Source organism: Aptenodytes patagonicus, chromosome 1 (assembly GCF_965638725.1).
Source record: "Aptenodytes patagonicus chromosome 1, bAptPat1.pri.cur, whole genome shotgun sequence".
In the NCBI taxonomy this organism is placed as follows: Eukaryota; Metazoa; Chordata; class Aves; order Sphenisciformes; family Spheniscidae; genus Aptenodytes; species Aptenodytes patagonicus.
In genome coordinates, this window is record NC_134949.1 from 108,090,216 (window position 1) to 108,213,809 (window position 123,594).

A 123,594-nucleotide genomic window follows, 5' to 3' on the forward strand; every position below is an offset into this window, starting at 1 on the left:
GTGGGATGCCATTCCACCTGTTTCAAAACAAGCAGTGCTTCAGTGAAAAACAAGGACTTTCAAGAGCATTAAACCAATGCTGGACTGTTATTCTGTGCTGCCTTGCCAATAACACAACACAGAGCCAAAGAGAACTGATCTCTTCCTACAGCACGTACAGAAATGACAGCAGTGCTGCATCTTGGATTTGCTGATCTGCTGTGCACCGCACACAGGTGATGTATAGGAAACACAGTACTTGCTTTCTTCTCCTGTAAGGGGAAGAAAGCATCTGTAGGAAATCGTTATTGCTGCTATTTGTTATACGCTGAAAAGCTTCTTTAGCAAACTGCCAGAACTAATATCTGCCAGCTCAAGAGGCTGCCTCGTTGGAGGCTATGGGGAAGATGGATCAATCGCGATGACACCGAGGCAGGTAAGCGCACGTTTGCCGAGTATCTGTTGTAACGTGTAGTGCTGCGGGGGGAACGGCCCAGCGCTGGGCTTTAAAGCGCAGAGTCCCTGGGAGCAGCGATAACTTGGGCTACAGCAGCTGCAGCCCCGGGTCGCCCACCCCTGCGTCCTTCCTCTGAGGGCCCCCTGCAGCCGCAGCGGAGATTGCTCCCTCTGCCATCACCCGCCCCGCTAACGGGCGGCGGGACCCAGCTATCGCCGTTCCACTTTTGACTTCCAAACGCCCACGTTTCCCCCAACTTTACTCTCGGTAGTGTCTGGGGAAGGGGGAAAACCCCGCTTAGGGGCTGATGGAAGCAAGGCAGCGGCTCAGCAGCGGGCACCCCGCCGGCTCGGGGTGAGGGCGCCAACCGCAGCCCCGCGGGCAGCCACCACCGCGCCGCAGCCGCGGCCGCCCGCACCGCCCCGGCCCCGCGCCCGCCCCGGCCCGTCCTCACCGGCGCTGCCCCCGGCAGGGGCCGCAGCGGGGTGCGCGCCCCGTGCCGGAAGACCACCTCCACCAGCTTCAGCTCCAGGTCCCGCCGCTCCCTGCCGACGCCGCCATCCTGGGCGGCGGCCGCCGCTGCCCGCCGCCGCTGCGCCCACAGGGCCGGGCCGCCCAGGAGGCTCAGGCGGGTCCCCCAGCCCATGGCGGAGGCGCTGTCACTGCCGGCACCCGGCAGCACCGCCGGGGGCGCGGGGGCCGACGGGAAGCGGAGTCCTCTCGCTGGCTCCGGTTAGTGGCGCGGGGCCGGCGGCGGACTACAGCTCCCAGGGGGCACCGCGCCGCGGGGGCGGGCTTGCCGGGGAAGCCGCCGTGCGCAGGCGGGCAGGGCTGGGCGCGGTCCGGGGGTGGGCGGCCCCGCCCCGCCCCGCCCCGGGCGGGGCAGGTGGGGCCTGCGACTCCTCCGCCCCGGGGCCGCCCGGCAGCGGCAGCCCCCGGCTCGGGGGAAGCAGCGGGGCTGCGTCGCCGGCTCCTCTTCAAGGGGGGCAGCGCTGTCGTCCTGCTGCCGCCTCTTGCCTTTCTCTTTTTCGTTTCGCTTTTCCGCGGGGAGCGGCCAGACGGGCTAGCTCACTGGGCGCGAGCGTGCGGCTTCCCGGGAGGGAGAAATCCTCCTTGGGGTGGTTCGGGTGTTTTTTTCCTTCCAACTTTTCCCTCTGAGGCACGTTTGGCCACGGGGGCGGTGTGTTCAGGCGGAAGAGCTCCCGCTGGCGCTTACCGGTGCGTGGAGTTTAGAAGGGAGGGAAGAGCCCGCGAGGAGGCAGAGGGGTCCCCGAGTTCCTCCCCATCTGGCTGCTTGCGCCTCCCTGTTAACAGCCGTTGGTTAGGAAGGAAGTTTTGGGGAGGGGAGGGTGTTGCGTTCGGCTCAAATCTCATACGGGCCGGTCGTCCGTATGCATCGCTTTGGTCTTTAGTGGGCCCATCTGGACGTAGCACGGGCAGCGGGAGAAGTTTCCCTCTCGCAGTTCTCTCCACGTGTTAGCGGCAGCTGTTCCCGCTGGGGTAACAGCTCGTTACCCCTGTAGCTTGTTTCTCTCCCTGCCCGTACTGGGTCACCCCGTTAACCTCACCAGCAAAGGCTTGCAGCTGGTGCCAAATGTGGCAGTGGCAATTTGTTTGTTGCTCTTGTTTAAATGAGGGCTTTTTCCACTGTGAATTTGCTAAACAAGGTCTTTTTCAGTTTGGATGCCCAGGTGCAGGCACCCTGGGAGGGGAGCAGTGGGCCTTGACCTAGTCTTGTCTGGCCTCTCGTTCCCAACAGGGCTTTGGGAGCCAACGCGGCGCTGCCATTACCAGGGCTGGAGATGAGCTGCAGCAGTGAGGCAGGTGAAGGCATGACCCCGCTGTGTAGGTAACCTGATGTTACCCGGAGGGGTTTGGGGTTGTTTGTAACATTGGAGCTGCCTCTTGGCATCCCGCAGCAGCACTCGGCGAAGCTGTCCCGGGGTGAATGTGAACCCAGTGCCTGGAAGCGCATGTTCCACTCCTCGTTTCTTGAAACTGTTGCTTCTCCTTTCCTGGCGGCGATGTGCAGGTCCAGTGAGTCTGCACAAATTAACTCTTCAATGCTATTTAGCATCTTTTTTAGCATAGTAGCTAATAAGTTTGATGTGTGTGAAAGCTAGAGACCTGTGCATTCATACAGCCTTTCTTGGACATTATAAAGCAATCGACAGGTTCCTGTCTCCTTGGTTCCTGTGAACCTTCTGGTTCAAGACTTGGTGGTGATGTCACTCTCGCACAAGTACTATTTTTATCAGCGAATAAGCAGTTTGCTTGTTCCTTAGACCACATCAGCTTGGCTTAGATTTATTAGGGATTCCCATGTTCCTCCTTGTCTGCCATCCTGCCTCTTTACGTATGTTATAGGCTCCAGTACTCCTTTTCCTGTAGGTTTGGAGCTCTACTTTGCCCAGGACCTCTTTTAGCCCCACCCCGCCCCTTTCTTCCTACTTGTGCTGATGGTTCTTGGGGCTCTCCTTTTCCTGGTTACCCTTATCCTCTCTGTCTCACCCCCCCGTTTCTCTTTATTCTTTCAGGGTGCCAACATTTTAAAACTCACCCAGGAGATCAGGGGAAGTTTTACAGAAATTCGGGATGTTGATGGAAGCTATCAAATAGTTATTTTACTGTCTGTAAAGACCAGTTCTTTAACTTGTCCACAGACAACTGCAGACCTGACTACACTCTGCTCGCTATTTCCCTCTTTCTGATTTTCCTTTTTGGAAGCAGGCACTGTCTGTTGGCAGCTGGAACGCTCCCTGATACGCTGGAACCAGCATTGATTCAAGCAGAGCTCACAGGACCTCTGGTTGGCGGGGTGGTGGCAGGAGGCAGCAGAGGAGTCACAGGCAGCTGGTGCGTGCAGGGAGCAGGACAAGGGTGAAGGAGCAGTAGGAGGAAGAGGATGGTGACCCGCGCAGAGGCCAGAGGGAGGAGCTGCTGCAGGTGGTGAGAGGCTGGCACAGCCACCAGGACGTGCAGATGGAGGGATTTGGTGATCTCCTTGTGTCTCTCAAAAGCAGTGCTGTTCTGAAAGGGTTACCTCAGTTTTCTGAGCTTAGAGCATGTGAAACACAGAGGCACGACCAGAAGAAAAAATATTTCAGAAGCCAAGAAAATAACAAATGGAGGAATCAAGCCTAAATCTTGTGTTGTGGGAGAGTGAGGGGGGCAAGGATGCTGGGGGGAGAAGGAATAGGAAAATGTAGTGAAGGGGAAGGAGGAAGAGAGTGAGAGGTGATGTGATAGAAATGAGCAGAGGTGAAACAAGGAAAGAGGCTCACAGTGAATTTATTGAATTTCCATTTGAATGCTATCCTGGAAGAAACCCCCAGTTCCCCTGAAGTCGTGAAGACTGGGACTGCAGGGTCCCTCCTGGGGGGACTTGGCTGCTGCCAAGCAGCATTACTGTTGAGATATATTTTAGAATATACCATGCCACAGCAGGTGTGTGCAATTAGAGGAGAGCTCTCCAAAATAGCAGGCGGCTGTCAATTTTTTAGCAAATGGTGTTGCCATTTTTTTTCTTTGTCCAACTGTGTAGAAATTTATTCTAAGATGCATCGTCTGAGATGCATCACAGAAACATTTCCAAAGGACCTGTTATTTTTACCCTTCTGTTGCTTTTTGTGACCAGACGAGGAGCAGAAGGCTATTCCGATGGCCGCTCTGGGTGAGCTTTGTTTCACTGGGGGAAGTTAATGAACTATACCAAACAAGCAAGTTTCAGGAAACCTTTCTCTTTGAAAGCAGAGTGCGAATTTCCTCCTGGCTGGAATTTAACCGTATTACAATGATTGCTACCTTTGAAAAGTATTACCGTTGCTATCATTTACCTTTTTATAGTGTTTCACGAGTGTATCGCACCTCAGAACGCTCCTATATGATAAGTTTGCATTTACATCCTCATTTTCTTGAAGAGGAAACTGAGTCATAGTTTCATAATTCAACCAAACCACGCAGTCATTGTGTGGCTGATACATTGATAAGGTATGCGACCAACTATCATGATTAGATTTTTGTTCCACGACATGGATTGTAATTAAATAGCGTTTGAAAAATACCCACCGAAGAAACAATTCAGCCTGATGAGTTTCAGTGTTTTATTGTTTCTCGGATTCGGCAAACGCCTTCTCCCTGAACAAAGGGCTATAGCTGTTCTGTTGTAAATCAGAGATTTACCGTAAAATGACTGTGCGGTAGAGACACAAATAGAATTTGGGCACCCCTTAGGAAGGTGGAGTTTTTTCCCCCTGAATGGTAGGGGTCAGAAAATGGGCTTATATTGCCTCGGCTTCTTTGGTTCCTTCCCAAGTGCTTTTTGCTCAGCAAGGGGAGCGGGCTGGAAATGTTTTCCGGCAGTGCTACGCAACACAGGCTGCAGCTGTGCTGGGAACCTGGCAGTGATGCTGGCTGCCGGAGGAGGGTGGCATAACCAGGCTGGCGTGACTGCCCAAAGTGAGGCGTGAGCAGCTCATGCCAAGCATGACGTCTCCCCGTCCCGGTCTTGTGGGGCATGTGCCTGTTCTGGGGCAGCTCCGTGAACTGCATGGAGTGCACGGAATATGTCTTAGTGGCCAGGTACTTTGCTTGCCAGAGCCACTTCTGGGTGGAGTATCTGCTGCTCTGCTCTAGCACAAAGTGTTTTCCTACCCTTCCAAATACACCTTCCATCCCAAAATGTTCCCGTGACTGGCTCTCTGAGTACAATTAAGGTGCTTTCGCTCTGGTCCCTTGAAGTGACTATGGCTACTGAAATCTCAGGTGTTGTAGCTGGCAGGTCTCCACTCCTGCAACGTGGGCAAGAATACATGCAGTATTCATGTTCAGAATCTCAGGCCGCTTTACCCTGTGGCCAAAAGAGCTTTCACCGTTCCCAACTGTAGAGCTAATGATGACGTCTCTGTGTCCTGCAAGAATCGGTGACCACAGTGGCTATTACAAACAAGTCAGTCTGGGCACGTAAGCTGTATTGCGTTCACAAAGAGCAGAAATTTATTTATAAATTGTTCAAGTGTGCTGTATTGCTTCCTGTGGAGCTGTATCACTCTTGTCTACTCCAGTTTGTCTGTCGTCGTGAACCTTGTAGCCAGCTGCTTTGTGAGCAAGGCGCCTGGGGAAATGGAAGGAATGTTTCCACTCCTAATTTCTGTGATCCTTTGGGGTGGAATTCGCAAAAATAAACTCCTAAATGCCACCGCAGACCAAGCCCTCCCCGCGAGGCACCATTCATGGTACAGTGTACAGATCTATGCATCTCGTCTCCTTTTCTGCATGCTTTCACATCAGCGGTTTACCTTCCAGCAGTGAAATGGTGTGTGTCGATACTTGCAGGTCATCGTTTTATTTCTGAATTCCTGCAGGTTATGTGGGACAGTCCTGGAAGTCAGAGTCGTGGCATTTAGGGTTGGTATCATGAGGATATTTTCAGAGATTTTCTTCTGCGGATTTTAGAAACAGGGTATCAGACAGTCGGTTGTTTCATGTCCCTTTTGCCTGGGACCACATGATTTTCCCTCTCTCTTCCTTTTAAATTACAGGCTTGGGCATTTGGTCATTGTCGGTGTGGCAGCGGGAGAGCTGGAAGCCGGCTGTGTGCTGGGCAGCATACTGATTGTGTGAAGGTTCATCCCCTGCCCTGTAACCTAGCGCAGAAGATGCACTCCCTGCCTTCTGTATTTCTTTTGTTCGAACTTTGTCATCCTAAACTGGATGATGCCTACAGGCATCTGCTGCATTTGGTAGTCTGCAGCATCATGCCGACTCAATTATGCGCCTCTCTGGGATAACAGCAGGCCAGTTTTCAACTTTGAAAGAGTGTTTTTCCCGTGCAAATGAAGGCTGAGATAAGCGGGAGCCTCCAGAAGCAAGCTGGAGAAGCTGTTCCCAGCCACGTCAGGTGGACTCTTCGTGTCTGCGTGGTGGAGCTGTCCTGGTGCGGTGGGAGAGCTGCCGGTCTTTCTCTGTGGCTGAGATGCTGCATCCTGGGGCTCGGTGCTCTGGCACAGTGGCAGATGTGCTCCCCTGTGGCAGCATTTAACCGTTTGGCACTTTTAATCTTTACCACCTCCTTTGCTTCTTGTGAATATATATTACACCAAGTGGTTTGGGATGATATGAAATTAAAAGGAGATGGTGCAAGTGTAAATGATTACAGTTGCTCTTTTCTAACCACCCAGGGGAGAAGGGCTGCAAAGAGATCATTTTGAGCCTTACAGTGGGTTCCTAGCAAGTGAGTTGTTTCGTTACGCTTTCATGCTCACACAGAAATGACCAAAGTGTAGGATTTGTGTGTGTGATACAACCCGTGACCTCTGTCTTCTTCCTGTCACAGGCTAGGGAGACATAACTGGAACCTGGGGTAAAGTGTTATCCTTTTATTTTGCTGCAGGCTTAGGTTATGTTTTGAGACTCCAAGGCTGCTTCCCGTTTTCTTCTTTGCCTTCACTGCAGGTGGTGGACCTGATGGGTTTCAACACGCATCCAGACTGGCTGTTCGAGTCCTTGTGGGCTGTCCCTGATCCTTTTTCCCCTTCAGTATATACTCCTCTTTGTTATATGAGGATGGGGGTCAGATCAAGTGGTGGGGAGCTAGAAGAGGGGACGTAGACCTCGTCTCAGGGACCTGTGCTATTTACGTTCAAGACATTTCTGGCCCCACCAGCTGTTCCGTGTGTGTTATTTTCAGAAGGGCAATAATCCGTGGGAGGTCAGGAGGGTGGAATTGTGTGAATACGCCGGGTAAAGGAGATCAAGAGGCTTGGAAGTCCTCAGGCCTCGTCATGACAGAGAGTCAGGATCCCAGATGATTATGGCTTGCAGACTGGGAGAACTCAAGGAGAGCTCTGAATATGCTGCTTGTATGGCTAGGAAAGGCTGCTTAGCTGGGTGTTTGTTAGCTGTTTTCAAGAGTCATTTGTGTTTACACTGCTGGCAGGACCACCTGTTCTTTTTTGAACAACAATAATATATATATGTGTGTGTGTGTTGCTGCACTTCTGCATTTATTTTTAGCCCTTTCGAAAAACCCCCAACAGGTTTGAAAGATGTTGTGGATTGTGAGTGGTGCCTGGCGGCATTGCTCACATTGACGGTTGTCAGAATTTCCATGATAAATCTCTGCTTTGAAAGGCTTGTAACTCATCCTTCTATTCTTGGTCCTGCAGCTCTCGTATCCTGGGAAAAAAACCCCATTTTTTAAAAACTACATTTTCCCCACAGGTCTGTGAAAATCAGGTTTGCTGGCCTAAACCAGAGCTTTTTCAAAGCAGATGTTGAGTCTTGTCACTTTATTTTTCAGTGCCTAATTGCAAATGTATGGCAGGTCTTTTTAATATGGTTCGTATGATGAAATGGAGAAACTATTTTGCATATCGGACTGGCACAGACACTGGATGGTGTAAATCAGCAGGGAGCCAGCAGCAGTTAGCTCCCCACCATCAGCTATAAGGAAGCACAAAAACCAGCTGAATTATGGCAGAGGCTGGGCAGTCTCCGGATCTGGTGTGATACCAGTTGCAGAATTATAGGGTGAATGCTCCTCAAGAACTAGCAGAGAGATGAGACATACTATGGGTTTTTTGCATTCATAAACAAAGGACAAGTATATGCTTATTATGTGCAATCAGCAAGAGAAATCCAGTACAAATCAGGAGCTGATGATTTTAATGAAGAAATACATAGTTATCCCTTTTTAACTTTATGGTTCATATGTCCGTAGCGTCTTCCATCCACGCGGTGCAAAGCAGCTCACAGTCGTTAATCTGTGCCATTCACCAGTGAAGTCGTACACACACCATTGTGATTTCTAGTGCACACCCAGGAGAGACGGTGTTGTGAGGAGACTTAGTGATGTGCCCTGGTGATGCCGTGAATCCATGGCAAAGCACAGAACAGCACACAGGAACCCGAGTCGTGCAACAGTGCTGGAAGGACCGAGCTGCACCTCTTCTGAGAGTTTTCACAGTTTTTGAAAGCTGTTGGAATGTTAGCTGCAAATAGGACATTTGCATGCAGATGGTAGGTGCTAATTCAAAACATGAAGGTAATGAACTTGAAACTGGGTCCTGACACACAATGAGAATTGTGGAGGGAGCCCTGGGAACTTGAGCTGAATCAAAGTCGGTGTAATTTCACATGCAGCATTCAGTAGGCCATTCAAACTCGGATTATCTTTTGGCAGATGGGAATAACACTTATTCCCTGCCCCACCAGGCAGGCTGTGAGGTAGCAAAGTACCTGCAGAAGGCTTTGTGTCTGCAAAAGCTCGGCTGTTTTTCAAACTGTATTAGTAGCTGTTTGAATGAGGGGTATGACCTTTCCTTCAGGTCTTGCCTGACAGCCCTGGACCTTCATGGTTACAAAACCACCGCTATTACAAAATGGAAATAGTCCTGTGTTGCTTTTGTGCATGTTGCATGGGTACACACAGAGTGCCATATCTGTGTTTTACTGTAGCTCCACAGACACAGAGTTTAAACTTTTTTATCCTGCTTTTTCTTCCTCTGCAACTGATTTTCCTTTGGACATAAAGGTTTCTTTGTTCTGGTTCCCCTGTCCATGTCTTGTCTATCTCAGGATACTGCATCCCTGTAGGATCTCAGCACCTCCTTAGCCGTAGGCGAGGGCCACTATATTAATTTTCCAGATGGGAATTCCAGGCAAAGAAAGGCTCGGGTGACTTCCCTGTTGTTAGACACAAAACTTGCTGGAGTCGGAACCTGAGGGCACTCTCCAAAGTTTTAGGCCGGTGCCTGAGCTGCTTGTCCAGACTCAGTGTTATCTTTTCTTGCCGTTCTGATCCCATCTGGCTGTCAGCTGCACCAGCCAGTGCTCCGTGGGTATTTACGCTGCTGCCAGTTCTCATGTCTCAATTGGGAGTCATTTAATGCGAGTGACTGAGATTCCTCGAGAGGAAGAATTTGAAGTATCCCAGACAATGGTATGGTTAATATTGGTTTTGTCGTAAGACTGTTTTTTAGTATTTATTTTAAGGATTGTTGACACACATGAGTTTTTCTAGGGCTGTAGTATCTGTGGTTGCAGCCATGAAAAAGGGTCAGAGGCAAAACAGTCTTGGCATTGGAGTTTAATATCCTTCCCTTGTAAGATAATAGAATAAATGGGAAGAGAAACATACGATTTAAGATTTTCGGTGATAGTGAGAACTTAAGAAAGGGACAGCACAATGTTTTTCATGACAAATTCGGCATTTCTGAAGAAAGATTCCTGGTAAAACATGACTGCAAGTCAACAGAGTCAACAAATGAATCAGAGAAGGGAATGGGGTGCGTCTCCCTTAGTAAAAAACTTTATTACATGTTCTCTTACTCTCAATTACCCTAATTTGAAGTGGGGAGCTAATGAATATTGCTAAATGGATTGAAACAAATAACAGCAGTGTGGACAAAAAATAATCATTATGAACTGCGGTCTATCAACCGCAGCGAATTTTTCACAGCTTCGTAGGTTTGAATGCTGCGGTGACTGGTCTGACTGTCTGCTTAGTATAGGGGAGAGGACCTTAACCAGTAATTTCCAGTGGGGTTAGTAACTTCTATTAGTACCAGTGCATGCCTTTTTAAACCCCATTGCAATAATCAGAAATTACCTTATCCCTAGACTGTGCTTTCCAATTGTTAATTAAAATAATAGTTCTCATTATAAGAGTGCTTCAGTTAGGAGAGCAATCAGTTGTCAGAAATATTGTCCCCATTGTAAGTACTTGTGTATCAGGATTAAAATGCTTCTTAACTTTGTCTTGGTAAGGGAAATAGAGCAAGCTATGGACTCCCGTTGCAGGCCAGGCTGTGGTGCAGAGATGCTGGGGGTAATGCTGGAGCTGGCATTGTGTGCAAGTACGGTGCAGCTGGGCCCGGCTGTATTTGTGTTTCTGGGTCTGAGACGGTATGGGTGTGTGATGCTGTGATGTGATGCATGTATGTGTGCGCACTGCAGCCTTGCTGCTTGCTTAGAAACACACATGAGGCAGTGGCAGCCCTGATTTGAGTTGTGGGGAGGAACGCTTTGGAAAGCTATAGCCTATTTGCACCATAGGAAGCGGGCTGTTCACTTTACCCTCAGGTATGCACTGGGGGCGGAAAAAGGCTAAGGTATCTCAGTGTGTGTGCTTCTGAGGATCTCCTCAAGCGCTCGGGTACCTCACTGTGCTGGGAGCTGAGATGTGCTTGTGGGGTCAGAGAGATCCATCGGGAATCAGTGAGGATTATTCTGAGTTCTCTTTCATTTTGTGAATGTCTTTATTGTTGATTTAGGACTGGGTACGTCAATGACCTTTTCAGAAAGGTCTCAAATTTGGCATTTCTCTGGAAATGCCAGAGACGAAAGGAATCTAGAGAAACTAGAAATATGGAGAGGAAAGTGTAACTGTATCCTAAGAAAATACAAGACCACAGAGGGGAAAAATAATCCGAAGCCTAATTTCAGAGGAAAAAAAGGTGAGAAAAGAGTTCTCATGATCTGTAAGGGGAAAATGAATTGAAAAAAAAGCCCATTTTCCAGTGAAATACCAGCTACCACATATGCTTTTGGGTTGACAGTTCATGTTATGCAGCGAAGGTGATGGTAATTTCTGCTATACATGTGTACCTAAGTGCTTTCTTGAACATGGGCTGAAGTGGAAGAAAAGCAAGGTGGGAACCGAACGTGGCTTCATTGGACTACGTGATTTAGCAATGGCTAATTTTAGACACTTGTTTCTGAAACATCTTGCCCATAGTCTGGCACCCATCAAACTGGTTCTGTTAGGAGCACTTTTCAACCTCAAACTTTGTTCCCAAGCTGAAGAGCTGGCACGGCATTTACTTAAAAAACAAACCCAAACAAATAGCAGCAAGTTTCTGACCTCAAGCTTGCCTCTCCCTGCTAATCTGATTCCTTTTAAGGGTAGGAGCTGGTGGCTAACATGAGTTCTAGTGAAACCCTGTGTGTAGCTGAATATGAGCGTGTCAGGGTTTGCTGGGGCTGCTGTTAAAAATGTCATGTCCTAGCAGCCCATATCCAGTTTCTAGAAAAATCGCTTGATGCGTCTTTTGCTTTCTTTATATTGTCATATAGCTGACCATCACCGACATGCCTTTTTAAGGCACGAACAAGAAAATTTAACTCTCTCGTGGGTCCCTAACAGTTCATTTTGATCTCTAGCTTGGCCCCATCTGTCCTGACCCTTCCTGTCTAAATTAACCTTACAATAAAAAGGAGCTCCTGCATGTGAATAGTGAGTCACAAAACCCAGCTCGGAGTAATCCCTGAACGCTTTCCCGCTGTGGTCCAGCCCTGAGAGATGGAGATGTCCTCTCAAAAAATAACAGTTGTCTGCAGGGGGCTTGGCCCTGCTCCTGCAAACGCTGCAGCAGGGCCGCTGCCTCCCCGGAGCTTGTCACGGGCCAGATGAATGGAGTTTGTAATACAGAAATGAAAAAAGAAAAAAAGTGCCTAATCCGCTAATGAGATGTAGCCACCTCGAGGGAGGAAAGTGGCTTAATGTAGCAGTCCTACAGGCCTCGGTCCAGAAATAATTTTAAAGGAATATGTAAATATTACAGCTGAGTTTTGCTTCCTAGCTTGCTCTGGGGGAATACTTTTTGCTAGAAAACGTGGTACGATTGCTTTTAATCATCCAGAGACTGGTGTTTTTGTGTTAGGCTATGAAGGCCTGCGTGGCAAACTGTGTTAGAGGACGGGGGAGCGTGTTTTATGCCGGCACCGTAGTGCTTTCACAGTGCTTTTGCTGCTTTTGTGCTTGGGGAGTGTAGGGGCTTGCGAGGGGGTGACAAAACCCTCTGTGCGGGAGCACAAAATGGTGAAAAGCGTTCATGTGGAGAAGCTGCTGAAGGACTCAGACCTTCCCATGGGAACTTCGTGAGCAGCCAGGAAAGTGGGGTCTTCTGCACCCCTTATCCACACTCATCCTGCTGTGGAGTTCCCGCATGGCAGTCGAGGATTCCCAGCCATGTCTCGGGCAATGCCTAGCGGCTAGTGGAAGGGAGCTAAAAATGTGTTTGAAGCAACCACCATTTCCACCAGCAGAATGCCAGTACATCACGGTCCTCTCAGATGTTTTTTGTATTACTGCTCTAATGCATCCCTCTCTTTAAAGCATATATTGGTGTGTATTTATTGCACGTACTCTCCGGTGGAGGTGTGTTGTTTGGTTTGTGATTGACAGGAGTGGTTACGCAATATTGTTTATGCTTCCCAACGGCTGGAGGAACACACAGCTGCCTCTGGGGTGGATATTGGCCCATATGAATTTAAAATTTAGTTTCCATGAGTGACATTCACTTTCTGAGAACTCTGTTGCCCGTCAAACTCAATTGCTCAAATGTCTGTGGGAAACCAGTGGTGGTATGTGAATGTGGTCTCAGAAAATTCATTTTAAAAAATGTAAACCAGTGTTCACTGGAGGAAAAAGGAGGCATTTCTGCATTATTTGGCGAGTGTTATAAGCTCATTTGCTGAGTGTTATAAGCTCATTTGATCCTCTTTCTGTCATCAAATTTTCATGACAAAGTTATATATATGGTGTGTATATATATATGTGTATATATATATGGTGGTGTTTTTTATATATATATGGTATTGCAATGCCTGTGGTCCCCAGAAAGATCTTTAATCATCTAGACCATGTAAGCAACGAACACTTAAGGCAAAAGCAAAGCTATTAATTTTAAAACTTCGGTCACAGTTTTTTCCCCCTAAAAAGTGTACCTTGAGAAGCTGCCACTCTCCATCCTCAGTCCATCCACACCTCTGCTGCAGCTGGTAACCTAATCACTGAAACGTTGCGCTTTATTCACAAATGTGTGCAAAAACTGGCATCAGCCCTGTACAGGATCCCTCCTGTAATCCCTGCTGGGAGGAGGTGCCAAAATTCCTTGGTCTTATTAGTTAGAGGTCTTATTGGGGAAGGAGGGAAGAGGCTGAGTTCTCACCTGACTGCTAAAGGTAAAAGTTGACCCGTCCCTATCCTGGTGTTTCTTACTGCAAACCAGTCTTAATCACAGCTGGAAGCTCCTCATAGCCCGACTAACTCTTTCAGCTCTGAGAGCTGGATGTGAACTCAGTACGGAGGTCCCCACCCCACATCGCCCAGGTATTGGTTCCCTCCTCTTTTTTTTTTTTTTTTTTTTCTTTTTTCCTCTTTAACAGCTTCCAGGTTGATATTATAGTCCTGAACAGGGCTGCCTGGTTTTGTTGTCTGGTTGCGTTATTTATGTATTTAAATGCCATTTGTAAAGACACTGCTGCCTTTTCTGTCATTGTTTTTGCCACTGGGAAATTTCTGATTTTTGTGCACCTGGTGATAGTTCACCAGGTCAGAAGAAAAGCATCAGACTTCCCTGGGAGCTTTACTGAGCAGAGAAAACCAGTAGTGGGATATGATTGAAACAGTGACACTATATCCCTTCAGCTGCCTCTCAGATTCATGCCAGTTCTTAAAGTCATTCTTCCTTGCTTGGATGAGTAGAAAATCGGGTGCCAGCTACTCTTGGGCCCAGAATGAGAGAGATCGTGTGCTGTCTGTACCTCGGTTCTCCTGCTGAGCCCAGGCTTATAAAGACCCCGGGCACCCTTTTGGCCAGACTGCACTGTTGCTGAGAGCCTCCCACGGGAGCAGCAGTGGCAGAGGAGGCTCCCCTGGGGACAGCAGTTCCCCTCGTGCCTGCCTTAGGCTTCCCGGGAGGCAGCAGCAGCGTTGGCAGGAGAGCTGCTGCTCCGCGGCCTCTGCTGATGCTGGTGGTGCAGAGTGCTTGCCATTGCTGCGAGTCAGGCTCTCTGCTACGCTACGCTGACTTTTTGAATCGTGCATTTCTGCATTCTTCATACTTTGGCCATTTGCAGTCCAGTCAGGTATGTTCTCGTTCCTATGAACACACAGTGCTTTTATTCTTTGGTTTTTGGATCTTCCTAATTCCGCGGCCTCAGTGATATTTTGTGGAAAAGTGTTTGAGGGGAGATTGTGTAGTCTGGCATCTTTTTACCTGTTCCCTTTAAGTCTTAAACGTTATCAGCTTTGACTTTCCTTAAGTATTGCCTTTCTCGCGTATTCTGAAAGAGGAAACAACTTGCTCCACCCATGTGCTCTAGATCAGCCGTTACTTTTAAGTATTTATCTCAATTTCTCCCTCATTTGTCTCTCGGCCTGCTCAGCTGTCCCACCGTGCTGTTTGGAGAGAGGAGGGAGACTACAGGCATGACCTTGTCTCAATTCATTACTTTGTTAGTTTTGGCATTCTATGTATTTTTAAATATAGCTTTTCCTTTTATAGAATTAAGTATTTCTGTTTTAAGAGCTTGGTGAAACACACGTTTCCCTGTTCTCCTATCTTAGGCTCGGCAGCTGATCAGCACAGGGCTGTAAATCAGAACTGACTTCTGGCTCCTTCAGACACCAGTTAGAGGAGGCAATGCTGAAACGGGTTGAGGTGTGCTGACCAAGGAGATGACTGGGGACGGTATTTCTGTCAATTGTCGGTTCCAGCTCTCGCTGGAAAACTCACAGTTTTGAGAGGCTGAGCGGACCCCAGCAGGTAAGACTTTGGAGAAAAGAGGGATAAGTGCAGAATGAAAAGCTCTCACTTTTTCTTTTTTCCTCCCTCGGAGCATTGTCTTTGTAATGCTGCCGCTTAAAGATTGAGTGCCCATCCAAGGGCTGAATTTAATATATAACATTGATTTAGGTCACGACTATAAGATCGTCCACCCATCCATCTGGTACAAAGCAATAAACCAATAAACACAAAATCTCTCTGAAATGACAGGCCAGCCTCTCTTCTCTGTGGCTGAAGGAAATGTGCTCCTATCGTGGTGTGATAGCCTGGCGGGCCTTGACAGTGGATTCCAAGAATCGCAAATTTATGGTCTGTTAGCCAGTGCAAACATCCATCCATCAAATATTCCCCACTTGTTATACCTAGAAGACAGAACCAGGGAGGCATTAAGAAATGAGTGGCAGAGGGAGATTATCGGCTTTGATGCGTGTATTCTCTAGGCTAGGAGACAGAGCTGGGATGGTTGTACTCCTGTGGTCTCAAAGATCACCAGAACCCCACCTGTGAACGTGCTTGGATCGTAGGGGTCTGAAATGGCATAGAGGAGATCCTTATCCTAATTTTTCGGCTATACCTTCCTCTCCAGCAGAGATGCTACCCTTCTGAGTGCCTGTAGCACAGAGGCTTTTAAAGTTTTGGCTATTGCTTATTATAAACCAAGAATAGTTTATTAAACAAGGCCTGGGTTAGTGCTTGAGTGGCCCTATGAAGCAGCAATATCACTCAATAGCCAAGTTTTCCAAGGGGAGTGATCTGCTGTGAATATGCTTTAATAAGCTCCTGACTTATTCATTGCGTATCTCTCCCAGCAAGGTGGCACCCTAAGGGACAGGCATGTTCAGGGCTGTGCACGTGCCAGTTAAAAACCCCAGGCCTGCTAGGACTAATCCTGCCTCCTTGCTGCATTGTGTGGCTGTGGGTGCTCAGGTGGCATCCTCCTTTCTGGGCTGAAAACCCCTAAACCAAGGCTTTTTTGATCTTAAATGGTCCCTGCAGTTTCTAACACAGTTAAAGATCCTTGCCTCTGTGTCCTCATTGAGTTCAGGTTTCATTCTTTATGCCCTCTCCCAAGGTCCTTGCTGGGACCCAGTACTTTACAGGTCTTCAGCTTCCCAGCCTGCACAGTCCCATGGGATAGGAGATTGTGTGCAGAGAGGAAGGAAGGGCACTTCCTTTGGGTGGACAGGGGGATCCAAGGTCAGAAGGATGGAGCCTGTGAAAGTCGGAAAGTGGGAGCAAGGGATGAAGTTCGGAGGAGAGGCGTCAGCTGGGGGAAGAAAGGTTATTCTTCGGGCTCGACAACTACATCTTAAGAAAGAGAGCTGAGTACCCACAGGAACTCTTTGCAGAGGTAGTTAGCAGTGGATTCTCAATGTCTCTCAAGACCTTGCCTCTTAAAAAGCCTTTCAGGGCTCTGTTACTGCATGGACAAGCAATCAGATGCTCAGGGGACAGGTTTTGCTACCCTTTTCCTGCTGAGTTGCCCTCACATCACAGGTGGCCTCTCTGGGTGCAGAGGTGTTCTAGGGGATGCAAGGAGGGAGCGTTTCCACCGCAAGAGGATGGAAGCTCTGCTCTCTGGCCAGCTCTTCCCAGTCTTCCTTGGTAATGCAGAGGCAGGCGGAGGAGCTGGAGGGGGTTTCTGTTAGCCAGTCAATCAATCATTTCCCAATGTTTATTATTTATCCCCCTGGCCAAGCCCTCCCCTCGTCCCTGCCACTCTGGGCGATGGGAATTTTTGTGATCCCTGAGCAGCAGAGGCTGGCGGGCAGCCTGATCGATGTTAGCAGTTCATTCTCAGCCACGTGAGAGGAGAAACATCAACAAGGAGAGATGGAGTTAGAACTTTATTAGGAGAAACCTAGGCACGATTGACTGAAATCTCATGTTAAGGAGAGCACGCAGGTCTCTTCAGAATTAAAAAATACACATATATAAAACACCTTACAAACAAAAAAATGGTTTCCTCCCCTCTGTGTGTGAGTATGTATTATATGTACAGGAAACTGTACCAAAGCTAACTATGTATCAGGAGCAAGGATTCACAATCCCTCTCGGCGGCCCCTAAGAGAGGGAATGGCTCAGTCCCCTCATAAGCTGGTCCCAGGCCATTCGCTCACGCAGTCCAACGTTGGGAAGCTGTGGCCCGTGTCTGGAAGGGCAGTGTAGGGTAAACAACAGGGAGCAGCTTAGCTCTGTTTAGCAATTCTCTTGAAAAGAGGGATGTCAGTTCTGCAGTGAGAAAATGTATCTGGAGTGGGAGCTGCCTACAGACCTCACCCACCAGACTCACTGTGCAGTGTTGGGCCCCAATGGCTGCTCTGAGAGGCTACAGTGGTGGAAAGAGCTGGTCCATGAGTGGTTTCTTAATGCCATATGCGCTAGGGATGGAGTGGAGATGAAGATGACCTGACGGCAGAACAGGGACTTGCTGTGAAGACAAATATCTTGGCTTGCACTGGCTGGCAGGCTTGAGAGAGCAGCCAAGAGCTGAATGATGTGTGGGACCTGGAGGGGACCTCCTTGCAAAAGATGCTGAAGTGTTTGGTAGGTTGGTTAGAGAAGACACAGGCCGTACCTCTTCTGCAGATAAACAGAGCATGTTTTTTCTCTCAAGTTGGCAGCTGGCAGCACCCTTTCAGCAGCATTCATGTTGCTTGAAAGATGAGTTTAAAAAGGGGAAAAATCACTTTGATTCCACACGGTAATTCCTCCTTTTTTACTAGTAGGATATTTGTTCTCACAGTAGAGTCTCTATATCTGTTAATGGATGTCTTGCTTAGAATTGATGACATAAGTATCTTGGGAAAATTCCCTAGTCTTCATCAACTGGTCATCTAAGTGACATCCCTGGGCCCCAGGGCCAGTCTGCTGCGCTGACTTAGGAATGAGGAAGGGATTCCAACATTTGACATGAGGCAGCTTTGTGTGGGGAACCACAGACGTCCTTATCTATGGGGAAGAGTTATATACACAGTGTCAAAAAATTCAAGTAGAATTTATTGTATAGGTAAGCTGGTATAAAATATCTGGGCTTAGGTAGAGAAAGGGAGGGTTAGAAAGAGTGAGAACAAAGCAGATGAGAAAGTCTTTCTGTCAGAAAGCCTACCGGTGTGTTTTTGCTCCCTGCAGGTGAGAGAAGCTTCAGCTCAGTATAATTGCCAAGCTGATGTAGCAAATGTTGAATAGACACCAAAGAAGATGCAAGGGGGTTGAGGTCCGGTCAGTCTGTTGAGTACAGTGTTGCAGCGGATACCTGCTGGGCAGCCTCAGGAGTCTGCTGGCCTGTGCTCTGCTAGGCTAAGGATGGTGAGTCTCCAATCCCTGTGGGTCCCATGATGAAAATAGGGCCGAGAGCTTCACGTCTTGAGATTGGTGCCTCTCTTCAGTGCGTGTTTCCTAGTGGCTGCCCCTGCCTTAAGCTGTGAGAGGTGCTGTCTGCAATAGAACAATGATGTTCACTGAAAAGGAACAAGAGGGTGTTAAAACAGAGAGGTTAGTGGCAAGAGTCTGGAGCCCACTTTGCAGAAGTCTTACTAAGCGCTGAGACTGCTCCTTCTCCTCATCCCTCCTGGAGACAGGTCACACGGACAAATCATCCGACCTTGCCTTGCTGCTGGCACGGCTGGTCTTGCTGAACCGGCGTTTCTCATTGAAGTAGTTCTCAGGGAAGGCGGGTGCCGCACATTCGTTGGCTGCCTCTGGACTCTCCACGTAACTGGACTTAATGAAGGGCCCTTCACCAGCAGCATCCTCCTGGCCATGGACCCTTTCAGTGGCAAAGTTGGCGGTATTCTGCTGGGAGGCCATCTTGTTGCTGAAGGGGCTGATGAACTTCCCATTGGGACTTGACAAGCACTGGTTAAAATCTGGTGGAGGAGTGTACATCTGGGCCCTTTCTACTTGCGGGACGGACTCCAATCTGCCAGGGGCCGTGCTGGGGCTGGGTTTGTAAGACCGGGAGCACCTCTCTTTGGCTTTCTTCCAGCCCAAGTGGTACAACTCGGCCAGACTGAGGAATAGAGAGAGCACTGCCACAGCCAGCATGAAGACGATGAACACGTTCTTCTCTGTGGGACGGGAAACGTAGCAGTTGACAGGGTGGGGGCAAGGTGCCCGCTGGCAGATATACAGGGTCTCCAGGAAGATCCCGTACAAGATGTACTGTCCCACAATGAAGGCCACTTCCATGGCAGTGCGAATCAAAATGCTGTAGACATAAGTGTTCAGCAGACTGCCCCTGAGTATGATTTTGCCTCCCGATTCATCCCAGCAAGACAGCTCGGCCTTCTCTGCCACGGGGCACTTCTGCTGGTAGTATGTGTCACCATTGTTTTTCATCTCCTGGGCCTCTATTTCTGCCTCCTTCATCTTCCTTTTCTCCTCCATGCGCACTGTGTGCATCGCGTGGCCCATATACACCAGGGATGGGGTGGAGACAAAGATGATCTGGAGTACCCAAAACCGGACGTGGGAGATGGGGAAGGCCTTGTCGTAGCAGACATTCTCGCAGCCAGGCTGCTGGGTGTCACACATGAAGTCAGACTGCTCGTCCCCCCAGGAGGACTCAGCTGCTGTACCCAGCACCAGCATCCGGAAGATGAAGAGCACGGTCAGCCAGACTTTCCCCACCACTGTGGAGTGTTTGTGGACCTCCTCAAGGAACTCTCCCAGGAAACTCCAGTCCCCCATTTCTGCTCACCAGGAGGGGTGAGAAGTCTTGAAGGGAGAATTGGATGCAGCCTCTGTGGGAGAAAATAGAAGAGAGTGGTTCTAAGGAGGGTTAGGAAATGCCCAACTGGGAATGCATGGAGTGAAATGATTTGTTTTGTGTCAAAGGAAATGTTTTAATTTGACCTGAAGTGAATGAGGTCTGGTTTGCCGAAAACTTTGTTTCGCATCCACTGAAAACAATGTGTTGGGTTTTGGGGTTTTTTTATTCGGCTACTGAAACAAAAAGTGATCATCTTTGCATAATCCAACTACAACCTGTTAAACGGGCTGCCAAAACTTTGAGAGTGAGCCAGATTTTTTCTTGGTTCAGAAAGTCCTTTCACTGCGGTCAGCATATTGCATTCTCTGTGGACTCTGTAGTTAAAGCAGTATTCATCTGCCTGCAAACTGGGCTCTGGGGAATCCTTAATGGGCTGATCCCCTGGGAGATAAGACTGGAGTCTACGGCTTGGTCTGAGCAGTGCCTTGGCACTTTCATATGTCGCCTTTGTGTAATACCTGCACTGACACCTGGAACATGAAGTGCTCAGCTCTGGGCTTTATTTCTGAGCTCAATGCCACCACTGAAAGAAATGCAGAGAAAGCCTTCCTGTTGCCCACCTGCTCCTTGCCCATAGGTTTTGCTTTGGTTTTGCAGTGTCGCCAGTTGCAAGTGTTTCATTCACAAGCTGCAAATGTTTTAGGGAGTGTAAAGACTTTGAGCTGTGCCAGTCCTGTAAACCTAATCTGCTGCCACCCTGTCATGCCTCTCTGAGAGGGAACTGCTGCAAAATCTAAATGGTGGATCTTGCTCCTTCCTCTTTTCTTAAGCTCTGAGACAAAATTCACAGTTCAAATGACACAGGCAAAGAAAAAAGCCTCCTTTGAAATGCCTCCCAAGGACAGCAGCTCCTGGGAACTGCTGTTTGGTAGGTGGTCTGATGAGAGGAAAGGTTTGGTGAGCTGGTAGTAAGGATGTTGGAGAGCCTGCTTCAATTTTGTTTCCGACTCTGACAGACTGTTTCTGGCCAAGTCACTTAACCCCCTGGCTAAAAAGAGAATGATGGGTTTAATCCATCTTTTGTGGGGCTCTGTGGGAGTGCTTGAGCAATCGTTTGATCCAGTTATACTCACCATGCTTACCTTCCCAGGGCACTGCAAAGCTCTCCCTTGCGTGTGAGTTAAGGGCTAGGTGCTATAAAGTGTGCAGTATTACCTTGGAGAGAATGTTCTCCCACAGTCACTCTTTTTGAAAATATCCTTTTAATAAATAAATTAAAAACTTAATAATCATCATAATGAAATACTAAAAGCGCTAGTCAAGGTAAATCCCAAAGCCATAGGGACCAAAAGTGTTAACTCTCCTTTATTGTCCCTTGTCTTGTCTTTAAGAGCCAATTGTTTTTACTGTACAAAGAACGTCTGTGGAGAGTAGACACTGTTAAATGCCAAGAATTTACTGCAGCAATATTGTCTAGATTTCCTGTGAGTAAAAGCTGGAGAACAGAGACACTTGTTGAGGGAACAATATCCCCTCCTCTGGTTATGTACATGATATAATTTAATGTAGCAGCGCACGCAATGATTTATGCCATTGCTTGTTTATGTGCGGTGTCCATCTGCAAGGATGGATGGTACAAAGATCAAAAGTCGAACCCTTAAACTCCTCGTGCTGCTGAGGGCTGCCCTGCGGATGGGTGAGGATTGCCCAGGTAAGGAGATGGGAGGTGACCACTTGCTGCCCCACTGCCAGTTGGAACCTGTGTGAGGAGGGAGAAGGAGCATACCAGGAAGCAAAGGGCTTTGGCTCTTTCCTGCTTTGGCAGGCATGCTGCAATCGTGCTGATGTAGATCCTGGTGGCTGCTCAAAGTATGCTGAAGCTTTCATCTGCTGCCAGCCCAGAACTGGAGGAGCAGTAACACAGCTAGTAAAATCAGCTAGTCTTTCTGACTCCTCTTTGTCTGCACTGGTAAAAACTGGCAAATCTGTGGATCTGTCCTGTCTTATCTTCTGAAATGGCTCTGGTGCAGTTACTGCATTCTGGAGAAATTACCATATGGCTTCATTCTGTGGGCACCAGGGGGTTAAATACAGGTGGATAAATCAGTGATGGGAAATATTTACAGACAGTTGCACTGAAATCAGGGGTTTTAATTTTTTTTTTTTCCCCATAGTGCAGACAAGGCAACCAGCTACCTACAGTTCAATGTACAGGTGCGTCCAAGGTCAATATGGTGTAGCACAACTGTACGTGTGGAATATTCCTTCCAAGACAGCATGAACAATGGTGTGTGTCCTCATTTTTCCAGGTGAGTTTGTTGTTTGCAGGTGCCCCTATTGCTCCTGCTGTTGTTAGTTGACAGTTGCCTTTTCTTGATTTACCTTGCTTGTTAGGGTAAAAATGAACACAGTTCTCCCTGGCTGTGCCAAGGCTGAGTTTTCCTTCCTGTCATAAGCATGTGCAATCACAAACTGAGCATCTTTTTCCATCAGTTCTACCATGTGCAGGTAGTTTGGGGTTTTACTATGGCTTGTTTTCCCTAGGGAAGGCTACTAAACCTAGATACTTGCAAATTGTAGAAATCAATGTGTACAGAACACAAAGTAAAGCAAACGTAAGTGCAAGAGGAGTCCAGAAATAAAAAATGTTGATGGATGTGAGAATAACAGTAATTTACCTGCCTCACACAGGCACAAAAGTTTCCAAGAGGAAGTAAATCGGAATGATCCAAGGCTGGCAGCCATGAGGCTTAGGCTAGATAATAGGGCTGCTCCCCTGCACAGGCTGATTAAAGGAGGGGCTTCCCAAAGACCCAAATGCCTCCTGATCATCCTGCTACAGCCCCACAGAGAGCTGAGATGGCGGCTGAAAGGGGGTAGGTGTCCACAGGAGAACAAGTTTTGGAAACCAAGAGAAGGAGTTTTCCTCCTAGAGCAGTGTTTTTGGCTTAGACGTTTTTTAGTTATTAACGAGCTATTCTTGCAATGCCAGACCAAGGGCCTGCTAGAGCAACAGAAGAGAGCATCTAGCTCTCTGCTGCCAGCAAGCAAAGAAGGATTGTTGTCACCTCCTGACAGCTTTTCCTGGCTAGGCAGGACTGCCTCTGACCTAGCCTCTCTCCTCAGGGCTTTACTATTCTTGGGAATTTTCCGTATAGTTCCCTTTCCTCATTCCCAGACTACTGTCGTCCCGCATGCTTTGACCTCTCAGCGTGTAAGCATCTGCGGCCTTTTATATTCCTAGTTTGGACTCGGTTGGACAAATCTCATCTCACTCTAGTGTGACTCAGCGAAAAACACCTCTGGGTATCTTCGCGGGGTCTCAGCACCTGATAGCAGAATGTCTTGACAGCGGAGCCATGCATATTCATTCAGAGTTGTGGGCTGTGCCGCTGCCCGGCCGTGCTTTTGGCTGTCAGCTTTCTGCTGGATCAACAACGGAGCTGTGCGCAGTCATGGGATCTTGGCACCAGGAAACGCATATGTGACAAAGAGCAGCGCAGCCTGGCACAAACCCAGCAATGTGGCCGGCCCGGCTTAATTATCACCTGGAATGCTATTAAAGCTGGGGAAAACCGAATATCACACTGCAGGCCGGGCGTGGTGTCCGCCCAGCTCCGGGCTGCCTTGTGACTGCCAAATTCCATGATAAAAATACCCCAGTGGGGACGGCACCTGCCAGTACACCAGGCGAGCTTGCCAGCAATGGGCTACTCTCCACCATCCTTTTTTTGCACTACCTTTTTCTGTGGGAGAGGAAGTGTCCATTGCTCTTGGAGCAGTTTCGCCCATCCTCTTCGTGATGCCGCACACTTTGAACGACAGGCGAGCATTTTGCGTTGCTGCCACTTGCTCCGGCCGGCGTGCTTGTTCTGGACAGACCAGCTGGGGCTTTGGGGAACAGCTAGGAAATTCACACCAAAGAGGCAGGGGGACTGCTCCTGCGCAATCCTCTTTATATGATTTTATTTGCCCTGGAATTGTTAGGAAGAAAGTTTGCCCCTCTTTAGAAGACAGGCGAGACTATCAGCAGTGATATAAATAGCTGAGCTTGACACTTCATGCTAACTTTTCCCACAAGGAAGGTGACAGGAGGTCGGCATGTTTCTAAAATAAAGTGAAGAGACTGATTATGACACTGTTTCTGCTCTCCCTCGCTGGGCTCACCTCTTCCTCTTGGCAGGTCCCAGGCGCACAGAGAGGCTCTCCAAGGAAGGCTCCTTTGTGTGGGGGAAGCGCGGTTCCCAGGGAGGGGGAAAGTAACAAAGTCAAAGCCATTGTATTTTTGCCCAATCTGTGTGTGTGATTTGCTCAATTGGTTACAAATATGTGTATCTGATAGTTAATGAGATGTCCCAATGAACTAGAAGGCTGGGGCCCAAGATGCCGTGAAGAGGCTCACGCACTAGACACGGGGCTGTGCGTGGAGGCCACGCAGCAAGTCCATCCCCTCTGAGCTCCCAAATGGGGAGGCAGCCATCTCCTTTAGGTACTGGGCACGTGAGAAGTGACAGCCCCGTGCAGTGGGTCATCCAGGCCAGCTGTGGCATTGTTGGTGCCTAGGAATTGCTTGTGGCTTTCCTTCCTCCAGCTGTGTCACCTCATAGCAGGTCCAGGCAAGCGTGTGGCAAAAGAGATAGCTACTGTGGGGATATGAGGGCAGAGATCTTTTCCCCTGCATTGACTGTCTGCAGCCGGACCTGAGTGGTCCCCACACTGCAAAACTGGATGCTCACACCAGTAGACACTTAGGAAGGACACTTTCAGCTCTGCACTGGAGGTTAGTTAACGCTGCTTTGCTATACAGCTGTACATTTTACTTAAGGATCTCCAGCCCCCTGTTAGCAGTAGTCTAGCCTCACAACATCCCACAGAGTGCAGATGCTGTCATCTTTATCTTGCAGACGGTGATCACTGAGGTACAGAAAGGGCAAACTGCTTGTTTGAGGTCACTGTTAGTGGCAGTCTGGGGACAGCGCTCAGGGGTTGTGACTTGCAAACGTGTGTCCTTTTTTCTGTGCAGCACTGCCTCTTAGACTTGGTGATAGCGACACAATGCTGCTTCTACAGCACAAGAACATCTGCTTCTACAGACCACAGCCCTCCTCTCCTGTGCCCTGGGACAATGCTGTCTTGGTGACCTGAAAGAAATCCCTCTCGTGCTACCCTTCTATAGCAGGTACACCTGGCAGAACCAGAAGTTCTCTCTTTTTTTTTTTTTTTTTTTTTTTCCCCTGGTGCTTTCCTAAGAGATGAACATCTTGTTATTGCTGGCAGAGCCTGCAGCCGTGGTCAGTGCCCAAAAGGAAGAAGCAGCCTTTTCAATGTACAAATACAGTGCTCCTTTGTTGCCAGGACCTGGTCAGGAAGCATTCTGAGGGCACGTGGCTTACAACATTAAAAGATTAATAGAGTTAGAAATGCACTGTCCAGCATGGGTGCGATGCTTTGAATTCCAGAGGCTTTTCGTAGCTTTGTGACATAGATCGATGCTAAAGCCCACCTCAGCAGGTACCTTTTTGTTCACTGTTTACTGACATTGGCTCCTTTGTATGTGTATACAATAGACAAGCAATGATCTAGTAGGCATTTTCGTCCAAGCGCCATCCCTCTGGCTTCATATATGCACAGATGTGCTTATGACAAGCTTCTGCCTGAAATAGGCCAGTTCTTTAGCCAAATCTGTAACTCTGATCTGCACACAGATCTGGACTAAATAGGTTTGTACTTCTTTATGCTTTAAAAAAAAAAACCTGACACGTTTGCATAGGTTCCTTTCTAGTTCCTTGGGTTCAAAGTCCTGTGCCGAACCAGTATCAGGGAGAGTGACTTTGACTCAAATCTCACAGGAGAGGCAGAGCTCTCTTAACAGCTCCTGTCCTAGAAGACAGACATCTAGTGTTTCTCATATCTCTGCTCCTCCTGAGTTCACTGCAATTTCTGGAAGGGTCATACTGGTATCCAGACCACTGGCCCTGCTTGCAGTTGCAAACAGCTTGTTATTCCTGATGAGGTGTGCTTTCCCCCTCCTCTCCAAATGTGGAAAATCTCAGAGTTCACAAAAAAGAGAGTGGGTGAGAAGATAAGGGAGTTGAATGACCTGTCACCTCCTGAACACACACACAACCCTGACGCACACAGAGACACAGACAGAGGGAAATCACTCAACACCTCCAAGTGCGCACATCAGGGATGTGTTACACAAGCAGATGACAGTATTATGTAGAATATTTTCATCTGAAGTGATGGTGGAAGCTGTAGACTCAGTTAGCTGAATTTTTATTGTTTGTCTATCCAGGACATCTAATGCTGGTTTTTTTCCCTCCTTGGCCAGGGTCAATTTGTGCTTTCATATATCCAAATATTAGGGCCAAGCTCTGCCTGATGTAGATGCAGGAGACCAAGAACAAAAAAAGACCTTGAACTCAGATGAGTCAAGCTGAGGAATGAATTTGACCCACTGTGTTTGAAAAGCTCACATCAAATAGTTACATGATAGTGGTATCCAGGCTTACACTTAGCATGCAGGGAGCACCCTCTAATTCTCTTGGGATTCCCTCTCTTTGCCTTAGAGAAATGTGGGTCCTTAGAGAGCCCAGCAAATGTGACAAAACCGGACTTGTGATAAGCTAAATGAAGGCTCACATGTGCTTTTTGCTAGAAAAAAACATCAATTCTCTCTCTGATGTAGATGCTGCAAAGAGGCTAATGGATATTACTCAGCTTACTCCTTAACTAACAGGATGAAGAGCATCCAATTCAGGATTACAGAGCTTGGTGCTCTTTCCAGTTTCTTTATCTTTGCAGGGAGAAGCTAACCTATATGAATTTGCAGATGATGCTAAATTTGGCAGTGCTGTATACAGGAGAGGGGACAGCCAAACAGGGCAGATGGAGCTCTGGAAAACAGAAGCATGCTGAGAAACATGGGGTCTGCTGTAGTAAAGCTGTTCCTGAGCTCTGCTGAGAGAAGCTGATCTTAAGCACTACTTAGTCAGTGGGGGAGGCTGGTATAAGGAGACATGGCAGTGATGGCAGGCATCGCATTGGGCCCAGTATAGCAGCAAAAACCCTGCCCGTGTGATTTTAGGCTGGTTCATAGACTGCATGAGATGCAACTTGTTATAGTGTTGAAATAAAACAGACTGGAGAGGTAGTGGGAGAAGGAGAGGCTTTCCCATCCTTTCTTCTCTTCCCGCCATGTCTCCCTGCCTATCACTTCCCCATTGCTCTCCTATAGTCAAGCTCCCCCCCACAGAGCCTTGCCTCAGCTTTTTGGCAGTTTTGACCACTTAACTCTCTACAGCACCCAGGTTGCTAATGCTTTCAGCTTTAGAAAGGGGAAATTTTCAGTGACCATCTACTTCCCATTTAGTACTACCTTGTCAAATCTCATTTCTTCCTTCTTTCCAAAAATCTGTAGGACTCTCTTCACGCTCCAGCCTCATTGCTGTATCCTTGCCTCAGGTATTTAATTTCTCATCCAGGGTGAAGTCTGGCTATAGCTTGAGAGTGCATTATTTTATATACTCAGTGTATGTATGCACCCCCCCCCCCCCCCTTAAAACCAACTAATATTAAATTTGCTAAACCCCGCAGTAGGGAGTTAGGAAATGCTAGAGTTACTGTTCTCAGTAATCTTAATTCAATCTCTTTGTGCCTGTGACTGAGTCTTTAACCACATCCTCACATTGTCACCTCATTCTTTGCACAGGATGCCTGCCTTGTTCTGTGCCAGCCTGGCTGGGGCTTTCTTGAACAGCAGCTATTCAATGTTTTGTTTTCTTCTCATTGTTCAGTGGGTGGCCTGTGCCTCATTTACTGTACATTATTCAACTCCAGTTCTAAAGACAGAATTATTCGTTTCCTCATGGGTTTTCCTATGGCTTTCATCACAGCAGTATCTGATTGCTTCACAATTATTAATTTACTTATTTTCATTACCACCTGGAGGTGAGGAGATGGTATTAGATCAACTTTACACCTGAGGAACTAAGGCAGTGAGAGATTAAGATAAAAAATGTTCATTAATTTTGGAAGCTGTTTGGCGATGTTGCTAATCTGGGGATTTTTTCAGTGTACTTAGCACAATATAACGTATGTTCAAAGCAGAGCTCTGTCTGGTTAATGCTGGAGTGGGAGAGTTTATCACTTCCACCCGTTGGACCACATCTAGAAGTCAGGTATCCAGAAGACGAGAGATACCATTGAGGGGGCATTTGTGAAGAAACGTGGCTTAAATGATTTGCCCTATCATGACAGAGGAAATTGGAGTAAGAAGCAAGAATTAACTCCAGTCCTCTTGGATAGCTTTGTCTGATTTTAAACTGGAGAGAGTTTTTCTCCCATCCCACTGTTCCCTCCCTTCTTCACCAGACATCTGAATGCAGCTGGAAACCCTGGAGCCCTGCAGCAGTCACCCTCGCCGAACTGCTTCACTTCCTGAGCGACCCTGTGCCCTGACCAAGGCATCTGTCAGCTTTTCTGCTTCTAAGGGAAAGGAGTTTCACATGGAAATTCTCAAGGCATGTCCGTAATGACAAAGATAATGAAGCAAGACGGAAATATAAGTGTAAACCCCTTAGTTCTCATATTAAAAACCACTGACCCCTCTTTAAAGATACGCTAGAGAGACTTAGAAGCATGCATCTCTATGCTCATTACTTACTGTGTGGCATGAATATTTCTTTGTTTCAGGAAAGAGCTGGCATGCTAGAGTATTGTTCATAGAGATCTCCCTGTTGCTTATCAATAGCCATAAAATCGAGGGTTTTTTCCCTCTTTATGAATTCTTAGCCCGAAGATTGAAGTTCCTCTGGTGCCTCCTGGGAACTATTTCTAATTTTAAGCCTCTGTCCTCGTGCCTCATACAACAGCAACCGAGGTGTGGAGCAGTCTCTGAAATGTGCTCCCTAATGACACGGTATAGTGCTGAATTACTCATTCCTTCTCGTCTATTTTCAATGCTGTGAGATAAGTCAGAAAACAAGGGCAAACGTGCAGAATGTGTGAAATCTGTCTGAAGGTCAAAAAGAGAAGAGAGACTAGGGTATGAAGTCCTGTATTTTCTGGCAAGGTCTAAATTTTTCATGTGAAAGCCCGTAATACTAAAATATTGTGATAATATATACTGTTGAGTGGAAAAAAACTAACAACCCCAAATAGTTATAGTAGCAGGAATGCTTAACATAGTTCCCAAGCGACCGGAGCCTGATGATTATTTTAAACCCTGAAGCCTCAGGAATTCTCCTAAACTACTGTTCTGCTCCCAAGGAAAGAGGGAAGAAAGTTAGAAATCTGCGCTCTTCTTAGAGTAGGTTTTGAAAAGACCAGCAAATGCAGAATTTTTTGGCTTCTGGTGCAAATACTGAATAATGTGAGGCTTCTGAATAACACTTTAACCCACTCCTAGCTGCATGCGCATATGCACACATACATTACATGCATTAAGCTCTTTAGCCTTAAAGAGAGGATCACATAGGCAGCAGTAGGAAAAAACTTCTCACACATACTGCTTCACCAAGGTATTTTGACAGGTTTATTAGCATGGAGGAAGAGTTCAACGATTAAGGCTCATTCAGCCCGTGGCTTTTTTTAGCTGATGTTTGACCACAACTGCTACTTATGTGATCCTCTGATGGTTTTTATGGTACTTCAGGGACAGAGGCACTGCCTCAGTTTACCTGAGCTGTTAAAATCAGAGTGCCACAAAGCTCGTTAGACATGACAAATGGCCAGTGAAATGACCCTTTAGGAAATCAAAGGAGTCACCACAGATCAGAGGTGGCAATTAGCAGGCAACCTTTACACTCATTGCGATTGCTTCTTTCCAGGTGGACGCATAGGGGTACTCTGTTTCCAAGCTGGGCTTGAAACATGCGGTGGCAATGCTAGAACTATTAAATTATGGAAATGTAATTGAATAATTATTCCAAGTACAAAAAGGGGAAAAAAGTTAGGAAGGCAAAAAAAAAGAAGCAGCAGCTGCTAGTGGGAGAGGGCGTTTGTCCCTTTAGGTCTGCATGCCTCTTTGCTGAGGCTGCCCTGGGCAGTGTTGGGATGGAGAAGAAAGGCATTCCCCCCGCGGCGTGCGCAGTACTGGTGACTGGGAGATACGAGCAAGGCACTTCTCTACATTTGAGTTATGTTTCTAGGCTCCATGTCACAGACCAGCCAGGACGCAATACTCTCAAGGAAAAGAAACTTGAATATATTGAAACCATCCTGCGCGCTTCGGAATATAGGCGGTTCACGCAGACACTTGATAAAGTGTTTATACCCTGAGAGCCTCTCATAGGTAAGAGTTCCCTTCACCACCCTCCCCTGAGCAGCCTGACAGCATGCTGAAATGGGATCTGACAGAAACTGCAATTTGCACATTATACTGTCTGAGGATACTTGGGGCTCTTATCCTGCTTTCCTGTATATTGAAATCTATTGGTGTCCATGTTCATTGCAGGGAGGCTTCCTCGTCATTTCTGTAGCTGCCTGTGGCAAAAAAGAGTTTAATTTTTAAAATGTCCCAAGCCCATCTTGTTACTAATGGGAATGTTTTGGAGAGAAATTGAAAGAAAAAGTAAACTTCTTAGGTTATTTTGGGCCATCCTTCTTTTCCTGCCTCATCAAGTCCTCCTCTCCCCTCATGCTGTTTTTCCCTTGCGTGTAACAGCTTGATCTGCCATTGAAGCTTCTGCAGTTCTGTTATTTCCCCCTCATGGTTACTTACCTGATTTCCAGTACCTTGTCTTCTGTCTCCTTTCCTTGCTTTAGCACTTTTTGTTTCCGTAGTTGAGTTGGACTCCTTGTTCTTCTCAGTTGCTTGGTTTTATTCCCTTAATATGGTTCTCTCTCTCTTCCTCTCTTTTTCTCCACCCCCTTTCTGTGTCACTTTCTGTCTTCCCCACTGCCTCTCTGCCTTTCCCCCTCTTCTTTCTTCACCTACTTTTCTTGTCTCTCCCACCCCCTCCAACTTAATCTTTCTATTTTCAAACCTAGTTTCCTGTTTTTTTTCCTTTAAAGACCATGGATCTCATTCCTCCCTCTCCATTCTCAGCCTCTCCCCGTGCCACCCTCCCCATGCCGACAGGATGCACTCGCTGCCGGCTTCATGCTGTCCCTTCCAGTTGCCGGTACTGCTGTTCCTTGCACCTCCTCCCCCAGATAACATGCCATGGTCTAAGCCTTCCTTAAATGAAAAGAGACAGGGTTGCCCCACAGTTATGCCAGCCAGACCCTGGGAAGCTTTTTCCATGCAAGACATCGACGAAGGACGTTGTTCAAGCTTAATCTGGCAAAGCAGAGTTCATGTGGAGCAGGGTCCTCCACCTCTTCAAATAACATAGGACTTGCTCTGCTGGCTTGGACCGGGGGCCCGGCACAGCTGCAGCCTTGTCCCGAAGGGCACCTGATGCTTCCTAGGAGGGTTTTACAGGACCCCTTACTGATAAATAGACTGACCTGCCTGTCAGGAGAGGTGTTTTTTGACACACCACCCCCCCACCACCTCCCCGCACATACACAGTCTGATGCATGAGCATTTGGGCCTTTCTAAAAAATGCTTTCGGCACACCAAGTGTCTGAAGGTCTTGTATTTCATGGATGTGTCAAGTCGAGCCTCTGATTCCTGCACATCAGGGCCCAGAGAGGAGGGTGAATCAGAGATGCCATCTGGCTTTGATAAAGGCTGGTCTCAAAGAACCAGTGTCAGGAGAGTGAGATTTGCACAAGAAGACACTGCTACCCTGAGCACTGGCTTGCTGTGCACAAGCTTTGGTGGGTGTCCCTCCAGCAATCCTTCCTGGGCCAGATATCTCCCATCCAGAACATAATTGCCCAGTGGTCCCTATGCAGCAGCTAGTGTAGATCATGAAGCAAAAGCAGACCAGAGACTAAAACACAGGGCTGGCAACCCTTCTAATCTAATCATTGTTCTCCCACCAATTTAGTATCCCCTTTAGTTACAAGATTGAAAGCCAGCCTATGCTGGGACAGTGCTGTGCAGAGGCTACCTCTGGAGGCATGTCCTATGCGGACACTCTCACTCTGAAGTTGAGTGCAACTCCTTTTCAAGAGGGCTGAATCCTCACTGATGGTTAGTGTGGGACAGACAGTGCACAGTAAATTCCCATAGCAGCTCAGTAAATTCCTGGTATGGAGAAACCCATAGTCATTTGCCACTTCATTTCTAACTTTATTGGAAGGCCTTCTGTGACTTCAAAGAAAATGGGCATGGTTCTGGAGTTGTTTCTCCCTCTTCTGCCTCGCAGTTGTATACCTGTGATGGAATTTCATGGGAAGGAGAATATCACTATGTCCTTTCATCTTTCTGGGGTAATTTCCATAAAGCGTTATTATGTAAAGTCCTGTTGATTTTATGCCAGTGAAATTGTCAAGGGCTTCATCATAGAAGTGTCCAAAAAAAGGTGTTGTTAATACAGATCTAGCTCACAGATGGCTTTGGGATAGGCTAGCTAAGGCTTGTCAAGTGTTTTTCACATGCTACAGAGAGGCAGGTCCTGTGAGTGAGCTGTCTGAAATGTAATCCCTTCCCTGTGTGGCTGACACTTTGCTGTACACTCAGGGTGATCAGGTCTGATTCTCCCTGCTCACTCCTTTGTGTTTCCTACCCCAGTATTGTTCCTGAGTGGCATACTCATTCTCCTACAGAGTTAATCTCTGAATCCAGCAGACACAGTCTAGTTCTGTTGAATGAATGAGGGAGGGGAGAAGGTTTCTGTCCAATACATGCAACATGCACGTGAGGTAACTGTTACGAGCTCTTTTTTTTTGGTGGTGGTGGGAACTATTTGAATTTTGATGCACAGAAAGGAAATGGGCAAAAGACAGAAAGGTGAGATGTTGTACAGATACCTCAGCCAGCCCCTCTAAGTGTTGTCCCTTCTCTTCTCTACTGCACCCTCTTCAATGGAAAACAGAGATGTCATGGCAGCTTCTCCAGCTCCACAGCTAGAGAAATAGCTGTTTTGCCCACTGGTAAGCTGGGAAGAAGGATTTTTCCTCCCCTCCCCAACAGACTGCTATGCAAAACTTGTATGACTTGAGTGAGGAGAGCAAGTGAAAGAGAATGCTCCCCCAGACAGTGGGAATGAGGAGAACAGCTGACGGCTTGCCATGTGCAGCTTGCAGATCTCAGCAGTTTATGATGCTGTGGAACGGATGTTGAAGGAAAGGAGAAATAAAGCCAGGAGGTAAGGGGAAAATAGGACAACATGTACCATCTTTTGCTCAAAGGTAAATAGCTTTCTTGGGGTGAGATTCCTGACCCTCTAGGTAAAAGAAACATAGCAGACCTTATCTACCTGGACTGCAGCAAGCCATATGATATGGTGTCCCAGAAGAAGCAAAATAGCGAAGAAGATTCAGCTGAAGAAGACAGGGATTATTAGAGAAATCCTCAAGTGGAAAAGAGACTGACAGAATTGAGACACCAGTTCCCTAGTAGGTTGAAGAGAAGTTACCTGCGAGGCTGCTCAAAGATTGCTTTTAGGACCGATCTTTTTTAGTATTTGTGTTAATTACCTTGGCACCGAAAGTAGAAATGCTAATGAAATCTGCTGACGGAACAAAGCTGAGAGGTATCGTCAGGGCAGAGGTGGATTCCAGCACCAGGAGAGCTGAAGGCTCTTCGCGACTGGAGTGATCAAGGTGAGGTTAAATGGGAGAGTGCAAAGTCACACACTAGGAACTTGTTGCTCAGAGAGTAACAGGAATCTCGCTTAGCAATTGGGAGTTCCTAGTTGGCAGGACCGAGACGGGGAAAGTCCTGGGTGAAGGTCACCAAAGGAGGAGTAACCAGTGATGCTATGTGGGGGTGAAAAAGGCAAGTGAGCTTTCAGGATGTAGCAGTATTTCCAGTTGCAGCGAGTGCGATTAATGTTGTCCAAGAGGATGTGAGACCCCACCAGGATAGTGTGTGCAGCGCTGCTCACCCACATTCAAGAAAGATATTCAGCCTGGAACAGGTGCAAAGAAAGGCAACGGGGTGATCAGAGGGATGGAGGGTGTCTCTCGGCCAAGAGTATGTTTACTTATCAGTCACAGAAGTGACTGCAGAGAGATATTTGAGCTGATTTGAAAATAGATGCGGTACCAGTTTGAGCTTTTCTGCGTTAATTATTTTGCACTGAACTTCATGCTAGTGAAGCTACCCAAAGTAATTAAAACACGGTGTGATGTGCCTGCAGGGTGAATACTATAAGGGAGCTTAGTTACTTAGTCTGGCAGAACAAAGGTTAAGAGAGGAGAGATTTGCTGTCTATAAATACTTTTAGGAATGGGGGGTTGGGAAAGTAAGTGCTAGGGAGAGAGGAGAGCTACATAAGCTAAAGGACTATGTGGCACAAGGATAAATAGATATAAATTGGCCATGAATGAATTTAGTTGGAAATCAGAAGGTTTCTAAGCAACAGAGCAGGGAAGGAGGTGCTGGAACAGCAGTCTAGTAGCACAAGTGAGGGTGGAAACCTAATGAGATTTAGGACAGAGCTTAGTAAGTTTAGAAAAAGCCATTTGTTTTGTACTTGCCTGTTATTGAAAGGGATCGAACCTGATAAGCCAAGAGGTCCCTTTTTCATTCTATTTCCTGTACTTGCCTTATTGCCTTATCAAAGCTGCTCACTTTCACACAGAAGCCAGGTAAATCCTGAATAGAGTTTGTGTGATGACTTTTTCAGCATTGATCCCATGGATATTTAATGGAGGATTCATTCTGTGTCAGGGATTTAAACAAACAAAAAGAGCAAGCCAATGCAATGCATAGAGAAGGTCTGTAAATATGCAGTAGTATAGATGAGAGCTCACATATGAAAGAGCTTCTTCACATGAAACAGATGTTCTTGGAGCATCTGGCTTTGCTGGAAGGCTGTTTCAAATGTAGGTAGATGCTCTCCTGAGATTTGAGAACTTCAGGAGACCATCTGAAGGGAAAATGTCTTGTACTTTCCTGCCATTACTGAGGACTTTGTGCTTGGGGAGGATATCAGATTTACTGCATTGGGAAATTTCAGAAAAAAACCACCACTCAACAGTGACTGAGATAGAAACTTCTCATATGTGTTTCATCTCTGATGCCTGGCCACGGCGCTGCACTTATTCTCCTTCTTCATATTGTCCCATGCTGGACAGGCACCTCTAGTACCTTCTCTAAAGCACCAATGGATGCTACCTTCCTGGTGAAACATTTTATCTAAAATCCCCATGCGTGGATATGATTGAAAGAGAATGAGGGAGAGGGAAGTTCTCTGTTATACGTTAGACCTCTGGAGACAGCCTGAAGGCATCCTCCAGCAGGAGGCAAACTCTCAAGGACAGTCTGGGCCCAAGGGAACAGGAGTAGCATGTGACGATGGGCCCCTGAATGAGGGGGAACAGTTTTATAGTCACAGTTCTTTATTTAGTAAAAAAATCCCAAATTATTCCATTATAGATGGATGTTTTCCCCTTCCCAGCCCAGAGTACCAAACCAGCACAGAGTGAGAAAAGAGGAAACAAGAAACAGCAAGGTGTGAAATGTCATTGTGTGTCAGTCTCATTTGCCAGTAAAGTTTTCAGCAAGAAAAAGTGGAAGAGGATTTCATCTCACTGAGGAGAAATGACCATCTATGCCAAAGTAAATGCTTAGTTGTCAGCTTTATGTTACTGGAAATAAAGCACAGCACTCTCACAGCTACTGCTTCCACTTCTCAACTCTGCAGCATCTCCGAGTAGTTGAGAAGTGCTTTGCAAATGATAATGTAATTACAGCTCCTATAAACACTCTCCTTGCTTTACAGGTGGAGGAACCAAACTGTGGAGAGCGTAAAGGATTTGTCCAAAGGATCAGCAAGTCATTTTCAAGCAAGGAGTCCTCACCTACCTAGCCACCAGACATCATCTAGTCGGGTAAACTTCCAGCTAGATGAATTGCTGCTTTACAAAAAGATATGTGTGTATACATATATACATATATATGTTTCCCAAAGTGAGAACAAAAGAAAGAACAGACCTTTACCTCTTTTTGCTGAGCCTGCACAGGTAGAGGGAGGAGCAGACGAAGTTGACTGAAGGGTGAGCTTTAGCACAGCCCCTTGGTCTTGCTGGAGCCCACCTCTCTGTCAGTGTTCGGCTCCCAGAAGAGATCTGTGTCTGAGGGAGGACACTCTGGACAGCGTAAGCAAACCCCAGTCAGCTCCCAGGAGCTCAGCCTCCTGCTACGGTCTGACACTGGCTCACTGGCTGGAGATTCCCTCAAGCCTGGAGGACCGATGCTGGGGGAGACTAGCTCCCGAGCTGTTCCTGACATGCACTGGCAGCTGTCTGCCTGCTATTCTTTTAAAGAGTCTTCGTGGATCAGGATAAAAATGTGATCTTACGCAGGCGGCATTGTAAGCCCAACTTGGCTCAAGTTCAGCTCTTCCTCTGGCTCCCAGCTACTCTATTTTTATTGAAGGAATTTGAGGCTATCAGAAAGGAAGTCAAATTGTTTTAGGAAAACAATAGAAAAGCAACTTGAAGTTTATTAGCTTCCTGCCCAGGGCCTGGGACCAACTTGTCAAACTTATTAGAGTGATGGCAGAGCTATTTATTTAAAAGGGCTAGCGACAAGACTCACAATTTCATTCCTGTTTAGGCCTCGGTGAAAACAAAGGAAAGCCATAAAATAATATCTGAAGGGAGCAGATGGCTAACTGGTAAATGGTGCAAGTAAGGTTGGCCTGTGAGCCATTCGTGGTGTTCACCAGTGCAATGGCTTTTGTGGGATTTTGTTATCGAATGAATGCCCACCCTTGCCATTCATAGGCTAGCCCCATTACCCGAAATTCCTCATTGTGGCTCAAATTTTCAAATGGAAGCCTCACACCTAAGATTACAGATTTGGCAGGAAAAGGTCTTCGTTTAGAGCTACTGAAAGGAGGAAAACAATACGGCAGGTCTGCAGAAGAGCCAGGAATAGAGCCCAGGTGTCCCTGATCCTGTTGGACTGCTGGAGCCCCCTGACTGTAAAAAATATTTATATCCTTCAGAAGCAGCTGCAGTCTGCTTCCCCATTCAGCTACCCCAAAGTAGCAGTGCCATTAAGTCACTGAAAACACGCTGGCATGCGGCTGGTGAGAAGAATGGGCAGCCAAACTATTAGGGTCACAAGAAGAAAGTGTCCATGCTGCCTGAGCCTTTCTAAAGAGTTTCATCGTTTGCAAGGAAACAAGAAGAGAATAAAATGAGTAGCTGAGAAGCATTTGCAAACTCTGCTTAATGCAAAGCCATATCCCTTTTTCAGAGGGCTCTCTGCTAACTGAGTGTTCAACCTGCTTCCAGGGAGCATATAGGAAGAACTCACCTCTCCTTTCAATGGTGCAGTAGTAGTCTCTAGAAAGCCAGGCACTGAGAGGTACTGAGCCCGCAGAGCTATGCACACAAGCTTTGAACAACTCAGTAACCGCTTTTCAGATGAAAGGAAGAAGAGCCCACCCCAAAAATTCTCTTCCTTCTTCTCCTCATTAGCTTAACTAAAAGCAGGAACGCAAAGCTACAGTTTTCTCTGAGGCTTAGGGCAATAATGCATCTTGTATTGGCAAGTGGTAGAAGATCTCGGTTCCTTTTAAGTTATCTGGGTTATACGTTTATAAGAAGGTCAACATGAGTGCATGATCTCTGGAAGGGCCTAAGAAACTGGGTCTTAAACTTGGTAGTTTTAATGTAAATGCAACAATCTTGCATTTATTTAAGGTATTCTTACAGCTTTTAGAAGGTTTCTCTAATTTCTGTCCCTCCGAGATATTTCCTTGGTAAACAAATCAGCCAAAGAAGCACACAGAGCAGTGCAACATCCTAGTTCATTACAGTCCGTAGGTGTTTACTTAATTTTCAGTACATTCTTGAGTTGCATTGATTTCAATGAGATTTAATAGCCTGGAAGTGAAGCACCCTACATCTCCAGCCAGGCCAGCTTTGCTGGGGGAATTCCGAGGCAGACAGCAGCTAGTCGATATACTTCTCAATGGCCTCTGCTGTAAGGGATGCCACGTGCAAATCACATGATGGTGTTCTGGCAGTGGAAAATATTTTATTTGCACTTATTTGGAATCTGTGTCATCTGGACTGGTATCACTTAATTCGCACTTTGTTCCAGAAAGTAGTGTTTCAACCCCAAATGTATGCTGTGAGAGTCTTTTTGTCAGTTGCTCAGGACTGTTGGACTCCCGGTAGTCCCTGAGGCTGGGATCCTGCAAAGGCTTGGTCATGTGAGTAACTTGATATAGTTATGGCTTGGGGCCGTTCGTGTGGGTAAAGGTCCCTCTGTGTACAAATGTCGTAGACTGGAAAATGTAGATTATTGAAGCTCCTGGTTTTTCTACCAGCAGCCAATATAGTTGCTCAGAAACTTCTGGGATGACAGAGGTTACTAGCTGGCTGGACGCATGGATGCCGGGGGACCCCTCACCCCAGAAGGCTGCGACATGCTGCCATGTGGTGCCACTGCCAGCACCCAGTTCCTGGGACGTGCTCTCCCGTGGTGGGGTTAGGTAGCTGTGCTGCTGCGAGATCTCCCAGCTCTAAAGCTTGAGGCTTTAGAAAAAGGCTGCTTAAGCAATATTGCCAGTGTGGAAAGAATCGCAGGCACACGTCTCATCATAAAGCAAGCTAGCTTTGCTGTGGGGTAGAAGGACCTCAGCCTGCCCTGTACATTCTCCGCAGGGGGAAGAGAAATCAGGACTTGAATCTGCTCTGAAGGCCAAGATCTCTAGACCTTTCCCTGGAAGTCAGCTTCAAAGGCAGAAACAGTAAAAGGATTTGAGGAAAATGAGACATGTGCTTGGGTGGTGGCGAGTGAAACTGAAAAGTAAACAGCCTGAGTTATGGGAGGATTCTCAGATGGTGCTTATTGCTCCCAGCCAGCTTGTTCTCTTTTGTGATGGTCTGAAAGCATTTCAAGACGTGACCTCCTGGCTAAAATTTAAGAACTTAATTAATTGCACAAATTTATGAGTCATGGTTCTTCCCACCAATTTTGTGATGTGTGTTGGCTGGATTCTGAAGCCTTCTGTGAACAATGCAAATTACAGCAAATGGAGGGGGCAGGAGGACGCTGCTGGCCCAAGCAGATTAGAAGGGTGCGTTTTATATTAGAAGACCAAATATCCATGCGCTAAGCGTGCACGTGTGCGTGCACACACACAAACGTACATAGAATAAAATTATATTTCTTTTGTTGGCAAGAGCTCACAAGCTGGACTAACTCCCAGCAACGTTGTGGTGCACAGCGTGCAGGGAAGGTGCCTTACGAGGGGCTTCCCTTTGCAAAGCGTGCCGTGAGGTCGACTCGAGCGGTGCGAGGGAAGCAGGCAGCCCTGCTCCTTCATGCTGCACCTTCTGTGTGGCTGCATAAAGGCAAATAGGCTCACAGGGATGCATTAGGCACCTACACTTGTCAGCCTGGTGTCCCAATTTATTAGAGGAAAGCTTGGAAAAGGTTTATATCCAGTTTTGCTTTCTGGAAGGGTGAAGGATTTGGTCAATTCAAATCTCCTTAATTGTGTTTCTGGACACCTGGGTTTCCTGGTAAAACACTGTCTGCTTGACTTTTTCTAACAGCCCCCCCCTGCCCAGAAGAGGTGACAGCCTGCACAGGAAACAGGTGTCACCTGCAGCCACAAAGGCAAGGAAGTGAGTCCTGTAGCTTCTCCGCAGCAGCCAGCCAAGGCCATGCAGAGAGCCACGCTGGCTCTCCAGGTGGCCACAAGCAGTGCTCAGGTTTAAAGCTGTGAGGAGTGGGGAGGGGGCTAGGAAATTCTCTGAGCGCTGAAGTCCTGCCGATGGCCTAACGTAGGGCTTTCCCCACTTAGCTTCCCATCTGATTTCATTTAAATTCTCTCCCCTTGCTCCTCGTACATGCTCTGATCCTAACTGCTGACTGCTCCATATAAACCCAGGCACTGCATTCTCACTGGGTTCTTGGCACGCTGTAGCTTCTTGTTTTTAATGCTAGCGGAGGCAAAGATGAAGTGTGATCATGGGACTCCTAGCAGAAAACTATAGGCCAAATTGCTAGCCTGTGCTGAGATGTTTCATTTGTGGGTTGCTGTTTTTTCATCTCTCTGATTTGGTGATTGACAGATGATATCAAAGTGGGCTTGCACTGTGCTAAGACCCCTGTATGAGCTCGTGCAGAAACCTGGTGATAAGATCTGACCAGTAAGTGATGTCAGACAGGATTGTGTTTGTTTGCTGACGTTTATTATTTTCCTCAAAATGGTGGAGAAGGAAGAGATATTTAAACTTGATTGAAACAAGTTGAGGTAGCTATAAATTCACTGGTTTTGAGCTGAATCTTGCAGTTATGTACTCAAATACAGAGTTTGGTGTCCTGGTGAGGAAAACAAAATTTATTTTCCTTAAAAACTCCTCCCCCCCAATTGAGGTTTGATAAAAATAACTATTAAACAAATAAGTAATTTTTTTCCTGGTGGAGGATGATGGGTTTTGGCTTTCCATGTGTGTGAGAAACAGAGATGCCTAAGCAAGGCATGTTAGTAGGATAGATGTTTTTTGCATGTGATACCCACATGGTATGATGTGGGGGCTTCCTATAATTACCCTATGCCTCTCGAAGGAGAAAAGTAAATTGGTTCTTTCAGACCAAGAGGAACCCAAGACTGATTCTTTGACAATGCACTCAGTATTTAGGAGTGTTGTCACCAAACTAGGGACACCACAGGACGTGCCCACTGAAAGAGCACTTCAGAATGTGAATGGCAGTGGTTAAAAGCCATGCAAGATTGCTCACAAGAAGCAGAGAATAGAGAAATGAGAAGCCTTGATGTTGTCTGCTGTTCCCACACTCTTTCCCTGCTTTCCTCTCAGGCCAACTTTGTGAAGAACCATGTTTCCCTCTCAGGGAAAGTAACAATTTAACACAGCAGGGAAGAAAGAGGTTTTGCAATGTGCTCCATGAAATTATGCAGTATCACTCAACTAACATCTGGTAAAATGTTCTTAAATAGCCTTATCTTCCTGCGTCAGCATTTCTAACGTCAATAATTTTATTGGTAACAATCAGTGAGGTCTGAGATTTGTTGGAGGAGGATGGATGGCTGCATTTGGGGAGAAAATCTAAAGGGCTTTGAAGTATGCTGATAGAAAAATGCTGACACAACATCACAATTACTGAGCTGAGAAATCTGCACTTATTTGCAGTTCCCAAATTGTTTGGAAAACATGAGGAATGCTGCCTTGAGAGTAGTTGCTGGTGCTTTAATGCCATCGGATTCCTAAGAGCTGGAGAACTCCCCAAGTGCCACAATCCAGGGTAAGTCTCACACCAGACTTCAGCGTTTCTCCTGGAGCTCCTGTGGCTGCCCATACCAGTCACATGAAGTGCTTTCTCTTGCACTCCCTACAGCCCCATCCCAAAAACCTTTGAGAGAAGTTCTTCTCCCATTCCCATCTGATAGATCTGGGCAAATCCAAGCCAGTCTTCCAGTCAAATTCCTTCCACTCCAGGTCACACAACTTTCCTTCCACGCAAGCAATCCTTCCTATTTTTCCTCCTCTGTTCAGAACTGTATGATCATCCTTGCATTAAAAAAGATACTTCGAGAAATAACTCCATATAGTTAAAAATAATTATTTTCCACTCTGAAAAGTGGACCCACATGGAAACTCCGGCACAGGACTGACACAAGATTATCTTTCAGCTACCAAAGCGATGTGAAATAGTAGTCTGCAGCTGTGTAAGCAAATAGACCAGCATTACAGGAATCCACACAGAGGTCAATGGTGATCTGTGGAGTGGTATCTGTCTGGCTTTGTGCAGGCAATCTGCTTGGTGCTGAACTGGATGGGAACTCACATTTTGTTTCCAAGTGCAACAAAGCTGTGAGATGGTTCAGCTATGAAAAAGGAAGAAGATGGAGCTGAAGAAACTTACCGTGATGCCAACGTTAATATTATCTGGCCTTGGTAATGGCCAGAGATCTCCAAAGATGAAAATTTTTGGGCCTCCTGCTTCCTTTAATCTTCTGCTGTTACCTCCTGTCCAAGTTGCTGAACCCAGCTGGTGATGGTCAGAAATGCCCTGCTGCATTTCCAGTTGTTGGAATGGGTGGTGACATAGTAAGTGTGGTTAATGTGGAGGAACTCATTCTGGACTGGGTTGTAAGCTGCAGTGAGGGAGAACAGGGACACAGCAGAGAAAACCCACCACTTGTGTACCTTACGCCATCTTAAAGCCCTCTGAGCTCTGGGACTGTTTGAGGCTTCTTGCGTTACATAGAGCGGCCTCCAAATTGCTGTATCTGATAATAGGCTGCCCTCTGAGTTATACCACTCCTCAGCTTTGCCAGAATCCAGGCTAGACTCCTAGTTTTTCTAGTACTGGTAGTAAAGATGAACTGCTGGGGCAACTGGTGTCCAAAAGGAAGGCTGGTCTCAGCTGATGAAGTTAAAGAACAAGAAGTTCAAACCTCCTGAGGTCCCTTCCCACCTGAATTACGCTATGATTATAAGTTGCTGGGAGCAGATGGTCTGTAGCAGGTTGAGATCAGTGCAGCAGCTTCTGTACAGGTAAATCATATCAGTGTACAGGATTTCTTCAGCATATCAAGAAAAGTAGTAAAAGAAATTATTCATCTTATTTTTCAAAAATTCCTCAGATGAAGCTATTTAGGAGGCCAAGTGGCCTTGGTTTGAGGAGGAAGCTTTGTTATAGATCATGAACAAGTAAAAAGAAGGAAATCATTGAAGTAATTTACCAGTCTAACACAGAAAAAAATTAATAAAGGACATGTCCCAAAGCATATTGTAGCACAGATGCGGTTTAAAATATATGGTAGTGACCTGGATAGGGACAAGAACATGACCAAATTCACAACTAGCACAAATATATCTATCTACCTATGTATGTATCTGGTGAGCAACATTATACATCAGCACATATGTCCCATGGCATCCATAACATTCCTAATTTGTGGGGTCAGATTACTCACCGAGGAAGAGACTTCTATGTTTAAAAATACATGTTATTTTCTTTTCTAGGTGCAGCTCTGTCAGAGTAGCTTTTTTGTTTTGGTTGCTTGAGTTTTCCTTGTTAGAAAAGCGTATTAAGACTTATTTTCATGGCAGGCTTTTCTCAACAAGAAAGACTCCTAAAAAATGGATACCTGCATTCTGGATTTGTTTGCTTCCTTCTGGAAGATTGTGCCATGATTGGGACTCCCCTGGCAGAGGATACTTTGTCCCCAGGTTTCACATAGACTATCCTTGCCTCTGAGTTTCCGTTCCAGTTAGGGAACAATTGTTGAAGTGGTTCATGGATTGACATCTTTCTTTTCATGTGCCAGGGGATTTCTGAGGCATTTCTGAAGAGCCACCGCTCCTGCTCTGTGAGACACCATGCCCTGAGTCCTGTGGGGCCTGTAGCCTGGACTCATGAGATGGAGTAATCCAAAATTTCCAGGAGACAAAGCAGTGTGGTAGCAGGTGAAATTCACAGGAGGAGTACGAGCCACTGCATTGGCAGAGGAAGCACATCCATCTTTAAGTACTCCAGGCTCCTGAGTAAACTTAACCCCTCATGGAAAAAGTTGTAGGAAGAATTCTTGTGGCCAGCTCCCTGGCAAGAGAGGCACGATCACCCAAACATGGGGCTTCTTGCTGCCGGCAGAGGTTCTGGGGTTTGATCAACATGGGCCAAAAAGACGATGTCTTAATATTGATGAGAGACTGCTCTGCTGGTCTTGAGAGCAAATGACATGGCATAGCTTATGTCCGTTTGGCTCTCCTTGCCCCGCCTCAGACCCCAAACAGGGCGCTTTTGTCCATGCTGCCTTGTGGGAGCTGTTATTAGTCAGACCAGCACCCGAACCATCCTGGGAGAGCATCATTGGCTTGGAGCGAAATTGCCAGGGAGCATGCTGACCGTTCAACAGTGCTGATGATAGCAGGATTGTATTGGAACCTGTGCCTTGGTCCTGTTAGTTTGTGAGTTATAGATGCACCTTCACTGTCTGAGAGCAAGCTAGGTTTGGAAGAGGAAGAAGGTCAGAAAGTAAGCAGTGAAAATATGACCATGCCACCCAGCTCAAGGAGATAGGAGCTGTTCTTTAAATCGGAATGTGCCGCATTTATTGGATTGCTTTTTGGACTGTGGAGTAATGGGTCAGATGATGGATTCCTCAACTCCTGACTGCCCAGATATGTGGATAAGGACATAACTGACATCTTCTCTAAGCTCATGAGGTGATGCAGCAGCTACTTTGCTTATCTTTGGATTGATGTGCAGGTTAGTGCTAGAGCAGGGTTTGTTTTCATAGAGCCAAGTGGCTCCAGCCTGTCACGTCTATGGTGCCGGTATGGGCAGAGTGAGCCAGGCTCTGTGTTTCAGCTTCCCAGTCTGGTGCGTGGCTTGCTCTGTGCTAGGCACTGAGTACAAGCTGGCATGGAGGCAGTATAAATAACCAGTCCTGAGATAACATCAGAGGATGTCCATCACCTTTGAAAAACAGTGTTTGTGTGCTAACGTGGTTCTTGTAGAAGGGGGGCTATCACCTATTAAAAAAAGTTTAAGTTTAGCTTGGTTGTCTGTTTGTCACAGACCGGAGGAGGAGAATCTTGGCTGACTCCTGACTGGTTTAAAACTTTGGGAAGGTGAAAAATGCATGGAAAGAATGAAACTGAAGCATGAAAGCCTGCAGAAAAAGTTGGTGAAGTCACACTATTACCAAACTGCACATTCTTACACAGACACGTGAAGCAATGTTGCAGAGTGTTTCTAGATGCTGGAATAAATATTTAGTGTCTACAGAGAGCATGCCCTATGTCTGGAGATCCACCCAGCAGTGCATTGTGCGCTTTCATTTGGGGTGTCTTTGAAGTGAACTTATATGTTGATGTTTGTCCAGTCAGTGCCTGAAGGAGTTTCATTTTTTATTTTATCTTAAGGGTAGGTGAAAACAAAGACCCCCATATGTACATATAAGGTGGTTACATATGAGATTCTGTTGCAAATGAAGAACAAACCTACAGAAAATATAAAAGCAGGAGCCAGCTGTACAGCCCTGAGGGGAGCCAGAAATATTTTGGCTGAAAACCTGGTTAGTGGTCACTGTTTGCCCCCTACTCAGTCAAATCAGTTGTGTTCAGGTACTGAAGCGTGTTGCTTTTTAGTGCGTTGAGAATTACCAGGAAACCAAGGATTTTGCTTTATTCCTGCCTGGAACTACCAGGAAACTCTATAACTGTCCGTCAGTTCATTTGGCAGGGACTTGTGGTGGCTTGTTGGTCGGCTGCAGGCACTCGGGTAGTTTAAGTGGCAACAATGCATGCCACCTACAGTTTGCGTCTGTTGAGTAAGGAGGAGATGCCCTTGCCTACTGACATTATTGTGGCAGCCATTGCAGGCTGGAGCCCAACCTGGCTAGCAAAACCAGCTCAAGAGGAGGGATAAGGACATGGGTGGCGAGCCTATTCTCCATGCTGTGCCACACCATTTACAGAACCCAGTCTGGCTTGCTTAAAACCAGGGTGGGTATGTCTACAGGAGCTGCCGTCGCAGCAGGTACTGGGGCTCAAGGGAAAGTCAAAGAACTTTCAGCAGAGTTGTTTTCTTTCTGCACCCCTCTGAACTCACTGGAGCCTGAACACAACTCAGAAGAAATGCTGGGCTGGGGATGTGCTGCATCGCGTTGGTGTGCTTCAGAGTTGTTAGCAGGGCCGACGAGAGCTCAGAATAAGGCTCTCAGTTTGAATGCCTTTCTTTGACTATCAGACACACCATCTCTGGTTCCCAGAGACCCCTCTACTCAGCTCAGTGATAAAAGCACTTTTTAACACCAAAGCTGCTGTGTTCCCACGCCTGTTGCTGTCATGAGGGAGTCCAGTCTTAAACAATAGCAGAGGAATAAAGAATAGCCTCTCTAATCGATATCCTGCCTAGACGCTGAGTCAGGTGGCAGCTTGGGCCTCTTTAAAACTCCTGCATTGTTCCTGATTTTTCATTTGACTGGGGTAAATTTTTATCTTTAAGGAAAGAAAACACACAGGACCAACTGTCTCTGCCTGCTCCACTATTCCCTTCCCACCCACCCCCACTCAGTTTTGGTGCCTTTGTCCTGTGGTAGCCTCCGCCTGTGAGGGATATAGATACGATTCGCTAGTCTGGACATCAAGCTGAGTGTGACGTGCTGTGGTTAGGACAAGGTGGTGGTGATGGTCTGAGCAGGGCTCCCTAAGTCACATACATCTGCGAGGGTTTGGAGAACGCAATCTTTGACCCCTACATTTCCACATAGGCTCATATTTATGTGATCGGTCTTAAAATGGTCAGAAGGCAAGGCAAGGATGCAGGCACAGGTTCCCAGAAAATTTCTCCATAGATGAATATTTAGAGCCCTGGCAGGATGCTAGGACGGTCTGTGTGTGAACAGACCTTTGGAAAATTAACAAAAGCAGTATTTGCTTAAACAATCTGCAAGATCCCATAACTCAAGCTCTTAAATCCACCTCGGCTGCACTAAAAACATTTTCCAGAAGGAGAAGGGGGTCAGGGTGGCTTTCCGTAACCTCTGAATCTCACAGGGCCTGCAGGGTCCTGTGTGGGGGTTTCATTCAGCTCCTGTCATCCCTGAGCATCATCCTGGGGCTGCTCTCACCAGCCTGGACTAGGCGGGGGCTGTGGCTCTGCTCCTTCCCCTAGCTATGAGCCCTGCGTCAAAGGCTGCAGAGAAGAAAGGTCATAGGTGCCCCCAGGATTTTCCTTAAAGCTGGGGGGTCCCTAGGAAATCTTTGTGGCTCTTTGGCACAGCTTGTCTCCTGCTAAAAGGCCCCAGTAGAGGGGGAAAGCGTGGTCCTCGCTGTGTTCCCGGCAGGAACTCTGGGGGCTGGAGAGGGAACTGGTAAGGGTTACATTTGCGCGTGTAGATATGAGATAAGAGCTGACCTACCCTTCACCCCAAACTGAACTCCCTGAAGCTCAAACAAGGTAAGGCAACTGCTTGTGAAAATGCTGGGGGAAGCCTGCCAGACCAGCAAACCTGATGCTCTTGCCTGGGGCTGAGAGCAGACATTGAACGACCATCCATGAGGTGCTTCTGCTCCAGGCAAAACCTGCAAGGCAGTGCGTTCTCAGGAGCTTGCTAGGTGCCCAACTAAAACGCTTGAGGACTGGTGACGTAGAGGAATCTGGAGCTGAGGGTGCCTGCTGGGAGACAGGGAGAGGACAGCCATGCCCCCTAGCAGCAGGCGTTGGGGGCTGTCAGACCTGGCTGCCTGGGGGACACACACCATGCAACCGCTGCCGAGGCCTGAAAACCTGGCAAGGGGACAGCCAGCCCAGCCGCAGGGCCCACTGTTACCGGAGGAAGACATTGGGCAAAGGAAACTGTTCTCAATATTTTTTTTTTCATCAGATTTTTTTTCCTTTCTTTTCCAAACCTGCTGAAGTTCTGGAAGAATTCTGTATTTCTAGCATCAAAGGCTCATTTCACAGGCCATGGAGCATCATCAGGCAATGGTGGAAGCCTGGCTGGCAGCAGGGTCGCATGGGGAGGGCTGCTCTGCTCGCTCCTGCAGGCCTGCTTGCATCCAGAGACGGAGATGACGGAGGGCCCAGCGTTTGCATCCCTCATGGAGAGGGCACTGGGGAACCTGGCAGCTGCCCACACTGCAGGCTGGAGCAGCTGTGGCTGCTTGGAGCCACTGAGGAGGTGCTGGAATGAAGGGCCGCCTGGTTTCTGTCTGTCCCTCCCCACGTATACCAGTATACCTGCCCATCGTTCTCCGGCATCTTTTGGTTCAGGGATTGCATTTTTACCCTGTTGGGGGCAGGGGTGTGTTTAAAAAATAATGTAAAAGAAATGAATCCAAAGCAGGACAAACCCCTGAGGTTCCCAGTGTGGTACTTGGCAGAGGCACAGTCCTGTCTTCAGACAAAGCCTTTGTCCTGAGGGGTGGGGGCGGAGGGAGAAATAGAAACTACAGACAATGGAGAAATCATTTCAGATTAAGCTGAAATAGCATCTACTAGGTATTTGAGTGGGGTCTTTACTGCGCATAGCCTATGACTGTTGCTTTCAGATATCCCTACAGTGATACACATTGCAGATACTGTCATGGCCTCTTCCCCCGTGCAAATATAAACAGGGCAACATCCACAGCTAAGTGACCTTAGGTGGAGCTCCTGTACTGGAAATCTGTTTCTTCTGGGGAAAGAAACATCCCCCTTTAATGATATTCCCAAGTCTTTAGGTCTCCTGGGAGCCTCAGATCTGTTTTGCACAGCACGGGAAGCGGTGCCTGCCAACGCAAGCATGGTATGGCGTGGTAAGGGCTGGCCCCGACACCGTGCTCTCAGCACTAACACCTATGTGCCTGCTCTCCTGGGAGTGAGCAGGGGCCTCTGCCTGTGCTGCCTACCGCTTGCATGGTGGGATGCGTGTTTGTATCGAACCTCAAGGAGTAGGGAGAGACTCTTCTTGCCCCTAGTGTCTTTATGAAGACTAGGAAACAGAAAGCATGGATATCTCAGAAGGTGTTTTCCAGCAAACACACACCAAGAAGAAGCAGCGCTCTCTTGTCTCTCTGTGAATGTAAATTCAGGGTGCCAGAGGACCGGCAAGATACAGCTTGCCTAGTTAACTGCTCGGTGCGTCTCAACTTTGCACAGGCAGGGCATTGCTGGAGGTGAACTGAGAATTTCTTTCAGACCTGGGCTTCTGCACTGAGGCTGCTGGTAAGGACTTCATTGGCACCAGCTGGGAAGGGGGCGGTTGTGACAACCACACCTGCCTCATAGGAATATAATATAAGTCCTTTAGCTCATTGCAATGGTTGTGGGGGTTTGCTGTGTGCCAGACCTGTTAGTGGCGCTTCTGTGAGTTGGTTGCTCTCCAGAGCAGTGTTGCTTGAGCTACTGGACCTCAGCTGTGGTAGCTCAGGCATCTTGGTGTCCTTGGTATGTGTGTGGATCCTTGCTATGTAGGTTGTGGAAGGGATTCCTGAGTTTCAGGTTGTTTTGAAACACTCTGATCAGTCTGTGGCCACATCTCTGCTGTTGCTATGCGGAGTTAATGGTCACTGTGGCAAGGATGGAGCCAGGATGTTTTGGATCTAACAGCATGTATTGCCCTGTGGTGTGGTTAAGCCTACGGCTTGCTGCCTGCTTGTGTGGTTCCAGCTCAGGAACTGTGGTTGCACAAAAGAAAGAAATTTCTTATGAGCTTCTTCGCTCTGCCCCTGAAAACTTGGTGGAAGAAGACTTAGGTCCTAATCAAGCTGTTAGTCACAGCAGGTTTCCCAAGCCTTGGGGCTTGCCTGTGCAGGGGGCTAATCTCTGTGGGGTGTATGCCAGGTATGCTGCTGGAGGCTCGGCTCTGCTCCGCTCCAGGCAGCATGTGTGAACGCTTGCCTGGGAAAGCAGTCACTTCAGGGAGCAGATCTTTCCTCTCTGGGAGGGAATGGTGGGGAGAAACTAAAGCAACCAGGCTACCCCTCTGTCAGCGTGTTTGAGCAATGAAAAGTCTCTTTAATGCTCACGAGGGAACCCGCGGGGGTTTCATAAGAAAAGATTTGCTCCCTGCAGGCCTGATGCTGTGACAGCTTCCAGTGGAGATGAGCTGGCTGGCTAGACAGGAGGCTGCGTACCGAAAAGAGAGGGTGAAAGGTGCCGCCTGCCAAAGCAGCAGCTGGTGAGAAGGCGACTGGACTGCACAGCGTCAGCGCACACATGATCGGTGGGGAAGCGCGAGCCCAGCTTCAATCCTTGTCAATGGCACCTCGTTGACTTTTAACGCTTCCTTATCGTGTCTGCGCTCACCTCGTAGCAGCACTGATAAAATGCCATTGCTGGTGTAATCTCCTGAGCAGCTCTGCAGAAAACGTTGCAGAGCATGGGAGGCTGAATCGCCTGCAGCCAGCAACCAGTGTGGGACTCCAGTCCAGAGCAAGGTAACAAAGAAATGGCCCTAATCTGAGACAAGGCGAGGGCGGAATAACCTCCGAGGTTTATGGAGCAGCAGGTGTGCCTGATTGGCACGGCAGCACATGAATTTTGTGTTAGAAGAGGGGTTTACAGAAGTTGGGATAGCTGTTACTTTTCAGTACCTAGCGGAGTCGGAAATGCAAGCCATGTGAAGTGATTGCAGTATGTTAGTACCTAGAGCTATAAACAATAGAGTTATGATAATGGGAAGGAATGTGCAGGGGTTTTTGTTGTCTCTTTTTCCAGAACTAACTTATTTCTCTCTCTTGGGGTATTAAGCACCGAAGTAGTTCTTGTACAAATCTTAGTTATCACTAAAAGAGGGTATTATTTTTTGACATGTAACTGCTACCTGTAGGCCCATGGCAATTTTTGAAGCTATTTTTAATTTTTTTTTTTTTTACAGGCAAGCAACTTGCAGTAATACACTTGGGAGAGTCCCCTTTATGGGTTTGAACTAAGGACCCCTGAATATAAAACGATAAACAACTACTGAGCAGGTATGTCATTTTTGGAACCTGTAACTGGTGCCAAACTGGTGTACAGTATCTTGCCACTAGAGGAGAACAATGAAACCTGTCATGAAACTGGCTGGAAAGAAGAATTTTCCTTCTGAGTGAGAAATCTGGATGTTTAAGAATGTAATTTTTTTCTTTCTAGGATCTAAGGATCCTAGACTTAATGTCCTTCTTCCTGAATTGGTGAGAAAAGTCATGATGCTAAAATTCCTTGCTGGAGAAAAACATCTGAAGATTTTATCAAAGAACTTGGGGCTAAAGTCTTTCACTTTTTTCATGGCTGAAGATTTGATTTCAGCTTCACTGGTCCAACTCTTTTAAATGATGAAAGGTGAAACAAGGGAATTCTTTAGAGGAAGGAATTATCATTAACAACAGAAACTTCCAGTGAAAACAATGGAAAGTTTCGATTTGACTTGCTGTTTTACTTTTCCATCTTATTCAGAAAATAGGCTTATGCAGCTCTAAGCATGTTTTTTTTCTTCTTGGGCTACAGCTCTACTCTGTACTGTGTTATTCATTGAATGTTATTATCCTGTATCTTTTATATAGCACTAGTCTTGTAATCATCCCTGTAATCACTTCCACATGCTGCAAACTTGCAGAATGGAACAAACTCCTTCTGCATTCCCTGTATTCACATTATCTTTGCCAAGTTCTTCCTCACCAATACTTGCTTGGATACCTTGAAGTTTATTTTCAATATCATAAACCCGTTGTTTATCACAGGACTATCTAGTGTTGCCCCAGCCACCTTTAGGAGTCTTTTTTTTTTCCCCACCAGCTTTGATCTTTCCTGTGCTTTTGAACTGTTCTCCCCCTCTGCTCTCTTTCTCTTGTTTCTGTCCAATTTACATTTGAACTTTATCTAGCTGTCTGGTTATTGTTCTTTGAAATTTTAAGGAGCTTCCTTGTCAGAGTTGGATGAATTTCATCCTAGAACGTGCTCCAGCCTGAAGGGCAGAACCATTTGCCCGAGACACTTGAGGTCAAATGGAGAAAGTGTTGAACTTGACAAAGGATGAGGAAAAGGCTGAGGTACTTAATGCCTGCTTTGCCTCAGTCTTTAATAGTAAGACCAGTTGTTCTCCGGGTACCCAGCCCCCTGAGCTGGAAGACAGGGATGGGGAGCAGAATGAAGCCCCCATAATCCAAGGGGAAATGGTTAGTGACCTGCTACACCACTTAGACACACACAAGTCTATGGGGCCGGATGGGATCCAGCCAAGGGTACTGAGGGAGCTGGCAGAAGTGCTCACCAAGCCACTTTCAATCATTTGCTAGCAGTCCTGGCTGGGGAGGTCCCAGTGGAAGGGGAAGTTAGCAGGAAGTTAGCAAACGTGACGCCCATCTACAAGAAGGGATGGAAGGAGGATCCGGGGAACTACAGGCCTGTCAGCCTGACCTCGGTGCTGGGGAAGGTTATGGAGCAGATCATCTTGAGTGCCATCACATGGCACGTACAGGACAACCAACTGATCAGGCCCAGCCAGCACGGGTTTATGAAAGGCAGGTCCTGCTTGACCAACCTGATCTTCTTCTATGACAAGGTGACCCGCTTAGTGGATGGGGGAAAGGCTGTGGATGTGGTCTACCTAGATTTTGACACTGTTTCCCACAGCATTCTCCTCGAGAAGCTGGCGGCTCACGGCTTAGACAGGTGTACTCTGCGCTGGGTAAAAAAACTGGCTGGACGGCCGGGCCCAGAGAGTTGTGAATGGAGTTAGATCGAGTTGGCGGCCGGTCACGAGCAGTGTTCCCCAGGGCTCAGTTTTGGGGCCGGTCTTGTTCAATATCTTTATCGATGATCTGGATGAGGGGATCGAGTGCACCCTCAGTAAGTTTGCAGATGACACCAAGTTGGGCAGGAGTGTTGCTCTGCTGGAGGGTAGGAAGGCTCTGCAGAGGGACCTGGACAGGCTGGATCGATGGGCCGAGGCCAACTGTATGAGGTTCAACAAGGCCAAGTGCCGGGTCCTGCACTTGGGCCACAACAACCCCATGCAGCGCTACAGGCTTGGGGAAGAGTGGCTGGAAAGCTGCCTGTTGGAAAAGGACCTGGGGGTGTTGGTTGACAGCCGGCTGAACATGAGCCGGCAGTGTGCCCAGGCGGCCAACAAGGCCAATGGCATCCTGGCCTGTATCAGAAATAGTGTGGCCAGCAGGAGCAGGGAAGTGATGGTGCCCCTGTACTCGGCACTGATGAGGCCGCACCTCGAATACTGCGTTCAGTTTTGGGCTCCTCACTACAAGAAGGACATTGAGGTGCTGGAGTGTGTCCAGAGAAGAGCAACGAAGCTGGTGAAGGGTCTGGAGAACAAGTCTTATGAGGAGCGGCTGAGGGAACTGGGGTTGTTTAGCCTGGAGAAGAGGAGGCTGAGGGGAGACCTCATCGCTCTCTACAACTACCTGAAAGGAGGTTGTAGCGAGGTGGGTGTTGGTCTCTTCTCCCAAGTACCAAGCGATAGGACAAGAGGAAATGGCCTCAAGTTGCGCCAGGGGAGGTTTAGATAGGGCGTTAGGAACAATTTCTTTACTCAAAGGGCTGTCAAGCACTGGAACAGGCTGCCCAGGGAAGTGGTTGAGTCACCATCCCTGAAGGTATTTAAAAGACGTGTAGATGTGGTACTTAGGGACATGGTTTAGTGGTGGACTTGGCAGTGTTAGGTTTACGGTTGGACTTGATGATCTTAGAGGTCTTTTCCAACCTAAACGATTCTATGATTCTTTCTTATTTTTTCCCCATTCTAGTAAAATGTCCTAATTAGTGGCCTACTGGGCCACGTCACCACCAGCCTGGCTTACTGTCTTTTTGTTTTTCTGGATTGCTTTTTGACAAAACCCCCTGCATTATGTACTTAGACCAGGAAAGACAGCAAGGTGGTGAGTCATGTTTTGAGCTGGATACCCCTGCTACAGATAGGTGTGAGATATGCATGTCCTTCTTAAATCATGCCCTTGGACAGCGTTTTCCCATGGGCATCCTATGTGGCGTCCCTTAAGGGTGCTGGTATTTGCTGGTGCTCTTCTGAGGCACTCAACACCAGCTGCCTCCACTCTTCATCCATGTGCAGCCATGAGGGGATGTGAACTAGCTGAACTGCTCCTGCGCTCAGCACTAACCAGGTCATGTTTGCTGCAGACCTAGTGTAACAGTTCACCATGCCAGCAAAAAAGAAAGGAGGAGAAAAAAAAGGGAATAGAGAAAATAAAAAGCAGGACATGGAGATAGTGGAAGTGGGGGAGTACTGCTGATATTATAACTCTACCAGACTTAGATTTCTTTAGCTCCTGCTGTGCTTTGCTAAAAATGAGGCTAGTTAGCGGCAGATGTGAATGTAAAAACTGACAGGGGAATGAGAGAAGCTATGAGAAATGCATGAATTAAGTAGATTCTCTTACAATTTTTTTTGTGGTGGGCTTAGAAGTAGCAGTTTTCAAACTGTGGCCTACTGCTTGCTCGTGTCAAGTGATTGGGGTGCTGTGGAAGGTGAGAGAAGGGTGCAGTAAGAAAGACGTGTGATGTGTCATCAATCAGAAGAAGGAGAGCACTTAGGGAATGGGTTACTGGGACCGCTGAGGGATGATGGTATAGCTGGAAGGAAAGACGTAGCTTAGGAGTAGATGCTTATGTTGCAGAAGTGGGGATGGGGACTCATATTACTAGGAATAAATGGGTTTATGGACAGGATACTGATGGTTATTTGGTAACCAGAAGCTTAAATGATCAAAGAGTTTAGTTAGCCCTTCTGACTTTGCCTTGCCCTTCCAAAAATATATCATGGCTGTGTGGAAGGTCACCTCCCATCCGTTCTTAGACATTAATCATCGTCTTCAATATAGGTGGCCTATCAGATTGCATAGGCTGGGTAAACACTGGGATATATGATAGCACATTTGCTGAGCTGCAGGATCTAAAGGTAAGGTCGATATCTGGAAGGCCAAGATATTTGTGAGGGGAGGCAGGAATCCTGGTCTCTTCAGCTGCTTGCCCTCAAAATGGAAGGAGAAAGCATTTCAAATTCCCGAAGTCTTCGCAGGCTCCAGGCTATAAACAGGCTCTTCCTGTACGAAGCAATGAAGATCTAACAGTAACCAGGAGATGTCTGCTTTTCCTTACAGGCCTAATACTACTGGGATATGTTTTGTGAGGGAGATGAAGCCCATCAGTCAGCGGGGAAAGGAGCGCCCAGTGCTACTGGTATGGATCATCCAAGAAGATGATATCAAAGATAGAGTCATGGGGTAAAGAAGAAATGAAAGCCCAGTCAAGCTGAAGCAGAGGGAGACAAAGGGGAAGGAGTCAAAAACAAAAAGAAAGAAAGAGGAAGAAAATAATTATGGAGAGGTGGGAGAAGTATTGACAGTGGTGTTTGTACAATGGAGAAATGTCCCAGCCACTTAATACACTCGATAAATACTGTATTTTTTCAGCTACCTAGTCTAAGGGCCTTTGCGGGGGCAAGTACACAAATCTCTAGCATGGTCTGGATCCTCCATATCAGATCTCTGAGTAAGTCGGTATTCCCAAAAGTAATGTGAAGGAATATATGACCAAAGGAATGTATTTGCTATTTTACTTTGTGGATCACAGGGCAAGTGCCATATGGAGAAGTTGTGGATGCTCTGTTTAACCCCACCTCTCTTGCTAGTTTGAATGCAATGGTACTGCAGCTTGGGTCTCTGAAGCCATTCTTGGCATGTAGGCTCTTTGCGTTAAAAATCTTCATGGGTCTGTCACCATAGGCCACAGCTGTACCTTGGGGTGCAGAGTATGCAGGGTGTTGATGCTTGGAAGTGCTTGTAAGACACTGCGCTCTATTGCCTGCTCCTAGTCAAGAGACTAAAGTGAAGGTTACTAAAAGTTTAATATCCAGTAGCACGTTGCAAGGGCTGGTGTTCCCTGACAGCAATGACTACTGTTTCACCTTATAACCACATCTCTGCTCCCTGTCAGAAACACCAAACCTGAGCAGCCTGGAGTGTGCTAGCTTCCTCTCTGGTGTGTGGTCTGACATGGATGGGCAAACTGCTTGAATGATGCAGAAAACCACAGTGTCCCTCATAGCTAAGGTGAAATCTAATAGGAGGTAGGTTGTTCTCACATTAGTCAGCTATGACAGTGAGGGAAAGTGCCTCTCCAGGAAGGATCGGTGTCACTTGGACCCTTTGTTTACATTAAGCAACACCATTGGATTTCATACCTTCTTGTACAGCGATCCTACAACAAAACGGGAAAGATCAGACATTCCTGTAGATACAGACTGCTGGGACTCTGTCCCAGATGGGAAATCTGCACAGTGAGATGACAAACCCATGAGCCCTTCTCCTCCCTGGGATGGAATAACCCACCTTTTTTCATCATGAATCTTACCAGCCAAGGGTGTTGCCTCACCTCATTCATCAGCCAGCCAGTGTCGGTATAATTAGGGGTTAAGTCGTTAATCTTCAAAAAACTCTTGGAAGTCAGGGAATCCATATATTTGCTTATTTGCAATTTGTGTAATTTGTGTACTGCCCCTGAGGCAACCAGGCATGGGAATGCAATCCCATATTTGTGTATTTAACAACTGAAAAGAAGATGTGAGAAGAGGTTTGTATTTACAACAGTATAAAGAAAAGCTTTGACTGTCTAACCTCCTGTTTCACCTTCCCTGTTGCATGCTATGCATCTTCCTGGTGCCCAGTCCTGCAAAAACAGAAAGCCTGTATTTTACTGTGCACTGAGACTAGCTCCTCTGACACAGGATGAAGTTAAGCACGTGCATAAGCTTTGCCAGATCAGGGACTTGCACCGCAGACACTTTGAGAACAACTTATTCACGTTCCTGTGTTTTCGTGAGAAATTTTACATCTCTGAAAGACAAGATCCTAGCAGCAGTTTGAGAACTGTAAATCACTCGCTATTGTCCCAGCCAGAGAGGAAGACTACTGTTTCTTAATTAGGGGCCCACTTGTGGTAGGCCCTACAGAAACGCGTATCAAATGGTAACTTTTCCTTAAAGCACTTACAATCAAATTACGCAAGGTAGACTGGGCCAGGAATAGATAGTGCTGGTATAGTGCTTTTAGAGATTTTTTGTTGTTGCTGTTTCTTGCGACACAAACATTAGAACCTTACAGGAAACATGTCAGTCTTCCAAATGGATGGAGATGTGTAATTGTAAGGGGGACTAAGCATTGAAAAGTTGGTCCTTTGTGGCTGTATACTATTGAACTCTACTATCAATGATCTGAAAGACAGCAAAATAGTCATTGATCAGTAGGAATGACTCAAAAATCAGTAAGCTAGCAAAAAAAAATACATTACTGCAATAGTCTGGATCGCTCAGAAAGATGGGGCCAAGCATAACATTAGCTGCTGTAAGTCACATGTCAAAGAATAAGGAATACAGGCTATGCTTATCAGCTGGCAAGTTTGTCTCGGGAAGCAGTGGCAGGGAAGAAGTGGGGGCTGGTGCAGCTCACTGGCTGACGACAAAATTCCAGGATGATGCTGTAGCTGGGGGAACTCACGCAGCTTTCGGTAAATAACTTCAAGATGAATAGCTCTAGGAGAGGCTGAGTGCGTGTGTCATTTAGCACTAACACGGTCACTTCCCATGTACTCTATTTAATGCTTTTGTTGGTGGTTCCTGGATGGGAGAGGTTTCAGGGACAATGCCCGAGGGTATTAAGGAATTGGAAGCGTGCCTTCCAGCGAAAGAGGTTGAAGAGTTGAAGGGAAAAGGGAGAGCTGAAGGCTAACATTTTTCAGTGTCTATATAGACTTACATGGGGATCAAACTTTCTACGGTCTAGTAGTCTGAAGGGTAATAAGATCCAAAAACCGGAATTTGAAACTGGGGGGAAAAAAAAGTCATATGAAAAAGAGCACTATTTTTTAACATTGTCTGTAATTAACCACTAGAAAAACTCACTGAGGGTTGTGGAGGATCCTCCACAGGAGGCTTTTAAATTGTGGCTTGATTCTTGTCAGAAGGTAGACCCTTGCAGAGATGGGAAGGATTTCTGCCAAGTTTTCAAAGGCGTGAGTCTAGATGATCACAGCAGTTCTTTCTGGCATTACAGTTGGAGGTTGGCTCACTGTTGGCAGCTATGGGGTTGAGAGTTGGGACCTCATGGCAAGAGCAGAAGGCATCCCCTCTCAACCCAAGGCATTACTCCTTTTCACCCTGCCCTGTGTGAACAGCCTGCAAACAGCCAAACCACATCACTCCCCCTCTTTAAGTTTCAAATCCTATTGCTCCAGTAAGCAGCATTGCTCCCCCTTCATTCCTGTTTCCCATGTAACCATCTACCGTCTGTTCCCACTCCATGACATCGGCAGCCACCTCCACCACTGAAAGACCACTGCGGATGGTGGAGATGAGCACCAACATTTCAAAGAGGAGCTGCCACCACCCCCACCCTGCCACCAGCCCCTCATCCCAGAGCACTGTTCCACTGTCTATGGTGGCACCCGTGGGTCTGGCTGTCTGGTTGTACAGGGTGGGAGAAGTCAGAGTCCCCAGCGGGAGCCACCAGGCATTATCTTCGCTGGGAGAAGAGGGCATGGGCTAGATGCAGGCCTCTCACCTGAACTCAGAGTGTTTCATTCACATTTTCACTGGATTATGCTGCAGTGATATCCCAAAGTAAATGAGGCTTCATTAGTGTCCACTGAGGTGCTCACTGATAAGAAGTATTTATCGTCGTTTATCAGTGTTGCTTTAATTCTCCTCTGGCCAAGCCAAGGCATTCCTTTGCATGCCATCATCTATGGCTTTGTCATATATTTCAAACTTGGAACTTTGAACAGTTATTCTCCTATACCTCTGAGCCGAACAAGAATAAGTTCTTTCCTCCTCCCTCCCCCCACAATGGACATTTTAATTTTTTTTTGTGGAAAAACTATATTCCTATGATGCCAGGATTTTGCTTCATTTCTTACCTTATTTCCCACAGACTTAAACTTTGGCAGAAGCCGAGAGTGTGCATGTGGAAGAGTCAGTGGTGCAACGTACCATTAGAACCTTCCGAGAACAGTGCTGGAAAGATGAGCGCTGACGCAGATGGAGGTTGGGGCAATATTAATACGTGCCAGCAGGGGCTCTGAGCCTTTGCGCACAGCCGGTATGAGCAGGTACTTGCTGTAACAGTACTTCTGAGGAAACACAATGGCCACTTGTGAGCCAGCTCCACCCCAACGCAGTGGAAGAAAGCCAGGCAGGGCAGTGTATCCCCTGCGGCGCAGGAGGGCTAGCTGGGTGGAGTGTGGCGAGGGGCAGTAAGCGGGTGAGGAGCTGTGGATGTGACCGCTGAGGCTGCGCAGGGTGGGAAGCTTTTCCTCTTGGGATTTCACCTGGACTGAGTGCCAACCTCAGCACACAATGTTATCGCTGCAAGCCAGCGCACGGTCGGGACAGCTGTGCTCGCACAGTTGGGCCCTGGGAGACTTTCTCCAGTCCTTATAGCTTTTGGCTTTGATGGCTCTTGCCAGAAACATGCCATGACCCTGTTCCCTGGGTTTGCTTCCAGTGGTACCGGGACTGCCTCTGCTCACGGATGACCTGTGCCACCGAGGCAGATATCTAGTCACGGGGAGTACAAGCAAAGGGGTTTGTCAGGAACTGAAGCAGGGACCTCTGCTCTACCCCACTCCTCTGGCAACCTGTGCTGCTCTTGGCTGTTTCCTTACCTAGGGTTGATTGCTGTGCAAAACAGCTGAGTTAATGACTCAAAAGGAATGCTCAGTCCCTGCTGCATGAAGACTTTGCTGCTCAGATAGAAACCCTTCCCAAGAAGCCCGTTCCCTTTTATGTAACACACACAGAGCTGTTGAAACCATGAGTACTCTTGGATAAACGTAGTTCTTTGGGGCTCAGACCCAGTCTGTGGCAGTGGGCTCCACCGGTCAGGGATGCGTGGTCTGCGTCCAACCATTTTTACTCTTGTCACTGTTAAATATCTTGCCTAAAAGGGAGAGTTGAGCCTGGATCATCAGAAGCACTTAACGTTTTCACAGATCTCCTTCCATGGCAGTCTACAGAAGGTTTATCTTCTCTCTAAAGGACACAAGCTAGATTAAATGCTGCCTCTAGAAGTCCCAGCCTGAGCCTGCTCTCCTCCCTGCACTAGCAGAAAGCCTACGTTATTTATTTTGTTCTGTTGTTCCATGAATAAGACTTTTATTGCACCTTGCTTGCCTTTTTGCCCAGGCATCCTTTCTTGAAAAGAAGGTCAGAAATCAATAACCTTTCCTTAATTCCTTGGCAGCCTTTGCTTTTCCCAGGACGGATGTTTTCTAGGACAGTTCCAAGCTGTCCATGCTTTGGCGAGATAGGCAATACATTCAAAGAGTGTAACAGCACTGGACTGGTTTGCAGGCAAATGAAGTGGTTCCAACCTTCAACATCTGAGATTCATCAGCGACTAAAGTCCTTGCCATCAGGGAGACCTGTTAATGCAAGTGTCAATTTCCAGCTAAATTAAAATCTACTCGTAGGACAGTCACACGGCTTTTGACAGGCATGACAATGTATACAGCAAATAGCATCCAAGAGAGCTTGCAGGAGTCTCTGTATTTTTTTGGGTCTGTTCTGGGTACATGATTGGTGGCTGGTTGTTCATAAGTCTTTGTAGGTTCACTGACAGCTCGCCAGGACTGGCATTTGTACTCCAATAAGCAGAGTTGAAAGAGTACAGTAATAAAGAGGAGGTTGCTGGCACCCTCATGCTGGACATATATGAGTCTGCTATAGGCAGCTCAGGTAGGTGCTGATGCATGATACCCTTTGATACAAGTGCACCTAGGTGCTTTGTGGGGCATCATTTGTATTAAGCTTGAAGGAGGCAGGATCTACGTTCAAGCTGCCTGTGAGCTGTCCTTTGCCACATATGGGTTGTGCTCTGGCGGTGTGTTTTTCTTTCTTTTCTGCTGAATGTTCTTTGCTATTCTCATTCTTCTCGCTTCCTATTTGCTTCTCACGTGGTCTTGCCTGTGTCCTTCAAACTGCTTCCCTTATACAAAGGGAATAGTATAGCAATAGGGATAGCAAAGACGGGTGCTATCTTTCCAGGACTGAGAGATGAGACATTGCTCACAGATGGGACCAGCTTTTGAAATGCGTGAGCAAGAATCCCCAGGATGATGCTGTACGTCACCACTAGTGACACTGCTTTCTGGGCTACCTCACAGATCATAAATTTTTTTTGGGAGCTGGACTAGAGCAGATTTAAGCCTTTAAAATTACATACTAGCAACACATGTGTAGATCTAAGATCTCATATGATCGGTACAAGGTGAGAAGACGGTCCTGGGAGGTACCTTCTTCATTCGAGCTGGCAGGTAGTCATTAAAGCAAGCTGACTTTTGAACCAGAAAATAAGCACACTTTTTCTAATTTGCTGAGTTAGGGGTCATGTAGAAGGCATAATGGGGAGATTTTGACAGCAGAGGACTGTCATGAAAACGGGAGAATAAACCAGGCAGGACTGAGATGATATACGTACATACCTTGCCTCTATGTGTATATCCAAGGATCACGTTAGCCCTGTCAAGCACAGTGTTGCGCTGCGAGCTCATACGCAGCTCCTCAGCTACCCTGAGCTCAGAGTCCTCCGCAGAGTCACTGTTTCCCCAGGCAAAGTTCCCCATAGCAGAGCTACAGCGGAGCTCCTTGTGGATGTGCAAGACGTGACCTTCCTTGTGCTAAAGCAAACCCTCTCTGTGTTTGCCCAACTCACTGTGCCGTCAGGGGTGCTCTAGATCAGCAGTCCCCTTTTTCATGATTCGTCCCTCTCCTGGACTTAGTGACATCTGCAAAACGTTTGATGTTTTCTTCTAGGTTATTGACTAAAAATACCGTGATGCCAAACACCCTCCACAATCTTGGTACAAACACGGTATAAACAAAACAATCACTTCTAGTTCTCAATTGTATTTTGGGGCCAGCCTGATAGGTCATTTATAGTCTGGTTAATGACTGCTATCTTATTTTTATGTCCAGCAAGTTCTTTAATCAAATTGCCATGCGATAGAAGGGAAACTGCCTTCCAGGATCTTAAGTATGTTGTACCAGCTTTGTTAAATATAACAATGGTATGTGCAATTTCCTCAGAGAAAAGTATTAACTCAGTTCAGTTGGGTGAATTTTCTGTAAACCCATGTTGGTTGCCCGTAGTTACATTTCCCTCCTTTTATTCCCTGTGTTCTGTTAGCCACTTCATTATTTAGTTCAGGACTGAGATCCTATCACAGGTCTGTAGTTATCTGTGAGTAATTACAGTTATGACATAATTATAAAATAATTATGCCCTTCTACATAGTCTTTACAAAATGCCATACTATGGGTTTTCTTCTTCTCCTCCAGGAGTTACTCATTGCACCAAGTACAGAATATCAACATAAATAGTGCGGAGAGAGCCTGTGCAGCTTATTTAAAAAAAAAAAAAAGAAAAAAGTTTCAGTGCAAGGTACCCACTCCTGCTGATTTAAAATGCCTGATTTTAGTAGGTGGTATTTAATTCCTCTGAGATACTATAAGAATAGACATGTCATCAACGTCTTCATCATCTACTTTCTTTTTTCCCAGCAGTAGGATAGAAGTATTTATCGATTTAATTTTTCTTGTCTGCATTATTATTGAATAATCTAACATTTCCATCTGATAACAGATCAATATCATGATTAGGACTCATTTTGTTCTTAATCTACTTTTTAAAAAAATAGCTTTGTCAGTCTTTTTTTTCCTTTTCACTTCCATCGTTATTTTTTTATAATTCCTATCTTCTAATTTATATTCAGCTTCTCCTCTCTTACTATTTGTTATGTGTGTTTTACTTACTTAAAGCCACCCCCATTTCCATTTTAAATCTGTTTGTGTTTTTTCAATTACACTATTCTTTCTTTACTGGGGAGCTGTGTATTTTTGGTGCCTAGTAAAAAAATTTTTAAGCAGTTCTCAATGATTATTTATATTTTCTTATTTAAATCATTTCTTTGTGTGGATTTAGCCCAGAATTCTACTCAGGGCTGGGAAACGGGACTTTTTAAAGCATCATGTCTTTCAAAGCCTTGCATTACCACTTTGGACCACCTTCTGCTTTCATGTAACAGTGCAGTTAACTGGGGATCAGTAAACCTGCTACCAGCCCCTCATTTCTACCATCACTTTACCCATCCGGATGAGGTGAAATACAGGTTTTGTTCATTTTGGATTTAAGATTTGCAAGATGAGGAAGCCGTTTAGAACTTCTAAAAATCCCCAAGGCTGTTTCTGTGTCAGCAACATCAGCAGGTGTTAAACTAAGCAATAACTTACGTTTATTTTTCCTTTGGTTAGTGCTCGATTAACCAGTGCTCCCATATTCCAGTGCTGCTTGGTTATCTGTCGCAGACCCAAATCATCAATCCAGTTACTAGAACACCGACTCAGAAATATTGAATATTGTTAACTAGGAAATTACGATTCAAAATCACAAACAAGCAAGCAGGTAATACTTTTTCTTTCTACCCCACTTCTGCACGCTCAGCCCTTCTTAGGGCCCTAGCCACTGATTTTAACATTCAGTCGTACAAACCATCCCAGCATCTTTTCCAATGTCTTATAGCTGTAGTCTCCTGGGCAGGCAAAGCCTTGATGAATATAAAATGGAAAGGGATGCCGCAACTGTATACAGCTCAAGAGGCTGTATTAGAATGGAATTGACTTCTATATTGTGCTTCTGTAAAGGAGGGCGCACTTTTGAAAGGAAGAGCCAGGGCTGCAGCTGAATACACCCAGCACTGGTCAGTGGAGCTGATAGGCAGCAGAGGGACTAGAAACCCACCAAACCTGCTGCACCCTGGGGCAAAGCAGGGTGGCCAACAGAAATATTAGAGTTCATGTTCTCACTTCAGAGCTTCAGGGACTGGAGAGACACAGGCCATTAAAATACATGCCTGTATTTTGCTGAGGAACTATCTGTAGTAATAGCTGCATTCATTATGACGGTGTTTAACAATCAGACAAGAATGCGGCCTTGTAGTGCAGGACATGTGGAAGAGTAATCGACAGTTGCTATGCCAAGGCGGGACTTGCCATAGAAGTAGCTGCTGAAAGTTTTGCCAGGTCTGACCCAGGACAGGGGTCCCCCAAAGAGTCTTCATTAAGACTCTCTTCTTCTTACAGTTCTTAAGACTCCTTCTCTTACAAGGATCCTGATAATGCTTTAAACTGTATTGCTGTTAGGAATATCATATTCACTAAGCAGTAACAGGACTTCAAGGGGTTGAAGTTTGCTGGAAATAACGAAGAAAAAAACACCAGGTCTCTCCAAACTGGAAGTCCTTCAGCCCTACCACCAATGTTTTCTGGCAGGTCTGTATGTAGATAATCCCTGCCTCCCTCTACCCAGCTGTTTATTAGTTTGAGGCCAAGTTGTTTCAGGGAATGCTGAAGACCTTTGGATGGAAGATTTATCTATGGACGGGTTATCTTCTTGATCAGGAAAAGAGAACGACTGGCTCAACAGCTTCCAAGTTCAATAACCTCCTTTTCTTCTTAATAAATTGCTGAGGCATGAGAGGCTTCCGTTCCTTGCTGGCATCTTTACACTGTGCCCAAAGAAACAATCATATCAGGCTCAGGAAGGCAAATGACTGAAAGGGCAGGGAAACAGGAACCGTCCCCACGGATGTCCTCCCCAGAGAGGCTGGGAACATGCTCTGCTGTGGGAAATGGGAAGCTGAGGTCAGCCAAAGTGCACGGCAGGTACGCTTATCTCTCAGGACTGGGAGAATAAAGATAATGGCCTGTTTTGCCATCCCCATCGCTCCCCTGTCCTGCTTCTGAGCTCTCCCGGGCCACCTCCACACCTTGTATGTATAGTGCACCTCCACCACATCATTCCACGGTGTGGAAGTGAAGGCAGGGAGATAACGGTGGAGAATGGGTGGTGATAACGCTCCTGAGAGCTCTGAGCCTACCACTCAGCAAGGCAAGCTTTGGTGGTGTTAGAAGAGCCTAGAAGAAGGGACAAGAGTGTAGGGAACGAGCCCCCAGCAGAAACTGGAAGGCAACAAACCTCATGGACAGTGAGGTAACACGGGATGTTTCCAGACACACCCGCTTGTTCAGGTCTTTCAGAAGCTTTGTCCTTTCCTGCTCCTTGTGCCTGAGGATGTTAAGAGATTGTACAAAAAGTCTTGATACAACAAACATACAGAGATCCCCTCAAGAGCCTGGGAGATATTATTAGCCCCTCTTTTACTGGCAGGCCTGGAGCAATTAATTATTACCCAAAGTATTATCAGGTGCTTGTCACTGCTTTCCCCGGATCCACTTCACTTAGTCCAGATTGGCTGTAAGCAACATGTTCCCTAACTGGTCTGATACCTCACAGCTCCGGATAGCAGTTAATCCATTCCTGTGAGGAGGATCTCAATAGCGGTGGAAGAGCCATAATCTAGAATATATGCAGAGAGAAATTTGAGTCCGTGGACCACCTAAGTATGCAGCTTGCCTGGATTCTCAGATCTTCTCAGTGATGTCCTCCAGCTGATGGGCTTCACCTCCATGTCCGACCAGGCGGTAGGTTCTAGGCAGGGGGCAGAGAAAGGGACAGGTAAGAGGAGGGTATATGGGGACCTAGGAGAGGCATTTTTGTATATGATGACTCCATAATGCATGTGCTACACCTTGCCTACAAGCTCTGGGCCCTTTCCCGGTGCGCCTCTTCAGAAATGGTGTCTGCGCTGGCATGAGAACTTGGAATTTCTAACCAGGACACTGTTGCAAAGGTCTGCGTTTCTAGGAATAGCCTGGTCAAGTCTTAAGCGAAATCATGCTGATCCATGAAATCATGTGTCTAAAAGAGTATTCTCTTCCTGGCCCTGTTTTGTGCTGCTGCTGCAGCAGGTAGGTAGCACCTACCCTTGACATGAGCGAGTTTATCTCCTTTGCCTTAGACATTCTTTGTAAGTTTAGTGCAGTTTTTATTATTAGCCATGCTGTTATTAAAGGGAGAATCATGGAGGTCAGCTGATATACACAAGAAATATTTGCTGGATAAGGGATGCAGATTCAAGTGAAAATACAGATTATACTAGCAAAAAGAGTGCTTTGTCAACAAAGTTTACACTGATTCTATAGGTAAAATCAATGACAAACTGACATGAAGGTCACTTTTAACTCCATCTATTTAATCATTGTAAAAGTACTATTAAAAATTGTATTCACAATAGGTATTTCTGCATCACCACAACTTCCCTGTGTTTGCTTTGCCTTAGTTTTGTATCTTGCAGAAAAAGTTCAAGAAACGAGGGATGAGGGAAGAGAAAGGCAAGGTTTCGGATACAGCGTAACAGGCACACCGCGCCTTCTCCTTTCTCATTGATAGCATCCCTCGATCTCCCCTGGTGCTGTGCAGTGCATGAATGAGAAAATACCGCCCGCTAGTGGTTTAGGCTGCAGGAGCCCGAGAGACCGCTTGGCAGAGGCTGCTCCCTGTTTCTGCTTTGCTGATGCTACTCCAGCAATTGTACTGGGACAAGGTGGGTGGCTCTTATTCCTCCTGCCCTCAAATAAAATCAGCATCTCTGGAAAAGGTCAGCGCTGAACTGAGCGAGAAAAGCGGTTCTTGCTGGAAGTGCCATGGGTCGCCCACACCCTGTTTTTCATGTTTAGCATCAATGTCCAGATGAAACGCTCTAAATAAGCTATGGCATTTAATCTTACAGTTACTATAGTAAGAGAACAAATTGGTTGAAATGTGGTTACGGTGAGCAAACACCTCTAAATCCGCAGCACGTTCAAAGCCATCACTGAAGTCAAAGAACAAAGCAGTGACCCTCCTGAAGCGTCCCCAAAGACAGCCCTCCTCGCAGGGCGGTGTGGAGATACCTCTGGGAGCCCGGGCTGAGCTAGCACCAGCATGGGAAGCAGCGTAGTACCAGTGTGCTTCACGCTGCCCCAGCTAATTAGCCCCACTCCAGACAGGAGATAATTAGCTCAAGTGGAACGCTTTGTTGACACAGTTAACCTGCTCCCAGACCTGAGCTGGTATCTCCCCAGCTCAGCATGGCACCAGGTGGTGTAGACAACCCAGGATGTCCAGGCTGGGTTTTCAGGGTTGGTGGCAAGACACCTTTTTTTTTAAACTGAAAATATTTCTCTGAGATTTCTCTAGCTCTTTGACCCTACCTAAAACTGTAGGGCCGAAGACCTCAGAAAGCCTCCCTCTCCCCCCGATTGTTTTCCTGCTTATGAGGTAAGATCATCCTTAACAGATGTTTGTTTACCTCTTCATAAAAACCTCCTGTGATTCTACAGCCTCCCCAAGCAGTGTGCTGCAGTGCTTTGCTATTCTTACCGTTGCAAAGTGTTTTTCTAATGTTTAGCTATATCATTTTTATTGCAAATTAAGCTGATTATTTCTTCTTCTACTTCTGGTGAATGTAGAGGACAACTGCTTAGTCTCTCCACCCATTGTAACAAATGTTTATGTGCTGGAAGACTGTTATCATGCCTCCCCTCCTGTTGTTCTTTTCCTAGAGAAAACAAACTCAGTTATTTTATCCATTCCTTATAAGTCATGTTTTTTCGCATCTCTTATCATTTTGTTGTTCTTTTTTGGACTCTCTCCAATTTGTCTACATCTCCTCTAAAATGTAGTGCCTGGAACCGGACACACTGTTCCTGCTGAGAGCTCAGCAGTATCGAGTAAATGCACAAAATAATTGCTTCCTTTGCCTTATACACAAAACTCCCCTTAAAGCATCTCAGAATGAGATTTGGCTTTTTCTGCGGGAATCTCACTTAACAGACTCATATTCGGTCCCACCCCAGCTCTTTCTTCGCTGCCCTGCTGCCGAAATTGTTACGATCTAGTTTGGACCAGCGCATTTAGTGTCTGTGCAGTCACCTTTCCTGACTTGTACCTTGGTACAGTCACTTCTGCAGAGGGCAGCCCAGCTCTCCAGTGTCCAATGTCCCTTTCAAATTCTGATCCCCCAGCTCCTCTGCCTTCAGGAGGGACTGCCGCCCACCCAGCCCAGCTGTCATCCTCTTGGTTTCGTCCTCTAGTCTGTTGTCCAAAACACGCAAGGAAATACTGAGCAGCCCCAGAGGCAGAACTTCAGGGATATCATCCTCCCAGCTGGAAAAGTGAAGCCGTGATAATCACCCTTGGTTATGGTACTTCAACTTGTGCAGCCTCTGCACGGTGACTTTGTCTGCTTGCTGCTCTGGGAGCCTGCGATCTAGATATTTTCTAAATGCTCACTAAAGTCAAGGTATTTTATATTTACCATTTCTTCCCCATCTACCAGGCCTGTTAGTCAAAGAAGGAAATTAGCCTGGTTTGACAGGATTTGTTCCTCAAAATTCCCTGCTGGTTGTTTCTTATCATCTTATTGTCCTTTAGCTACTTATAAATTGATTGTTTCATAATTGGTTCCAGTATCTCTCTAGGTATCACGGTTAGGCTGACTGGCCTGTAATTCCCCAGATCCCTCTTATAACGGTAATTTTCAGAGAAGAACTGCATCTAAGTTAAATAGATATTGGAAGACATTCCACTTTTGCCCTGCTTATCTTTATTCATTGTCTAGTTTTGTTCCATTCCTTAAATAAAAAACACGTTTCCCATAGGTGTTTACCCTCTGCTTGAGGCTCAGCACAATCCAACCCCACCTTCACCTCTTCTCCTGTGTTCTTGCCCAAACCTTACTGTTCACTTACATACTTCCCAATTTCCCTCCTTCTTGATGCTTTATATCTTCCTCCCTCTCTTTTCTTTATGGTTTGTTTGCAGTTCCCTAGCAAAATATATTCCCCAGCAATTTATATCCCCCAGTACCCTGAGGGCTCTGAAGAGAGTCCTGGAAAAATCTCAGAGCTCTGCCCTTAAAATGTGGACAGTGACATTTACCAGTCTTGCAGGGACACAGTAAGTTCTCCCTAAAGATTTGCCCAGGGCTAGCTACATTTAAATGATTTCTGAGACTGGTAGGTGGCAGAGAGAAGATGAAATGTGGGAGACTGGTCCTAGTGATCAGACCAATAGACTGCTTTGGCTCTAGGATGAACAGAGAGACGTGTTACTAGAAAGCAAGTGTCCACTAAGTTGGGTACCGTCTAGCAAACAAGAGTGTTTTTAGAGCTCCCAGCTTCTTGTAGGGAGGCTGAATATATCTAGTGTTCAGCTTCAGCCATGAGCAAAAGCTTTGTGTGTTCAGCAGAAGAACAGGAAGCATGTGCCACTTTCTAGCTAAGCAGATCAGGAGAAGATAACTTTGTTTGAGGGAGAGGTATCGTTATCCAGGGTTGTGCGCTATATAATTGCACAATCTGCTATCATGCATGAACAGAGCTGTTCAATAGCATGGCCCTGCCTTGTCCTGACATCATGTCTGTGTTGGAAATCCGTTTGGAATGAAAAATCCCACATTCCGCAAGTGACCTCGTAGTCTCTGAGCAAAAGGCTGAGTTGCAGTAGAGACTTTACAGTCTCAGTGGTGCCAGAGACGGAAGCTCAGTCACCAGCCTCAAAGCAGCTAAAGGGTGAGAATTCAGCAATGAAGCAAACTTCTTTCCAAAGAAAATAACATTTTTAAAGTGCAGGAGATGTCCGTGGTTCTCCAAAGGCAAGAAAAGTCCCGAAGGCAAGAAAAAGTCACCGTGAGTAACAGTGTTACTCCCATTAGCTGCTACTATTTCTAGCAGTGGCTTTTGGAGATGGAAGTACTCGGCACTTCTACAGGTTGCGTAATGAGAGCGTAAATGCTGGGCCAGGTACACACACGTTGGAAATGTTGGCCATTATCAGTCTGGCACTGTCAGTGCTGCAGTTCTTTTACAGACTCAGCGAATGTCGCATGCTGCGTGTGAGGACCAGTCTTCTAGACCTTATGGTCTCCTTTCTTTCACAGCCATTGCTTTCATATTACAAAGGCAGCCCTGACTTCCAGCATTACGCTGATGCCTGAGAGAATCAAGTCCTCTTCTTGCTCTTCTCCTGCTCTGCCCCCTCCTCTTCATCCCCATCTCAACCAACCACTTCCCTGTGTAGCCCCAGTACAAGAGGAATTCCTCATTGGCAATCTTCGTCTTCATTTAGGCCATTTTCTGTGGACGTTTTCTTAAGGGGGAGGAGGCCCTAGTGAGCTGGAGAATCTGGCCCAGAGCTCAGTGATGCCTTTTTAGAAGGCATCCAGTTGAAGGGACTGTGTGATTTTCCCCAAACCAGAAATGTCCAGCAACCTCAGTTGCCCCACGTTAAAGGCTCCGCACCCTAGTGATAGCAAAGAAAGTCACCCTGATCATTCAGATGAAGGTAACATGTACCCAATGATCAGTGACTTGCATATAATTTCTGCATCAGCTGCATCTTGCAAGCTGTTCTGCAACTTGCCACTTAGTGTTTGATATTTGGATAGTGTTTGCAAGTGGCAGATAGAAGGTTAACGGGAAATGTCTCTGACAGTAGCCGGATGTAATGTAGAGATGGACTACAGCCACGTAGTTACACACCAGATATGGGGTTTGGCTCATTTTATTATAGAGATAAGGCCCAGAAAGGGATATGCACATTCAACCCAGAGCTGAGTTTTCCAAAGAGATGGTTTCAGTCTGAAAAGGGATGGACAGTTTACCGTCTGGCCTCCGTGACGCAGCAGCTTGTAGGCACTCTTTAAAGGTGTTAGGTGCTGGTGGTATCATTTAGTCCTCCCTCTCTTACAGCTTCCCAGAGAGGGGATGAGGGTGGCAGTGATGACTCATGTATTAATCCTAGTTTATCTCAGTAGCATATAGCAAAGCAAAGCAACAAAGGTATTCCTTACTCTTCCTTACCGTCCTTATTTCTCTTGTTGATCAAACTGTGCCTGTTCTTATTCACTTCATGTTCTTGGGACTTGTATCTTCTCCTCTGTGTGTCCTCTCTCCAGGAAGACTATTCCCATGCTTAGTGTAGCACAGGCTGAAAAATATCATGTATAGACCTCTACTACTTCTCTATTAAGAGAGTGATTTATTAAGGTGTTCAGAATCTGACCTTCATTCCAACCGCATGTATACAGATTGAGTTTTCTTCTGTCTCCCCAAACTGGTCCCTCTTGCAAAATGTGATTATTTTCCACCTCTCACTTACCCTTTAGCTCTTTTGAAATCCAATTTGACAAACATCATCTCTGCCTCCAGTTGTGCTTTGGACTTTGGAGCTATGCAACTCAGCTTAAAAGCTGTTTGGGAAGAACACTGCTGAAATGAGGCTCTGAACTTACATGGGCACAAATGCCCAGAAACACTGAAGAGAGGCCTGAAACCATTGGTTGAAAATACAAAATTTTGCAGCCCTCATATTGTAATATCTCATTCAAATGACAGCTTTTCTAGTGACAGAGCGTCTTCCCATGCCATTCTGGGGAATTCAGTGTTGAGTCTGCATAGAGAGGAGAGCTACTTGCTGCTTCGTCACTTTATGAGCCTGGTATCTGTATCATTGCTTAGCAGATCTTGCTTCCAGTAATCCTCTTTTTCTTCAGAGCTGAGCACCAAGAGCACATCCTGAGCAATTCATACAGAAAGACTACAAAAATAGCACCCGAGAATAAAGTTACATCCTTTGGCTCATAATCAAAACTCATAGGGCAGTTAGTTGTACCTGTGGATGCATTACTGAGCCTGTGATTTTTCTCTTCCGCAGGCTCTCTAGCATTTTTGCAGATGGCCGGGGGTAGGCGAGTGCGCCCGGGGTAACATTCCTGTTTCCTGGGCTGCTGGAATTTGGCTACGCTCCTTAACAAGAGTTTGTTTTAGACATTTTTTGATGCATGTGCACGTGCGAGACGCATTTGGAGGAAAAACTAAGCAGAACTAAGACACTGAAAGGTGAGGTTGTAAAATTGGTATTTCTCAGCTTTGGTTAATATTGACTGATGATCTAGTTTTCCCATACTGCTTCTTTTTCCTGGTAAAAGACATTAAAGAGCAGTCCAAAGTATCTGACAATGCCAAGTACAGGTCCAGTACCTCAGTGACCGCCTGTGCTGGAAATAAGCAATGTGACGTGGCTGTCAGAGCTGGGTGTAGGGCAACAAATTAATTCAATTAGTTCTGCCACCATCAGAGATGTTGGCACTCCCTTTTCACCTGTCACACCACGACACCTAAAGACTAGCGAGTGGGGACACACACAGAGCTGTGCTGAACCATGGCAGAATTGCAGAGATGCTTTGGTCCCTGCTTAACTGTGCAAACTTCCATTTATGCATGTATTAGGTTTTCACTGCCTGTGGCCTGTTCCTCTCCCCCCTCTGCTTTTTCATGTTCAGTGGATTCTCCTCTCTGTGTCTCTGCCTCTCTTTCTCTATTTTTTTTCTCCCTATTGTTCCTCACGTCACTAACTGTCACTCACTTCATAAAGCCGTCTGGCTCGGAGCTTAAATATTGCAGGGCAACTAAGACCCACCATCAGAGCCAATTCAGTCATATCTGCTCAGTCGTGCGACAAGATTGGGACTTCTAGGGTAGGGAAGAAGAGAGACAAAAGTTCACTCTTCCCTGCAGAGTGCCAAGAGAGGAGGGGGACACATTTCTTCGGTGGAGCCTTTCACAGCGGCAAGTTGCTTGCTCAACGTCCTTAATCTATACAGTCTTTTTTGCTGGTAGTGTGCTCAGGTTGCCACGTCTGGAAGCGCAGGGTAGGGGTTTGCAACAAGCCCATGTGAGTTAAGAACACGAGTCTGTTGACTCCGAGTGGGCTTAGGCAGTCTCCTGCTCTTTTCCTCATGACAGGCAATTTAAGGGAAAAGGTGACTGCCTAAATTCATCGCTTGCACCTTTTTTGAGACTTGAGGGGCCGACTGCTTACAGGTGGAATCCGAGAAATTTGAACTGGTCGTACCACTCATCTTCAGTCCACCCAGAATTGTTCCTTGCAGTTGAAACGATTGAGCAACCTCGAACCACTTCACTTGCAGAAAATAGAGAGGGTGGTCATGGCAGATTTTTGAAAAACGTGACTAGTTCGGAAGTGATCTCAGGAAGAGTTTAGCCAAATGTAGCTGCAAGAGAGACATTTGATGGAGTTAGACAGGAAACATTTTTCCTTCTCTTGTACAGCGAGTTTTCCGTATGATAAGGTTTATCACATCTAGAATGTCGCTCTTGCGTGCTGCAGTGGAAATGTTCAAATGGTAGCTGTGGATATCAGTGTGACTCACAAAGAAAGAAAGGGATGGAGTTAACTGCGGTGCCTGGGGGACAATGAAGTTTATATTGTGTATAGTCGTGTTTTTTACAGAGTTGCACATGATTGGTAACTGTCGGGTGTACTTTGCTCTGTGAATTTGCAGAAAGAGAATGTTTAAATCAGTTTAGATAATGTATGTAAACAGCATAATCTTCTGCTAGACTTGTTAATGTAAGTGCTGACATTAACACACTCTTTTACACAACTTTAATGACTGAGAAAGTAGCAATTTTCTTCGGTGATTAAATTATATGTTTGCCGCTTACGCATGCAAGGTGTTTCTGCAAGCTGAAGGACTGCGTTGTGTTCTTCATTTTCTAACATGGGTGTCTGGGGTTAAAACTTTACAAGGTTTGAAGGCAAGGAAAATGAGTCCATCTTGTTTTAGAAAAATAACATCAGAAGGATTTTTTCGGTTGAAAATTCATGATATTCCCCAGAGCCATAGAACTCTCAATATTTTGTGTGTTTGTCTATGTGTGAATACGTACACACAGTAGTTGAAACAGACTGGTATGCGTTGGTGTGTCGTAACATATGGCATTACAAATATATCCCAGTGGTATCTGAAGGAGGAGGGAAGTTTAGGTACTCAGATTTCCATGCCGTTGACTGTACCTTCTTTTTCCCAGCGCTTGTGTATGTGTGTCTGCATTTAGGAAACTATAGATGGAGGTAGTATCTAAGAGATGAACTTCTAGATCCCTGTGAACAGGTATTTTATGAATGATGTTCCCTGTTTCACTTGTCACGGTCCATAAGTCAGTCGTTCTGGATCACTGTAATATTCTGCATTCCTCAGAGACTTCAGACTGCTGTGATGTGTTAAATTAGCCCATCCCAAACAAGTTTCCTCTTTATTTCCCTTATTCATAGATTTTTCCTTGCCTAAAATTATATAGTGGGAAGTTTAGGATATGCAGGATGAAGTCCTGACCTCGGAGTAATTTCTTATGATGCAAAAATAATGGCAGATGTAACATTTGACTTGCACAACTTGAAAACGGACTGCTTTCTTAGCTTTCCAATAGGATATCTGTAGCTGGCTTCCAGCTCTGTGTTAGCCTGAGATAGCAGCAATGATATTTTAGAGAGAGAAAATAGTATTTTAGGTCCCAGTTGTAGACCTTTGTGTTCTTCTCCAGCTTGGTTCCAATGTCAGTGTGGCAACTGACTTCAGAAGAGGATACAACGAATAGCACCAATAACACTGAATAATTATATTGTATATAATGCACACTATATAGCAAAACTAGTATATATGGTAGTTATTAAGCTTATACAGTATTACTAACATAGTAATGGTGTTGTAATTGCTATTCTTACCTAACAGAGTGATTTCTAATGTAGAATTAATATATGTAACCTATAGAGAATTCAGGTTTGTGTAGGTGCAAGATGGGCACCAATTCGAGATCTGTTTGACCCATGTGTGGTTCTGCTGCAGAAGGGCTTGAGTGCTTGAAAGCTTCACTGTCTTTTCTAACCACTGCAGCTGCATGCTGATAAATCTGTATTTCTGTACTGCTGGTAAGTGTTTGTACATGTACAAAATCTAAGCAGGCTCATGCAACTGAGCGTACAAGGCACCACAGAAGACTCTTACCTGGAAAAGGAGTTAAATATACTCCCCGGCTGAAAAGTAATTGCCAATTTAGAGCCAGGGAAGAAAGAATTTAGCAAGCAGTTTGCTCTGGCTTTCCAGCTTCTGCTAATAAATCATTGTGATCAGGCAAATAAGCAAGCAAGCAAGCAAGCAACCTTCTTTCTGTTCTCAAAGCATATTAGGGAAATACTAGTTGAAAGCAACAACAGGCATCAGTGGGAAAACCTGAAATCTTTTAAATTTAGCATAATTTGTGGTCATTCTCTTTCTTTTTTCTTTCCTTAGACAGTAAGAAATGGGTGACTGGAGTTTCTTGGGGAACATTTTAGAGCAGGTGAATGAGCAGTCCACTGTCATCGGGAGAGTTTGGCTCACAGTGCTCTTCATTTTCCGCATCCTGATCCTGGGAACAGCTGCCGAGCTAGTGTGGGGAGACGAACAATCAGACTTTGTGTGCAACACCCAGCAACCTGGTTGCGAGAACGTCTGCTATGATGAGGCCTTCCCCATCTCCCACATCCGGCTCTGGGTCCTGCAGATCATTTTTGTATCCACGCCTTCGCTAATGTACTTTGGGCATGCAGTGCACCATGTCCGCATGGAGGAGAAGAGGAGAGAGAAAGAGGAAGCTGAGAGGCGTCAGCAAGCTGAGGTAGATGAAGAGAAGCTGCCCCTGGCTCCAAATCAAAACAAAGGCAACAACCCTGATGGGACCAAGAAGTTTCGCCTGGAGGGTACCCTCCTGAGAACGTACATCTTCCACATCATTTTCAAAACCCTCTTTGAGGTGGGATTCATAGTAGGTCAGTATTTCCTGTACGGATTCCGAATTCTCCCCCTTTACCGCTGTGGGCGGTGGCCCTGCCCCAATCTTGTGGACTGTTTTGTCTCCAGGCCCACGGAGAAGACCATCTTTATTATGTTCATGCTGGTGGTGGCTTCCGTGTCCCTCTTCCTCAACCTGGTGGAGATCAGTCACTTGATCCTGAAAAGGATCCGGAGGGCTCTGAGAAGACCAGCAGAGGAACAGCTGGGGGAGGTCCCAGAGAAGCCCCTCCATGCCATCACAGTCTCCTCCATCCCGAAGGCCAAAGGCTACAAGCTGCTGGAAGAAGAGAAGCCGGTGTCCCACTATTTCCCTCTCACAGAAGTAGGGGTTGAGCCCAGTCCCCTTCCATCAGCCTTCAATGAGTTTGAGGAGAAGATTGGGATGGGACCATTGGAAGATCTCTCCAGGGCATTTGATGAGAGGTTACCATCATATGCACAAGCAAAGGAACGGGAAGAGGAGAAGGTAAGAGCAGAGGAGGAAGAGGAACAAGAAGAGGAGCAGCTGGCACCTCAGGAAGAGCTAGGGGTGAAGAAAGCAGAGGAGGTGGTGAGTGACGAAATAGAAGGGTCTTCAGCACCTGCTGAACTCGCCACTGATATGAGACCCCTCAGCAGGCTAAGTAAAGCCAGCAGCCGCGCCAGGTCAGACGATTTGACTGTATGAAGGTGCAGGATATGCAGAGCACATGAAAAAGAAAAGGTTGAAGAGAAAAGAAGAGATAGAGAAAGAATCAAAAGATATTTTTAAGCAAAGTGCTAAAATGGCCATTTGAATATTATTTCCTCTTGAGATTCTCAACTGGAAAGGTACTATCATGGTAACTGTGCCTTATTTGCCCTGTATGTCCATTTTAAAAGGAACATTTTCCGTGTTTCCACATGCCAGCTCACTCCTTACAGTAATACCTACACTGTATACATAACTGATGTCTTTTAAAACCTAACGTGGCAGTGAAACACAAATGTCACCACTGTGAACGTATTAACTGGAAGCTTTGTGTTCCACATTTCTCTAGGAACGTGGGGAGGATCTGTCCCTTCAGCCAGCGAGGGGGAAGACTGATCAACAACTGTATCTAGTATTTCTTTTTCTGTTTCCACCTATGGCATGCTGAGCAGATCTCCCCTTCGCTGTTGGCAGGGAATTGCAGTTATTTAATTCACAAAATGAATTCTGTGCTTAGCATCACCACGGTAAAATAGTAAGCGCTATTTCCCCTCTCTATTCAGAAAATAAAGGCCAAAATGTCCCAAATTCCTCTGTGAATGCAAATCTGAATTAGGTAAAAATATTTTCCCTTTGTCAAAAATATTTCTGCTCTTCAAGTGACATTGACAGTGGGCAAGGTTAACAGTAGCTCTCTACTAGGATTTAGCAGATGTCCACAGATGGATTATTTGTTCCCAAGAGGGTCATCCAGCCCCAAGCCTATTTCAGAGCACTGGAAAGAATAAATTCAAGTGATATTTTTTACTTGTAGTCTTGTGACTTAAAGATCTGAAATTCGATTTAGCAAAGCAAGTGTGGGAAGGCTTCTGTGAAAGGAGGAAACAGCTACAGCCCCCAGAGCATGAAACCAAATATAAGCCTTCACGGCATGATCCTGACATGTGCTCAGTTCCTGGAGCTCCCAGACTTACAGGCACTCAGCAAATCTCAGGTACAGAGTCCTGAAAGCACCTGTGAACCTAAACCAGGGGTCTGGGTAACTATGTGACTATTTAAACCTCGAAATACAAAACTGGTTGTTCCAGTTTGAGAAGTCTGATATGATAATAGTCTTTTGACATCCTTTGTTTTCAGTTTGACAGACGGGAGCCATCCAGTGGTCTACTTCTCTATTAAATGCCAAAGTCTTGAGTAAAACAAGGCCTTTCAAAAGATGATTTAGACCTTTTGTGCCAACAGGTCTGTTCAGAACTCCCAGAGCCTCAGCAGAATCTTTTTTGTTACAAAAGGCAGAAAAGCATGCGCTTGCAAATGTTTAAATGTCTGTGGATTTCTAATTTTAGGACTACAGCAGCACCTTTTGGCTGGGACAGTGCAGCAAGGCATTCAAAAGCTTCAGGTTAACAGCTGTGTCCCCCCAAAACTGAGCCTCATGCCAGAAAAGTGCAGGTATGCACTCTCATCTACTCTGCTCTGCAAACCTCAGACCCTGCCAGCTCAGCAAATTCTTTCTGCTGGGCTGCAGCCCATCCCATTGTTCCCAGGGCAGGCTCTAATCCAGGTCAGGAAAAAGAAGGTCTTTGGCATAATGCATAAAACTCATCCCGCCGCTAGCTAGAAAAGACCCCCCGCGGTCTCCCATTGTAGCAGGGCTGACTCAAAGCCCATTGAAGTCGAATGGGTGTCTGAGAGAGCTCTGGGTAGGCTTGGGCTCACACCTCCAGCCCTGCTGCCCCGTGTCCCAGCCCAGGCAGCCACCAGTACAGTCAGTTCTGTCACCCGCCGATCTAACCTGTTTGGTGGAGATCCGGTGCCTTGTTACGCAGCTGCCCTATACGAGCGCAAAGGTGGCTGGACTTCACTGTCGAGTGAAGTAAGCTGTACATATGTAGAAAGTTTGTAGGGTGCGTTGGGATTCTTCAGCACCATAGTGGTGCCACGTTTTGTTTTTTTTTTTTATACTATTAATCCTTTTGCTCCTCTTGGGCCTGTGTATTTTCCCGAGGTTTGCAGCCTGAGGTCAAAATCTTTGCTCCCCGGACAAAGGCTGTTAGGTTGTCCTTCCTTGTGAAGGAAGACTGGAAGGTACCTCCTCAGTTCTAGGAAGGAATATGACAAAGCAACATATGCGAAGGAACATGCAGAGAGAGAATCTGGAGGCTATTTATCCACTCTCTTCATACAGAAACAGGAGAACAGTTAACACAAACAAAAGGCAACTGAGGAAAGATAATGTTTTTCAGCAGGAAAAGGGTCCGCTGTGCCCAATACTCTACTAGAATTCAAACAAGGGCAAAGATTTAGATGAACAGCAAAATCACCATACTTTCACGAGATGGGATCTATTACTTCTTACTTTCTTCACAGAAAGATGTAAGAGAGTTTTAATGGTTCTAAACCATTCTAAACCAGCCCACTCGTTGAAGGGGTTGGAAACACACTTTCCTGTAGGTAAAAAAGATAAATATCTGTAATGGTTCAGCATAAGCATCTTCTTCAGAGCATCTGACCCTTCCAGATACCAATGGACTAGCTGAATCACCCCCAGCCTTGTTTACTTCTAATTACTTGACAAGACCTTTTACATACAAAGTATTTTAATAACCACCCCTGTTCCTGGCCTCTGACATGCATACCTTCATTAGATCACTGGACTAATTAAGATGAGTGCTTATTCATCAGAGGTATATGGTTCACAATATGGCTGCCGGGCGGTCCAGTCTTTAATCATCAGATGTTGAGTATGTCATTCTTTTTCACTGGAGTGCCTCAGTAAAATGCACTATACGCAGCGTACTCAATGGACACTCTGTAAGTTCTTTCACAGCTGCCGCAGGAGAGCTCGCTTCTTCCTCCGGGTCACGACAGCACAGTGAAACAAGCCAGTGTTTTCTTCCTGCATCCAGTCAACTGCTTGTTGATTTTTTTTTTTTCAAGCCAGTTTTCAAGTACCCTGCCAGCCTGCTAGCGAATCTGTAGCCACCGAGTACGAGCCACGGCATCAAGACAGCGCTTCTCGGCAAACTGGGCAGGGAAGTAACAGTCTGGTCTCCTGGCACTCAGCCTCATCTCTGCAATGAAATCAATGCGGGACTGTCAGCAAGTCATTCTTCCTTCTTGTACAATTGGGAATCGTTTTCTACCTCACAAAGACGACGTGAGGCTCGATATATTGTGTTAGTAATAGAACGGGAGGTCCTTGGATGGAAGGCCCTACAGATGAGCAAAGGATTATTGCTATTTCTGGAAGTGATAGCATACAAATGTGTTTTATTCCCTCTCAATGAGACAAATTTAATCATTTATTCAAGAAATTCCTAGTGAAGGTGCATAACAGCCTCAGAGCTGTGGATTCAGTGTATGATTCTACTCAAAAAATAGTTAAGCAAAACATAGATCTGTATGTAAAGAACGGGGAAAGTTATCTTCTTGGGAAGGGGGAAGTCACTGGACAAGTAGAGCCATGCCTGGATCATTTAAAGATGTGTGTAACCCCTTGGCTCCCTGTGCAAATAAATTACTAACTGATCATATGGCTCTCTGCAAGGAGCATAAGATGCAAGTGTCAAAATCACCAAAGGAGGTGAAAGTAGAAGAGAAAGGTAGTGTCTTAGCTTACGATAGCATGTGGGAGTTGGTGTTCTCTAGTGTCTAGAGCAGTGGACCTAGGATAATAATCTTAGATTTATTTCCAGCTCTGCTTCTGACTTGCTGTGATAATCACTTTACCTCTCAGTGCCTGTTTTCTCCACCTGTAAAATGGGTGTAAGAATTTCCACCTACCTCACAGGGATGTTGTGAGGCTTCCTTAATTCTGTTTGTAAAGTAAGTAGGAATGATCTGATGAAAAGCACTGCTGAAATGCCTGGTATCCTTGTTATTTCCTGGCAGAACTGCTAACGTGGTTAATATACGACTCCTCGACCAGAAGGGCAGTAGTTTGAAAATGTGAACACTGCATTGCACTGACAACATCAACACAGATGTGGATTTGCCATGAGTAAAAAAAAGACTTTATTGATCCCCCACCCCTTTCTCCCACCTTAGCCTTGGCCTGGCCGTATGAAGCAGCGGTGACAGTGTGGTTACATGGACCCCTTTTCTCCATCCCCAGCATCCCTTCTGGGGCAGCATTTACGCTTAAATAAGACAGTTCCTGGAGGGGGTGCAGGTTTGTGGAGCTCTAACAATTTTAAGGGCCTTGCAAGGCATGTGGGAGAGGGTTGTATAATGCACAACGTTGCTGGGCTTCTGTTTTAAACCACTCAGTGCAAACTCCAAGTGAATTTTCCAGGGTCTCCATGGAAGAGCTTACAATTGCTTACGGCACACAGAAAAAAAGCCACCCTTCATGAGTGCAAACCCACAAATTATCATGTTACGCTGATTCTTTCCTCTAAGTGAGATAGACACCAACGATCTCTTAGGGCTGAAACACAATGAGGTACAGATTCCTCCTCCTGTAGGAGGGGAGAGATTTGGGGGGATCTCTGCTCTCTAGGTCTGTGTGGGCGTGAAATCTACTTACTGAGGGAGGAAAGTCCAGTCTCTCCTGCCGCTCAGTAACTCACTGACTGTGCAGTTTTACATTTAAAGAGTGGCTGTGTCACACAATGCTGAAAAAAAAAAGTGGCAGTTTGCTGTTTTGTATAGAAAATGGCTTTTCAGGCTGACAGCTGAAAGTAATCCTAGCCTAGGCATAGTTTTGTTTAGTAAAGACAGGAACATCCATGAGAACTAGACTAAAGCCTTCCTATAAGCCCGAGGCAGTTGTGATAAAACGGTGTATGGTGCCAGATTTCCTGACGGCCAGGGTCAGATAAGCATACCAAAATCAGGGGACTTGTCTAAGTATTGGAATAATTTTTTTTTCCCCCCAACAGAATGACACTACCATTTCTTAGGCTCTGTGTGCTACACCTTTTAACATGGCTCAGGAAAGGCTTTTTGCCAACACCAAATATGCTTACACAGTTGAGTAGTAACCATGGCAAATAAATGTGTGTTGACTTGCCAAGACGTAGCCTGGCACACAATCCTTTCCTTGCAACTAGCTTGGCATGCACCTCTTTCAGTAGAACAGGCAAGACTCGTGTCTCTGTCAACAATTCAAGTTTTTTTCTCAGCAGCTTGATGTACAAAGAGACACTGAAGGTTTGTTCAGCCTAGAGAGGAGAGGGTTAAAGGGGTGGGGAGTCCTAACTGCTGTCTTCGGGTACCTAGTGGGGAGTTAGAGGGAAGATGGAGACAGACCCTTGACAGAGGTGCACAGCAAAAGATCAGAGGCAATGATCACAAGGAGCAGCAAGGAAACTTTTGACTAAAAAATTCTGACAAGGAAAAAAATTGTTCAAATGGAGAGTGGTTCAGCACTAAAGCAGGTGCCCAGAGACATGGTGGGATCTCCATCCTTGGGGGATGAAGCCTGACTGGGAAAAATGTTGAGCACCCTGGTCTGACTCTGCATTGAGCTGAAGGTTGGACCAGCTGGTCCCTTCCAGCCCGAGCTATCCATCTCACAGGGGGGTTGAAAGCTCAGTGCAGCCACTGCGTGGTGGAACAACAGGCTTAGGGCACTTTCTGCCTCTCTGGGGTGTTCTGGTAGAGCTTGTTTAGGCTGTCCCAGCAAGCAACACCAACTGACCAGGCACCGCAGCAGAGGCCGATGCACAAACACAGTCAACTGATGTTTGGTAGCTACAAAAGCTGCTTGAGGCCAGAACCATGTGTTGTGTAACTGGTTTGGAAAAAGCATTACAAATAAAAAAAAAAGAAAGAAAAAAGAGTATGCTTGTCACGAGACAAAATCATGGAACTATAAGGGGTTTAGGTCTTTCCAGTTCCCTTTAATTTCAGTGTCAAGTATGCCTTTAAATCCATCTGAAAATGCAGAGGACTGGGTTTTAACGTTCTGTCAACAAAAAGCTGTGTATTTTAAAGCTTGCTGATCTGGGATGAAGCAGATCTGAATAGAAATGGTGATTACAGAGCTACTGACAGAACATTTTGAAAAAAACAAAGACTGTTGGCCTTCGCCTCGCTAGATCCAGCCTGGCATAGTAAAAGCAAAACAAGCCATTCACTGGTTTCCAAGGAGGAAAGGCTATATTGCTTGGAAAAGTCATGGAGTAGCCTACCAAAAAACTTTTAAGTCAACACAGCAAAGAATTTATGGTGAAACATTAAACAGAGAAGTTGGCTCCTATGGCGTTTCCCTGAAGCTCAGGGGAGAGATGGATTGAGGATGATCAGGTTAATGAAACCCAGTTACAAATGAACACACCAAAAAATCCTGGGTTACAGGCAGCTGCAGGGCAGAGGCCATGCAGGAGGGCAGCAGGGAGTCCCAGGTAGCGGCGCAGCACGCCAGCTGACGGGCAGGCTGCAGGCAAAGGCCGAAGCGAAGAAACCTGCCAGCTCATCGGCCAAGCACCTCATCGTAAGGATAAGGCAAGCCAACCTGAGACATGAATTAAACCCAGCCTGTTACCAAATCTCGTATTTCTGGATTTTAAGAAGGTCAGCAACTTTAAAATCATTTAACTGAACTTTTATGCGCTGGTTCCTCTGTTTACCTCGTAGAATTGAGAACCAGAACTAGCATGGGCAAAGCTTTTTTTCCCCAATCCTCCTACCTAAGTATATGAAGAATTACTGGGACAAAAATGTTCAGGTAAGTTTCTCAATACATATATGTTAGTTCAAAGAAAAGTCATAAACAACCCCATAATGGAATTCATCTATTGCCAGTGAACATCATCCTCCTGAACTCACCACAAATAAATTCAAAAGAAATTCAGAATCAGAATGATGTCGGATTACTCCCAGCTTCAAAGCTCCTGTTTATGAAAACCTCTGGAGAGAAGAGAAGAGAAGAGAAAAGAAAATGGATGGCTGGCTGCCAGCTAGGCCTATTTGTCATGAATATGCCCTGTAGCACCGTCTGGAAACCTGTGCTATCTCTAAATATACTCTTGGCCAACAAACTGTTTTAATTCAATATGCTTCACCTTTTCGCTTTACTTGAAAGACTTGACTTTAGTTCCCTCTACAAACTGAACATAAAATAGCTACATTCACACTTTAATATGTCGAAGGATAAAATATGGAACTGAGCGGAAACCTGCCAATGTACTGACCAGCCCTTCTTCCTCATGCGCTGCCTCTGCTCTCTGGCCACCTCCATCTATATTCTGTTTAATGAAACTACCAGCCTTTTATGACTGAGAAGTTGCCTTTGTATCTGAAGTGCCACGGACCCTTCTCCCCACACATGCACATGAGCGGCTATCTAGGGAGGAACAAAACAGAGGAACAAAATTTCCCATTTTCTTTTTATACTTTTTGTCTTCCCTGAAGGAGAAGTCCTGGGGCTCGGGAGTGGATCTGAGTTTTTCCAGTAGGAATTATCTTCTTCCCTGTGTGTTTCTTCCAAGGCTCAGGGATCAGTAATTTACAGCCAAGCAGAGGCATGTTTCAAACCTATTTATAAACGCATGCAAAGAAGAAAGTTTAAAGACCTATGACAAAACTCTGCCTTGTTTTTTAACCTTGTGTTGATGTAAGCGGCGTTGCCAAGGTGTAAACAAGAGCAGATTTGGCTTTGTATAATTTATTTTTTAAAGGATTTCCTGTTAACTTCTGCCCTTTAAAAACAACCAACAACTAACCTTGCCCCACAACCTACCAATACAGAACAAAACACCCACAAATCCCTCCAAACTCGGGAATCTCATCACTTTAGGAAAGACCAGTTTCTAAGTGGCAGATGCAGAAAGGAAGAACAGGGAAGCTCAGATCTCAGCTCTGCATTAATTGGCAGCAAGACCAGAAGCTGCAAAAAAAGAGGCCTCGGACCAGACACAATAATCTGCTCCCTCAGTTCATTTCCCCGTGAAAGCTGAATGTTTTTTTCTCTTTGCAATGCTGTAGACAAGGAGACACATTTCAAACCAAGACGACTGACAGCAAGACAGAAAGCCAAACAATCAAAGAGACTGTGGGACTAATCCGGTGACTCAGCACAACCAAACGTAGATTCTTTTTCCTAGTGAAATGAGTTGCAATGAATAAAGGTTCCTGACTTTCAATCAGCAAGGGCTCTGTGCTTTGTTAATCCCCCAACCAACCCCACTCGATTCTTTCTCTTCCCGTATGATTTATTATTCCAAATGTAGAGTTTTGAGTGGCAAAGGTTAGGCGTGTTTTTAGGAGGAAAAAAAAGGATACAGACGCCATTAAGTTCAAGGGGGGACATGACTACGACATGAAGGTTTGGATCTCACACCGATAGGCACCAGGAAATTCCCTGTTTGAACTTTTACTTCCCTTCTGGCCCCATTCCTCGACACGTTTTATTTGCAAGGCCCGAAAGGCATCCCCAGCCCGGTTCTTGGCGCGGAGGGAGGACGGAAAGGGCCCCGCATGGGAGACCCATCTCCCCTTCGGTGGGAAGACAGGCCTGGAGCTGTCGTGGCGTGGCGTGGCATGCCACGCTCCGCTGCCGGGCAACCCTCGCACAGGAGTCAAAGGGGTGGTAAAACGGCAGAACGGTGTTCGCACCTCCAGCCCGCCACCTCCCTCCCCCGGCCACCTCCTTCCCCGGCCGGCAGCAGGCCCCCTTCCCTCGGCTTCCCTCTGCCGTCAGAGGGGCACCGCCCGTCCCGAGTTTCGACGGCGGTCGGGACAAGGGGACAGGTTTCCTCCAGGGCTCCCACTCGGCAGGCTGCTGGGGCAGCAAATCCCAGCCATTGGGCCCACTCGCGTTTCCCCCGGTGGGGCGGGGCGGGGTGAGACCGCGACCCCGTCGCCGTCGCCGTAGCCCAAGCCGGCAGCGAGACAGCGGGAAGGGGGCACCGCCGATCCCGCCTGCCGCGCCTGGGCCCCATGCGGGGCGGGGCTTATTCTCCCGCCCCGCCCCTTGCCCCGCCCCCGGCCCCGCCCCGCCGCAGGGAAGGGAGGGCGGTGCGCCGGGCTGAGGCAGGCTTCCGCGCGCCTGCGCGCTATAGCCGCCGGCGGGTGCGCCGGGCCGGAAGTGGGGCGGGCGGGGGCGCCGGCGGCCGCCATGAGCTTCCTCATCGACTCCAGCATCATGGTCACCTCCCAGGTACCCCGCTGCTGCGCGGCGCGCTCCCCCCGCCCTGGAGGGGTGAGGGGGGGCGAGGCGGGTCTCGCCGCGGCCCGGCCCGCCCCGCCCCGCCCCGCCCGCCGCCCGTTCCGGCAAGCGGCCGTTGGGAGTGTGTGGGGGCGGTGCCCGCGGGCGCGCATGCGCAGGCTCGCGGGGCGTGCGGACCCCCGGGGCGGGCTGCGCGGCGGCGGGGGCGCGGAGCGGCCTCAGCAGGGGCGGCTGTGCCGCCTTGCTGCCGCCTGCGGTACTCGCCCCGCCGCCCGGGCCCCCTCGGCCTCGCCCGCCGAGCGGAGGGAACGACTCCGCGCCTGAATGCGTTCACCGCGCGCTGCTCAGCAGCAAGGCGGGAAAAACCCCTCGCCGCTGCACGTTTAGGGGTGTTAGGCTGCTAGTTTTGTCTCGTGATGGCAGCCCGCCCTTTGCTATCGCCTACGCCCCTATTGCAGGAGAAGATAAGGTGTATGCATCTTTGGACTGCGCCCTTACGTGTCACGATGACTGCTGCTCTCGTGCAATTGTCAAGTCGGAGTGTAACGCGTAAAAGGGTTCAGTAAATAAGGTTGTAGGGAATGGAGCTTTTCTTGTAATACTGCATCACTTCTATAAACTTAATTTTTCTTTGCTGGAACAGACAGGAAAGTTCGTTCTGCTGTTCTCTATGTAGTACTCACTTTGTTTCTGGTATTCTTCAAGAAGGCTAATCATTTTGTGTCTTCTACCCCTGGTTTGCTACCAAGGAGTTTGCTCGTTTACAACTTCGGAAGATTTTTCGTGATCTGCTTTAAGGGATCGTAAAAAGATGCCACTATTTTATCTTAAATGCCTCCATCTCCATTGATCCACCTGTGATTCAGCACTTCCTTCAGCTTGTTCTTTCTGCTGCCACCGAAGTCATCTTTCAACTAGTCTTTGTTTTACACCAGCTGAATTCACCTAGGAGCCCTTCAAACCTTTTCGTGTCATCCTATCTTTATCATTGCGAAGTGGGTTGTGGTCTTAACGTACCTGAAACTGTCTTACTGTTTTGTGGGAGGAAACACCCCCTCCTTCTTCATTAACTTCCTTTGCTAGTAATTTATCTTGTCATTGTGTTCTCTTTGACCTTCCGCTCCTTGCTACCCTGCTCCCTCCTCAGTAAGCATCTAAATACCCTTTCTTCCTGTCTGGCTCTCTGGCAACTGAGATGGTCCAACTGTTTGCTTCTGCCAAAGGGGGAAGGTTCTGTTCCCTCTTCACTTCCACTTTCCTACACGGTTATACTCTCTTATTTGTGCTCTCTCCAGTGTTTGGTTTAAATAAGTTTAACTGGATCACAGAGGGGTCCGATAAGCTTCCGAGCTGGTGTGAAATTTTTGTTCTGTAATGAGGAGGGATGAGCTGAGGAAAGAGGACCTTTCCCCTCTCAACAGCAGTTGGTTATCTTATATAGACTTCCATGCGCAACTCTCTAGATTTCCTGACAGTTTTCAGGACAGCTTTTGGCCGTTAGAGATACAACGTCCCCCCTGCTTGATAATGCTTTGATTTTTGCTCCTATCATTTGCTTTGGATTCCAAGATCTAACTTACATAATTGCTTTTCTTTCATTTGTGATGGCAGCTTTTCATCTTCCCATCATCTTCAAAAGTATCAAGTTAAATATTTAAATTGCTGCGTGTAATTGTCAAGAATTTCTGACAACGTGTCACATTCATCTGCAGTGTTTTAGAGTGTCAACTCTTAAGATAATGTCTTTCTATGCTTTTGTACAGTCCCTAACACAAGGGAAATCTAATCTTCGTGTATAACTTCCTCTGTTATTATTGTACTTGATTATCTCCTCATCTCTTTCTTTTACTTTATTTACTTGTCTCTACCTTTTTCCTCCTTTATACTGTTAAATGTGGAATTACTTTATGTAAATATCACTTGCTTATCATACTTCTTTGACCTATGACCTGTAGATAAGAGGCTTGTGGAATATCTTACCTTTTTCATTTTGCTATCAATTACTTTAAAGTCTGAAGTCCTCCTCAAACAAGTTTTGCCAGCTGTTACCAATTACACACTCAGGCGTGTGTTGAAACTTAACTAAATTTTGCAAAGTGCTCTGAGAGCCATTGAAATGCAAAGCATTATTGGCTTGTCCTGCTTCACCTACCTTTTCTATGTGGCTTTCCTGCAGCTCCAGATTGTGGTCTGAGGCATTCAACACTGCCTTTTCCTTACCTTAGAGATGCTTTTAACACCTTTCTCTCACATTGTGTCGGAGCATAACCAGATTTAGTGTTAAGACCTCTCCAGAAAAATCAAATGCACTTCTGGTCTTAAAGAAACCGCAGATATTTTTATAAAATTTGCTCATCCCTAGAAGATTTGTATGTTGTGGACATTCGAGTGTTTACTTTGCCTCTGTTAATGTGTGTTCGGTGAAAACTATAATTCTGTAGATTAGAAGAGTGAAACAAGAAACAACTGAGGAATGCTGAGAACTTGGGAATACAGAAATGGGCTGTCTTGACTGGATCTTCCGTAAGGTCGTAGCCTTCAGTATCTGCTACACTTGAATATTTAAAATATTCTTCTCTCCATGGTACCGTGGCAAGTTTTAATCTTTTGTGGATCTTGGGTACTTTGGCCCAGCTCTTTTCCTTCAGTTTCTTTCACCTACAGTCAGTAGTGACGCAGCTCTGTATTTTGCAAGTTGCTGGATACAAATGTTAAGTGCTTTATCTCTTCTGCAGGTACTGTTCTTCGGATTTGGGTGGCTGTTCTTCATGCGTAAGCTCTTCAAGGATTATGAGGTGAGAAGGGGCCTTTCATTACAATTCTACATCTTAAAAATTACTCCCAGTTATAGAAATATTTTAAAAACTGCATCTGGCCTTCTTCCTCTCTTTAAGCCCTCTTGTCTTATTTTTAATTGTCTCTACAGTTACTTTCTTTTTCGTTTCCTCTTGTGCTTCTGTTTGAAAGACTCCTAGGTATCTGAGGAAATGGGTTCTCCTGGGGCCAGTGAAAGTTTCCATATTGGCTACTGTTAAATAAATGAAAAAAAAGTGGAGGAGGTACAGGGATAAGGAGACTACTTTGCCTTTTGCTTGAGTAAGCCTGCCTTATGTAATTGTAAAATATTTGAGACAAAATCAAATTCAGTGGTTAACTTTATTAGGTGAGGTGAGGTGTGTTCATTGTGGCTGAATTGTTTGTGAGGATTGGATGGGATAAAACTGTCACATTCTCTTATCCCTAGAGGGGTATGAGAGAATATAGCCTAGGTCAGAGATGGCTTAAGTGCCAGCCAAATTCAGACCCAAAAAGTTTTTCTGATATGGCTCTTATTTTTAAATCTAAAGTTAAGACCAAAGAGCTCTGTTAGCAAGGGTCTATCATTAGTCAAGTTGACATAGGGCATTGCATGCTTGACACCCCTTCTGTGTAGGCATCTCTGTTAAAAGTGCCGATAGCTGCAATCAGTGTAATCCTGAGCAACTTACGAGTTTGCCCTCTGTTCCTAACAGGCTGTTGGTTTCTTCCTGTTGTGGTAAAGGGCAAGGTGCCTTGAAGCAAGAGACCCAGTGGTATGCCACTGTACCTTGTGATTTGTTTTTTTGTTACCTGAGGGATATCAGGATGACATTCTGGGAATGGAAATGCCTGATGTCTCTGGCTTGTTTTCTCCATTGCAGGTGCGACAGTATGTGGTCCAGGTGATCTTCTCTGTGACTTTTGCCTTCTCTTGTACCATGTTTGAACTCATCATCTTTGAGATTTTGGGGGTGCTGAACAGCAGGTGAGTCTGGGAGCTCACTCAAGGACTAGCCTGCCTTGTGTTCAGCAGCTTCAGTCCAACTTCTAAATGAATGAATTAGTCTTGGGTTGGGGAGATTGTGTGAGAAAACTGTCAACAGCTCAACAAAGATGTTTGAGCAGCAGGATTTGTTTATTTGACAGAACATGAGACTAGAAGCCATAAGCTCCTGGTTTTCCATGCAGTTGCTATTAGTGTGGTCTAGGTCCTTAGGGCAAGGCTTTAGTCTTTGACTTTCTCTGTTTGTGAAGTTAAAAGAAACAGTTTCTTTTATGGGAGTGTTGTGAAGCTTCAGATCATGCTGAAGAGCAGTTTTCAGATGTTAAGGACTATAGAAACTGTAAGCACTAGTTTTTCTGTGGTGGTCGGAGCAGTGAATAAGATGTGAAGCTAATTATGGGGTGAAACTACTTCTGTAATAATATGGTATTTGTGAATCAAAGGCGCATCCTCCCTTGACATAGGGTGAGGACTTCTACATTAAGGGGATGTTAAAAACTGTCTACTTCAGAAGTCGGTAGGAAAGAGAAGATAGAACAGTAACACATAGAGGCTAACTGGGTTTCCTATTTATTCTCTCTCATCATACTAGTATAAGAGAGCAGTCAAAGGAGTTGAAAGGCAAGAAGTTAAAAACTGATAAAAGGTAATGTTAGTTCTGACTGTCTGCTATTAATCTGTAGAGCTTGCAGCCGGAGAGATCACTGAGGAGAATGCTTTTATAAGCTTCAGTAAAGGGCTGGACATCAATATAGATGAAAATGTTTGTCTCTGAATTAGCTAGGAAAAAGTGGCAAGGATCCTCATAACTTCTCCTTCCCCGAGGCTTAAAGAGGATATGAGTTAATATTGGGAACAAGATAGGTATTGTTCGCTTCAAGTTAAGTGAAAAGTCAGTTCAGCCAAGATGAATCTTAGCTGCATTTGACTAATCTCCTTTGGTCAGAGGAGTATTGATCATTTTGATATATATGTGTATTTTTAAATTCTTACTTTGCAGTGTCTTGCACATGAGACAACTCACTTTGAAGTGAAACATGTTGAATTATGAACATTAAATACTTTTAATCTTTTCAATTTGAATTAGGCCTTTTTTGACTCAGCCACTCATTACAAAATTAATTACTGCTTGTACTTAGTTTTGATTTACTGTTCAACTACATGAGCAGTAAATCAAATGAATCATGCTGAAACCAGCATTAACCACTGTAGAAAATACAGTATTTGATAAAATAGCTCAATGTGTTTTTCTGGATAGTTGTTAATTTTGAAATACACATTCTTGAGCTCTGTATTAAAAACCAAAACAAAACCCCAAACCAGACACCCCCTCTCCCCAACCCAAACAACAAACAAAATCCAGAATATTCTATATGCTAGGCCAATATTATCCAATGTTTGATGTAGTTGAAAGGATTGCATTGACATGCGATTGTCTTTGAGAAATTTGTTGTATTATGATAGCGTGCTAATCAGTATTTTGGCTTTATTTTAGCTCTCGATATTTTCACTGGAAGCTGAACCTGTGCGTCATTTTGCTCATCCTAGTCTTCATGGTACCCTTCTACATTGGTTACTTTGTTGTGAGCAATATCAGATTATGTGAGTACTTGGTTTATGGCAGTGGGGCTGCTAACTTGAGACTACGCATACAAATGAGAAATAACTTTTCTGTGAGAGAGAGAGATGTGTTGGTCACTATCCCCGTAGCTCCCTCCTTCCTCTGGCTTTCTTCTGGCTAGGTAACTTCTCTTTGGAACTTAATGCTGTAGCATGAACTGTTTATTGAGCAGTTAGGAGATACTTTACGTGACCCCAACAAATGTAGCTTTTCTTTACGGATTTCGACAAAGTTGAGCACCTTAGAGTAATGTTACTGGAATTTGTTCCTTTACAATTTTAAGCTTGCAGCCAAACCCTGGAACCCTTGGCAAGGCTGTGTTGTTCTGCTAGGGGTAGAAGAAGTGAGGCAGAGAAGCTCAATGAATTACTCTTGAGGCAGAAAAGCTCAATAAATTACTTTCGCTTTTTTTGCTTACTATTGTCTGGATGAGGCCTCCTCCATGCGCTAATGGACATTTGCCCTTGAGCTGTTGATATTCATCGCTCTCTTGTATTAAGCTTAGGCATGTAGGTTGGGAGTATTAAATGTGTAGTGTTGGCATGAAGATGAAGTTTCCAAGTTTCATGTTCAGGGTCACACAAGAAAGATGCAGCTAAGTGATCCCCTGTTCATAGTGCAGCCCTCTTCGTACGTCCGTAGGGAAAAGCCAAAGCGGTGTGTTGCTGCACTAGCTCTTACAAATGGTGGTGTTTCAAATAGCTCGTTCTGTGGGAAGTGAAGGGGTGCATACTGCTAGCTGTAGCTCTGTCAGTTGACACCTGTCTTGGCCACCTGTGCTCAAAGCAGCCTTTGGGCCAATGGAGCAATTTTGCAAGCTAGAAAAACCCCTAAAGGAAGAATGTCTTTAAAATACTGTTCTTTTTCTTCTCTGTTAGTGCACAGACAGAAACTGCTTTTTGCGTGTGTTTTGTGGTTGACATTCATGTATTTCTTCTGGAAGCTGGGGGATCCATTTCCTATCCTCAGCCCAAAACATGGTGAGTTTCATATTCTTGTTCGTTCCTTCCCTCCTGAAAATAGGCTTTGTTATCTCACTTTTATCTTGGAGTTGTTATTATTTTATCTCAGCTCTACAGTTAGGACTGTAGAAAGTAGTTCTTGCAACTGGGGGTCTGCTCTGCTTTGAAATCTGCAATCTGAAGGTTGTCAGACTGACAGAAATGGGTGGATACATCTGAATTATTTGCATTAGTTTTCTTCCAGTACCACAGGAAAACTTCAGGGAAGTGAATGAGTCCTAACTGAACCTAGGGTATGTAAGAACACAGTGTACTTTTTGAGGACACAAAAACTTCGTCTCCACAAAAAGTTGATCACGATTTTTATTCACTTGCTTCTTTTCTTGTGGAGGCTAAAGCTAATTTATTTAAGAGGAGAATCAACAGTCAATCCTTCTTCTGACTTTTTTCAGTCAGATTATTGTTTCTTGTGACTGAAATCAGATCACTTTAGCATAGGTGGCTGTCAAGTTGACAAAACATGGCAGGGTGCCTAAACACCAGAGCTATATAGAATGTAGCCAGCAACACATCTGGCAGTGCGTGCTAGCTTTGGTACAGCTTCGTACACCACCTGAGCCCAGAGACAGTACAGTTGTATGGTACTAGAATGTGAGTTGGTTAAGTCCCGCTGGATGCCAGAGCTAGTTATGTGCAGAATTAGCTTGGGTATCTTTGCGTTGCAGTCATGGAACCGAGAGTATTTATAGTGTGAAGATACTGTGTGCACTTGGGCTAGTTTGGGTCCAACAGAGCTTGTTAGCATGTGCCTAACTGTACTGAATCCTTCAGGCACCTAAGTGTGCTGGAGGATCATAACACTGTAGAACCAGGCTATTTGTCACCTGGGTTTCCTGTGTAACTTAGGTTGCCCTTATCCCTTGCACTGGAAAATTGTTTGTATATTGTTCTCAACAGGTGAAATTCAGTCAGTTTCACTCGAATTGGTGAATATGTCTGTCTGCATAGACAATGGTCAGCTTAATCTTTCTGTTCTTTAGGAGGCTACTTTACTCTGTACTAACCTGTAAGAGAAAAATTGAAGGATACCAACTTCTGTAGGGTCTGTTCACCCTTTCACCTGTGATCCTAGAACTTTCCTAAGAGAAAGGGTGTATCTGTGTTTCGTAATTGTGTCATGTGCCACTGAAATACAACAGCTAGTATATAGTGCAGATCCCTCTGCCCAGTGTTTCATTGCCAAGAAAAACGTGTATCCTTTTTGAGTTGCAGAAAGCACTTGAGTTGGCAGAATATAATAACCCAATGGGAAGTTAGCCATGGGGTTTAGGTAATCCTCTTCAGATCACTGAAAAGGTTCTGTGAAGCCACGTAACAACTGCAGATTTCCAGAACTGGTAGTGGGGTGTTTTCTATTTTTAACTTCTGCTTTACAGGATGATACCTCCACTTAACAGTTGTGCAGTGCCTTATCCTACCAGGTGTAGACATAAGGCTAGAGCAAAGGATTCTAGGCCTTTTTTCCCTGCCGTACAGCTAGGGTGCTGCTGTCCTGCAAGTACTGACAAGGCTGCTGCAGGGCTTTGTTGTGTGGCGGTGGCCCAATTCAGACAGGTAGGATCCTGTTGTGGCGGGATGCCTGACAGGAGGCCATGCTTAATGAGCCCCTCACACTGCCGTACGTTACCTGTAGTGTCTTTCTCAGTGTGCCCCACCCTGCTCACCTGCATGTACGGTGGTGTGCCGCAGCTGGGGAATTGTGCTGACTAGTGGGGCCCTTTCAAGTACCTGCACTGGCATCCTGTGTCAGGGGGTGCCTTGCCTGGGCATGGTGATGGCAGTGTGCTGCAGCTGGGAAATGCACCATCAAGCAGGGCTCTGAGTCAGGAGCCCCGGTTGGTCTGCAGTTTGTTTGATAGACCTGAGTTTGGGAGCTCGTAGTAGAAGGAAGGTTATGCTTTACTCAGTTACATACTAGTATTGTAATAAAACTCGTATCTTTATCTGAGTTGATAAAAAGTTCATTTTATCTGACCTGATCACAAGAGCAGAGTTGCTATGAGTGTTATGGGGGAGCATTGCTTTAACCAGTGGAATGTCATGTCGTTTTGAAGGCACCTCTGTTTTAACTGCTGCTGTCTGACAGTGTGTGGGGCAAAAGGCCAGTGTATTGTAGCACATTCTGTAGCTGGTGTAAATCTCTATGCAGCTGCACATGACTGGGTGTCTCAGTCTCCCTTTGTGAAGTCTTTTTGCCTTGTTTTCATCATTTATTCCCCTTCTCTGAAGCATGAAATGTGGCTTGGCGCTTGGCCATCTCAGCTTTGCAATCATGTAAGCTCCAAATGTGCTGTGTGTGGCAGCTGCTCTATAACTAGCTCCCTAAAAAGTGAGTGATGTTTAGTAGCACATGGCACTGTATCCTGAGAAGATGGGTTGAGGTCTGTGTTTAATGGCTGAGAAGAATAAATGGAACTTCAGTGCTTGGTGTTGGTTACAGCACAGGCTTGATGTTCATGCTGTATTACGTGAATATATGTTTTAGAGTCCACTTACTGCTCAGGTGGAATGCCTTTTTGGGGGTCACCTCAACAACGTGTGTGTGTCCACAAGGTGAATACTGAACAGCCAGGAGCAGCATAAGCTTCCCATGCTGTCATAACTCCACTGTCCCACAAGCGCAAATTGTGTCTGATCTGGAGGGGTCACTTCTAATGACAGTTGAGAGGATAGGGTTTCCTCTCTATGGTCCAGACATTTTTGGGCCAGTCTGCCAGGACTAGCTGGTTCAGTAACTTTAATCCTAGTTGCTGCAGAAGTGGCTTTGTAGAAGGTGCCTCCTTTATAGTGTCTGGTGGATGATCTGTGTTCCCACCTCAGTAAAGTGCAATCACTAATGTTTTGTTAATTTAGAAACAAAATGTTGACTCTTAGTCCCCTCCAGATCTGTCTTAAGCTTCTTCATAGCTAGAGTTTCCCATCCCTGTTTTTAAGCATGGTAACGTGCTTTCTGAGGGAGACTTTCTACCTCTTTCCTTTCGTAGTCCCTGTCTGTACTTCATATTACCTCTGGTCACTGCAGTGGAAAGGCAGTTGGATTCATTAGGCAGCTCTGTATGTGTGTTATGTTGTGAAGGCACCAAGTGTGGACCAGAGTGAAGAGAGCAACGTTACTAATGCCATGTTTTTCCTCTCTCAGGAATCCTCTCCATAGAACAGCTCATCAGCCGTGTGGGTGTGATTGGGGTGACACTCATGGCTTTGCTGTCAGGATTTGGGGCTGTCAACTGTCCATACACTTACATGTCCTACTTTCTCAGGTAACTGCAGTCTTGTGAAATATTTTGTCCACCTTCTTGAGATTATTCTTCTGCTTTTCCTGTGGCATTGATTCAAGTTTTTTCGTAACTTTTTTTCTGAATCTAGCTATTGCCATGTCTAAATGCTAGAACCACTTCCATTGCTGAAGCATATTCTACTTGTACAGGCTTCTCTCTTCTTTGTTTCATGGGCATGTGCATATTTCCTCTGAAATGGGGTAGCAGGCCTAATTGGGTGTCTTCATTTTGCAGGAATGTGACAGATGCAGATATTCTGGCTTTGGAGCGACGACTCCTTCAGACTATGGACATGATTGTTAGCAAGAAAAAAAGGTGAGAAAGCAGCAGTAGCATGAAATTATTTGTTTCAAGGCTTTTCAGTCAGTATGGTATACGATGGTTCTTGAAATTACCAAAATTATTAGTCCTGTCAGGGCTACGTGTTCCGGTGAAACAGGTGGCTGAATTGGGTTGAGCTATGTGGTGTTTCATTCTGGCCTGATACACAACTTTGTTTTTTTTCCCAGACGTGTGCACTAAATTGCACCCTTTCTTACTGCAGTGGCACAGATTAGGCTTCCAAGACAAATTGTAACTCTGATGGCAGCTTGACTAGTCTGTAAGATGGGCACCTTTCTCTCCTGATGAGTAAGTGACCCTTAAGCCACCGCAGCTGGCTCTCTTACTGGTGGTTTCGGTACAGCAATTGGTTCATACATATTGAGCGCTCTTCTGCTCTGTGGATCTGGTGTTTCCTGGTCAAAGCTGAAGCAGGCTAGCGAGCTGGTGTGGACACAGCTATATTCTTGCAAATGGCAAGGTTTACGTTAGTTAAGTTTTGCAGAATTGCAAAACATTGGTAATGTGAATGTAGTATAGTGCACAAGCGTGCCATCAGAATTCTGCTTTTGTTGGTTTAGCTTATTCCATGGAAACATTCAAGGTCAGGTTGGACGGGGCTCTGAGCAACCTGATCTAGTTGAAGATGTCCCTACCCACGGCAGGGGGGTTGCACTAGATGACCTTTAAAGGTCCCTTCTAACCCAAACTATTCTATAACTCTACGTACCCCAAGTGAAAAAGCTACTTTTGGAAGCAATGTAATTTCATTTACACTGAAAAGATTTTTGTGTGCTGTTACAAATTATATATTACATGCCTTACTAGTTGTGCGGAATAAATATACCACAGTCACTTCAAAGGTTTGACTGTCTTGACACTGAATTCTCACAGCAGTCCCCCAGACTTTACTTTTGGCGCACTAATGTTTTAATGGATGACAAGGGATCTTTTAGGTAGTCTAACCTTGCTGAATTAGTCACCAGCATGCGTATCTGCCGATCAGTATTAGCATATGAAAGTGTAGTTAAAGCATAACTTTTTTCTTCCCCTTTGAAAATGTTAAGTGTTAAACAAATGTTAACTCAATATTTGTGGTCATGTGTGAGACAGTAAGTAGTGAGAAAATTTAATTACTCGGCTTTAATTGATTTAATCGACTAGGACCATACTAAAATACTGGCTTTGGAGTTAAAATATATTGTGCAGTGCTGCTTCTGACTCTGTTTTCTTTTGTTTTGTACGGTGTTTTTGGACCTCTGGTCCAGGGAGGATGATGTTGGGGTAAAAGTAAGGATGTCTGGGACTTGTAAATGATTAGCGCTTTCCTGCCTTCCTATGGCCAGGAAATCTTCTGAATATAGCAACTTTCTAACCATTATGAAGAGCCACATAAAGGGTGTTAATCGCTTGGGAATTATGCTGCAAGTTCATGTGTTTGTGTTTAAAAAACAAAACAAAACCAAAAAAACCCCAAAACTGTTTAGTCTCAGAAATGTGCAAGAAATAGCAGAAGCTCGAGTTCTGTAGATTTTGTTCTCTTTTTGCTTTGACAGGGAGCAGTGGCTTGCATAATTGGACTATTTGCTCATATAAAGCAGAGCTTAAAAAGTTAGATTTGTATCAGTTCAAATGTAATCCAAATAATTTGGCAGAACAAGCAGGAATAGTGGTATTTTACAGCGTAGGGTAAATGCTATAGTTCCATAAACTGTCAGTTTCTTGCTGGCCACCTTTTCAGTACTACTCATAACTCAGAACTTCTCAATGCACACAAGGGTTATAAGGCAATAGAACATAAAGCTTTTTTGTTTTCTTTGCTGATCTTGACATTTCTTCTCATACCAACCCTTATTCATACTGGCTTCCTTGTCAGTAGGAGATAGTTGTTGAAAGTTGTTTTCCCTGATGCTTTTTGCACAGGAATTACCGTTCTCTCCTTACTGAGTGTAATCAAATAAAGCCTTCTGGAAACTTGCCTGTAAGGTTGGCAGGTTTTTATACTCATCCTTGCAGGTATGACATAACTAAGCCTCAGGTTTGAAATGCCTAGATTCTGTGACACCATTGCTTCATTTTGCTTCATGTTAGAGTCAAATCAGCCTATCTGATGTAGATAAATCACATATCTACACTGGCAAAGTGTGTGGTTTTTGCCTGTGGATCCTTTCTATGAGGTCTTCAGAACTCCGAACCACTGTGTGGGCACAGAGATCCCTGTCACCTCTCAAAAGAAAAGATTTGCCTTTGTATACTTACAGCCTTGCGCTTCACCTTGACATAGCTGCATTTTTGCTGCAATGCTGTGGATCGTTTCGGATGGAACGTGCGAATCGGGTACTGGGAAGAAAGCAAGGGTTAAAAATGCAATTCTTACATTTGGCAGCTATCAGGATGAATTGAATCGTTCTAAGATCTCTGTTATTTGTAGTCTGGGGCCATATGTGCTTTTATGTGTGTTATGTGGGGTGCCCCAAGGGTGTTTCTTTTGCTGGATGTGAAGGAGTGATTTTTTTTTTTTTTTTTTATTACACTGCTTATCAACAACCTTGAAGAGGGCTCAGTGCCAAATGTAGCAATACTGGCTGCAGCTACAAGAAAGGGCCTAAACACTGTCGAATCATGGATTGCCTTGACAATCCTATGAATAGTTTTCAGCTTAGGAGTGGATAACTGGCTTGCAAATTTCAATGGGGAGAAATGTGAGGGAATGAGGCCAGAAGCCAGTGCTGCTCGTGGGGATTATGCTGCAGTGCACATGGGAGTGTGAGGGACAATATGCAGCTGCTGCTGTAGTGTTGGAATTAGCTTTAGGAGTCATGTTCAGATCGCCTGAAGCGTCCAGTGGTTCGGTCCAATAATGGATTTATGTGTTTCTGCTTCATAACAGCTTGTCATGCAGCCCAGTACTGAGTGACAACTTATCAGAGAGTGCTGCTGCATACCGTCCAGTGCTCAAAGTTCTGTGGAGGAGGCGGATGTGCAGTGATAAAGAGGTGTTCAAGGGGAGAGAGGAGCATGAGAAGCTTTCCGATTTCTGAACTTGAGATAGCACAGTCATATGTTTGAGGAAGGGAAAGCGACTAATCATATGACTGAGAAATCCGTTTGAATTTTTATTTTTAATCGGGTTTAAATCCCTTTAAGGATTGAAGCAGGATCCTGAATGGAAGTCTTGGGAAGTGTCTCACTGAATCTCGCTTGATTAGGTCTGGGCTCTACTCCAGAGCTAATCAAGATAATGTTATGAAGCAAGATCGGTGCTTAGGGGGGGAAAAAAGGGGGGCATCTGTTTGCACTGAATCTAGTTTAACAGTGTCTTTTAAGAAACTGCTTTTTGGTGGTTTTTTTTTGTTTTGATTTTTTTATAAAAATACTTTATTCCTAAGGACTTGTGTTTTCTGTTCTTTCAGGATAGCAGTGGCTCACAGGACAATGTTCCAGAGAGGAGAAGTGCATAACAAACCCACTGGCTTCTGGGGAATGATAAAAAGTGTTACAACATCTGTTGCAGGCAGTGAAAGTATCCTTCATCTGCATGCTGGCACCTGCCTTGGGAGGTGGCTCCAGCTTTCTTCTGTTTTGAAAGGAAGAGTGTTAGCTGGGCCAGTTACAAAGCATTTGTTTCAACACGTTTCAGCAGTCTGAGCAAAAGGCTTAATGTCTCCTGGGAAGTTTGCTCTCTAGCACTTGTACTGTCTGACCTTTGGCCCAGGACTTGGACCCATAGCTTTACTGTGACACAGTCGGGAGTAGTATGCTGCTGCCCTGCCCTATAAATGTGTTGTTACATCACCGTGGTTGAGGTGTACAGCAGGTCGCAGGACAGATGTGCGCACTTATGGTGTCATGTTGCAGATGTCTACCCCATCACATCGCTGACGTGGGAGACAACTTTCTATTCTGATGTATCCTCTCTTCCTATGACTGACCTGCACGCGTATTTTTCTCGTAACTTGAAATATGCTCTTCCAGGATGGAGAACCTGGGATGTACTTGAGCAAAGCAACGGGGTTGGCTGAGGTGCTGGAACAATTTAGCTAGCCTATAGTTGGCTTTCTGGCCATGTTGGAGAGCAGTGAGAAAAAGAAGGGCGGGAAGCAACTTGTTGACTAAATAAATTGTTCTCATGCTATAGGCTGGCCACTGGTACTATACTAGTGTGACAAAAAGGTGGATAGGAACAGGTGAACAGAAGTTGCTCTGCCCATGTGAAAGGGGTAGAAGGAACCTGTTGGGAATTACAAGGGTCTGTATTTCTCTAACTTAACAGTTGCCTGCCAACAGTTTCTGCCAGACCACCTGAAGTGTGCAGTTTGCATACTTAAGGCTGAGGAATCTTCTTCCTCTCCTTTCCCACTAGCTGTTAAAATCAGAATTTGGATATTTGACTAGACTTTTCACAATAATCACTAATGTGTTGGAGCAGTTACTCAGCAGTTTTGTTTATGAAGATGATGCGAGAGTGACATGATGATGCGCTTCAGTGACAAGGGACGCTGATCAGAGTGGAGCAGCAGTGTTTGAGAGCTCTGGTTCTATTCTGCGATGTGTTCCCCAGGCAGAGGAATAAAGAGCTTGTGGCATGACTGCCTGAATACTGTGTACTGCCTACCTTCTTAAAATGGAGTAGTGTGCAATATATGTGTCCTTGAGATTTCTTTGGGTGCAGTTTTAACACGGAGCATTAAGACTGAATCAAAAAACTGATCTGCATCAAAAAAGTGGTCAAACCATTAGATGTGGCCCTTGGGCTGCAGGTGGGGAATGTTTTGATTTTAATTAAGAATTTGTGACGTATTCTAGCCTTGACTATGCTGGTTTGCCAGATCTGTCCCTTATCCAGCAAGAAGTGGATGCTCTAGAAGAGCTGAGTCGGCAGCTTTTTCTGGAAACTGCTGACTTGCATGCAACAAAGGTACATAGCAAAGTAACTGCCCAGATGGGTGTTAGGAGGCCAGAGTAGTTTGAAAGAGAATGTATGTTACAAGAAATTGAAAGCTGTTTAGCAGGTAAATGTTGAAATGTTGTGACGCGGTGGAGTGAGGATCCATTTCTTTAATTTGGGGTCTAGATGGCAATTTCCTTCTAGTTCAGATACATACTTGAGTATGCCCCATGTCCCTACAGCCATTCAGGAACTTTTGAATTAAAACTTTTGAGTTCAGAAACATTTGAATTAAGAGGTGTAGAAGGATAAAGCTGTGTTTGCTACTATTGGTGCTCCATTAAAATTTTGTGTTGTGGGTGATTGTGGAAGTGATATTTTTTTTTGTGTTCTGTTCCCCCTCCCTCCTTTTGTATTTCCAGGAGAGAATAGAGTACTCCAAAACTTTCCAGGGAAAATACTTCAATTTTTTGGGTTATTTTTTCTCCATCTATTGTGTCTGGAAAATCTTCATGGTATGTAAATGTTTTAATGCATTTTATGTGGACATATGCAAATGTCACACCCTGCATAGATTATGCTATACATGCAGTTCATCAAGTAATGCTCCAGTTTCCTTAAAATCCTGCTTCTGGAAATTCTGAAAGAAACTGGCCCTTGTTTGAAATAAAGCTCTGGATCTGTCTTTTTGTATAGAGCATTAGACAAGCAATGCTTACATGTGTCTATTTTGTACCTTCTTAAGACAATCCGACTGCCCCCTGCCCCTTTCCTTGGTGATACAAAGTAAAGGCCATGCATGTGTTTCATGTGTAACAGTGAGGTATGCTTTTATTTTCGTGTTTGAATGTAAATCCATCTCTCTTGCAGGCAACCATAAATATTGTGTTTGACCGTGTGGGGAAGACTGATCCAGTCACACGAGGAATTGAGATCACTGTAAATTATCTGGGCATCCAGTTTGATGTGAGACTTTATTAATTCTTACAGCCTTTTCAGCAATTCCTATCTTATCTAAATAAAATCATAGTGCTGATAGGGAGAGAGTGATAGAGCCCTGAGAATGTGTCTTTGACTTCTGACTTACTGAGGAGGAAGAGAAAATGCACCATGAACTTGGCTTTCACGCTGATTTTATGCTGGGATGGTAATGTGGTCTTGCCAGAGAGGCAGTGATTTGCTTGTTTGTTTTGGGCAAATGGAAGCACGTTAGTCAACTTGCTTAGATTAATACATTTAACTACAGAGTAATTATGTTTGCTCATGCACACAGGTGTTCTGTCGTATACACTTTTTAAATATATCCCTGTGAATATGGGGTTCTTTGATTGGTGTAAGCTCAATCTGTTTTTCTCGTGTGTTTGGAGTAAACAATTGCTAATATATTTATTAAAATGCCTGTTATATAAACCTGTCTACAATGGATATCTGTACAATTAGGAAATACAAAGATCCTGAAGAATTGGCAGCTATACAGTGTGGTGTAAATGGGGTTAGCATTAGAGATTTAACTGTATTCTTCCTGTTGATACAGGTGAAATTCTGGTCTCAGCACATTTCCTTTATTCTTGTTGGAATAATCATTGTTACCTCTATCAGAGGATTGTTAATCACACTTACAAAGGTAAGAGCCAGGACCGTTACGTGGTTTTGGACCAGGAAAGCTGTTATCAGATCCTTAACTTTAGATGGGATAAATACTGTATAAACTGTCAATGCACATTTTTGTTTTAAATATCTGAATATAAATACTTGCAGAGGGAGGAAGGGAGGAAAAATACCTTCTGCAGTATATTTCCCCACTTAGTCTCTATTGTTATTACTGTCGGGAAGAGATGTAGATGTTAAATGAGATGTTAAATGTAAGCAAGGGTTCAAAATGATGCTGTAGCCAGGGCCTATTAGTAAGGTTGACGAGATGGTGATCAAAAGAATTTAGATTGCTTAATTTGAGCTGCCAGTAGGACTGGAAAGGCATTAACTCAGGAGACGTGACTAATTGTCTTGACCTGGCTTTTGGTACCTAAGCTTAAACTTCAATATATATTGTTATATGACTTTTACCACATGGCATCACTGGCTTAGGGAGATTCACGTTTAAGACTAAGACTGCAGGTTTCTGAAAGTAGGGTACAGACACCCCTCCAGAAAGTATGCTTTTTCTTGTTTTTTTTAAATGAAAAAATATTGAATGGTATGTACCTTTCATGCTGTCCTAAGGCACATCAGACTTATTTGACTGCTTATTTCCAGTGCTTTTTAATTTTTTTTTCCTAGTTCTTCTATGCCATTTCCAGCAGCAAGTCCTCCAATGTCATTGTTCTGCTTTTAGCACAGATAATGGTGAGTATATAGAACCATGGGCACGCCTATATATGTTTATGCATGCATACATATTTGTGTGTGTGTGTACATATACACATAATAAAATCTTTGTATGCTGACCCATGTTAGCCACATAGCCAATTGTGAAACAATAACTACTTCCTCTTTTTTAATTTACAGGGTATGTACTTTGTGTCATCAGTGCTCCTGATCCGTATGAGTATGCCTCTAGAGTATCGCACTATTATTACAGAAGTCCTGGGAGAGCTCCAGTTCAACTTCTATCATCGTTGGTTTGATGTGATATTCCTAGTTAGTGCACTGTCCAGTATCCTCTTTCTCTATTTAGCACACAAACAAGCGCCAGAAAAGCACATGGCCCTCTAAGTAAGGACTGCAGTCACACACTGCTCTCTGTCCTTTCAACTGCACTGCTGCAATTCCTGTGGACTGCAAAACTTGAAGAGAGCCAGGACTATTCTGTGTGTTCAGCAGTGTGTCTGACTCTTTGAACTTCCACACGCGTCATCATCAAGCTCTGTGGCTCATTTTGTTAAGGTGCCACGGCTTGAAGGAAAGGGGTGCACATATTGAATGTGAGATAGTTCATTGCCAAGGAATAAGGCCACTCCTTGGTACACCAATATCTAGGGGCATTGGAACTTGCATAGTAGGCTGTCTGAGGTAAGACCTCTTACTGTTAGAAGAACATCTTCGTAGAAGGCACCAAGGAAATGTGATTTTTCTTTCGAAAATCAACTCATAATTGGGATTCAGAGGACGGCAATTCTGGAGTTGAATGTTTGAGTCTGTGGAATTAAATAAGCTTTTGTAATATCCCATACAAGCATCACGGTTGTCTTTTGTCAGCCCCAAAGACTTGGCTGGAAGTGAGCTAGAAAGTGGCTAGGATTTGCCATCTGGCAGAAGTGAAGTGGAGAGAATTTCACTCCATTTCTGTATGGAGTGTGTGCTAGGGTGTATCACTAGTACCTACTGTCCTTAAGAGCTGGAGATTAGCTTTCTGTTGCTGAGTCTCAACTTTGTTTTCTCTCCCTGCATGAATGGAACTGAGGTTTTGGATTCCTCTTTGCTAGAGTTCAGTGTGAAGTCAAAGACCACAGCTATGCCTTGTTTATCTTATATGTTACAAATTTGTTTACCTTACATGCTGTAAATTTGGTGTTCCCCACAACCTGTGTATTCTTCTACAGTAGCCCATTTCCCCTTCTTGATGTAATTCGAGGCATAAAAGTAAATTATATTCATGTGACTTAAACTTGTAGCTTCCCATAGCCACTCTCTTAGGCTTTGTTTGGTTTAAAATTGTTCTGGAACATAAATCATAGGTGGTAAGAGTAAGACTGGGGCGGGGGGAAATAGCCACTCTAACCAATTTATTTCTGTGTTGTCCTCAGTATGCAGCAAGGAGGCAAAGTATACAGCAGCGGTATTACAGAGCCATTTATGTCACATTCAAGCAATGTGGTGTTGACTTGGAGTTAGACAAACCTGCCTGTCTGAATTATGTATGCTATTCTAACTACCATGATCCACAACTGTATGCAGAGAGAGAGAGCGCTTAAACATCTTGAGTTATGAATTATGAAGTTAGCTTAATGTTTGAAAGAAATTTCTGCAATGTTTGCAGGAGAAAGGAGCGTAATGCGCAGAGTACATTGGCTTATGCCATTTCACAGCAGTTGTACTGCTGCAAGTATCGCGTAGAAGAGTCACCACAGAGATTGAGTTGATGGACTTGGATTAGGGGGAGAACTGCCTCTCCTGGGAGACGGGGAGAAATCAGTTGCTCTTTATTAAGAGCTTATCCTTAAAAGACTAAGATGCTTATGAATCTATAAAACGTTTCCACCTTCTGCTGCAGTATGCTCAATTATATACTTCTAGTTATTTAAGCCTTTACAGAAGTGACTAACTGCCCGCTTTACAAGGCAGAAAGCCAATGAAGTGCAATTGCAGTGTGTTAAATGAATGCAAGTTACACTGAAGTGTTTATTTCGGGCAGCTGCATTTCAGCAAGAGGTTGCAGTTCTTTACAGGTTCGGCACTCCTAGGAATAGTCAAGTTCTGGGAGGTGTAGTAGCAAAGAATGATTGAAGGAAGAGGATTTGGAAGGTTTCTTTTTTGTTCTTGGCATATTTTGTCTCCTCACAACTTTGTGTCATCGTTGTTGTCACTGTCTGCTTTTGTAGAGGCAGCTGATTGTGAAGAGGAGGATGAGCTTGCCTGCAGAGGAGTAACAAATACGTTCTGATTATTTTTAGTTTGTAAACATGCTTGATAGTCTGCAGTGCTATGAAGGACTCCTGTTTTCATCTGCACTAATCATGTACTTGTTTGGATGGCAGAATGAGCCAACAAATGTGATTTTTGTTGTTGAAGCGCTTTTTGGTTAAGTACATTTAGAGAGAAATTTGTTCAATAGAGGTTTCTGATTGTTTAATTCCCATACCTGCTGAATTTGCACACAAAAGTGGTGCTAACATCAGATCTGCAAAATGCAGCTTGGTGACTAAGAAACTTCTGAAAAAACTTGCAGCTGGACACTTGCAGGCAAGGCTAATGAAAAATGAATAGGAGACAGTATTGGTCTTATTCTTCCTTGTCTGTCTCTTTTGCATGATCAGAAAAGAAGCATTTAAATATTTAAGGCTGACCACACAGAGGGTTCAAAATGACTGTTTCAAGAAGAAATACCTTCCTGCTTTTCTGACTTCTGTCATGCTTCAGATTCTTTCTAATGGCATGAAGTGAGTAAAATAATTTCAAATCAGCATATTTCCTAGGTTATGATGACATTTTCTATCAGTTGCTCTTCCTTCTACAAAATTATCTGTCTTGAAATATTTCACCTGATTTCCCCAAAGGTGGTTTATGCTTTTTGGTGTATTTAAGCACTTTTTTCCCCGTACTTTCAGGATTGTATTGCCTGTTTCCCATCTTCATTAAGGATGACTGTATTTGGATTATCTTGTTCCATAAAATCTCTTGTATGTGCATCCTTTCTGTGATTTAATCTTGCATTAAAGATACTCGCCTGTATTATGTGTGGGGGAAGGAAGAGTTGTTTATGATAATCAGACCACAGCTTCCCTTTTAATAACATAGACTGACTTGTAAAAAATCCAGGTTCAAGTTAAAAACCCTAGCTCAGGAATACATACTAGCTGAAAAAAGTTGTTGTCCTATTCCCTAGATGATCCCTCAACATTTACTTAATGCAGTATTACTCACCCTTTCCCTTGGTTCAGGTGAGTTTCTCTCTGGCTCTGACGGATGGTTTTCTGTATAAGCAGGAGGCTCAGAAGTGTCATGGACTGGATCTGCCATAGAGGCTGTGACGGGAATGTTCTGGCCCTGGAAGTATTTGTAAGCATCTTTGCTGCACACCAGTAGTGTTAGTCTGTCACCACTATCTTGGATTCTTGCCACCACTTTGTCATAGGATTCATTCATCACGTTCACCCCGTTCACTTCCACCAAAAAGTCGTTATTTTCCACACCTGCTGTGTCAGCTGGCCCGTGGTTTTGTACCTGCAAAGGCAAGTTCAAACAGTGATATTAGCATAAAACTTGGAAAGATGCATTAACAACTGATGGTTAGCTAGACTATTGTGTTACTGCTTTCCTTACAAGATGACAAAATAAGCATGGGGAAGGGGAGATTTGTGGGGCAGAAATGAATTGGGAGAGGCAATAGGCGTAGACATAATAAACATGGAACCCATCAGTTTGAAATTTAAGATGCATCTTGATTTTGATCGACTTTTGTTATAGAAATGTGGCATGGTAGAATCATGAAGACAGGTGGAAAACCAATTTTCTTATTATTTGCAGGTCCCTGTCCAGTAACTTTAAAGTTAACTTTACTACATTTCACAGATTCCTTAGTAATGAGTGGAACCCCTCCTCTCAAGAAAGCTAAAGGCACAGACATAATTTGAGACAGTAGAGGTTTGACTTTTGCCAGCTGTGGAATTCAGAGAAGGGGGGGTAGAGCAGGGCGAAGGTGTCTCTCTTACATTTAGGGTGTTCTACAGTAAAATCTATTTAAAATACTAATTTTAGCATGCCAGTCTCATGGATAAAAGCAAAAATGAAGCAAAAGCTGTATTCCCCTTCCCTCTAGACGTCTGACAGAATGAGGAATGTTTTCTGGTGCTTATTTTTTATCTTGGTCCTACAATGTCAGTCTGACTTTAGCAATTGCAGCTCTTATCTGAGAGCGCTGGAGAAGAGACTTGTCTTTTGTGGCTTTTCTTGAATGTATTTGCAGGACGGAAGGGAGGAAGCTGTCCGACAGACTACTTGAGCTTCTCCTTGTTCTCATTCTACATTAGTACCTCATTGATGAACAGTCCAGGCTTGTTCTTGATCATGTTTAAACTGAAGCCAAATCCACTAGGCCCTTTCACCATCTTGCAGATTCTTGGCTTGTGGTTCACTTTCTGCTCAGCGTGCAACTCCACTCTTTCCTCCATTTTAGCTGGAGTTGGATCTTGTGCTTTGTAGTAGTATGAGAAGGGGGAAATTTGAGCCTGAAAAAAGTGACAAATAAAACTTTGTTAACATAAAAACTTCTGTTGTGAAATCTGTATTAGGCTTCCATGCTCAACATGTTTTGTTTGAAACCTTTTTAATGACTCAGACTTGAGCTGCAATGAAGAACTCTTTGCTATTAATTTCTGGCTGAGTGGAAAACTACTATGTTGATCTATGTAAGAAGGCAATTTTGTTACTCGTTTTGTTCATAAATGGTTACGCAGCCGTGTAGCTCTGAATTTGCTGTCTTAAACTTCTAACCTTTCTTGTGGTGTGTTTAAATTTAGAATTGTTCCAATAGTGCCTATAAAAATCTGCAAGAGGCCAAAAATTTGGGTGTTTAGTGACTTGCTGTACAAGTGCAAGGAGAGTTGCTGAAGTATGGGTGTATCTTAGACATTTTCTGCAAGTTGAAGACAGCTCTGGCTGTCAGAGCAGACTGGCTGTTTCATTGCTGCATATGTCTCTTCATAATGATAAATTATCAATTCTTAGCAGTAGCTTGCATTTTCTTACCAGTCTATACATGGCGTCAGTCTCCTTATCCACTACCAACAGTGTGGTTTTTGCCTCAGAGTGCTTAATTTTTCCCACTACGCTTTCATGATCCAGACCATCCACCTGCTCGCCATTGACAGCTACTAAGATATCGTTGTCTTTGAGACCCGCCTTGGCTGCTGGGCTCCCAGAATCAACATCCTTGATTACATGATCTAAGGTCAGAAGGGAAAAAAGATTGATGTGAAGGCGTATGCTTGGTAAGTTTAAAGACATTAAAATGCATGGCAAAGGCTAATTGTCAGAATTGCACTTCAGGTTGAGACCATTTCCTGATGCAGCCCTGTTTGCAACACGTCTATAGAGGACTTCTGTATGCCTAGATGACCTGTAAGAAGCCAAAGAGAATGAGGTCTGCAAACCTTGTACAGGAAGAAACTGTATAGCGAATGTCATGGTCTGTGTGTTAACTTGCTTCTTACCACCAGTATTTTGTTCCATCCATAGATAAAAGCCATAACCGTTTTTTCCTTTCTGGATCTCAATAAGTCGTGGTTTGAGGGGAAGCAATCTTAGGCTGGCGCTCTCTTTGCTCAGTACCATCTTCTGGCTTGTGTAATAGTGGTCAGTTTCTTCATTTGAAAGTAGAAACATAACATGATTTTCAGACGACTTTACCTGCGACAGTACATGTACAGTCTCAGACGTCACCCCTTCAACAATGTGTGGGAACTGTAGATACTTTGGTAACTGGTGTACTGATACATAGTGGTGTGTCGGTGCTGTTGATGAATGAGCCATAAGGTGTAGGCCATGCTACTATAAGTTGATTTGCCCCCCCCACCCCCACCCCCCCCAGTCAGAAATTTTAGGCCATGACAAGATCTCGGGCATTTGAGATCCAGCATATATATGAGGAAATTTTCTGTATTTCATACTGTGTTCCTGACCTCTAGGGAATTACCTGTAGAGTGGCGTGAGGGTGGCATACAGTGCCAGTAGAATCCAGTGAGCCTCAGTAGATAGTGCTTGGCTTACCTAGATGTGGAACTCTACAACATAGACATGTCATGCCATCTATACCACTATTTTAGATTACAGTGACAAGAGTCAAGTTTTTGTCACTCTTGGTCCTCTTCCATCTCCTTGTATTACTGATTCTAAGGTTTTGGGGTTTTGTTTTGTCTGTTCAACCTCTCCAAGTCCATTCTTCTCTTATTCCTTTCTAGTCTAATGGGTGCCCTCTTTACTCATCTTAACCAGCGTCACTCTGCTCCTGATGTTACTACAGCTGAACAAAACACAGGTGTTGCACGGTTCCATAGTTAGTAGCGTGCACTGAATTGTGATGCTGGAAGGCCGGAGCATGTACTGCCTGTCTCATGGCTCTGAAATCTCTTCAGCTCCAGCTGCGTTTTAGCAGTGCCAATAGTGGAAAGCTGGAAGCCTCATTAGCAATGTTCTTTGCAGCTGAGACCAGTTGGTAAAATTACTTGCAGAGTAATTTTCATTAGTTTTGGACTTAACAGGAGAAGGAACTACTGTCTAAAATCATGAATTTTCCCTGTTCCATGCTAACTGTATCATCAGAGAGCTCCCCCTCTTCCTGCCCTGAAAACTGCATTTGATGACTTGCCCCCTTACCATTAGGAGTATTTCCAGGACTTCTAGGAACAGAGCATGATTTATTTAATAGGGTTCCTGGCAGCAATATACTTCTGTTATTTAAAATTCTTTGGCCTGTCTTGATGGCAGTATTCAGAGTCAGTTCAAGAGGCCACTTGACAGCAGAGCCAAAGCAGAGGGGTACTCTGCCATGTTGATGATACACGAACAGCAGCTTCCAAGATTTACTGAGAAGCATTCAAATCAGCCAGAGCTGCCTCCTCAGTAACCCTCATAGGTTGCTGTGAAAGTGGGCCAGAACAGAAGATGAATCAATATACAAACAAATACCTTTTTCACCACTTCCTCATGTGTGTCATTTTCCACATTTTTTCCATTGATTTCAATCAGGCGATCATTATTTTGGACACCAGCCTTTGCAGCTGCTCCTTGTGATGAAAGCTCTACTATGAACAACCCCTTCTGTCCTAAAATAAATGAAAACTCATTACACAGGGTAAGTCATTGAAATATGCCCAAATTTAATGGTTAAGGAAACTCGGCAATGATACCCTTAGAGGCTCTTGGTCTCTGCTTACGTGCAGATTACAGTGGCACCACAAACCTTCCAGGTAGACACACCTCTGTCTCTTATTCTGACCTGGAAAAAACACTTCTGTGGGGGAGGGAGGCATTTGTTCACTATCTGCAGCTCAAACAATCTTACTTCTCTACCAAGAGTGCCAAAGGGGCTGATTAAGATAGCTGAAAGGGATTTGATTCCCTCCCAGTTTGAAGTGAGGAGCTGCTTTTATTGCTGGTTTATACATTTCATAATTTCCTGTGTTTGGAAGGCTTCCATGTTTGGTTTTTCAGCTATATTGCATTCCAAAATACCCTCTTTAGAGGTGATGCTTTCCAGAAGACTTCCCTATTCTGTTGACTGGCCTTGGAAGAAAGGCATATGTGGAAGAGGTTCAAAATCCCTTGCTTTCTAAATGAAATAACTTACAAATCAGGAAGAGCGTTTATTACAGCTGTCTAGAACCTTGTGTGAAAAGAACATCAAAAGGTTTGTGGAAATCACAAAAAAAAAGAAGGTGTGGAAGTCGCCTTCCATTCCTGAGGTGATTTGGAGGAATGGAACAGGACTTAATGTAACATCTTGAGTGTATATCTGGTATTTGAGCAAGGACTGCAAGTTTGGTTTTGGTAAGTGGGTTTAAATAACAAGCAGAAAATAGCTTATTCTTTTCATCTTTTTTTTTAATATTTTCTCCACCCCATAAGAAATGCGGTCCTCAGAAAACCATACGCTGTGTATGCTGTACAGAAATGGACTAGAGATGGATCTGAACTCATCTTGCTGCTTCTCTCTGTTAGCAAGAGCAGTTGGCATGTCCCCATTGGCCCCCACGTGTTAACTGTGGTTGCCTCTGTCCCTGCTGCCATACATATATATATATATATATATATATATATATACACACACACACACCCCCCATCTCTTCTACCCAGGCTCTCACCTTCTGTGGTTTTCAGAGAGAAGCCATAGCCATTCTCCTCCTTCACTAGGTAGCAGAGCTGGGGTTGTGGAACTGCAGTGATTGCTCCATTGGCCATGGGCAGTGGGGACTGCTGCTCCTGCTGCTGTCCTGTTGATGCCTTTTGACCCAGCTCTTCCAAGTTCACTCCCTCCTTTTCTGCCTTTTGATAGGATGCATCATCCAGAACAAGAAGTACAACAGAATTCCCGCTGTTTTTGACAATCTCCACCACCTGCAGTGGACAAGGTGAAAGGGCAAGCAGGTGCTAGAGTGATTGACCTAAAAGCTCTCCCCAGGAAGGGTTGCACCATCTACTGTTTTTGTTCTCATCCCTCTGCTTATGCACTATGGAGGCACCTCAAAGACATTTCATGCCCATGGTGGGTAATGAATGATGCAGGGAGATACTCAGAGCAGTTGACTCAGCTCTTGGATTTCCTAGCCGAAGATGCCATAAAAACTGGAAGAGGAAGCTTCACATAGTGGCAGTGGGTCTGGGTAATGGGGGAGTGGTGTGGATCCCAGACTAAACAGAGATGTACCTGTGCATGTTCCTCCTTGTGTACAAACACACCGTTAACCCTGAGGACTCTGTCTCCATCCTTCAAGCCAGCCTTTTCAGCTGGACTGTTCTTTTCCACGTTCCGGATGAGATGGCCTGCTGTGTCTTTCTCAATACGCAGGTAGAATCCGTAGCTCTTTTGGGGTTTTTTGGTCACTTTACATTCTCGGGGCTGGAGAATAGAAGTCATCTCTACCAGACAGGATGGAAAAGATATGCGTGAGTAAAAACAGTAAGCTTTCCTAGATACATTCCCTCTAAATACATGTTGAGACTGTTTGCTTCAGAATTCTTGGGGTTTTGTTTCCCTGGAAATCCAGCTGTGCAAAGTTGAAGCTAGTTAACAAGGTTAGGGAGAAGAAATCAATCCCTTCCCCCTCTCCCTCCTCACTTTTCTTGCCTCCCTATCTCAAATGAAGTTAAGCCAGATGCAGAACTGGAAGAAAGAAGTTGTCTGCCTGTGATAACATAGTGAAAATTGAGGTGAGGGTTTAATACCAGAATTAAGTCTTCCAGAAGAAAAATAACGGCAGCACAAAAATACTGGAACACTATAGGAAAGTTATGTGACAAAATGGGATTTCACAGAATTGCAGAATGGTCAAGGTTGGAAGGGACCTCTGGAGGTCATGTGTTCCAACCTCCCAGCTCAAGCAGGGCCACCTAGAGCCAGTTCCCCAGGACCAAGCCCAGACAGCTTTTGAGTATCTCCAAGGAGGGAGGCTCCACTACCTCTCTGGGCAACCTGTGCCAGTGCTCAGTCACTCTCATAGTAAAAAAGTGTCCTTACATTCAGATGGAGCCTCCTGTGTTTCAGTTTGTGCTCATTGACTCTTGTCCTGTCACTGGGCACCACTGAGAAGAGTCTGGCTCCATCTTCTTTGCAGCTTCCCTTCAGATATTTTTATACATTGATAAGTTTCCCCTGAGCCTTTGCTTCTCCAGGCTGAACAGTCCCAGCACTCTCAGCCTTTTGAATATCTCCAAGGGTGGAGACCCTACAACTTCTCTGGACAACCTATGCAGATGGATGAACAGGGGGGATCAAGGAAGGACCTCATTGTCCTAACCAGGCTTTCCTGTTCTTAGTTATTTTAGCTAAACAAAATTAAGTTTCAGGAAAAGACATTGTAACTGGAGCGTTACTGTTAATGAGTGCAGGGTTTGCACTGGAGGGTGGAAAGCAAGGACTATAAAGGAACTAGGAAGACCCTTGTTTCCGCTTACAAAGCTTTTTTTTTCCTTCTAGCTGGGATCGCTATCTCTATGTCTCAGTTTTCATACAAAATGGTGCACTTGCTTTATTTCTGTGTCCTTTAGAAGTTGCTGGTAGGGTCGAAGTTCCTGGAGCTGTCCATGTTTTCCTCTGCCTCTGAATCCTAATTAAACACTGTTTGGTTCTGTTATGAAGAGGAGCTAACAGAGCTATTTCACTTTGGTATATCATTATATGCGAGACTTGGGTAAGGTATGAATGCAGGTATTATGAGGTCTAACAAAAGCGTGGAATATTCAGGCATACTGACAATGTGAGTGTGCCATCAGGTAATCACTTGCAGGAGAGGCAATTTAACACTGCCTGGTCTGTGTGGAACAAAACAGAGCTGAGACAGTATGCTTATCTTGCAATTCTCACATGAATCCTGAAATGACCATAAAGCCTCAATTTGCTGTCTGACTAGAACTTTGTCTCCAGCCCTGATGACTTTAACAACGACATGAGATGTAATCAATATACAAATGTGATGTCGTGTGAGAAAGGAAAGAAATTGAATTTGGTTTAGAAATGACAGGCTGCTGAAGTAACTGCAGCAGTTTGATTCAAATGATTTCTCAATGAATGTGTGACAACTGGAGGAGAATTTCCAGTCAGTGTCTCCAGGGTCCTGTGTTACTTCCCCAGAGAATTTGAGGCCAGGTGGTTAAAGAGTATACTGGGTGCTGGGGATTGCTACCAGATTGCTGTTAGGCAGTGACCTTTGTCCTCTGGAGGTTTTGGAGCAAATCCTCCTAGAAGCTGTGTCAAGGCACATATGCCAAGGACAGGAAGGTGTTTGGGATCAGACAGTATGGATTTACTGATTTTTATGATAGCTGATGAACCTGATAACTTTACATGATGAGTGGACTGGCTCTGTGACAGGCAGAGAGCAGCGGATGCTGTTCACCTCAATTTTTGCAATGATTTTGATAGTCTCTAGTAGAGTCAGTGTAGCCAATTTGGTGACATATGTACTGGATAAGCAGACTACTAGATGATGCAGAAAATTGGCTGGGCCACTAGGTTCAGAGGGGTTTGATCAGTGGTATATAATCCAGCTGTTGGCTGGTTATTAGTGGCATTCTTTAGAGTTGGTACTGGGACTGATACTGTTTAACATCTTTACAATACAGACAGCGTATGTATTGTACATTACATATGTAATGTACATATTCTCAACAAGCTGGTAGATGGTACCAAATTGAGGGGGAGCAGTCAATAGGCTGGAGGTTAGGGTTGCTATTTAGAGGGACCTCAGCAGGCTGGAGAAATGGGCTGACAGGAATCTCATGAAGTTCAACAAAGAAAAGTGAAAAAAAATCTGTATCTAGACCATGCACAGCAATACAGGCTGACTGCTGGCTGGCCAGAAGGCGGTGTTGCTGGACAGCACTCAAATGCCCAAGTTGAACATGAGTCAGGTGTACCTTTGCAGTGAAGAAGGTCAACTGTATACTGGGTGGTATCAGAATGTAGCCAGCAGGTCAATGGAAGGGATTGTTCCCCTCTCTTTGGCACTTGTGAGACCACATGCGAGTACTGTCTCCAGTTTTGAGCTCCCCAAGTAATTGACATATTGGAGCCTTTCTACTGAGGTGATTTAGGTTTTGGAGCACATAATGTTTAAGGAGGCTGAGAGAGCTGCGTTCATTCAGTCTTGGGAAGAAAGGGAAGATCTCATTGATGTCTTCAACTGCCTAACTAGATTGTGTAGGGAACACAGAGCCAGACTCTTCTTGGAAGTTAACAGTGGTGGGATGAGAGGCAACAGACACAGGCTGCAGCAAGGGAAATTCCAATTAGACAGCCATAAGGACAGCTTTTCATCTTGGGGGTTGTCAGATACTGGAACAGGTGCCCAGAGAGGCTGTGGAATCTCCATCCTGGGAGATACTTACCTGGATGGGGCCCTGAGCAACCTGACCTAAGTTGGCCCTGTTTTGTATGGGGCATTGGACCAGGCGACCTCCAGAAGTCCCTTCCAACCTGAACTATTCTATGCTTTTATGATGTAATGAAACTGTGGTTTGGGTGATGCATATCATTAGCAGGAATACTATGTACTGAAAGTAAGCAATAGTTGTGACCAGGGAACAACTCCAAAGATAGTTGTCTTAGGAACTCCTGCCCAAGATGCATGACGATAGAACAGCAAGACAAATGAAGACAACTTCCTCCAGTTGGAAAGTCCAGGTAATTAGCAAACTTGGTATGTATTTTACTGGAAAGATTTTTTTTTTTTTCCTGCCTCTCTCTACTGACAGAAGTCTGTCAAAAGGCCAAAGTTGTGTTGCAGAGATTAGCCATTAATCACAGCCTAATAAATACTAAGAAAATTCATGTTTGTTTGTAAAGATTTCTTTGCAACTCCGTGGTTTTTCTTCTCTTTATATCACCTGTGTGACTAATGTATGTGGGAAATGGCCTTTTTTTTCTTTTCCTTTTTTTAGAAGTAGCTGGCAGTCAGATCCTTCCATGATAGCAGCCTACTGCAAAACCACCTCTGTGGCTACCCATGCTACAGACTGTTTGCTATTGAAGCTGAAAGTGCATTGTTGAGGTTAGCTGGGCAGCATATAGAACAGTATGGTTGTATGGTGGGGGTTTGGCACAGATGTCACTGAAGCTGGAGAATATGGAGAATTTCAGCATGCAGGGATGGGGGCCTGCAGATCATGATTCACTTGTTCCCCTTGGTCAGGTGCCTTGTACTTTTTTGAGTCTCTGTGTAGTTGCACTGGGACTAACTCCATATAGGGATGGACTGCCCTATTATTTGGACCTTGTTTGGAACCCATCGGACTGTATTGCTCGCAACTACAACTCAGAGCAGTTTTTCTTGACAAACACTGGGAATCTGTGCTAATTCCTGAAGTTAACATGCAAAACCAGTGGTACACAAAGCTGAAGAAACAGTAGGTTTTAATGGAGATTATTTCATCATATTTAGAAATGGAGGGAAGGTTACAGTGCACTGCATACTACTCCTTTTAATCCATGAAAGCTTTACATGCAAAATTACCGGGATCGTAAAAAGGAGTTTCCTAAGGAAAGAGGGATTAGCAAAAAAGGAATTTCTTACCTGTATGTCTGTGTGGAGCAGCCTTCACAGGAATTCTCTTTTGCTGCCCCTCCTGCAGCTGTACCTATAAGTAAGGCTGGACTTTGATTGGGCAAAGGTTGATTTAAAAGATGATTTATTTAACCAAGTTTTACTGAATATGTTCAACACCTTGATAAGCTGCCTCGTCCTTGCCTGCAGAAGTGCTACTCACATGCATTTCTCAGCAGCTTTGAATTTTGTTCTACTGATAATTATACTCAAAAACTCAGTGAAGGAGGTCATCCGAGGCAAGCCTGATCTTTGCTCTAGGCAAGAGCCTTCTCCAGCTATAAGAAATGCCTTAAAGGGAGCAGGTTTGGATTGTGGTGGATTGACCTGGGCCAGCAGCATTTGACTGCAGATCAAGAGGTTACCAGTTCAAATCTGTGCGCCCCGTGTTGGATGCCAAAAAAAGGACTGTGATGGGTTAATCTTGGCCAGCAGCCAGATGGCCACTGAGCCGCTCTCACTCCCCTCCTCTACAGGACAGGGGGAGAAAATAGGATGAAAAAGCGTGAAGAAGTCAAGATAAGGACAGTAACTAGGAGAGATACAATGAAAAAATGGGCTTGTGATTGAGGGGTGGCCCTGACTGTTGAGGCCATCACACATGTGAAACATGCACTGCAATCAAGTGACCCATGTGAGTAAAGTCTCCCTGGAATAGAGGGAGGGAGGTGGCTGGGATATCAGTATGGTGAGGCCTGGCAAATCGGCTACACTGGACCACTGCTCTGAACCTGCCAAGGCAAGTGCTATGTGTTTACCATGGTGGAAGTGTCTACTGGGTGACTGGAGACATACCCCGTAAACCATGCCGTTGCTTAAAATGCCATCCTGAGCCTTGAAAGTCAAGTTCTGTGTCATGGTACCCCAGAAAGAATCGAGTCAGGCAGTGCCACTCATTTCTGAAATAAACTCGTACACTCCTGGGCCAAGAAACATGGCATTGATTTGGTGCATCATGTACCCTATCACTCACAAGCCTCTGGAAAGACTGAACGATACAATGGACTGTTAAAGACTATGCTGAGAGCAATGGGTGCTGGGGAATGGAAGCAGTGGGACGTAAATTTAGCAGAAGCCACTTGGCTGGTTAACACCAGATAATCTACTGACTGCCCTGGTTCTGCCCAAACAAAGCCCCCACATACTGTGGGACGAGATGAGGTCCTCGTAGTACATACAGGTGAGTGGCTGGGAAAGGCAGTGTGAGTTGCTCTCCCTTGGGAAAAGAAAAGCCCATTTGTGGGATTGTCTTTGCTCAAGGACCCAGGGGCGCTTGGTGGGTGGTGCAGAAGGAAGTGGAAATCTGGAGTGTACCTCAAGGAGATTTATCCCTGGGCGAAAATAATCCATGATTTGACTTGTATGATATGGGAAGTAATACAGCAGAAATCACCTGAACCAACAGAGAATGAGCCCCACAAGGAACCATGTGAGTGCAGCACTGACCCAGCCCAAGCGGTCTTGGTGCTCAACAGTCCAACACGCTGCTTCTCCTGTCCTGAGTGATCTCCTTGACAGATAGGACCAAAGTCATCGACTGTTCTTATGGACATTTGGGGGAGGGGGAGCATGGAATGGGGGGATAACATCTGTATATATGTCAAGGGACAAGGTATAGTGGTTAATGAGGATGTATAAACCTGACTATTGGATGTAAAGATGGTTTAAGTATGTAGTATAAATTGTAAGTGTTGCTAAGAAGGAATTTCAGGAATGAGAAACATAGAATGAAAAGGTTTGAGTAGGGTATAGAAATTAAACAATGTATGAATGGGACAGAGGATACTTAGTTGTATCAGATAATGTGTGACCTGAGCATGATGTGAATGGTGTGGAATAAGGCGTTGAGATTGTACTGGGTCTGGCTGGGATGGAGTTAACTTTCTTCGTGGCAGCCCGGATGGTGCTGTGCTTTGCATTTGTGGCTAAGACAGTGTTGATAACACACCACTTTTTTGGCTGTTGTTGAACAGTGTTTGCTTTCTCTCAAGGTTTTCTCTCCCCCATGCCCTCCCAAGCAAGTAGGCTGGGGATGAGCAAGAGGTTGGGAGGGGACAGAGCCAAGATGGCCGACCCGAACTGACCAAAGGGATATTCCATACCACTTGATGTCAAGCTCAGCATTAAAAGCTCAGTGAAAGGAGGAGGAAGGGCAGGTGTTTGTGGTTATGGCGGTCTTCCCAAGCAACTGTTGTACATGTTGAGGTGCTGCTTCCCATGAAGTAGCTAAAGATCTGCCTGCTGATGGGAAGTAGTGAACGAATTCCCGTTTTTCTTTGCTTGCATGCGCAGCTTTCCTTTCCCTATCAAACTGTCATTATCTCAATCCATGAGTCTTCTTGTCTTCCTTTTATTTTTTCCCCTTCCTGCAGGAGAGGAATGAGAGGGAGTCAGGGTGGGTGTTTGGCTGTTGGTTGGGGGTCAACCCACCGCAAGGGCATATCTTATCCACTGGCCATAAGCATGTGCAGGATATTCTTATAGACACGGACTGAACTGATGGTGTTTCTAATGAGGTGGTGAAGCCTCCAAATTTGAGATCTTGGTATACCAGGATACTTAATGAATTGACCGTGTGAAGTTCTTGTTAAAAAATATCATTCAATTTTAGAAAGCTTTAAGATGACTTATTTCCCTCATTAACTTGCTGTGGAATTAGATTATTCGAAATAATACCTGTGTTTTCCTTGGCTGCCTGCTCCCACTATTTAATTCAAAGGAAAGGTAATAGAAATAAGCATAACCTAAATGTGCTGCAACAGAAGAGTCATCAATGTTATAAAAGCCTTACTGTAATCCACTTACTCTAAGTGGATTTGCAAGCCTGTTGTGACTAGGAGTTGTTCCTCTTTGTATAACATACAATCTAAAAACCTAAGTACGTGAGCCCCAATGTTGTAAGCACCAGAGACGTCAGCCCTGCCCCATTCTCTGCTTGCAATCTTTCGGACAAGTAAGACAAAGACTGGATTGAGGACGGACATAGAGAAAGGGAATCACAGCAGCTCATAGTTTTGCAGCTAAGCACAGTACAGATGGGAACACATACAAGGATCTCAGGTCAGCATACAAGAAAACAACACAGCATTTGAAGCAAGATGTACTTTTTTATTGTAGTGCCACTGTGATAGTCACTTGAGGTCATTTTGGGTCCAGACAAGATTTTTCAAGAATCAGGTGCTACACAAATGTAAAATGCTAGCGAAACATAGAAACATTCTGTGTTTCTCGAAGGGAAAATATGGAGATGTTCCAAATGGGAAGGAGGTGGAGGCTGTGCAGTAGTTTCAAAAGGCTTTGAAAAGAAACTTGAGGGAGAAAGGTCTAGCAGTCAACAGACTACTTAAGCTTCTGGCGTAGTGAATTATGAAACGTTAGTAAATACGAATGGTGAGGGGAAGGTTCTTTGAGTTGAGGCTGGTGGTTATCCCTAGGGCCATGACAGGAGGTTGAATGGGATGCTGATGACTACGTGCAAGGAGGATGTATCTCCATGTGTGCTCAAGAACAGGACCCTGCATGTCTTAGAGCTGATCTTTGCATCTGTGGGGCTGAGGTGTAAATTGTATGGAAGGTATACTAATGCATCCAATGCTGACAAGCCCTTGAGGGCAAAAATTCTCCTACCCTTCCACCACTAGAATGAAAATTATTTAAGAACGGATCAGAGTAAAGGCAGCTTGCAAAATCTCCTCTTCTGGTTCTTGAGCCTTTTGGAAGCGTGTTCTCAAGCATATTCATACAGCTACAAAAATGAGGAACCTAACTTAAAAAAAAAAAAAAAGAAAGAGAGATTTTACCTTTTAACACTTTGGGAAAAGTGATAAAACCTGGGAGAAGTTATAAAACCTGGGAAAACCTCTGAATTCACAGTATTCTTATATTGCAGGAGTTGGCCACAGTGACTTAGGTGGTGTGGTTCTGTTAGCACAGGGACTAGACTTAGGGGGGGTCTGCTTTCTCCAAGGTATGTCCGTTTTCATCTATAAGCTGGTTGTAGAAATATAAGGACCTTGTTCCTATCCTCATTGCATTCTCCCGTGGGTTAACATTTACAAAATATTTTCAGTCATTCTTTTTGCCAAAGCTTTTCTGATGTTTGGTTAGAAGAAACTCTGAGATACTTACCTGTGTTACCAAAAATTATCAGAAATAAGCATTTTCTAGTAGTTGTAAGTGATCACAGGCTTTCCTCAGCGTGTTGGTAAATGGAGAGAAGCACCTGTGTTCTTAACTTCGGTACTTGCTAGGATCTCTGGCTCTAGTAAATTCACAGGTTTTGGTAAGCCCTAGCCTCCTTCCCCCAAAGCAAAAACTTCTCAATTTCTAGTGCTTCCAGCAGGCCACCTGGAACACCACCACTGACTGTAGAGGTGTTTTAGTCTTGTCTGTCTGAGGCACCTTATTTTGATCCTCTGGAAGGCTTTCAAAGAAGTTGACTTGAGCACATAGCAGTAACAGAAAGTGCCTCAGCATCCTTGTCCACACGTTCTTCGTAACAACCTGAAGAGTTGCCTAACTTCAAGGAAGGGTGAATGTGTCCTCTGCTGGCAAATGGGCAATGGTGACAGTAAAGGTAATGGTATTTTTCCTACTTAGCATTTGAAATAAGGTGAGAGCTGTGCTGCACACTTTCTAGTAGCCTGAAACTGGGGGTACATGTGGCTTTTTCCAGAGCCTCACATTGCTGGTGGAATGCTGGCGAGTGGAGAGAGCCAAACCTGGTGCAGTTGGTATTGCGCCAGGGCATAGTTTCAGTAAGTGCTATTTGCCAAAGTCTCGCTCTTTGCCAGGAAATATGTGGCCCAGGTCACTTCCTGGCCCTGTTTTGGACACAGACATGAGGAGAGCATGTGCCCCTTGGTGCCAGGATGTTGGCCCTCATTTAACTTACTTATTCACATCTGAAGAGTTTATAAAGATTTATGTCTGAGTCTTGGTTTTTTTCTTTTTTAAAAAAGAGAAAAAAAAGATGTAGCTAGCCTCTGGATTACTTTACTTTTTTTTTATAAGCAGTTTTGTTTTGGTTTTTTTTTAAATTGTGACTCACCAAGGTAGCATTAAGAGATGTGAAGAAACTGCTTTCATGGCCGTTCCGCTGGATGAGAGGAGTAGAAAACAGAGCTGTTAATGAAAGATTAGTGAAGCAGATCTTTAATGTTTATAATGCAAGCGTAAAGTTACAAAGATCGGTTGACTAAAAGGTGCCTTTTGTTATTAACACAGTTATACAAGGCGTCCAACCATAAATTTGAATGAATACAGTTCATATGTTTGGTTCTGAAAATAAAGTTGTGCTCAAATGATATTTATCACTGCCAGCACTGTTCTATCGACAAAAGGTTTATGTGGATATTTTGCTGTAAAAATATTCCCTCTCTTAAATCTTCATGATGGTGACTATACCGATCACAGCTGAACTTTCTTGCCTGGGAGCATGTACATCCCTGAAGGGTCGATGTAATGAGGATTTCTAAATAGTGCTTGTTTACCTATAATGCTTACTGTATACTTGCTGACCACACGCTCACTAGTCTCCTTGCAGTGCCATCCTTTTCTTGGATTCATGACAAACTAGTTAATGAAAATTCATTTTCAAATGCAGCATGTTGGGAGAATACAGGCTCATTCGTGTCCTCTGCTGACTCCAGCTGGGACAACTGTAAAGCTGTCCCCTACTCCCTGCATCATTTTCTAATGATGCCCCTGCAGCTGAGTTGCAGAAAGGTGGTGCGCCTGCTCTAAGCCACCGCAACCCAATGTGTTAACAAGAGGCAACATCACTTTCAATCTATGTTAATATGCAAAGCTGTGAACTGCGATGGCTGAAGGCTGTGATTCGCAACCTCTGTCAGGTAGAGATACTCTCCCTGAAGAAGGTGCCGTTCCCATCCGAGGGGGCAGCGGCCTCTTCAGCTAAGTCGTTCCTTCCACAGCTAAATCTGACAGGGATTGTGAATCAGAGCCTTGGACTGTTTTAAGGTCTCCTTCAGTAGAGTAATACGAAGGCAAATTTTATTTGTTCTTGTATTTAAGCTGTTCAAAATCAGCAAGCCCTTTCCCTTTGTCCCTTATTTTGCCAGTGATGTTTTTTTCCACTCCAGTTTGGCAAGTATTTATTATGTAAAGCACCATGTGATTTGGTAATAGGAATATTTGGTTCACTGAAATCCTCCTTAATCATGAGGCAAAGTCCATTTGAGCCACCAAATGAATATTCATCAGTCATCCTGCACATAGCCAAGTGCTAATTAATTCTTTCTCTTCTGGTAACCACATGCCTCTGATATGGTAAAGAGAGTCAGGGGGAAAAAAAGGGGGAAGCAAACAGGAATGACATTGCCATCCTGCTGGTTTGCAGGCTTGCAAAGGAAGGGGAGAATACCCCTCCTTCTAGCATTTTAGGCTTATGTCTTCCTAAAAAATGGGAGAGGGGAAAAAAAAATCATTTGCTGTCCCTGTGTTTGCAGCAAAAAAAGGTATTCTGTTATCCCTGGACCTGTCGGTAAGGGGATTACAGTGGCAGTCCTCTTCCCCCAGACTTTGCTCTTTGTGCTTTAAATATTGAATTGTCTTCCCTAGTGACCTTTCTACTGGAGAACATAAACTAAAAACAATGCTTTCGTCTTTAGCTATTCAACAAATATTCTGTATTGATCATGAATTTGGGCTTTTAGATGCAGAATTTTTTACGGAGTTAACTGTGAGGTGTGTCTGTGCAGCTTCTTTTGCTGTCATGTCAGGCTGAAATCAATTTTAAAAACTGGAAATTTCTGTTGAAGCAAAAATTCGAAGGTCTTAAAAATGAGGAATTATGCGAGCTCAGTAGACTTCTCAGTGGAGCTATGTGTTTGTTCATAGTAAATGGCTGTACGCACGTATATATATTCGCATGCATGCACAGCAATCAGGCTGTCTGCAGGACTGTTTGATAACAGCAACTGAAGTTGGTTTGATTAATGCTGCTCAAATGGCAACGCCTTTGGAATTCTCATCTTCCCTCTGGCACTCGTAACATGTAGGAAGACTTTTCTTTCCAGCTCCTTCTGTTGGGCATTTTCTGGACATGTATTTCTTCAGTTGTGCCTTTTATTTGCTGTATCATTCAGTAGTCTTTGGACACACAAGATGCTGAGACGTAAAAAATAATGTTATAAATCTACTAGTCTGGCTTTTTCCGTTCAGCACATGGAGCTTTCTTTTTCTGAGGGTATGTACCCTTACAAAACTGTGGGGTTTTTTTTCTGATCTATGAAAGAACAGAATAAGTTACTTGGATCCCAGTTGCATGTGCATTTCTTGCCCTCTGGAGATGGATTTCTGAATTTGACAGTAGACTCTGTTCCTTTTCTTTTAAGCTTTTGAAATGTATAAATAATGTCCTATGTCTACTTCACTATTTTCTTCAAGGAGCATGAGGAAGAGATGCTGATACAATCACTATAGAAAGTATATACTCTTCCTCCAAAAATACAGCTCTGTGAGACAGCAAGTATCCGGGCCTCAGGCTTTGACAGCGGCAAGTGCGAATCTCTTTCACTTCCCATCTTCCATTCCTCTTCCTGCTGCCTGTGTCCCATCTCGTCCCATCCCCCCCGAGTGTGTAATCCATCCAGGAGATGTCCCTAATTTCTGTATTAACCTCTATATTATTGAGTATTTAATTTTGCTTTGTCAGTAAAGATACTATTCTGACATTTCATTACTCTAAGCTTAGGCTGAACTGATGTCTGGAGGGGTAAGGTGCATTAGCTTCAGCAAATATAAATGATGTTGCTTCACGGAATCCAGGAGAATTATTTTGACTCCTTTCTGTATGCCAAGGACCTAACTCTTGCTTCAAATTTGCTACGAGAAGGATTTAAATTGGAATAGCATTCATTTACCTATCTTTCTGAGATCAGTGATCATAATGGAAAGTCTGAATGTAGCCTTGAAGGCAAAGAGAAATACAAACTTCCTGTAGAAGTTTCCATCTTCTCGGTCACTGTATATTTGCTTTTGTGTTGGGCGAACTATTGTGTTCTGCTCTGATGAGGCTTATATGATGCTTATAGAACTGTTAATAGAAACGTGGGGGTGGATAATGCCTGCTCTTTATTAGTTCTTGTCACTTTGTGGCTTTGAAAGGCTCGTTATCTGTTATCACAAAAAAGAAATGGCTACTGCTATGCTTGGCATTGCAGAAATGCAGAATGCAGCTCTTTTCCTGCGTAACTATTGAAAACTGTTATAAGCTTTGGGAGGAATACAAATCTAGACACTATTTGAACCCAAGATTACTTTAATATGAGAAAAAAAATGAGTATAAAAAGAAATTATTTTAGTATGGTGTAAAAGCCAGTAGAGTTTGTTATGAGCTTATATTTGTTCGTTTAAAATCCCCTCCAAACAAGCAACAGATCCTACCAGAAATCTATGGCTAAGTACTAAGGACAGAATAAATCTCCATAAAATGCATACATGGAAATAAGGTTGGCTTGGTTGTAAGAGTAGAACTGGTTTTGGTGACAGCAGGCCTTGTGCCCCTGATTTCA

At 45.2% G+C, this 123,594-nt stretch overlaps 5 protein-coding genes across 6 annotated transcripts in view; 2 read left to right on the forward strand and 3 right to left on the reverse strand.

The window, feature by feature from the left end:
- Positions 1–1,082, reverse strand: part of ACP6 (acid phosphatase 6, lysophosphatidic) — a 7,905-nt gene extending 6,823 nt beyond the window's left edge. Inside the window, 2 exon segments of the mRNA XM_076351614.1 lie at positions 1–17; positions 891–1,082. The exon segment at positions 1–17 is cut by the window's left edge and continues 112 nt beyond it. Of these exon segments, the coding sequence (XP_076207729.1) occupies positions 1–17; positions 891–1,082 (209 nt within the window).
- A 15,765-nt stretch (positions 1,083–16,847) lies between these two features.
- On the reverse strand, positions 16,848–36,011 carry GJA5 (gap junction protein alpha 5). 2 transcript variants are annotated; one of them, XR_012996459.1, is made up of 3 exons: positions 35,733–36,011; positions 18,119–19,754; positions 17,943–17,961 (listed from the first exon to the last, which is right to left on the reverse strand). XR_012996459.1 is itself a non-coding variant. In XM_076351626.1 (2 exons), the coding sequence occupies exon 2, from the start codon at positions 19,699–19,701 to the stop codon at positions 18,592–18,594; it is 1,110 nt and encodes a 369-aa protein (XP_076207741.1). In that variant the 5' UTR covers positions 19,702–19,754; positions 35,733–36,011; the 3' UTR covers positions 16,848–18,591. The 2 variants fall into 2 exon arrangements, 1 of the variants encoding a protein (XP_076207741.1); XM_076351626.1 differs by having other exon boundaries at positions 16,848–19,754.
- Positions 36,012–54,375: 18,364 nt separating this feature from the next.
- Positions 54,376–75,550, forward strand: GJA8 (gap junction protein alpha 8). Its single transcript, XM_076328856.1, has 2 exons — positions 54,376–54,413; positions 74,322–75,550. The coding sequence occupies exon 2, from the start codon at positions 74,332–74,334 to the stop codon at positions 75,529–75,531; it is 1,200 nt and encodes a 399-aa protein (XP_076184971.1). The 5' UTR covers positions 54,376–54,413; positions 74,322–74,331; the 3' UTR covers positions 75,532–75,550.
- A 9,045-nt stretch (positions 75,551–84,595) lies between these two features.
- On the forward strand, positions 84,596–102,756 carry GPR89B (G protein-coupled receptor 89B). Its single transcript, XM_076351740.1, has 14 exons — positions 84,596–84,643; positions 87,388–87,447; positions 88,333–88,436; positions 89,950–90,056; positions 90,954–91,055; positions 94,237–94,357; positions 94,610–94,690; positions 98,110–98,219; positions 99,526–99,614; positions 100,007–100,099; positions 100,455–100,550; positions 101,119–101,208; positions 101,862–101,927; positions 102,090–102,756. Exons 1-14 carry the CDS (start codon positions 84,602–84,604, stop codon positions 102,294–102,296), a joined length of 1,368 nt encoding a protein of 455 aa, XP_076207855.1. The 5' UTR covers positions 84,596–84,601; the 3' UTR covers positions 102,297–102,756.
- A 1,137-nt stretch (positions 102,757–103,893) lies between these two features.
- Positions 103,894–115,103, reverse strand: PDZK1 (PDZ domain containing 1). The gene is made up of 9 exons (XM_076351727.1): positions 115,028–115,103; positions 110,665–110,876; positions 110,102–110,354; positions 108,927–109,063; positions 107,453–107,648; positions 106,989–107,185; positions 106,274–106,468; positions 105,165–105,464; positions 103,894–104,156 (listed from the first exon to the last, which is right to left on the reverse strand). The coding sequence occupies exons 2-9, from the start codon at positions 110,872–110,874 to the stop codon at positions 104,079–104,081; spliced, it is 1,566 nt and encodes a 521-aa protein (XP_076207842.1). The 5' UTR covers positions 110,875–110,876; positions 115,028–115,103; the 3' UTR covers positions 103,894–104,078.
- Positions 115,104–123,594: the final 8,491 nt, after the last annotated feature.

Coding starts and splice junctions, on each gene's coding strand:
- GJA5 (XM_076351626.1), bottom strand. CDS start 19,701: ATGGGGGACTGGAGTTTCCTGGGAGAGTTCCTTGAGGAGGTCCACAAA.
- GJA8 (XM_076328856.1), top strand. CDS start 74,332: ATGGGTGACTGGAGTTTCTTGGGGAACATTTTAGAGCAGGTGAATGAG.
- GPR89B (XM_076351740.1), top strand. CDS start 84,602: ATGAGCTTCCTCATCGACTCCAGCATCATGGTCACCTCCCAG. Junction 87,448..88,332: donor AGCTCTTCAAGGATTATGAG/GTGAGAAGGGGC, acceptor TCTCCATTGCAG/GTGCGACAGTATGTGGTCCA. Junction 94,358..94,609: donor TACATGTCCTACTTTCTCAG/GTAACTGCAGTC, acceptor TTCATTTTGCAG/GAATGTGACAGATGCAGATA.
- PDZK1 (XM_076351727.1), bottom strand. CDS start 110,874: ATGACTTCTATTCTCCAGCCCCGAGAATGTAAAGTGACCAAAAAACCC. Junction 105,465..106,273: donor CTGGACTGTTCATCAATGAG/GTACTAATGTAG, acceptor TTGCCTTTGCAG/GTACAAAACCACGGGCCAGC. Junction 104,157..105,164: donor CACCTGAACCAAGGGAAAGG/GTGAGTAATACT, acceptor ACTCCTCTGCAG/GCAAGCTCATCCTCCTCTTC.